Source organism: Thunnus albacares, chromosome 19, assembly GCF_914725855.1.
Source record: "Thunnus albacares chromosome 19, fThuAlb1.1, whole genome shotgun sequence".
In the NCBI taxonomy this organism is placed as follows: Eukaryota; Metazoa; Chordata; class Actinopteri; order Scombriformes; family Scombridae; genus Thunnus; species Thunnus albacares.
In genome coordinates, this window is record NC_058124.1 from 22,005,725 (window position 1) to 22,129,906 (window position 124,182).

At 39.9% G+C, this 124,182-nt stretch overlaps 6 protein-coding genes across 9 annotated transcripts; 2 read left to right on the forward strand and 4 right to left on the reverse strand.

The window, feature by feature from the left end:
- The first annotated feature begins 3,007 nt into the window (after nt 1–3,007).
- On the forward strand, nt 3,008–50,957 carry nfatc1 (nuclear factor of activated T cells 1). Of its 2 annotated transcripts, XM_044335529.1 has the most exons (11): nt 3,008–4,779; nt 6,197–7,244; nt 7,637–7,796; nt 13,594–13,796; nt 17,079–17,251; nt 18,762–18,902; nt 29,064–29,119; nt 32,609–32,741; nt 35,477–36,109; nt 41,194–41,309; nt 48,398–48,533. In XM_044335529.1, exons 1-10 carry the CDS (start codon nt 4,761–4,763, stop codon nt 41,292–41,294), a joined length of 2,667 nt encoding a protein of 888 aa, XP_044191464.1. In that variant the 5' UTR covers nt 3,008–4,760; the 3' UTR covers nt 41,295–41,309; nt 48,398–48,533. The 2 variants fall into 2 exon arrangements, with proteins under 2 accessions (XP_044191464.1, XP_044191465.1); XM_044335530.1 differs by lacking the exon at nt 41,194–41,309 and having other exon boundaries at nt 3,009–4,779; nt 48,398–50,957.
- Nucleotides 50,958–56,880: 5,923 nt separating this feature from the next.
- On the reverse strand, nt 56,881–61,134 carry si:ch73-196l6.5 (riboflavin transporter 2). Of its 2 annotated transcripts, none has more exons than XM_044335891.1 (4): nt 60,993–61,134; nt 58,684–59,714; nt 57,638–57,761; nt 56,881–57,469 (listed from the first exon to the last, which is right to left on the reverse strand). In XM_044335891.1, the coding sequence occupies exons 2-4, from the start codon at nt 59,694–59,696 to the stop codon at nt 57,260–57,262; spliced, it is 1,347 nt and encodes a 448-aa protein (XP_044191826.1). In that variant the 5' UTR covers nt 59,697–59,714; nt 60,993–61,134; the 3' UTR covers nt 56,881–57,259. The 2 variants fall into 2 exon arrangements, with proteins under 2 accessions (XP_044191826.1, XP_044191827.1); XM_044335892.1 differs by having other exon boundaries at nt 60,989–61,134.
- A 1,100-nt stretch (nt 61,135–62,234) lies between these two features.
- slc52a2 (solute carrier family 52 member 2) lies at nt 62,235–69,298 on the reverse strand. Its single transcript, XM_044336561.1, has 4 exons — nt 69,007–69,298; nt 64,878–65,733; nt 64,611–64,734; nt 62,235–63,701 (listed from the first exon to the last, which is right to left on the reverse strand). The coding sequence occupies exons 1-4, from the start codon at nt 69,137–69,139 to the stop codon at nt 63,492–63,494; spliced, it is 1,323 nt and encodes a 440-aa protein (XP_044192496.1). The 5' UTR covers nt 69,140–69,298; the 3' UTR covers nt 62,235–63,491.
- A 2,370-nt stretch (nt 69,299–71,668) lies between these two features.
- On the reverse strand, nt 71,669–77,584 carry LOC122969287. Its single transcript, XM_044334868.1, has 3 exons — nt 77,493–77,584; nt 74,788–74,854; nt 71,669–74,427 (listed from the first exon to the last, which is right to left on the reverse strand). The coding sequence occupies exons 2-3, from the start codon at nt 74,846–74,848 to the stop codon at nt 71,858–71,860; spliced, it is 2,631 nt and encodes an 876-aa protein (XP_044190803.1). The 5' UTR covers nt 74,849–74,854; nt 77,493–77,584; the 3' UTR covers nt 71,669–71,857.
- Nucleotides 77,585–77,632: 48 nt separating this feature from the next.
- On the forward strand, nt 77,633–84,184 carry fbxl6 (F-box and leucine-rich repeat protein 6). Of its 2 annotated transcripts, none has more exons than XM_044334869.1 (10): nt 77,633–77,714; nt 79,188–79,817; nt 80,581–80,739; nt 80,887–80,950; nt 81,587–81,718; nt 82,007–82,114; nt 82,230–82,343; nt 82,620–82,851; nt 83,254–83,494; nt 83,651–84,184. In XM_044334869.1, the coding sequence occupies exons 2-10, from the start codon at nt 79,267–79,269 to the stop codon at nt 83,778–83,780; spliced, it is 1,731 nt and encodes a 576-aa protein (XP_044190804.1). In that variant the 5' UTR covers nt 77,633–77,714; nt 79,188–79,266; the 3' UTR covers nt 83,781–84,184. The 2 variants fall into 2 exon arrangements, with proteins under 2 accessions (XP_044190804.1, XP_044190805.1); XM_044334870.1 differs by having other exon boundaries at nt 77,642–77,695.
- A 396-nt stretch (nt 84,185–84,580) lies between these two features.
- Nucleotides 84,581–109,728, reverse strand: eppk1 (epiplakin 1). The gene is made up of 3 exons (XM_044334851.1): nt 109,633–109,728; nt 104,082–104,204; nt 84,581–102,684 (listed from the first exon to the last, which is right to left on the reverse strand). The coding sequence occupies exon 3, from the start codon at nt 102,676–102,678 to the stop codon at nt 85,561–85,563; it is 17,118 nt and encodes a 5,705-aa protein (XP_044190786.1). The 5' UTR covers nt 102,679–102,684; nt 104,082–104,204; nt 109,633–109,728; the 3' UTR covers nt 84,581–85,560.
- Between the last annotated feature and the right edge of the window lie 14,454 nt (nt 109,729–124,182).

The following is a 124,182-nucleotide window of genomic DNA, read 5'->3' on the forward strand; positions in this document are numbered from 1 at the left end:
ACATATGTTTACATGTGATGCGTCTTAAATCTTTTTGTTTTATAGATGCACTTGGGTAATGTGGACAAGCAACGAAAGTGTGCGACAGGGTCTGTTCACTTGTTTCCTAGTAAAGAAAAAATCCTGTGGGAGTAAAGTGAAATCTCTGAGTTATGTCTTTGCTGTCCATCCGAGTTGCCCAACAGTTGCCCTGTGTATCACTGCCTTAAACCCTCAATATGCGAAAGTCAGTCTTTGTATTAAAGAGCAAATCAACAGTAGTTGAAAATCTTGTTTTTGCTGACTTCCAGTGGTTTAACTTTGCTTCAGTGATGTAGAAGTGTACTCGAGGGGGTGTGTCAGTACACTGTGACATCACTGTTGGGTGTGGTTACAGGTGCAACAGAGCACACCAACAAACTTGAAACTTTGAACCTAAAAGTATAAGTATAAGTACTTATACTTATATAATACTTAGGGGCAGTGGAAACAACCTGTAAACACGACGCTCACATATTATAAGTTGATATGATGAACTTGTTAGCAAACAGTTGCTTATTTACATATACAGCAAACATGGAGCAGCGTTGATCATTCATTTGGAGTCGTGTTTGTGTGTACCTGATGAATCTAAGTCCAATATTCACTCACCTTTTAGTCTCCACCAACTCCTGAGGGAAATATCTGTTAAGCAGCTAAATTCTTCATGAGCTAGCCGCTAACATTGTCAGTCTGCTTTTTGGTGCTGGGCAGGTTAGTGTTTAATGTGTTCAACAGTGTAAACAGCTGCTTGTTGTGGCCTAAAACAATGAGGAGAGTGAAGCAAAACAGTAACATTACGAGCCAGAGAACCAAAACAATAAGCTAAAAGATGCTTAAATGCTTCATAAGGCTAAAGGGGACTGCTATGTTGGGTGATATTTCTCTGTGGGTTCATTACTACAAGTGAGCCCTTTTACATTCCATATACTTATTAGTTTATTGTTAATATGAAAATATGAATTAGTGCAGCTTTAAATCATAAAATAAGGACTTGACTTCTGTGAGTTTTGACAACATAATGACTTGAGACATTTAAGTGTCAAGTTTTGACAGTGTCAAGCAGGACTTGAATAGACACACACTTTGAATATATTATTATTAGACATTTGGATTGACAGGATTTAGTCTTGAGTCTCAGTAGTCTGTAGTTATGTAAACATACAGCTTTGAAAGGAAGATGTCAAATGTTGTGTCGTTTCAATGGTCAACATTCTTAGACCTGACAGACTTGGACTTGGACTCACCCCGAAGAACATGAGACTTGTTTTTCAAGACTTGAGATCTGACGTACACTAAAAAAATGTAAAACTAGCTCTGGTATTAAATTACATCAGCACCTTTTGTGTGACTCACAGCGGTGAAACACAGCTTTGTTGATATCAAAGAGGGGCTTATTTTCTCTCTATTTAGTCTATATTATCAGACCAGGATGTTGGTGTTGTTTCTCATTATCTACTCTGCTCTTCTCTCAGTTGGGGCTCTGGATCCATCTGGTCTGTGGCGGCCTGTTACCAAGGTGTCCGCTAACCAGCAACAGGCCTGGCTGGAAAAACTACGAGCCCCAGCACCGCCGTGACGTAGAAGACCCCACGAGTCAATCAGCAGCAGAGCTATTTATTAACTGCAGATGGGTGGAAGTGTTTACTGCAGTGCATGTTACAGTTACACATAGCTATGGAGTGGCAGTCCCCCCCCCCCTTCTTCCACCTTTTGCCCCAATTAGACCCCTACCCCCATGACAGCTTTCCATGAGGTCAAAGAAATGACTGGGGTTCTTTAAATGACTGGGGAGCCACCGCGCCACGTCCCCATGATGAAACAGACAGCTAGGATTTCACAAGTGCCGTCACTCCCTCAGATACTCTGCTGGCGAGAGAGCTCTGCCAAAATGAGATCCCAATGGGTGAGGAGGGAATATTGCTTTGGATTTGGGACATGCGTGCCATGTTGTTGCACAATGGAGACAAATGTGGATTAAGAGTGGATTTCAAAAACAGTTTCTCTACCGCCTATCACTGAAATCTCACAAAGGGGGAAGACAAAGAGTTACTTTTAGGGCAATCATGCACTTAGGCACTCAGGTTGCTGGAAGTAATTTGCACCTTAATGCAGATCTAGTAAGGGGTAGAAAACATGTACTCTATCAAAAGACTGCAAATTAGATGCAGCACACTTTGCATTTTTTGCATTTTGTAAAAGAAATGTGCCTGCATCACATATTCTTGATCTTTTGCAGGTTTGCCATTACTTGCTGCTTTCTACAGTATTCTCCAGTGAGAGGCTAATAGGAGATCTAAAAGTGAAATGCTTAAAATTGTAAAACAAGATTAGACAGTTGATTTAATCAAGCTCTGCATTAGCATTATGCAGATTCTTTTAGAGTATATTGAATTGCCCTTTTTAAGATTTTTGCCATGAGTGAATGTTGTTTCTTCATTGGCTATAACAGAAACCTCATGCTCTAATGAAGGTTTGCAGGGACTGAAAGTTAGTTGTATTGGTCACATGAATATAGTAGATGCAAGAGCAGAGTGTAGAAATATTGAGCTCTACTCCAATTCAGCTGAAGTAATTATCCTGATACATTCATTAGAATCTACAAAACAAATCTAAAATGACCTAAAAAGATGAAAACTGTCTTGCAGAAACATTACAGAGAGACACAGGTGCAGTATGTAGGATTTAGTGGCATCTAGCGGTGAGGTTAAATAACCGAATATCCTTTCTCTCACCCTCCCTTTCCAAGCATGTAGGAGAACATACAGTGGCTGCCAAACTTCTCTCTAGAGCCAGTGTTTGGTTTGTCCGTTCTGGGCTACTGTAGAAACATGGCAGTGCAACATGGTGGCCTCCTTGGAAGGAGACCCACCCCCTATGTAGATGTAAAGGTAACAAAAACACAATAATTCTTATTTTCAGGTGATTATACACTAATTAAAACATTATGCGTATTATATTCCATTTCTGCCAAGTCAGTTCTGCTAGATGCCACTAAATTCTACACACTGCACCTTTAAAACCCCCTAACTGGAAGTGACAACGGCTTGGCACTCCACCACCTCTAAGGATCACACCAAACAGGGCCAGCTGATAAGGTGCTGTAGTGCTGTAAAGTAGCTTCCCACCTCCAAGGATAGACAGACTCTTAGAGAGCCACCATGTGACTATTGTCATCACAGAAACCACGGGCCTGCTGCCAGCTGCTGAAAGGTCCAGACCTGCCAAAGATAGCAACAACCCTGCCTGCATGGGACTGAATGCGCTGAGGAGAGAAGCCGAATAAGTATACACCAACCGCAGAGAGCGGCTTATGGAAAACTCTATGAAGATTCTCAGTTCAGCGTGTCAAATGACTGGGTATAGGACTTGATTTTTATATAGTACTTCTATGCAAGTATGGATAATTATGTGTTTTGTGCCCCGCAGACGTGCAGTCTGTCAGTAGGAAGTGGAAAAGCAATTATTTGCCTTTGCAACAACTTCAAAACCCCATGAGACGCCTATGTGCAAGATCTAAAGGAAGTTTCATGTTTTATGTCCTATGAAGCAGCACTTAAGCTATACGTATGTTCTGGCATGCTTGGCTCAGGTCACCTGTCCTCCTATTTGCTGCTGCTCCAGCTGCACTCTGAAAAACCCAGCAGCCTTAAACTGAACATCCATCTGCTGTAACCACTTGATAAATGACTGTTTTAGGGTGAAAATGACAGCAGTTTTATGTAAAATGCTCGTGAGGATTAGTCTGCACATAAATCTTGATTTAGGAGATTCCATGTGCAGTGTCTTGCAGCAGCACATTGATAACTCCTTTGTATGTGATGCCAAGGGGAGCAGATACTGCAGACAATGTGGGTGGAAACTGCAGATTAATGCTGTTTGTGCTCATTAAGTCAGTCATGGATCATGGGGACATAGTTTGCCTTACAAGGTTTCTTTTAACATCTGTCACCCAACAAATCATGGTGTTTTATGCTGTGCTGTGTCATTTTAAACCAAGTTATTCCACTGTTTATATTCAGAAGGATGTTCACCCTGGCTCAGGTTCTACTGTACTAGCTCTTGCAGGCGAGGTATAGGATGTTTTTCCAATCAATGGAGGTTTGTATTTGACCCTCCCACGGCGAGGCTTATTTTACTCATCTCGGAGCCTTTAGGCTTCACTGCCAGCTTCGTTAATTGGCCTCATTTGATCCTGGAAACCCCAGTGAGAGAAAGGATCTCCATTGGATCCCCATTTGATGGTCGGACGTACAGCTGCGTCAGAGTTTGGAGGGGCGGTACGCCGCGCCGAGGTGATCCCCGAGTTTAAAAGCGCAGAAGTCCTCTGTGCGCCGGAGCAGTGCGTCACAGCGACCCAGAAGAGCCAGGATCCCCCGACACAGAGTCAGATATCTCAACACAGCGACGAAAATAGCTTTTTCTGAGGGCAAACTTATGCAACTCAAGTGATGATCTATTCAACGTTTTAATATTTTTTGACGCATCTCAATTAGATTCTTTCCTTTTGGATGCGAGGCTATTTTTTCTTTTTGAAAAAGAAACAGCTTTTTCTCCACTAAGCCTTTTTTTGACATTGTTATTTCTCATTCTCGCTGTTTGTGTGCGGTTATACAGCGAGAGAGGATCCTGAGCAACAGCTGGGGAATATATAAACTCCGCTATATGGATAAGGAATCGCTCCCATCTGCAACTGAACTCAGAGTTTGATCTCAGACGTTGCTCTCTGCGCAAAGAAGAAAATGAAATCTGCTGAAGAGGGTGAGTTTGAGTTTATATTTACTACCGTAAACTTAGTATCACTGCACAGTAAAGCTGTTAATATGGCATTTATTCAACTTCTCATCACTGTTTGACACTTCACACCCGGATGCGATACATTGGACAGTGGTGTTACACTGAATTATGGTCTTAACTGCATCTTCCTGTCAGTTGAATGTCTGTATTCTGCCAGAATCCATGCAGATTCTAACATTATTAAAGCAGGAGTATGGACAGTCGATGTGCGCCCCTCCCTGCTGGTTTGGGCAAGGTGGGCGTGGCTCTGCTGCTCTCATGACTAAAAGTGTTCCCAAAATAGTCAGAATTGAAGCTGTGCTAATGACTGACATGGCATTGTGGGTAACATAGAGCATGATTTAGAGGCCAGTATTGAGCAGAGTCATCTGATGGCAAAGTCCCTGAGGCTACCTGTTAGGATTGCAACCTCCAGCTAATTCACATCAGTCTAATTATAGAGGACAAACATTTCAGTGCTACTGTGTCACACACCGCAAGCTGCATTAAATGTAAGCATAATTTTCTTTTATTACAAGGAGTCATATGGTGCAGCACTGATGTCATAGACTTTATGGCGGGGCCCCTAATTCTCTTAAATTTACAGCAGACAGGAGCTGTGGTGACTGCGAGCTGTCTGACTGCATCTGGCTGCCGTCTCCCTCCGTATCAATGTGCTCCACTGTGGTCACATTCGCCGAGCCTCATGCACCATATAACCACAAGTCCCGTTCCCATGTTCCCCCTCCTCAGCCCCTGGTTGTGACCTCAGCCTTCGCCACAGACAGGCAGAGTTTCATACGACCCAGCGGGAGTTTTGGCACAAAACCATGAGCTTGCCTCTGGTTGGGTACAGCATGCACCTTTACAGCATGCGAATAAACGAGTCATGTCCCTCCTGTGTTTATTTTCGATGGCCGTTGGAACACGAAACTGGCCAACAAAAGCGTCAGTGTGTGTTTTTATAATGTTACACTTTATGGTCTGCAGCATACGCATTAAGTGGCATACATCTGGCAATGTGAAGTGGAAAAAAACCACCTGGTCTTGACTTTGGTTATATTTAGACTGGAGTTATTTTTGGCCCCTTTATTCGTGTCGCCCACCTAATTTCCTTTGAACAAATTGAACCGTTCAGAAAGGTTTTGTGTCACTGGCTTAACTGTGTTCAGTGTATGATTGGGGATCTCCCTTAGACGAGGCATTAAGCTTTAACTTTCATACCTTCTGCATCAGGAAATAGCCAGGGCCAAATTCAGTAGGCAAGCTGTTCTTTTGCCATTATAGGCAACACTTCTGCAGCAGCTCTCATGAGACTCAACTTGGCAACTGTCTCAGTAAGGGAGCCAGTGAATGTGTGTTTGATTATCATGGTAACAAACTCAATCTGTTTGCCTTCCAGATGCATATGGCTACACGCCAAATGTCAGTCTCTCCCTGCCGCTGGGCAACCCTTGTCTTCCCTCGCAGTACCACAGCCTCCAGTCCAGCCCCACTATATCTGTCTCTGTCTCCGAGCCTCACAGTTATGACGCCCAGGATGACATGAGAGCGGCCGGCTACTATTCATCTTCAAGCGTCCGCCCGAACGGAGCCCCAACCTTGGAGAGTCCTCGTATCGAGATCACAGCCTACGGTCAGTTTCCTGAGGATGAGGTGGAGGAGAACAACCTTCCTGTTGCCAAGCGAGTCAATTCCATCGTGACGCTGACCCTCCCCAGTGCAGATGGATATCGTGACCCCAGCTGCCTGAGTCCAGCCAGCAGCATCTCATCTCGCAGCTGCCACTCCGAAGCGTCCTCCTATGAATCAAGCTACTCATACAACTATGACAACTCTCCCCAGAACTCCCCCTGGCAGTCTCCCTCAGTCTCCCCCAAGGGCTCCACACTCGCCCTGCCAGGTGATGGCTGCGGCCCTGGTGGCTCCCCACGCCACTCCCCCTCCACCTCCCCTCGCACAAGCGTGACAGACGACACCTGGATAGGTCAGCGAGGTTCCAGGCCCAACTCCCCGTGCGGTGCAAAGAGGAAGTACAGCTTCAACGGCAGCGGGGCGCTGCACAAGCACTATCCGTACTCACCCAACCATTCTCCCGGGCTGTCCCCACAGGCTTCCCCTCGCCTCAGCGTCACGGAGGAGAGCTGGCTTCCAAACACCAACCAATACACCAACTCGGCCATCCTGGCAGCCATCAACGCCTTGACCACAGATGGAGTGGCTGACCTCGGGGAGGGAATCCCTATGAAGGCCCGGAAAACCAGCATGGAGCATAACCCCACAGTCAGCCTGAAGTTAGAGCCTGGAGGCGAAGAGCTGAGCGCTGGGGAGCTCTGTCAAGATGAGCACCACTCCAACCGCCTGCCCTTAAAGAAGGAGGGCTACTGTGGCGGGTTTCTGGACGTGCCACAGCATCCATACTCCTGGTCCAAACCAAAGCAATATGTCAGGTAAAGAAGGAGTGACAGTTTGAGTTAGATTTAAGCCCTGAGCAGATGAAAACCTGAAAAAAAGGCCCTGAGGGGAACAGCTTTTTGTGCACTCAAGACTTATTAAAGTGTAAAACTGCATATAAATTTAAAATTGTTTCAGTATTTTTGGCAACTGAGGAGTTATGTCAGAATTTCTCAATATATTCACTTTATTTACATGAACACACTGTGAATATTTACTAACAAGAAGTAAGTTTATGCATATTTGTAATTTCATAACAGGTTTATCACGAGGCTTGGCATATCACAGTGTTCACATTCTGCACATTCTACCTTGATAAGTGCATCTAAAATAAGCCCTCCTCCCTCTTTGTTAAGTTGACATGTTGGACGTGTTTTCGCCCTGACAGCCCATCCTTGCCAGCCCTCGACTGGCAGCTGCCGTCCAGCTCGGGGCCCTACAGCCTGCAGATCGACGTGCAGCCCAAATCCCACCACCGGGCCCACTATGAGACAGAGGGCAGCAGAGGAGCAGTGAAAGCCCTGGCAGGAGGACACCCAGTCGTTCAGGTCTGCTAGATCAGCAGTTTTTAACTTTTTTTGGCTTGTGATGCCTTTTTTAGAAAAAAAAAAAAAGAAAGCAGTGTCTAGTTAAGACCCCGTATAACAGGTTGCATATTTCTAAAAGCTGTGAGCACTTAAACCAAAGACGGGTTTTTCCCTCTTTGATTGTGTCATATAGATATTTTTAGAAGTAAAATATTCCAGTATTACTCAAGAAAAGATCATAAAAAAGTGAAAAAAAGAGAACACAATTTTCTTATTCATCATCTTGCAACCCCTCATTTTATATGGTGTCTCCCTTGTGTATATAATGTTGGGAACCACTGAGCTAGACACTTCGGTTTCCGGTGATGATTAGACCAACACACGGTGCAACCATTAGGCTTATTTATTCTCCTTACCTCGTCACTTCTCGCCTCCACACTTTCCCCCTCCTGGTTTTCAACTTCATGTGTTAAAACAGATTGTGGCGACATATGTTTCATGACCTGGCTGTTATGTTATTTAAAGATGTCACATTTCTGAATGGAATACCATAGGTATGCTATTAGACAGACCAGTCCACTCAGTCAGTTCCTGTCCAGACAAGGGTGACTCAGACTTTTCCATTGCGTTGTCGAGTGCAGCACAGACAGTTACAAAGTGATGTAGCATGGCCAGTAAGAGCTTAGTCATGAGCTTTAACCACAGTAGCTCTGGTGGTCGAGTCTAAAGAAAAAAAATGTGGACCACTGCAGATATGTTTTGGTTATAAACCCATCTGGTCCCCCAACCATTACTGCACACATCTGACCTCAGTCTCTGAATAAATAAAGGGTCTGCAGCAATGAGTTGGGCAAAGTGAGTGGTAAGCCGGGCTGTCAGTTTAATTAATACCTTTTGACATCTTATTAATACATTACAATGGGCCTACAAGTTTACCAGATGTTCGTCACATATGGGGCAAAGTTTTTCTGTGTTTGCCTTTTGGTTTTAATAACAGGGTTTTTAGAGTGTGCAGTTTTTCTCAAAGCAGCTAAGAAGCAGCTCGTTCCTCATGTCTTGTTGGTTTGAATTGGAAATGCTAACATTGTTAAGCAGCCATTTTAAGGCCAAAAATAATCTGTTTTCCTGTTTAACATTACATACTAACTCTAAGCAGGCTTTGAGTATGTAGTGAGTTCAACTCAAAAAGGGTCAAAGGAAGTAAGTATCCTCTCTAGAGCCTGACTGATGCTGGATATTTGAGGCCAGTTCCTGTTATATTTGTTATAGTTGAGAGTTAAAGCTCAAATCAATATTTTCATATCAACAATATGTCAAATGCATATAATGTAATGTTAGAGCGGTCGCTGGTAGGAAGTCAAACATATTCAGCTTTTTGTGGAGTTCTGCCTCCAAGTGGTCAGAAAAAGAAATGACTCGTGCTTTAGATAAATGCGATAACAATACATTCACCTTTTTTTTACACACACAACATAAAGAAACATTTTTTATAAGAAAACCTTTAATTTGGTTGTTTAAGAATTGTGACCAATATTTGTAGTGAGCAGGACGTTTTACAGTTGACAAATAATCGTGTCAGTGCCCTCCGGTGGTCAAACTATGTAACATACATTTGTTATTTCTGTAGTTAAGAAGCAACTTAATAGTAGCTGAAAATTTTATTTTTGTTGACCTCCAGTTATCACACCCTATCATCTTGCTGCGGTGATGAAGTGTACTCCAGGGTGTGTCTGTACACCAGGACATCACTGTTGGGTGTGGTCTGAGGTGGAACGCACCACTCACAAGGAAGCAGGAAATAGCACTACGAAATGAAAGTGCTGTCCTGTAAATTTATGAATGGGCACCCCACAAGTTAGGAACCACTGCTGTACACCAACATGATATATCTGTGATGATAAAAACGGCTGAGAATATAGACCTGGCCAATGTGTTGTGTTCACAAAAGTCAGCACGATGGTTAATCTGCAAGATTTTTTTGAATGTGGCATTGATGGACACTATTGTCACACCAAATTGAGGTGTTGCTATTAAAATTCATTTTTGAATAGTGGTGTGACAGCTCCAGGAACATCTTAGAAATGATTAAATGTGTCTCTTTGTGAAGTTTTATTGGCAGTGGTTGTGCAGTTTGATTGACGCTCGTCAGTGCGTTTATGGCATCATTACAAATTAATTACATTGATTTTTGTACACCAACCGCAAAAACAGTTTACTAGGATGATTGATAGATAGTACACACATGAAATTGGGACACAACTATACTTTCTTTCCCACCATGTCAAGGTATCATGTAGAAAAGGTTAAATTTAATAGTATTTGGATTGAAGTTCTCCTCGTGTGCTTTTTGTTGATCAGACAGCAGTGGAATAAGGAAATTGAAATACTCCGTGGAATAAGAAATTTGGAAACCAAAACATGAACCATCCAACGTGTGGCAACTTCAGCCACACATCCGTGCTGGGCGCGTGTATTTGTCCATGAGAAGGTGCTAATGATTTAATGACAGGGGTCTGAGTTCACCCCAGCTGAAATAGAGAGTGTTCTCTTTAAACCTAAACCCAAACCTCCCCCTACTTTTCCGCCAGCTACCACCCCAACCACACAGACTTCCCTTTGTTTAGGAAAGTTCCCGTGTGTACGACTGACATCATCGTGCGCTGCGTCCTGCGGAGGCGGCAGCGACTAAACCACACACGTTTCTGGCAGCCTCTGATGGAGATGTTGAAGGGAGCCTCAGACAAGGCAGCCCCATCTCTGTGACTTCCTGATTACATGGTACACACAACGCTGCAACCTCTGCTGTGGACGCTGGCTGACGAAGTCTCTCTGGCTTGTCCCGTCGCTCCTCTGACTCAAACCCTGCCCAGACTTTACAGAGTTTATTCTGGAAGGGCCTGTTCTGTGTGGTTCCTTTTTCTCCACCTCCAACATCCAGCACAGCTACGTCGGCTGTTTTCTGTTCTTTTTCAGTGCCATCGCTGCTGCTGCCTGCCTCAACCACACCCGCCCTTACGCCAGCACAGACTGAAGTATGCCCCTCTGAAGTGCTGTGTGCAGTCCTCACCGCAGTTAATGCTCAGGGTTTCATACTGCACTTTGGTGGAGTGGAAATACCCCCTATTCAAGTCTGTGAGGTCTTCTTTTTTCTTTGTCTGAAGTTAGCTTTCATGAGCTTCCCATTGCTTAAAAGACACATCAAACTAGCTGTTTTGAAGTGCATTTTTGTAGATCTGATCATCATTATTTTGGAGTCATGTGTCTTTTCTTATTGCCTTGCGGATTCTCGGCTTTCATCCTTGTCATCGAATTTAGGTTTCTGAACAAAGCGTAATGAACAAATATCATGTGAAGCAAAAAGCGTAACAGGACGAACTGTCGGTCAAAGCAGGCTATCCGTCTCTCGACAAATCTGAAATCCAGGATGGCGTATGTGTGTGTTTGTGTGCGTGTGTGATCATCTTTTTAGAGCTGGGAGGGCTCGTGATAGAACAGAGAGGGAGCCCCAGTCGCCCTCACCCCTTTCTCACTCCTCTTTGGTGCCTTGAGCAGCCGAAGTCTCGGCATTCCTCTTGTGGGTGATAATATGAACTAGGGAGGGGTGCCTGCATTGCCAATTTCAAACTGCTCGGGAGGGGGAGCGGTGGATTTACATGAAGTGGTATCACAGTGATTTAATTGCATCAATGAATCATAACTGTCCGCTGCAGCTGCTTTATAAAACGCAGGATTCAGATCATTTATAAAACAAGAAGGGAAGAGGCTTTCTTGATTGCACGATTGCCATTTAGATCATTTTATACTTTGAAATGATCGATGACGATGCCGATACGAGTGGTAAATGTTTCTACGATTGCATGGTTCGTGAAGTTTTTGGAAAACTGAAACTGAAAGCATTCAGATGACATTATAGAGTATCTCTATTTCTCTAGACTATGTTTCTGATAATGATTTAAAGATGATAATCCATAATCTGTTAGTAATTGCATTTTGAAAGGAGCCACCTAACCTTGCAATCTGGCTACCTCACTTCATCACACTCCTTCCTGCTGCCTAAATAAACAGCATTGCTAGGCAGCAACCCATTTCCTTACACAAATATACAGGGCTTTTGCAGGCTCTTAACCCTGACAGGGATCCTCCTCCAAATCACATGTTGTGCCTCCCCATACTGAGCATTTTACTCGCGATGTGGGTACTCCTCACCTCGAGTGCTCTTCTTATGTAAGTGAAAACTGTGGTCTTCATTTCAACATTTCTCCACCAATGGTTTCAGCTGACACTCTTACCCACAGTGGCATATAATTAGTTGGGGTTCAGTGTATGCCTTTGTGACACTTTGACAGGGTCTGTGGATACTGATGTGCACATATTGTTCATTTTAAGACATTATTCTTGCCTCGTAATGCCAGTTTGGACTCCTAAGGTCCTGTTGCTTCAGCTAACGCTCCATAGAGAAGATAGTCATAACACCGGACGTGACTGTCCAACAATATCAGCTTCTCTAATTCAGTCTGAGCAGTTCAGGTGTAGCAATTGCCTGTTTTTAATGAAAAGGATGGAAAGATGTTTTGTTAGCCAAAAAGGACCAAATGGCTGAAGAGAGGTAGAATTTTGGTAAATGTAACAACTTGAATGTTTCATTGGGGAGTTTTTCTCCCAATGTAATATATCATTAATATATCAGTCTGTATGGTGGAGTGTGGTGAAATGCAAAAAACCACCTCTCTGGTCAACAATAACAATGCCATCAAAATTCATCATATTTGCATTCATGTTACCTGATCGGTCGATGAAATTTTCACTGTCAACCAACATCGATGAGGTGAAACAGCCTCACATATGCAACACAGATAGGCTCCCCCATCTTTGCTGTAGTTTGATTATGAGCCAAGTTATAGGTTGCAGCCTTAACATCTTAAATAACATTAACATGACCAATTTGTCTATATGATCTCTACTTTCAATACATTATATTTACTAGTACATTCCTTTATTGGAGCCCCTCTACTTTCTTCTTATACCCTTTGTGTTTCACTCCATTGTTTTGACTTCAGAACGCTGAGTATTCTGCTGTAATTTCTCACCCGTCACACTGTATGGATAACATACATAACTTTCAGACAGTGTGTCAGTAGTAGCCGCTGTTCTCAGATTTCACCCTGCGGGTTTGGGCTTCATGCCTGCACTCTGCAGGCTGGGTGGTTGAGGTCATCCTGGCAGGAGGCCCCCTGTCAAGTAACACCTATGGAGGTCTGGGAATACTTAAGAAGCTCTGGGTTCAGCCTGCCAGCAACAGCGAGCAATACTTTTGTACTGTCTCCAACTCAAACGTGCGTGGGATCATTTTACTGATAAAAATCAGAACAGGGTCACTAGTGAGAGTTTTCTTTGACCCTGGTTGACCGGGGCTTTGTGGAGCTGACATGACCTTGACTCTGCTGAAACACTGGCTCAGTCTTGTCACAAGACAAGCACAGTGCTCACAAATCACAACGCCGCTGGCTGTAGGTGGGTGGTTTTACTGCTCTCTGGCAGCGTCTGCCCCTGAGATTCAGCTACTGTAGGATCAACATCTTGGAAGGCCTGACATGAACTGATGGAGGAAGTGCACACAGGCCACTGGTAGTAAATTAATCAAGATAAAATGATTACAAGATCCTAAATGGGCACGTTGTTTGAAAACCATCACACTGAAGGCCTGACCTCTGAAAGACCTTGGTTTGTTTTATAGCATGCAAGTGGCTGCTTTTTTATTTTTTTGGAGAAGACGTGAGGGCTTAACCACAACTGCGTCTTTTCTTTCTCCCCCTCTTAGCTGCACGGTTACATGGAGAGTGAGCCTCTGACCCTGCAGCTGTTCATTGGCACAGCTGACGACAGGCTCCTGAGGCCCCACGCCTTCTACCAGGTTCACCGCATCACCGGGAAGACGGTGTCCACCCCGAGCCACGAGGCCTTGCACAATAACACCAAGGTGCTGGAGATCCCGCTGCTGCCAGAGAACAACATGCGAGCCATGTGAGTAGTGTCAGAGGCTGTACTTACCCAGTGAGATGTGAGTTGGTGAATTGTAGGTTAAAAGATGGCTAAATCTGGTTTAAATGTTTTTGCTTTGGTCTGGTTTAAATGAGCCATCTAATTAAAAGACAAGTCCATATAAAGTCTGGAATGACTCAAGACTCGACTTAGATTTGCCCCAAAAGACTTAGAAATAACCCCAGATGTCTTGGTTAAAACTGGAATAAATCTGGTTAAAAAGTCAGTTATTTGTAATTATCTTAGAGCAAGTCATGCCTTATGTTATTAGAGACATGTGCAAGTCAAGTCTGCAAATGCAAATCCAAGTTAAAGGCATATTATGCAAGATTTTCCTAAAAAACAATGTATAGACTTATACAAAAATCCCTCTCACCCCCCTTAATCATCACTTATGACCCACTGGAAGCATGTGGCGGTGTATTTATCTACAGAGACCCAGCCCTCTGCCTGTATTTTCTTATTATTTTGCTGTGTTTGGGACGCCCCTGTGTGCCAACCTTTGGGTAGTGGGTGTGTAGCCCCCAGCCAATAACAGCACACAGGTGTGAGGTTGTTTGAAAACATAGTGACCAGGTTTCCCCTGTTTCTGCGTCTCTCTCCTCTGCTGTGTGCTGCCCCTCTGCTCTCTGTCTGTGTGTCTGTTTGACCGAGGGTGGGGCTGAGCTACACACACAGAGCAGAGAGGCCACAGCGGACAGGATGAAACTCTGCATTCACACAAAATCTGGCAATGCGGCACCTTCCCGCATGGTTCGGCAGAGGTGTGCAGAGGTGTGGGCGTGTTTATTTGTGCTTCAGAACATAACTGCCATGAAACAATCAGAAAATAATATTTTATTTATTTGATTCACAGCTTTATTCTTGCTACTGCCGCTCGCTCTCTTCATTCACTTTCTAGCTCACTCAACCACCACTGCTCTCGCTCTCTCTCAGCTTGTTCTGATGTAAATGAGCCAGGGAGGAGGGGCCAACTTTAAATGCCAACCAACAAATCTTGCGTAGTATGCCTTTAAGTCTCAAGCAATATGAGACAAGTCCATGTCGAGTTTTTGAGTTATTCGAGACAAGTCCAAGTCAAGTCTGAAGTTGTTCATGACAAGTCAGATCTCAAGTCATTACAGATATGTATGTACAAGTCAAGTCTTTGAAGGCAAGTCCACGTCAAAGTCCAAGTGGTCAAGCAGGTCAAGCTGCAAGTCTTTCAGGTGTGAATGTTAACCATTACAGTGACCCAGCATTTTAACATCCTTCCTTTCAAAGCTGTGTTAATAGTGTTTTGTTAAATACCACCTCATAACTAAGTCCCTTCAGTGCAGCAGCCTATTAATCAGATATACAGATGTGAGGCCATGCAAAAATGTTTTACTTTCATGTCAAGTCTAAAGTAAGTTTAGTCACACAATGGTCCATGACTCATGTAAAAACCAGAATTAGAACAGCTTTAAAAGAAAAAACATTCAAATGTGGCATTTTAAAGCATTCCCATATTTGCATCTTGACATATTTGCCCTCCAGTGCCAGAGTCCTGATTTGGACTTGTATCAGCTGGCTTGAGACTTGCCTTGAACTTATGTAAAATGACTTGAGACTTGAGCTGAACTTCACAAAAAGAACATCTGATATGCAACAGTTTGTGCATGATAGCCAGCTGCTCTGTAAAGATACCATGTGATAATCTCTGAATTCCAGTTTAGAGTAATACTTCAACCGAGGTATCCTTTCAGTTTTCTACCTGGCTAAATTTTTTGCTCCTCTTGAGCCTTTAAAAGCATGTTAGATGTACAGATTTTCTAAAAAAGTTGAGACTATGGACATAAGAGTTTTGTATCTAATGTATCTGTGTGTGTGTCCATGAGCGTGCAGGCCTCCTCGAGTGTGTTTGGGTTTTGAACGTGTTGCCCTCTGTACACAGACGAATGGCTTTCCCATTTTATAAGCCTCAGAGATCAGATTACTGGGGAAGCTCAGAGCTGCTAACAGGGACGTGGGGTTTCTGTCTGAGCTGCAGGCAGTAGCGGGCTGCTAGCATCAGCACTTTCTCTGCCTTTTAATGGATGTAACACATAAGCTCCCCTTATACAACGACTTCTCCTCAGGATATGGCTTCTCTTTTCTCACGGAGGACACGCCTCAGAGTACTTACAGTATAGGCCAGGGATTTGCGCAAGATTTATTCGTTTTGACACGTGCTCCAGTGTGACTTACTATACTGTCGACGTTTTACTATGAGGTATAGAATACAAGCTTTATTATATCATCATGAAATGGTTTTTTATGATGATTTAGGGGCATGCGTCTTAAACTAAATCATTAATCACCCTCAGTTCAGATATTTTAGCTGATACAAAGCCACAAATGTTGTTGGTCAACTTGGTATGACTCCAATTAACTCTTAATAAATTAAATGATTGTGCTGGAGTCCCTTCAAAACAATACTGCCTCTCTTCTTGGTATTGTGCTGTCCTTCTAAAAGTTTTTCTCAGGCACTGAACGGACACCTCAGTATGTGGTTTTGCACTCAGTCTGTCTGCGTAGGCGGAGAGCCGAACAGCTGGGCTCCTTAGCATCAACACCTGATTACTTCGCCAGTGAAGCAGACCCTGGTGTCTGGCAAGAAGAATGTTAGGGAGTGTTCGAATGTGTGTAAAAGTTGACATTAACTAGGCTTTGAGGAATGCGGCATCAAGTAGCACAGCGATGGAAAAGCCAGAAACCGTTTGGAAAGGCTCGAGGTATTTAAGTATGAAAAAGTTAGATGAGTGCAGTGCAGACAGAGAGAAGTGGTGAGGAGGAGGAGGAGGAGGAGGAAGAGGAGGAGGGAGGCTTTTATTAAGTGTCTGATGATGAGGACTTAAACACTGTACAAAAAAAGGAAGAAAAAAAACAATCATTACAGCCAATTCCTGGTTGTGAGATTTGAGGACAGGGACGATATTTTGGGATGATCTCTTGTGGATCATACCATAGATATTCATTATGTAATGAACGCTCCCAGACATTTGTGTCTATAGAGTTTGAACTATACCCCAGAGTAGTTGCACTGAAGTGTAAAAACTCTGTAGGGGGTGGTGGTGTTAATCTTCTGTTGAAATGACCGCAGCATCCCTCAGGACTGTTTTGAGTGAGTCCAGAATGAAACACCATATAAATCACAACCTGATTAACTGAGAAACTGCAGCATATGTCACCAACGCACGTGATGATTTGCCTCGCGGACAGACTCCAACTTGACCTCTTCACCTTATGTCTCCACGACTGCAGAATCGACTGCGCGGGGATCTTGAAGCTGCGTAATTCGGACATAGAGCTGCGGAAGGGGGAGACCGACATCGGACGTAAGAACACACGTGTGCGGATGGTTTTCAGAGTTCACATCAACCAGGCCACCGGGAGAACAGTGTCATTGCAGGCTGCGTCAAACCCCATCGAGTGCTGTGAGTACATCTTTATTTTTTCTTTTAGAGTAGTGAATAGTTGACTTATTGACCACCAACAGGGGGGACAAGACCTTTCTACGGGTTCAGAAGACACATTTTTAGAAAATACTGGATAGCTTTACCATTTCTGGCCTTTATTAATAACTCAAATCAAACATATCTCTGATTAGAAGGGAAAAAAATAAAGCTGTGATGAAACTACTCATATGACACATGTGACCAGGGGTTTCAAAATAAAGTTTAAAGAGATCACAAGACTAAAAAGTTGAGAAGGACTGGATTAATCAATTAGTCAGTAGCCAAAAACTTTCACTACTGATTAATCCTTAAAGTTATTTATCACCTGGATCACTGATTCCAGCTTCTCATATATAAGATGTTGCTGCTTTTCACTGTTTCATCACTGTAGATTAAATATTGTTTGGTTTTTGAATGTTTAATGTCTAATCTGATCTGATTAATTAATCACTTTATCAAAAAATAAGCATTAGATTAATCAATTAAAATAATTTGATGCAGCCCTATAACTAGATTCACTGCAGAACCGGTGCATGCAAGCTGCATTTGACTTTGACAGCATTTGTCTGTGTAAAGGCTATTTAGGCCTTTGCTCGATAAACTTCATTGACTTTCTGCAGCGCACTGGAGTTGACCTTTCACTGGATCGGGATAAACTCAGGCAAATCAACCACTTCATGTGGTTCTGGCAGTGAGAGCTGCCATTGAGATTAAGTCTTATGAGGTAAATGAAAGACAGTAGTTAAACCATGATCTCAGCCCCTTGAAATAGACCATTGTTAGTTTTTGAACGACTGCCACAAAGCAATTGTTTCTGACCAAAATTCACTTTGTGTGTGAGTGAGGCAGAGCGACAGACAGACAGAGGGAGAGAAACAGAGAGATGTGGGGAAGACTGATGATTTCCAAAGACCAGGAATTAGAGTTTTATCAAAATCAGAAAGCAGCAGCATCGAATTACAAAAAGATGATCCTCACATGAGAAAGATATTGATGTTTTATTGAACCTATATTTATTTATCCCAGTCAATCACGATGAAATTACAGATTTCTTTCACTAGAGAGGCCTGGCCAAGACATCAGCATTATACTTAGAGAGGAAAGGTTTGCAAATATTTCATGGCAAGTAATAAATCATTTTGGAAAAACTGAAAGCGACCGAGGAATGAGAGGGGCAAGCCAGAAGGTAAGAGAGAGGAGTAAGACAGTCAGAGAGTTGAAAGATACTCTTAAACCAAATATTTGGGACAAAACATCCACCATAATTTTAGGAAAACACAAATAAACACAACATGAAACCTCTCCCTACTTACTGGCAGAGAGGCATCTTAATTTTAAGATGAAGAGGTAGAGGTTTACAGTTTTACAGAGAGGTCTCAGAAAGCTGTCTAGGTAGTGATTCAGCCTCAGTCTGGATGCTCAGGTCTGCATGGGGAGTGGGTGTGTATTAGCTGAGCAATGAGGCCGGTTTCTGTTTTCCCTCCTACAGCCCAGAGATCGGCCCAGGAGCTACCGCTGGTGGATAAGCAGAGCTTGGAGACGTGTCCCGCCCCCGGAGGGGAGAGGATGCTCCTCGACGGACACAACTTCCAGCACGACTCCAAGGTGGTGTTCGTGGAAAAGGCTCAAGGTAAAGGAGGAGGAGTTTTTGGAGTCAGGGCTGCATCGTCTCAGTGCAGCTGTGTGTGTGTGTGTGTGTGTGTGTGTGTGTGTGTGTGTCTGCCTCTCTCTGTTGTTGGAGAAACCCCAGGACTACTCCCTCCCTCTTCCCTCCTCTCCCCCCGCCGTCAAAATATCCTCCATCCTGCCAGAGTGCCACATGTGGTGCACATTAATGCGCCGTATTTTTAACCCACCAGATTTACATTTGCAGAAGTTTCCATTGCCTGTTCAGCAGAGGAATGGGTCACAAATGCAGTATGTATTGTGTGCGTGTGTGTGTGTGTGTGTGTGTGTATGTGTGTGTATGTGTGGGTGGCTGTGCACGTGGTGTGTGTGCGTGCACGTGTGCCATGCGTCAGTATTTGTTTCTCTTTTTCTTACTTTAAGCCGTTTTGGTCGGGAGGGAGAGGGGACTGCTCCCAGATGTTGATACAACGAGGTTTACAAACAGCAATTTCCTTGATTAGCTTTAGCAAAGCAACGTGAGGTACGGTTTGGGCCAAGGCTGAGCAATGTAAACACGTGTGATCCTATCAGCCCAGTGACTCATTCAGAAAAGAGGGAAGCCTTTTCATTGTTCCACCTGTGAAAGGAAGAATTCAAGGCTGGGTCTGGCACTCCGGCAGCCCCCTCCAGCGCCATACAATGAAATAGTGAGATTGTTTATCAAAACAAGAAGTGATTGTATGAGCTCGGGCCTTGCTCCCCTCTTTCTGACCTCTTTGATTAACGCTGATCTCTTCCTGAGAGGGAGGCAGATTAGAGTTTCTCATGTACCGTTTCTCAGAGACAGATTTTAAGTCACTGGTCGGCTTAAACCTCAGTTGACAGAGACAAAAAGACACTTTTTGGAGCATGAGTTAGCAAACTGGTGAAGACAAACCTCCAGTCATGACAAAAATAAACTTGGAGATGTCGTTTGTTAAAGGCTAGCTCATTAGCTTAACTAGCTGCTCATTAGAGTTTGAACTAAGCAGCTAATCTTGGTAATTATGAATACTTTGGTTACAGTCTCCTTACTTTGACTTAATAAGAGTGCATTTTCACTTTACTTTCTTTCTGAAAATGTAAAGCTGTTTCACCAAGCACTACAAGTAACTCCAGGTCATGCATGAAGCAAATTATAATGAAACTACATGGTTTACTGCTTTCTGGGTGCATCACTACAGTTATATGTAAGCAGAGTAAAGTCATTCCTGAAATTAGTACAGAGGATAAAAGGATGCAAAATCATTCAAAACATAAAATCACCATCCTTTAATTAGTAACGTCTAATATATCAATACATATCAGTAAAGGTAAACCTCGACAAATGCAAATCTCATCTTTCATTTTTCCAACTCTTCAGCTTAATTGTCCTCAGTTCAAAGGTTTTGAAAAATAAACCTTGTAATAATAATAACTTCAATGTTATAATGATATTTTTTTGGTCAAACTTCTGTTTCAGTAGTTCAGTAACTGTAGTTCTTTAGCTCCTCCCCTTAAGGTCAAACCCAACCAATGAGATTATTTCTTCCTCAAGAGTACCGCTGCTCCAAATATTATTTGTTTAATTAAAACTCCAATCTGAAAGACGAGGAGTCGGACTGAATTCTGTGCCGACAAAGGAATTACAAAACCATACAACTTCATAAAATCCACTCTTTGGGTCAGCGGCTCCTCTGGTTCTGTTTGGGCTCTGAATATGACTGCCTTTAGGGCCATGTGCAGGCTCTGGGCTGGTGTTGATGGGTGTGCTCCCTTGTTTTTGATGAGGGTTTCCCCGCGTCTGGCACCAGCATCAGATTCCTGGGCAATCCTACCATGGAAACACTCTTAAGCCAGGCTTCCACAACACTGCCCCCCCCCCCCCCCCCCCCCCCCCCCCCCCCCCACCCCCCACCCCCCTCCTCCGCTTCCCTCCATCCTTCCACCTCTCTATCTAAGCTGCATCTGTGCCACCAGCTCTCAGTTCATTAACTCTGTGAGCTTTGGGCTCCCCACGGATCATACTGGGTCTTCTTTACAGCTGCTCTCTGCATAAATAGATAAAGCAGACAAGTAGTAACATCAATAATCTCTGGGGTGCAGTGGCGTCAGTGGTATAATAAGATACAGTATAACAGAGCTAAGATGCTAAATAAGTAATGTGTATGTTGATGTATGGGTAAGGTCATAATTTAAAAACATGCAACACGTGTCTGCTTGCACATCCTCATATAGAATTACAAATTTTAACGTTTAATAATGCTTCTTTTATCGTCATTTTCCTCATGCCAAAGCAGAGCTCTGAGAAACACTTTAACGATCAAACTCATAAATCCAAAGCGGTGGATTTTGTTGCCATGAAGAGCTTGAGCATTTAATTTTACCGATGGACAATTTTCCTGCAAATTTTCCAATAAAGCACTTTAACAAAATAGCATTCACAAAGCTGCGGTAACAGAACACGTGGGCAACGACAGATGCAAGTGCTCCGACTTGTGTGTTTGTACGTATCCAGTACTTACAAGCATGTGTGTGTGTGTTTGGGTGTGTGTGTCAGAGTTTCCCTTGAAATTATACACAGGCAGGATGGGTCACTCTTCCTTAAGAAGCTGCCAATAAACTAAAAATTTCATTTGTTTTGGTTTCTGTTTTAGTGTCCAATGGTCTGATGTTTCCTCTCCGCTGACAATGAGATTCTGGGGGAAATACTGCTCTGTGTGTGTGTGTGTGTGTTTGAGAGAAAGAAAAAGAGCTTTTTTTGTGCTTTTGTGTGCATGTACAGTCTCATATTCATATTTTTAGTGTGTTGTTGTTGTTGCTACCTATGACTCATGCAGAAGGAAATCCCTGTTTCCCCCATAGAGACTCACTCTCTGTCACCTGCTCCTCAGCACAACATCTGAAAACAGCAACTGCATGTCAAGCCTTGCTCTATCACACCCTGCCCCTCTCGTCTCCTGCCTCAATGCCGTCTCGGTAGAAATAACCAAGATAGCATCAGTTCAGTTGTCACTCCTGGTTGCAGCCAATCAGTCATAAGAGATTACTGTATGGCCTCGGCGCTGCAGACATCAGCCTGTAATCTAAACCCGACTCAATCTCACCTTGCTTTCATTCGCCCCGGCCTGCCCTTAAGATGCTGTCTCTGATAAGTCGCAGTCACTCCTTTTGGGAAATTAAGGTCCTGCTGTCCTTTATTCCACTCTGTTATTTTGTGGTTTAGTGTTCTGGGTTCTGTCGAAAGAGTCCTCAGATGTAATTTATTGTCTGTAAGTAAGTAAAGGCTAAAGGTGCCAAGCAAAAAGATTAAACACAATAAAAGAGAGTGAGGTGCAAAGATTGAACACAGGGTGGAAAAAAACATTCACCTACATGTATAATTTAAACTTTAAAACCTTGCATTAATGAAGGAGAGAACAGTGTTGTGACTTGTATAACATAATGTAATATAACATGGAATAAAACAGGGAGGGGGATGTGACAGGATTATAATAAACTAAAGCAAAGAGAAATGAAACTTTCACTATAAAATTAAACAAAACTAGACTAGATTGAAACATAACTGTAACAAAATAACCTAAGCTCAAAGGTCTACTTACTGGCTTTTGTCAACATTCAACAGCACCTCATGGTCTTCCTTCAGTGAATGGAGCGTTACTTTTCAAAATCACACAAGCCAAAGTGGATTAGCCTGTTTACGCCACGGCCACTTGGACAAGTTATAAATGAATTAATGTTATATCACATTTTTTCAGGTCTTTGAGTCACTATCCCTCCTCTGCAACAAAAAGAATTTCATACTAAAAGTTTGGATGATCTTTTCACAGCCAGTATACAAAGTAGGAATGAGTACAGTGACCAGTAACTCTTTAAATAGACACATGAGCATGTGAATATTGTATTAGACAGTCTTGAAAAAATGTGAACCTATCCTTAAGTATTGTTCATATTGATATTTAAAGTTCCCAAATTGGTATTCGATAGATGAAAAGGTTTCTTAATCCTCTTCTTGTCTGTCTGCCATATTGTTTTTGTGATGTCTTACTCTATCACATCACAACTTGATACTGATTGGTAATTCAGTTCAAAATATTTTATGCCCTTGAGGAGCAATTTGACCAAATAGATCCAGCTGCAGCCACATCACGAACATGCGGTATCTACACGACACACCCACTTTACTACATGACACACCCACTTGGTTAGGTTTAGGCTTGATGGTTAGGGTTAGGGTTAGTGGTGGTGGTGAGGGGGCGCGGGGGGCGTCTAACATGCCGTTAGGGTGACAACATCGGGTTAGGGTGAGTCTGCAAGACTGCAGCTAGACCCTTTTCTAATTTGAGGCAAGCAGTTTTGCAAACAAAAGTACATTTGACCAGTTAATTTACACAAATAAAGACAATCTAAAAATACAAACATGACAATGTTAAAAAGAGTTAAAATAAACAAGGATTAATGGCAGCGGACATTCTTTAGCTGGCCAATATCCACAACAAAAAAGAACTATGTCCAACACCACAAAGACACATATTATGTACATATACACAAGATAAACTGACCATTTCTTGTACTGTGGTTGTTCAAAAGTCTAATGGTTCGTGGAATAAAACCAGATGTCCTTCTGTTTGTTTTACACACAAGCAATCTAAAAAGCATTCCTGATGGTATTATGTTAAAGTAGCTGCAGAGGACATGTGTGAGGTTGTTGATAATCTTATATTCTTAGGCTGGTGAGTTAGAGTCTACTAAGTTTCAAGGCAAATGTCAACATTTAAAAACATTCATTTTCATTGGATGAAACCAATAAACATGTAATACCATCACAAGTAGACACAGGATCTGTCAAGTAACAGCTGAAACTAGTATGCTTCAAGTTATGTTGACCTTTGTCTACTTTCTCATAGTTTACTTTCTTTTTTTAACTTTCCTGCAATATTTTTAATACACTGTGGGTTTCATGCACAGTATTTCCCCACCATGATTGATAATAAGTTAATCTGAATGAGAGATCCTGAAGGAAATCCTTGCAGAGGAGAACCCCCCTAATGAAAAGAGCACTTTCACATCTGGCTTGGTGCACTGGACAGCTGCCTGCTGTCTGCTGCAGCTAGTCTCCCTACAAATAACTCACTTTCTATGTGTCCAACCAAACCCTTTGTCACATCAGCCATGAGGTAGCTATTTTTTTGGACCTGTCCATCTCTGTATCTCTGTGGACTGCTAACCTGGCTGAGCTTTCCACGTCTGACTGGAACACCCCAACAATTTCGTCTAATTATTCTTGGCTGCACCAGTAAGAGGACCTGAAAATTGAACTGCAAGAGGATTGTCATGCTGCAAAGCTGCCAGATGGTGTCTGGAATTACCTGAAGAAAATTACAGATAACCATCCTCCTTTAAGCCCACGAGAGCTGTGAACAAAACAACAGTAAATGTAACAGCAGAGAGAGTGAAGCTGTTTTTAACATGCAACACTGTGGTAGCTCCGTTAGCCTCGCTAGCTTTGAGCAGTGGTTTTGTTTGGAGGGAGGGGTGCTTTTCTTTGGTGGTACACATGGTCAGCGGGCTTCGGTTTCATTGCATTCATAGAACAATGACTTCCACTTGAAGCTGTTCAGCGGTTTGGCTGCCTCCGACACTCTTGAGAACAATGGCTGTTTTCATAAACAAATCAATTACAGCCACATAAACAGCAGAGATTGTTTTCAAAAAATTACAGTGTATGATTCATAAAAATTGCAGGCCTGTTTGAGAAACTCCAGAAATTGATATTTTTGATGAAAGCGCTGCCCTGCGTCCAGATGACGTTGTGCAGTGACAAGGCGCCACTGTAGCTGTGAGTAGTGCCGCATTGTGCTGAAGAGTAGATGTCAGTATCTCCTCCTCGCTGGTTGCCATTTCTCAGCTCTCTTCTCAGTCGCCACACCGCAGCAGCTTGCATGCAACTTCCAGAATCCACGTGTTTTCAGGGCAGTAGGAAGGAAGAAGTTTCAGTCATCAGAGAGAGGACAAGGGATCTCTTTCAGCATGCCACATGGGCCTGGGTAGAGCATGTGTTTATATTTACTGTACGTTATGAGGGCTTGGGCACACGCCACCCCGCTGTTTCACTCTGGGCACCAAAGCTACTCCACCCAGCCCCAATTAAGGAGCACAAGGAGCTGTTTGATTCCCTTTATAAACCCAACATGACAAATAACTGTATTGTTTATTGTTTGATCCCCCTCGGCTGCCATGACTCTGTACAGCACACCGCCGCTGTGTCATTGACTGCACTGTGTTATGTCTGTTCTGAGAAAGTAATGATTTGTATAGACCATTGCTAACGAAATGTGAATTGTAAGACTTCTGCGAGTCTGGGATGCAGCCAAAGAGAATGGAGCTTGGGCGTTGTGAAAGTTGGAGAAGGGTACTGGGTTTATATGGTCGGGGTGGTTTTGGGGGAGAGGTTTTAGGCTGAGTTGTTTAACTTAGATAATATTGGATATTATCCAGCACAGTGGGCCAGGGAGTTAGAAACCATATTGTGCTCGCTGAAATTTGGTAGGAGGGAAGCTGGAGAGTAACTGCTGCTGAAGTTTTTCATTGGATCAGTGCAGGCGTTGTGCAGATGTTGCCCTATAACTCTGGAACATTCTGTGGTTATCAATTATCCGGTATACTCTTTTCAAACAAAGGCATCCCACGCATTCAGCTTTTCAAGGTTCTTTTTTTAAGTTTCCTGGCAATAGGTAACTGGGCACAAAAAACAAATCGCTCAATTTCATTCTTCTATCTCTGCATTGATGTGAAAAATGATGTGTGTGAGTCAGAAGGAGAGAGAAAGGTAGACGGTGAGAGAGACGTAGAGGGAGATCTGAAAAACATGTTTACCTCCTGTGGATCGACATCGTCCTCGAAAGCTTCCCTTCTGGAGACGTTCCCAAAGCGAAGTGAGGCAGAGAGAGAGAAAGACAGGGAGAGAGAAAACTATTTAAATTTTTGATGTATAAGAAATTCTTAAAGTCAGAGCTCTGGAGGAAGAAATAATCTCATTGGTTGAGTTAGAATTCAAAGTTTTCTGACTAACTGATACCTTTGCTAAGTGCAGTTTACATATAACTTGATGTTTGAAGTAGATATTAAAAAATGAGGACAAATGAAGCGTGAAAAACCTTTTCTGGCTTGTCGACATGTTAGAATATACCTTTAAAACATCAGCATGCCCTTTATTTAGAGACATCCTTCCAGCAGTTATCCTGCCAAGGATCCTGTCCAACTTCCCTTATGGCAACTGTTTTCCTTTTCATTTCTATTGTTTACATGGAGATTTCCTTGCAACAATAGTTTGATTCACAGTACTACGCACACATGCCGATCACTATGACTGTACAGTATGATGCCCATAGAAGGCACTGCTTTGTTTAAGCTAGCTTTACCTTTGTTATCTTTGTCATCTATCTTAGCTTACTCACTTTTCTGGTGAGATTGTTCTGAGTTTAGGTTGCAGAATTGATCTGTCGTAAGAAATTCATTATTGCATGTTGTTTGCAAAGAGGAATCATGGCTTCCCTGCGGCTCAGTGGTCTTAAGTTGCAAAATCTCTGGAGGAGCTTTGTCGCATGTTGTTCCCTTCTGTCTCGCCTAAGCCTTTCTGGTCTCTCCTGACAAATGCTTATTTAATAAAGACAAAAATCAACAAAACATATTTCAGACAAATATTAACCTACAGGACTAGTTAGTGCTAATGTATTCCACTAAAGTCTTTTCAAATCGCTACATCCTCGAATTGTTATGTCTTGGATTAGTTGCTGGAAGCAACATTAGGTTCTGTTTTCACCAGAAAACTCCACTGCTTACAACTCAGTAAAGCCAATCCATCAATCTGCAGCGAGTCTTAGTGCATTATTACATTCTTCCTCAGTGGTGGAACGAGTTACCAAACTCCATCTGATCTGCAGAGTCCCTTTCAATCTTTAAGAAAAGACTAAAGACCCAGCTCTTTCGCATACACCTCTGCACTTGATGGACCGAAGAAAGAAAAAAAATCTGCTTCTGTGCATCTTATGCACTCTATGCATTGTCTCTGTGCACCACCTGTTGGCATCTATGCCCTAGCGGACTCAAACTTAGCTTCATGCCACTTACTCGCATTGTTTCTCTCCTGACTAGATCCTTGCTTGTCTCTCAGATGTACGTTGCTTTGGATAAAAGCTCTCTACAGTGTCCAGTTTCCACTTGCACTATCATTTGCACATCTCTGAATCCACTCCCATCAAACATGGTGTGTTACATTAACACAAATCTGTATTTACTATTATTTGCACATTGCATATACTGTTTACACTATGAACACTCTAATGACTCTTCAGTTACAAATATATTTGATATTTGTAACTCTCATAACCAAACATTACTTAGTCACAAAGTGGCACAAATTATTCTAGATAATATCTAGTATATAAATAATGTTAGGCTGAAGCACAGTGAAACATTTAAATGGTAAATGGGTAGGGATATCATGTTAAAAAGCCTCCTGAGTGCTGCTGAAATTGTCAGTCTAGCAGACTCACAGACGTCTGGAGAAAATCTTGTCAAAAAATTTGGATACTTAGACCATAACTGTGTCCCAATTCCATGCTACATACTAATTCTCAGCAGGTGCACTGGAAAAGTGACAAAATTAAATGTACTCCAAAAAGTCTGTATGCAGCCTCTTGATTTTTTGTGATTTTGACAACAGGCCTCCAGAGTCAACAGTTCAGTGTTCAGTTGATCCCTGATTTATAGTCTTTTGCTATACTGACAATATTTCTGTCCAAAGAACTTCTGTGCACAAATCTCTTCAGAGCTCTCACAAACTTGATGAGACAGAGATTTGGCAGCAAAATTGTTTTTTTGTTTGTTTTTTATTTGTTGTCTTGTGTGTTTTTTTTCCTCCCTTTCGAGTAGTTGAGCCCCTCTCTCTTCAAGATTATACTCAACAAATGCGATAATTCTTTCAGGAGTGCAGCAGCTTAAAATCCAATCCACAGTTGACAGACAGGGAGGGAAAGTAAAGGGAAAGTGAGAGAGGGTGTGCAGGTTTCCTGTGTCTTCTCAGACATAATAGAAGCTGTCATTGCCAAGCTTCACCTCCTCCATCTCTGCCACCTCACAACTCCTCTCTACATCAACGAGCGGTACCTTATCCATCTGCGCTGCGCTGTCTGCCTCAATTCAAAAGCTCCACTTATCAAACTGCAGACAGCCTGTTGAGCAACACGGCACATATCTCAGTTAATTTTCTTCAAGAAATTTGGCCACGGCTGAACCTTTTTTCTTTAAACGGCAGTTTCCTTTCCACGTAAACTCATTTTCACAGTCATTTAATGTCTTTTTACAGCCTTGTTAATGAGTCAGTGGTGTAAAGAAATTGCAATGGTTTCCTTCTGTGTCACACAAATCGGTAAAAATATAGTTTTGCTCACCTCATTGGACAGAATGACATATCAAACTTGCTTCGTATTTTTAGCAAGGCTGTGTTTTACAACAGCTCATATGATGCCCCATTTTATTGCCTGATGGGAAAACCTCTTTATTGTGGCAAGTTTAAGAAAAAAAAAAACACATTACCAGAATACCAATGCTATTTTAGCCATCATTATATGGGGATAACAGAAAGATTCCTATGAGAACATAAGAAATAAGAAGTCTGAACGTTGAGGCAAGTTGTCAGTTTCCAGTCGTTCTGCATTAACGAGCCCACCAGCTGCTCGAGCATGTTGGGATTCCACACAGCGATGAAGTCAAGGTTTCTCTCATCCACAAAAGATGTCGCTCATCCCTTTGGTATGACTAGTTTTTTTTAAGGATTGCATCAGATTTCTCTCTCTCTCTCTCTCTCTCTCTGTCTGTGTCTGTCTCTCTGTGAGTTTGTCGTCTCTCTCCTTTCTGTCTCAGGTTTGTTAGACTGAGGATATGAGCTCATGAGCTGCGGGTCAGACAGTATGACGTTTGCGATACCCTTGGCTCTCCGTAGCTGTTTTATATATCACTGATGTAACAGATAATAATAACAACACTCATTCCATTTCTTCATTTCTGTTGGGAGCCAAGTAGGTGGATTACTTTCTGATTTGTTATAACAAAACAAAACTCTTCTTCTCTCTCTCTCTTTTTTTTTTTCTTCTTCTTCTTCTAGATGGTCACCACCTCTGGGAGACCGAGGCCAAGGTTGACAAAGACGCCTCAAAGCCTGTAAGTGATACATATGACATTATTATTGTAACGAATCTGGTCTCATTTCAGGATGAAAGCAGACAAAAGGACAAAGCAGCTGTTCTAAATCATTTTAACCAAACTCAGTCAGGACTTTTCTATCACCACATTAAAATTTGATGTCTAAATCAAGTCAGCTGAGAATGAATGAAGCTCCACTCGGTCTGGCGAAGACTCACAGTAACAATGACGTCATAAATCTAAATGTGCAGTAAATATGTCCTTTGATATCACCCTTTTCCGGTTTTATCTCAAAGGAATAGTTTGACATTTGGGGAAATATGCTTTTTCACTTTCTTGCTGAGAGTTAGATGAGAAGATCGTCACTACTCTCATATCTGTGTGCTAAATATGAAGCTACAGGTTAGACAGACAGTTAGCTTAGCTTAGCATGAAGACTGGAAGCAGAGGGAAACAGCTCGCTGGACAATTTCATGGCAGCAAAAGTAACCTCTTGTTGCGTTGCAGCTTGTTGCCTGGCAACCTCATGGTGACGATAAGACTACAGGAAGTCACTGCACCCCGCCAGGAAATAGTAATAATGATAACTTTATTTATATAGCACTTAGCACAAAGTTACATAGTTTTTTTTACAGTAAACAAAAGTAAATAAAATCCAAAACATAACAGTCAAGATAAAATAATTAAAAACAATTAAAAAAAAACAACAAAAAAACTTAACTTCCTGTAAAACCACAACGTGTTGTTTTTATACTTCAGTTTTTGTGCGGATTAAACACACAAGATATAACATGTTATTTAGTTAAATTTAGAGATACTGGTGGGTTTATTTTTTTCTCCCTTTTGGACGGAGCCAGGCTAGCCATTTCCCCCCGTTTCCAGTCTTTATGCTAAGCTAGGCTAACCTTCTCTCATCTGTAGCTTTATATTTACAATACAGATATTTTCTCTTCTTTCTTGGCAAGAAAGCGAATAAATGTCTTTCCCAAAATGTTGCACTATTCCTGTAACCTCCTATTAACCCAATATACTCATTCTTTATTCCGCTCTAGTTGCATAAAGTATGAATTTAACTCAGTCTCATTTTGTTTCATCTCATCTAAATTAAATTGAAAATTTGAAATCCAGCATTGATCCAAAGCTAATCACACACTAAGATTAATGAAGAAGAAGAATTTACGGTATCTGAATTGTCTCCAGTGGTATCATTTTTTAGTCTGATGTCTTCTTATTTAATTTAGATTTTAAAATCTTCTTCTATATTTAGATTGATAAGGTACCATATACAGTATTGTAAGAAAGATGGAGAGTGTCTGTACACTGGATTAAAACTTAATTGGTCTGAAAAAAAGGCAACAGTATAAAGTTTTGGGAGCTTTTTTAATCCATTCATTGAATCCTGCACCTGGCCTGTATGATAAGATGTACACACAACTGCCTCTCTGCACCATAGACAATATTAACATAAATGTTCCCATTTGTTGTATTGTCCCAGAGTTAGATTGAAACAAATATGTTGACACACACTGGTGTACACAAAATCAAGGACACACACACACACACACACACACTGAGAGAGAGAGAAGTGTAACGATAGCATGACTGTAGATTTTCTCGCCCCGGGGCAGAAGCCCTCCGGGGGAAACAGCAGTGTTGTGTTTGAAACGTGTGGAAAGGTTTTCAAAAGTTCAACCTTCAACCTGTGGGAGTTTAAGCTTGGCAGCGTGTCCTGTCTTGGCCTGGGACAGCCGGAGGAGAGAGAGAGACACACAGAGGCAGAGAGAGAGAGAGAGAGGGAGAGAGAGAGAGAGAGATGTAGTGGGAGTCTGGGAGATAGACGAGGGGATTAGTGGGTGTCTACATGTGAAGCGCTGCACCTGCTCCCAGTGTCTTCCTATTGCAAAACACATATACGCCACACACACACTCACACACATACACACACACACTCCATCTCTGTCACACACACACACACACACACACACACACAGAGTAACTGCTGGGACACATCTGTCTGCTTGAATAGACAATAGGGCCTCGCTCCTCCCTCCATCCCTCCCTCCCTCCCCACTCAGCCCAGTCTGCTGGATTGGTCCCATTTTAAACACTGACGCTGCTTTGGCCAGTTTAACCTCTGCTGTTGCACCACAACACAGACCAAACCGCAAATTCAGAATACCTCACCGTCTCTGTCACCTGCACAAACTGACCTTTACCCAGAGGAGAAAAGATTTAGATGATTTATTATTCATTTTAGAATTATTTTCAATTAGATACATCAGATTGCTTACATGAACTTAGATAAATGGTGTGGAGGAGTCCAAAAAACGCTCCTCCATGCTCAATTTGTCACCCTTGTTCTTCCTTCCATATGAGATAAATTACTTTTGTCAGCTAACAACATCTCTGCGCAAGTTTTGGTGATTTTCATGCTTTTTACACAAATTAGAGGTCCACATAGACCTCAGTGGGATGAGATATTTTTACAATACAACACATGTGCATATAAAATTTTCAAAAGCGAGTGAATTATTTCACCCGTGTATGTTTTTTGATTCAAAAATAAGCCTGCATGTTTTTCATGAATACTTGTAAATAAAAAGTTTGGACACTAGCGACCAGTGAAACTTTGGAAATATTCCTGTTCAGCCTGGACACAGTTACGCTTTAGCGCAGTGCAAATGGTGAACCGTTTCCAGAGTTTTTATCAGCTAATCCTCTGAAGGACAGAAGGCTTGCGGCAAAAAAGAAAAGTAGAAAAGCCTCATCTGGCTTTACTTGACTTTACGACTGTAGTGATTTAATATAACGTGTGTCAGCTCTCACCTGTACATGTCAGGGCCAGCCATCCTCCAAAGCACAGTTTTGTAGACAGATGACTTCCTCCCTGGCTACTGAGCAGCACCTCCAACACACTCTATATATATTCACACACACACACACACACACACACACATGCTCACAAACACACACACACATGTGGGACTGATATGGCCACAAGCTGAACCTTCACTCTCTCCTCAGACAGCAGGAAGCTCTGCTGGGGAAATAAACTATCTGGACACTCCCGACTTCAGTTTATTCACATCAGCTGAGTTATTCACTGTGCAAACAACCATGGTTCTCTATAACCTCACTTCATGGTCTCTTTGTGGTTCGTTGAGGATTACAACCAGATTTTCAGATTTCATTCCCCCCACCCAAAACACACAACTTACTTTACTTTCAGTCTGTTTTTTGAAGGAAAAGAGAGCTAGATGTTGATTTAATGTTACCATTTGGCAAAATACAAGTCTGTTACTTTAATACAGTATGTACTGACTTAGGATATATATAAATTTAATCTAGGAAGTAGAGCAAGTGATGGATAAAGTCCTCAAGTAGCCTTTTTATTACCAACAAAAATTGCCTTGTGTATCATCTTTTTTTTCTGAGTTACATTTGCAACCACACAAACCATAAGAATGCATAACTCAGTTTTAGTCAAAAGTCAATTTTGTGTTGCAGAATTCGCTCCTGATTGAAATCCCTCCCTATCGGAACCAAAGACTCTCCACTCCCGTCCACGTGAACTTCTACGTCTGCAACGGCAAGAGGAAAAGAAGCCAGTATCAGCGCTTCACCTACGTTCCTGCCAGTGGTAAAGATCTCCACTTCATATGCATTTACAGCTTACTTAATTAAGCTTAACTAACAGTAAATGAGCAGGTAACAGTTTGGGGTTTGTTGGGTTATTTGCTTGACACTTTAACAGAGCACATGGGTGTTCTGGTGAGTTCAATGTCTCTCCCAAAGAAGGATTACTGTGGAAAACAAGAATGAAGCTGCTGATTTTTTGACTTAATAAAAATGCACCAGTCATACAAGATATTTTGAACTGCCCCTCGCTGTGATTTTACAACTGGAAAAGATTTGTATTATCTCCCATTGTTAATCCAGGATCTAAATCAAGTTAGAAATAGTCTTAAGATATGATATTTCAAGAACGAGGACGAGGCCAACAACACTGCCATTCAAACATGTTGTTGATCATAGATACTGATACACCAAATAGTTTCATTCAGTTGAGTTTAGTGGGGCTGGCAAACTGAGAAACTTTGACTGTGAGGGCTTCGTACAAGAGTCATAACTATTTGTCACAATAAAAGGGAAAATAACTTCCATTTAACCTCTAACCTTTACTGCTACTCACTTATCCTGTCTTTCTTTTACTTTCCTGTCATCACCCCGACACTTCGCCACTCGCAGTCTGCCCTTTTCCTTTCATATCCCAGACTAATTAGAAACATTTTCACCAGCATTTCACATCTGAAGAAGAGAACAAACAGTTTGTATGCTCCCTTGTCTGGTGGTTTGCTAGGGAGGAACAAAGCAATGCTATTATTCCCCCATTGTAAAAAAAAAAAACAAAAAAAAAAACAACTATAAAATCTGTTCTTTTCCATACCTGTAGCTACATGAACACTGCAGTGACTGGACACACAAGGGTGGGGAAAGGGGCATGGGAAAAGCATGTTATTTGAATAGAGAACCTTTTGCCAAGCTAAATATAAACACTGACCCACCAACTGAAATGTAAAAACCACTGCTAATTGCACTTCGGGGTTGGAGCGAGCATCCAGTGGGTGGGTGGTTCAAAGCTCTGATTCAACTGAGCTGGCCCAGCCCTGTACGTGGGCGACGGAGTGCCCCGCTGTGAAAGTGGAGCATTGTCCTCTGGATGCAGGGAGCGTAAGGGAGGGAACGAACTCGGGGGGGGGGGGGGGGGACAGCTAGTCTGGTCAGTGTCTCATCCTAAAGGGTGAGCGAGCGCCATTAAGGCAACAAGCCGGCTGGATGAACAATACGATCTGCCGCAGAAAAGGAGAAAGTCAGTGAAAAGTTTCAAACAAGTTGAGTGAAAACGTAGGTGGAAAAAATGATCAAAAGCCCGTTTTTTTTTTCAATAATGAGATTTAAATGAAATTCAGTTTTTCCTACTTTTTAAAAATCACGTCATGTTAACCTTTTTTGCAGCAGCAGCAGGTGTTACAACAGCTTGTACTAAAACAACAGATTTATTTTGGGACATACAGCACACACGGCTGATTTTCACACTCCGGAAACCCAAGGGCAGGCTCTCTTTTGTGGCAAGACAAACATTTGCACTTCTTCTGCTCTTTTCTGTGCTGGTGCATCTGCCTATCCTCCACAGGCAGACAGACACACTTCCTCCAAACAGGCCCAAAATAGGGGTGCATGTGCTATTTTAGTCCTGCGGTTGGTGTAACCATCTCATCACAGTTCCTCTTTTACAGTTGTTGACAGTGGAGGCTTCAGTAAGGCATGACGCGTCCTAGTTTCACTCTTTTTTTAGTATAATGAGGCACCTTTTTTAGCTTGGTACACCCAGAAAGATTAAAATTATCTTTTTCAAGAGATTTCCCTGAACAAGCAGAATCGCAAAATACAGAAGAACAACAAAAGAAGACGCAGATAAAGAACAACTAACTGCGTGCATCAGTAAAAAAATTTAGAAAGTGCACCAAGAATCACAGAGAGGAATAAAGTAATTTAATCCATCGGCTTTGATTTCAAGCACATGCTTCATATTATAATCTGAAACAGCTTCACCGCAGCCATGAAAAGAAGAAATAGATCCAGTTTAGTGATGCAGTGATGAAGCTCAGGGTCAGAGCCGTGCTGTTGTTTGGTTGTAACGGCACTGAAATGCTTGTTATATAAGATTGATGTCATGTCATGAGCTGCAGCAGATTGACGGTCCACATTTTAAAACGTGGTGTCCAACATGTTCTGTGCTGGAATCTGTACGGGTGGCCAAGATCTCAGCGACTGAGAACAAGTCCTGCCTCATTTAAACTCAGCATTGGTCCTCGTTTGTGCATTCACCACAATCCTCAAACACCCCGAAGCCACCATTTTGTCTTTTTCAGCCACATCTTGTGCTTAAAGCAGCTTTCACGTCCAGTTAAACTTCGTTGTTTTGCTTTGTCTCAATGAGCGAGCAGTAATTTATTTTAAATTGCTGAACCCTGCTGAGTATGAAGCTGCTGTTGCATATTTCATATCGCACATTTAATGGATATTAGCAGTAGAGCAAGATCCAAAGAAAATAGACCCTTTTATTATAGAAGCAGCTGGATGTTTCTCGTGTTGATGAGTCATCCCTTTTTTCCTTCTTTTTTCTAGTTTTGTGAATATTTTCAGCAGGGTGGGAGAGCTCAGGCCCAGACACAGAGTCTCATTGATGAGAGTGTTTGTTTGGCAGTGTGTTTCCTAGCCACAAACCCACTCACTCACTCACACTTGCAGGAAGGTTGGAATATGTGTTTACTCATTTAGCTTTTCCTTCTGTTTTTCCTCCTTCTCCCACAGTGCCAACAATAAAGACAGAGCCACATGACGACTACAACGCCCCTCTGGTGTGTGCCCAGCGTGGACCCAGCCTGTCTTTGCACCCAAAGCCATATTTCCCCCCACAGGTCATGACCCCGATGATGACCTCTGACCTCAGGCCATGTGTGGTGGGAGGGGCTTACTCTGTCAGTCAGCAGAGATTGGCAGCAAAGCCCTCCTCGCTGCCTTCCTCTTCCTCCCCGAGCGCCAGCCCCAAACTGCACGACCTGTCACCACCGCCCTTCTCCAAGTGCCTCTCTGCCGGCCCAGCAGTCCAACACCCAGGCCCGCAGTCCCCGATCCCGCACGTCTCCATCATCCAGGAGACACCCGGGCGCTACCAGCCGCCCAACCTCTACCCACCCAGCAGCGCCTCCTCCTCCCCGGCCTCGCAGCCCTCCACCCCAGGCACAGGCCCCGAGGCGCCCTTCTCTCCAGCCCACTGCATGACCCCTCAGCCAGTCAGCGGCAGCACCAGCCCCGGCGCCCAGCAGCACCCTAAGGTGCCAGAGAGGGGGCGCTCCTCCCTGCAGGAGGACGGCAGCCCCCCCTCGCTGGCTGTCAGCATCAAACAAGAACCACAAGAGCTGGACCAGATGTACCTTGATGATGGTGAGTGAAACTGTTTTTATTATTATACAAAAATATTTTTCTAATCCAGGACATGGAAAACATTATAAAACGAACAACCAGTCCAACCCCCTAATTAAATAGACAATAAGGTTTTTATTGTGCTCCAGCACAAAATGACCATAATATGTCTGCAGGTGCTGATAGCATTTTTGATCAATATCATACTGCATGACTCACCGATCACTTTGCCAGGAGCTGAGGACTTTGGATTACAAAACTCAGTTAGCACGCTCACTCAATGTTGTTTAAAGACTACAAACTTTTTCTTGATGGAGGACAATCCTACAAACAAGCCACAAACATTTTAACATTGTGTTTTTACATATGAAGGCCAAAAAACACAAAATAACAAATCAGTTATGTCAGCATGGTGATACTTAACCTCATTGGTAGGTGTTTTTCACTTACTTTGGGAAAATGTTATTTATTGTTGTGGGAGTGATGAAAGGTTTATCACTGCTGTTGTATTTCCTATTTCTCTTGAATAGAGGCTATCAAAAGTCATACATTGTTTTATATCCCTTTATGAATACTCTCACTTTTGTGGTAGCTGTGTTTCTTCTCTCCATTGCTGTCAGCTTTCTTTGCCGTCTAACTTCTGAGGTAATTAGATCAAAGACAGCTGGTGGTCCAACGTTTGATATATTTGGCTTTAAACCATGAATGAGACAAGCTTTCTCAAAGCTCACTGATAAAATAAATGCACTTTTTTTTGTGACCCTCCTGTATTTATCTCAGAGAGACTGCAAGAGCAGGATTTTAGGAGCACAAACTTTATGATCTCACTGGTCTGGGCCGCTGTGCTCACCACTGAGGTTCGGGGGCCGTGTGCTCTGCGCTGTGGTGATTTGAAATAAATTGGATAAATGATCTTCCTCGGGGCATGAAAAAACAGCGCCTGGCTCTGTGTAAGTCCCGGGGAGGAAAGCAGTGCAGTAGATAAAGAAACACTAACCAGCAGCTATCAGCGGACAGAGCAGCTTTGATCCGTCACCAGAGCCCCTGCTGAATCATCTGGCCGAGCTTCCTGACGATGGCGAATGAGACGCTGTTGTTGGGCCGCAGACGCAGAACTCAGACTGCTCCCATGCCACTTCCTTTGAAAAGTCTGGGTAAATACATTAACACTTGTTAGCTCTGTCTGCGGGGATATTTGGCTGGCTAGCTCTGTGTCAGTGGAGAGTTGATTTGTAATTATGTTCAGACTGGTGCCACCACTGCTGGCGTCTCTAGAGGCTGTTTACGTTCAAACCAGGTGTAGTTAAAGCAAAAAAAAAAAAAAAAAAAAATCAAAGTGTATAAGTACGCCACCATAACCATAATGGATATTTCTTAGCAGCTGGGCCCCCAATTACACTTGTTTTCATTGGCAAATTGAAGGAAATTTTGCTAAGCATTCCAATCTTAATGTGGCTTCTCACTTCATTAAAACCTTTGGCAGAGTTTGATACGCCTTTTTGCTTTATAGCCTCACTCAGGTGTGATGTTACTGTTACTGTAATTTCTTGTTGGCCATGGTCATTAAAACTCAGACAACGATATGAGACTTTTAAAGGGCTGAGACATTGATTGTCACTGAAAATATTTGTTGTAAATAGGGTTTGTGGGCTGCAATTTAGTCTGCAATGATCTGTACATTCCTTTGAGAAACCAAACATTAATTGTTGCCATTTATTTAATGTAATGCACTTAAATTTAATTGTCATAATGTGATGTTTAACCCACTTATCGTGTTAAATAGCCACAGTAAACTTAATTCATAAATGAAGGTGACACAGTCAGATGTTTTTGATCTCCCACATCAAGCGGTGCTGTTTTTGTCTTTTATCTCTGTTTGTACAGCCCTCTCAAATTCATCAGAGTCCCCGCTCTGTTAAACATTTTTTCACACCGTCCCCTTCACAGGTTACAAACATGTCTGCTCATGGAAAGTCTGAATCATGCTGTCTGGCCCCGAGCCGGAGCTATAGGCTGCAGGGCGCACAGTCTTAACTCCTCTGCTGCTGAGGCTGAGGGAGATGGAGACTGGCCACGCTGCCATAAAACTTGCTGACTGGAGAGGTTTGCATGCTTCCCTTTGGCTCAGATAAACGTCTGCAAGAGGTGGCCAAAGCCATACGTTATACTGCACAGTAGTGTGCCATAGACTTTTGTCCATGGTGAGGTAACATGAGCAAAACATGTGCATTCTGAAGTCAGATCGGAGCCAAATGGCGTTACGAAATGCGTTTTTTACGGCGTGTTGTGGCCTTGTTATATGTCAGAACGGTGCAATTGATGACCAGATATTTTACTCATAGGAAAAGTATTCGAGAGTAAATTTGTGTGTAATACCTGTCTGAAAACTGGAATCTGCTTGATTTGATGCAGTAAAACTCACAATTTACCCGTATTATCTGTAGCCACAGCTTGCAAGAATCTTGCTCCAAGCAATAATAGTAAATAGCAACTACCTTTGAAGAAAATATAGCAAAGGTTTATCATGTATTGGAACATCCACGTCATCGTAGTATTGTTGCCAATTATTTCTAAATATAGTGAGTGGCCAGAAAAATACACACACCTGTGTACCTAATACTACTATAAATACCACTACTGAGACTACTTTATGGGTATGTAATATGTTCACCTCATTTACATATATGTAGGAACAACAATAGTAGAAATCCAAAACAACAACACTGTAATCTGCAAAAATACAATAGATTTGAATCAACACCTATCTCACATAATGTCAGAAACAAAAAAAACTTCCACATGGATCATATTTATTACAGGACTTGAGGTTAGAGTCCAAAAAAGACACAAAGTTTGCCTCTCAGGACCCTCGATTTGGATAAGGAAAAACTCCCCCCAACAAGATAAAAGGAACAAATGGGAAGAGCGATAAAAGAGGCGGACAGACATGCAATAGATGTTGTACGCAAGAGTCGACAGAAATAAGAAGTGTAAAATACAATATGGAGCAACAGAATGACAATATTAGGTAGATAGATTACTAAACTGGGTTACTTTGCAACAGAGGGCCCATTTTTCCGGTTAGTCGGTGTATGAGGGAACTTTCATGTAATATGTTGCGTCTTGTCTGCTGTTTTACTATTATTCATTTGTCTTAAGGCCCGTAAAGTTTCTAAAGTTCAGACATTCTCATTTGAAATAATACCTGGGTTTTAAAGAAACAAAAAATGGCAAAAGCTGTGGTGAACTACAGAACCGCTCTGTGGGACTGACTTGCAGTAACCCAGTAGGAGCCTCGTTATGTGGGCCAAGAACATCTCGTGGCTTGTGGCCTGGACTTGACGTGGCAGTAAACGGGGGGATTTGTGGTGTTTTCTGCCCCCCAGCCTTTTTTCTCTCATTGTCTCAGCTCTGGTCTCTCATCTGATTTATCCACAGTGTTCAGGGACTGTTGAATATCTCGCCAGATGATCGATTCTCCTGTAGTTCTCTGTTATTACAGGCTCAGATCATGTTGACACGTTTCAGCCCTTAATGAGGCAAACAGTGCTGTCCTGCTAATTGTTTGGGAGTTCCTCGTCTGTCAGGGGTTTCCTGGTTGGAGAGCTGGTCTGTATCAGTCGGCTCCAGTTGCTGTGGACCTCCGTGCAACAGGAAACCTGTTCCTGGATTACTTCATATCAAACTCCACCTTCCCTGTGCTTAAATAACTGTAAACTTAGCCACATAGAACAAGAAATGAGCTCACTAACAGCACAGTGCCTCATGTTACATTAATAACAAGGCACTATCTAGACATTATTTTAATAACCATAAATAATGTGTATACAGTATACTGCATATTCATAATATATCCTAAACTGTTTTTGATAATCTGAGGTTCAAATTTCACTCTTGACCTTAGTAACAATAGTTAAGAAAACAATCTCACCACCGGGTCTATTTAGAAGCTTCTCTGGAGCTTTCAATCATATCACACAATCTTCATCAGCAGATGGAGTTTACTAAGTTGTCATGGAAACGTAGATGTTCAAATTTCCATTTTCCTGAGCACTTTAAGGACTTCTCATCCGTGTTTGCTCAAAAGCTTAAGTTCATTTGTGACATTGAAAACATCAGTTGAGAAAGCAGTCTCATACTTTCATCATAAGGTCCATTTAGTAGCTGTTCTGGAGCTTTCAGTCATATCACGATCATATCAAGAACAAATGGATCTCAGCTTTTAAACCAATATGAAAAGAGCAGCCCCTTAAGTGCTCAAAAAATGGACATGACAACTGGGCAAACTCCATCCACTGCTGAAGATCATGTTATATGATTTAAACCTCCAGAACCACCACAAAATGGACCTTGTGAGATTAATTTCTCAACTGTTTTAATTCATTTTTTAAAATAGAGACCCTTAGAGTGACTGAACATAATCTCTTTCAAGGTTACATACAGTATAATTGTTTAAAAAGTTATTATTTTGGTTTCTCAAAATCAAATCAAAATCACAAAGACCTAAGACTTTACCTGAATAAAATAATGACTCAGAGATTACCATGCTGCTCAGTGTGGCCGCTGATGTGTTTGAAGCATCTCTATCACTTGTCGCCTGAGCAAATCAATGTGACCAGAGAGCCACATGACACAGATGTCACACTGGTGCTGTGCCTATTTTAAGGACTTTGTTGTAAACACACTTAGAGATCAATAGATTGACTTTTTTTTCAATTAGATCCTCCACATCAAATGTGGCGGCACAATGAAAAGTGGGCCATGGCAACGGGCATGTAAACAGTAAATGCTGTGGCCTCAGTTGGATAAAAGATAACGTTTTACTGCTGAATCCAATTGAATTCTGTCTTTTTACCGTTTCATTATTATGTGAAAGCTATTCCTCCACATGTGGTGCATAAAGATGCGTGAGGAAAAATATCTGAACGCCATAATTCACCCGTGGTTTTAAAAGTTACCGGACAGGTGATGATGTGGAGGTCTGACGATGTCTTGATGTGCTGAATTTATAGCCGCCGTCCTGGCTTGATGTGCGCGTTGAGAAGTCGGTGTAATAACGTCCTCTTGAGGTTTCGAACTCAAAGATTATATCCTTCCACCTCCAGATGCGCAGAAGGTCAAAGCCAGATCAAATAGAGGAGAGGAGGTCAGTCAGTTCAGTCTGGGTCGGGAAGAGCACACATGGCAGCGGAACGACAGACTGTAGGAGGGTGGAGATGAGGTTTGAGTGTTTATTTCTTCAAGTTCAAGTATGTCTTATGGTAATATTGGTCATATTCTCACATTCACATGGCTGGTGGCAGTATGCTGTCCTGATGGTGAGGTATGTTAGAAAGCATCTTGCATTACCATATACACAGAAAAATGGATCCTTCTAATCTTACTGTTAACAGAGTTGCAACTAATCCTGATGAAACAAAGACTTAAGTCTGTGGAGTTTAACTCTGATTCAGTCAAGTCTCATAGGAAGGAGATTTCTCCGCCGCAAGGATTTGTACACCCTGTATGAATATCTAAGAGATACACATTTATCCATGATGTATTACACAGATAAATATACAGATCAAAACCAGTGGCTTAGCATATTTGCATTACATATAAAACACAAGATTTTTCTACCCTCGAGGCAGCCATTGTTTCAGTACACAAGCAACGTCAAGTTGCCTGAGACCTGAAACATGTTTGAGATCGTTAATTCATCACAATGATCAACTCGTCATCTCTATTTATTAATGAAAGTTGCTTTATTCTATGAGAGACTCACCTCAGACTAGACTCACCTTTGTGGTGCATTAAGGGACAATCAGACAGTCAAAACATTAAGAGTCAGTTGCTGAATAACAAAATATTCATGATCTTTGTTGTTGGAATTAGTTGAACTGCACTTAGATTTTTATGGTTAATTGTCACCTCTTGTCCTAAAAGAGTTTTTGCTTGACAGTTTTATTTTACTTGTCAGATGTCTGTCCTTGAATGCACCATTGCCAAGTCTTCAAAACAGTCCCCATTTACACTTATTATTACTTTAACAAATAAATGCAAGGGCAACAAAATGTTCACTGTTATAGTAGCATTATTCTATATGACATTACATTTTCATGGCTAAATAAGTGAATAAGTTCAAAACAAATACCTGTAATTATTATTTATTAAGATTTTAACAGTCATAAACTCACCTAATCTCCTCCATCAGCACTGTGTAGGTGTTATTTAATCAGATTTGATTGACAGTTGCCTGGCAACATTAGTAACATTAGTAAACAACCTCACTGTCGTTAGATTTTCATTCAGATTTTGCAAACTCTGACTGATTAATGTAAATATATAACATTACCTTTATCTAACTGAGCTCTGCCCACTTAAAACTAATGAGCAAAGCATAGAAGACAAGACAAAAACAGAAATATCTCATTTGAAATAACAAAATCTGTTAGCAGAAAATTGTGTGCTCATGTAGCTTGTTGAAAAAACACGTTTTAGGGCCTTTAAGGAGTCTCTCCAAGTTCTAAAAACTTTTAGTACAGTATGCATAACACGTAGTAAGTGGGATAAAACATGCTAAGTGTCTATGTTGAACCTGAATGATGAGTTCATCCCTTTCTTGGCCCTAAGCTGAATCAAGAGGAAGTGATTTAGAGCACCTGAATATAAATGTCACCACTGCCTTGACGAGTTTCTTCCCCGCTGCCAAGTTCTTCACAAAGACATATTGCTGTGAATCGCACCCTGTCCTCATAGTCACATAATAGGTTCAATGTGTCCATGTGTTTGTGTGACACACTCATGTGAGATCGCTGCCGTGCTGCAGTTATCAAACCTCTCAAGAGATCTTCCTGTTCCTTTATTAATAGCAGTCAATCAGTGAGTCAGAGTCATTAACTTCATGTTTAGATGACTCAAATGCTGTGAGTGTGACATATCACTCTTTACATGCGGGGTTAATTTTTAACAGCTTCAATCAGAATTCAGGGGATTTCAATGGAAACCTTCTCATTATATAAGTTTTAGTTTGTGCTATTATGAGTTCCTGCGCAGTTATTTTTCTATTATCTTAAGCTGATGATGATACTGTTATGTTTTGTTTTTTACCATGGTAGCCTCCTGCGCACTTCTAAACAGTTTTTCTCTGTGGAATTTTTGCAAGGCACGTACACCCTGTCATCTTTTTCGTGATAGGAAGTGAGTGGTATTTCTGGTAGGAAGCAGCAGTGCCAGTGTTGGGTCAATGAGGGAAGGGCTGCACCGCTGCCTGCGATGAAAATAAACGTAAAAAAAAAAGTCCATTGTTTGGAGGGGAATCTCAGGTTTCCAGGCTGCTTTTCCAGACTCGGCTGCGTCCAGTCAGAGGGAATTCCTCCCCCGGCCTGCTGGCTTGGTTTCTCGGGGCTGGCTCCAGGGGTGTTCCCCTTCCCCTCTCACATTTCTCATCCTCCTTAGAGCTGCGAAAGGGCCTTGAACCTGAACCTATAAGCTGATTAAAAATGTGAGAAGCTGGACTTCCAGATAAGCCATACTCAAGGTGGATACATAGTTAGTTTACTCTGTCTCAATTGGTCTTAAAAACAACACCCTACTTGAAAACTTTGATGCGAGAGAAATGAGTGGGAGGGGAATCACAGAGAGGTCAGAAGAGTTTGAAAAAGCAGGTTGCTGAACAATTAACGTTGAAAAAAGACCAAATGGAGCCCTTCGACGAGGAAAATGGCATCTTGCTAGCTAGCAGAGAAGAAGCTACTGAGCCTGGAGATGACCTGCTCCGTGAAATGATGTCTATCTCTAAAGATCTCCATGACTTTAAAAAAAGATATAGCCTACACACGACTATTTCCAAAGGGGTTTAAGAAAAGACTTGAAGGAAAAGCTGACAACACTAAAATACAAGCTTAACCAGAAGCTATCTGAGGTTGCTTCAAGCTCAAGGCCAGGCTATTACCAAGGCAGAGGAGCGCATTTCACATATGGAAGCAAGCAGCGTTGTAACTAAAGAGGCTCTGCTATGTCTGCTGAAAGAACAACGCAGGCTGCGGGAAAAAGTGATCGATCTGGAAAGCAGATCCAGAAGAAACAACATTTGGATGTGCGGTGTGCCTGAGGGCTCCAAGGGCAACTTGATGATTACGTTTGCGGAAAACTTGCTGACTACAGAGTTCCCCTTACTTGACAGTATGTCCCTCCAAATTCACCGCGCACATAGAGCTTTGACAGAGAAGCCAGGACCCGATGCTACTCCAAGGTCCATCGTTATAAACTTCCAGCAGTTTGACGTTAAAGAAACCGTTGTGAAGTTGGCTTGGAAGAAGAAAGTTCACATAAATAACAAGCAGATTTTCTTCGACCATGATTATGCCTTTGAGGTGATGGAGAAGCGCAAAGCCTACAGGGGATCCCAGCCCTAGGTTTATGTTGGACTTATCTAGGGGATATGGAATATACATGCAGGTCTGTCAGTTCACCACTACAAAAACAACACGTAGATAACACGATATATAAGATGAAGGACCCCTTACAGAAGATCAAAATAGAGCACTCACAGATAACAAAAGAAGAAATTTAATCGGCTATAGCCAGATTGAAAGTTAATAAATCCCCGAGCACAGATGGATTCACTTTGGAGTGGTATAAAAGTCTGAAAGAGGCTCTGACACCTATTTTACTAAGAACATTCAACTGGGTTCTGACAAAAGAGAAACTCCAGCTTCATCAAAAGAAGCAATTTTTTCAGTTATACCCAAAGGAGGGAAAGATAAATTAGATTGTGCAAACTACAGACCATGTAGTGTGCTAAACCTTGATTACAAATTGTTAACTTCAATCATTGCCAAAATATTTTCAAAGAAAATTTGAAGAAAATTGTACCCTAAGTAATCAACATGGACCAAGCATGATTTGTTCTGTCATGTCAGACTCATGATAACATCAGAATATCTTTATAAATGATTAGACATATAAATCAAAATAAAATACAGGCTGTGCTGACAGGTTTCGATGCTTTTGATTCTGATTTGATTTTTGATTAGATGGAAATTCTTATTTAGTGTTGTGGAGAATTTTGAGTTTAGCCAAGCAATCATTAAGACATTAGAAGCTGTTAGAGAGACCCACAAGACAGGGCCACCTGTTAAGTCCACTTCTACTCACAATTTTTATTGAACCATTGGAACAATGAATTAGACAAAACAACATGATTAAAGGTATAAAAATGGCAGGGAGGGAACGAAAACTAACCTTATTTGCAGATGACATTCTTGTGTATCTATCAAGTCCAACAGCCTGTCTACCTGTGATATGGGTCATACTCTGGCTATAAACTAAATGAGCAAGAAACTTTAATATTCACTATAACCACCCTCAGTATCTTCACTCGAGGTATCAACCCTGGGGTAAGAAATTTGTAAAATATCTGGGAATTTATTTGCCTATAGATGTATCCAAATCAGAAGAAATGAATTACGGCCCTCTCAAAAAGGAAATTATAGCAGATATTAACAGATGGAATTTAACTCTTTATCTAAATATTAGGTCATGTATAGATTTAGTAAAGATGAATATCCTACCAAGACTTGTGTATTTATTACAATCAGTACCTATTGAGAAATCAGAAGAGTATTTTTTGGACTGGGATACAGTTATTTCTTGATTTATTTGGGCTGGGAAGAAACCAAGAGTAAGATATAAAACTCTAAAACTACCAAAGGAGAGAGGTGGATTAGCCCTTCCATGTCTGAGGGATTTTTATAGAGCAGCTCAAATTTGGCCACTAGCTGACTGGTGTAAACCCAACTATATATCATAGTGAAAGACAAAGAAAGCTTAGTGGGGAAGGGACTACCAGTTAACACGTTTGTCGGAGACCCTTCATTAACTAGTCATCTTTCAGTTGCCAATAACCCTTGGATAATTAGCTCCCGAAAGATATAGAATGAACTCATTAAAAGGCACCAATTGAAGGACAGGACTGAAATCACAAATGGTTTGCCTATGACCCAGACTTCATGGCCAGTAAATATGACACAAGGTTTAGATGCTGGACTGGAAATGGTCTTGCACACTCTTAAATCAAGGTATGGTTTTGAGCTTCCAGGACCCTAAGGACAACTTTAATCTGCAGAATAAGGATCACTTTAGGTATTTTGTTGGCAAGAAATTTCCAAAAGATGACACCACAATGGAAAAAGAAATCCTTGGTATTTTTCAAAAAGCCTATAAAGATGCTATTTACCAAAAAGTAATATCTAAATTGTATTTTGCTCTTGAAAATTTTAAAAGAGGTCGTAATCTGAATATTAAAGCAAGATGGTAACCAGAGGGTGATTTCACAATAATACTGGAAGAATGGGAGAGGATCTGTAGACAACGATGGTTAATGACATCCTCTCCCTCCTGGAGAGAATTCAGCTGGAAGAATGTGACTTGTTTCTTCTGTAACACTAATCAGATGCCTGCTGGTGGTCCTGTGGAAGCGCAGGAGCAAACCACCATCACATTTTCTGGAATCGTCCCTCTGTGGCTCCATTTTGGAGAAGCGTCCACGTTGTCCTGGAGGCTGTTTTTAAGATGAAAATCCATTTTAATTTTAAAATCATGTACCTTGGTGATCTAGAAGAGCTTCACTGTGCAAAGTGAGATACTTGTTGATGGTGTTGTTAGTGGTAGATTTTGTTGTTTATTTAAGAGATGGATCCTCCCCTTGTTGTTTATTTTATTTTTGACTAGTTTTTTCCTTTAAAGTGTGTGTGATTTATGTCCATATGTATAACTTTTGTTTATCTGTGTTCTTTAAAAGACAACCTAATAAAAAGTAAATTTAAAAAAATGTGAGAAGCTGATTAAACAGGGAGGAATAGTGGAGGCTGTCTCCTCAAATAAATGAGTTCACAGATAACGACGGTAAAAGCTAATGAAAAATGAAACATCTCAAACCCCTTCAGTGTGGGAAGAAATGCTCCTTTCTCTGTTATCAGTGCATTGATATTTATATATTTTTCTACTTTAGTTTAGCTGAATTGCTTGTAGATCATCTTCCTTCGTCAGCCAAAGAACGCAGCTGATAAAAACAGATAAACAAGTGCACCTGGATCCTTTAGGGACAGCAGCAGGTTGCATCATCTCTCTTGATAAGAAATGTCTGGGGATTTCAGATATAAAGTGATTCTATTAAATTGACTCTAAGGAAATAACAGGTCCTAAATAGGTCAGAGAATTTAATTCACAGTGGTGGAAAATATTACCTTAAAGCTGCACTAATCAATTTTCTTATTAACAATGGAAAAAGGACTATGTGTAATATGAAAGGTGCTGCTTCTAGTGACGGACCGACAGATAATTATCAGATGACTCTCAATCTCTTTGTTTTGGTTTTATGTTTCACTTGTTTCACTCTCATCGCTGTCATCAGTGTTGTTTCCAGACACAGCAGGCAGCTAAAGAGACAGATATTTCCCTCAGGAGTTGGTAGAGACCAAATCAGAGCTAAAAATTGGAGTGAATATTGGACTTACATTCATATGGTCACAAAAACATGATTCTAAATTAACGTCACTCCATGTCTGCTGGTCTTGTAAATTAGAAACAGTTCAGTGCTTAAATTATAGCCATATCAACTTAAAAAGGTCATAATAAGTCAGTGTTGTGTTGGCAGCTTGTTGCACTGCCAAATAAAAATCAATTAATGCAGATTTTTTTTGTGTGATCAACTTTTTATTGATATACAGTATACTGTTTATATATGTATATGTATATACACTGTAAATGTACTTACATACACATACAAATACATAAATGCACACACACACAGTACAGTAATATACTTAAGAGCATTTACACAGACAAACTGAAGACTCCGTTCACCATTTACAGACACAACAGAATTACAATTACAAACAACAACAAAAAACTCAGATTGAAGCTATTTTCAAAGGTGTTACATACAGTGTGTTACATGTTCCAGACAGTAAATGGGAAATAATATTGTGGGACATATTCTCTGTAACAATGACCTAAGTCACTTGCTGTAGTTGAGGAATCAATGAAAACAGAAAAAAGCATGAAGCAGAGACAAGTTTTTAAGTTGAGACTGTTAACATTTTGTGTGTAAGTTTAGAAGAATGTTTGACTCCCGCTGTATTCTGTGTAGTTGTCTAAAAGGAGTGAGCTAATAGCGAAGGAACATTTTTATTACCTGCAAGTAATACTGCAATATACTTCAGTGTTACATGTTATACTATACATGCCAGCAGTCTTTATTCCTTGTAGATGTCGTTGTAAAGTATCTAATATACCAACCATCCTTTTCTCTCTTTTCTTTTGCAGTCAATGAGATCATCAGGAATGACCTGTCAAGCATCTCCGTCCACAGCCACGCATAGTTTCCCGTCACCACCAAAACTGACACAGGAAACCAAAAAAAAAAAAGGGAAACGCCAAACAGAACTGACACTATGCTGTGCGTGCTTGGACTACAACCTGCAGGAAGCAACAGCAGGAAATGCAAGGAGAACAAATGTAAATGTATTGTCCAGATGACCAGGGTCCATCGTGTGCCTTGTTTTTTTTTTCATATATAATGCCTTTACACAGAATTTATCCAAGGATTAAATCACATGACTGACTTTTTTAAAGATGTGTAAATTGATTATGTAGCAACCAAACCTGCCACCCTCAACCCCACAACAAATATGCTTTTAGAGGACCAAGCATTGTTTTATATATATATGTATCTTTTTTTGCTGCAGTTTGTAAATGATTCAGTGCCTATGAGTTATGTAATTTGTATATACAGTGTCTGTAGTGCTTCAGTTTGCATATCTGGCTTTACAGAGAGACACTTTAAAAGAAAAGTGCCTTTTTGACTGGAAGCAGAAAGTTTGACTTCACAAGTTCAACCTCAAAATGTAAGATTGAAGATTTTTTTAAAGCAAGTCTATGTAGCTTTTGCTGAACTGGGACTACTTTGGCCACAAGTGACAATTATGGGATAATGTAAAAGCTAAAAGATAGTGTAATAGTAGCACAAATAGAAAAGAGTCTTAAAGTCAGTGCGCTGACTAAGCAATGTCCGTTACACAGTAATATCTATCTAAATTAGCCACTATAAGCTACTGGTCATACCAGACCAAGTAAGGTTGTAATAGCAAAACCCATGTGTGTGTTTAATTGATCAAGGATGCATTTTATTTCTAATGAGGTCAACAGGAAAAATGTTTTATTTCTTCTTTCAAAAATTGCAAAGTCTCACTTTAAATCATATTTGGTTTGCATTTTTGATGGACATTTGTTTGGAGAGATTAAATTAAAGGGGATATATTATGCACATTTACAGGTCTATATTTTTAATTTTGGGCTGCATTGATATGTATTTCCATGATTTACAGTTCAAAAAACTCCTTATTTACCTCACACTGACCCTTTACACGGGCCCTCAGTTTAGCCTCTGTATGAAACAGGCCGTTTTAGCTCCTGTCTCTTTAAGGCCCGCCTCCCGATGAGCCCACTCTGTTCTGATTGGCCAGCTCTTGGAAGCTGCCCCTCAGGAGATTTCCGCTAACTCTGGAAGCTACATCAACAAATCATGCAACAGAGTATAGTAGTAGGATTTCTCACTCACTACTTTTTCTCATTCTTTACTCAAAATATCAACTTCTCAAATACATCCGTACATATTTGAGCCAAAATCCGATCCAAAATATGAGAGTGGACAATGCGAACAACACACGAAAAAAACAACCTTAGCAATAAAGGCTATGGAACGGATGACGAGCCGACATCAGCTTGTCGGCAACGTAGAAAAATATGTCGCAAACAAAGCTTTCAGAGCAGGTTGAAGCCCTGGTGTTTGACTTGCAGGGAGCATTTCTACATATGCAAACCTCAAGTTTTGGAACTTTGACCATGTTTTACATAGATATGCGACATCATATCAACCAAGCAACCATTTGTGCCATCTTCGATCCGAAGGTTGGCTTTCATGGTCCTCCAACTGTTTTTCTTCTCAGCCTTTCTCTAAATCATAACTGACATCATCATAACAGTATATAAATAACAGAAAATCACAAAAAGCATAATATGTCCCCTTTTAAGATGAATAAAAATAGAATACATTTTCTGTATTCACAATCAACAATAAGCACTTAACCACTAAACCTGTGGTATTACTTGTACTTAATCCATTAAGGCAACATGGTTCTGTCACTTTAAGTCACACAGCAATGGCAAAACTTTTCAGTTGATGTGTAATCACAGGATATTGAGTCATTTTGAATCATTTTCTTCATATAAACAATACAGACCACATACTGACTTGACGACATGAACTTTGTGTAATCTGTTGGCTACAGTAATACTGGTTGGACTTCTATCAAAGGAAGAAATCATCTCAGTTTTGACAAAGCTTGACTATTATTACACCCTGGAAGCTATGCAACATGCAGGTAGCATTAGTCTCTAAAAGAATGTTAACATTCACCGTTGTAACAGAGAAGGCCTCTGATCCAAAGAATACTCAACAACGGTGAACAGCAATACAAGTACAAATTCTTTGTTTGTTTTTGTATTTTCATATTTATTCTCTTAGCATGTGCTCTGTTTATTCATGTTTATCATACAGCTTCTTTTACATGGTTACCTGCATACTGTGGTTTATGTACTAATTTGTTTTGCGCTCTTACAGCAAGATTTAATGGGCTTACACACACACACACACAGTTCTCACACCTTTATATGTATTTATGAGTCTTAATCCATGTAACTGAAGGGCATGAAAGAAGCCGTACTGAAATGTTTACTGAGGAGGTTATTGTTAGTCTACAACTCATAATTCTGCTTTGTGTTCTATTTTGTGTATTTGTCAATAAATAAGCCTTCATCTCTTTCATCCGTATGATATGTGTCTCACTACAAACAAGGGGCTAGAAATCTATGTGTCATCACATTATAATAGAATTTTCCGGAGGAGGTCTTCAGGTTAGATTAATATGAGCAGCAGAGACAATAAAAATATTATTATAATAACTATAACTATCTGTTAAGGTTCCTCTGCCTCATCCTTAACTATACAAAATCCAGTCTGGTATGTCTTCCATTTGTATTTATGCCTTATCTGGAGTGTAAATTTATACTCATCATCTCCAGTTGTAGTCACAGCTGCACTGGGAAGGATTTTATATAAGAAAAGCAATACCAGGTGTTTTGCATGTTACATACAAAGCCGGTTTCTCAGGATTTCAAATTTAAACCAAAGGTTGCCTAGAATAGAATAGTGCTGTAGTAGAAATACATCCATTAAACTGAATATCATGCTTTTGAAAATGTTCAGCAGAAATATAATGGTTTGTAAGGAGCTAAAACTAACAGAAAACACCAGTATAGTCCTTTAAAATCACCTCGCGTTAACCTGAGACTGCAGATTGTTGTCAAGAGAAAGTTGGAATCATATGTTACTGATGAAGAGGATTTCAGGAAGTTCAATATATTCAGTAAAGTCTTGCTAGTTGTGTTTATACAGCTTTTATTTAAGTCAACTGAATTCTATTTCAGTGATTTACCTATAAAATTGAATCAAAATAGAGTTTTGGATCTTGTAAACTGTACTTTACTTTTAAGTTCAATGTTTATTGAATACATTTAAAAGCATACAAAGAGAAAAATGGCATAATTCAAAAAAGGTACATAAAGTTAAGTAATAAGATTATGCAATGAAAACAAAATTTAATGTAAAAAAATAAGAACTTGCATCTCCTTTTTTGTGAGTAGAGACAACTTCAGTGTCTTCAAATGAAAACAGCCAGGGGAAAAGAGAACCAACACTGAAATATTTGATATCGCCACGAAAACAAAAACTCCCCTGACAAAGATTTTCGACTCTACTGTAGCTCTAGTACTAAAACAGAAATCAATCTCACATCCATCAACAGCACACATTACTCATCCCTGCATCCACAGAGTTCACCCTTTCATTAAAGATCTATATCAGTTAAAAAGCTTTCATCTCATCTTCATGATCAATAATTCCAGACAGATTCAATCTTATATGTGAAACAGTTCTAATTTCTAGTCTGTTTTATATTATGTAATATAAAGCGTGCTGCTCAGTGCTTCTCCAGCGCTTTGGGTTGAAGTTATGGTGCACACTGACACCATGAGGTCTGCACGATTTCTGCTTAACTTTAATCATGGAATCAGTCTCAGCACTGACAAACACTTCTGGGAGTTTTTTTTAATTTTTCTTAACGTCTGATCTTGTCACAGCCTTAAACCTCCGGTGCAACCGAAACTCTGCTGTTATGAAAATAAGGACGCATTTGACTCACAGTTTGTTGGTTTTGCTTGGTTGGCTTGCACCTGTTTTACATCTTTTAGGAAAATTAGGTGTCATTTTTACTCAGTCAGTAGATTATTCTTCCTGTCATCCTTTGGTGACGTCCGAGCAGCAGCTGAACACACCTGGTAAGCACTCAACTGTGTTGATTGTTTAATTGTATGATTATGTGTATAATTGTATATGTGTATAATAAAAATATAAGTTAATATTTACTTTATTGCAGTATGACTATATGTAAGTTAAGTTAGTAGTAATAAACATAAGTTAGTGTTTATCATATCTGCTCAAACAAAAATGTTTTATTATGTTTCTTGACCTATAATTTATTTCCATAAATGGCTGCCAGATAGTGAGAATATTTTTGCCTTTTTTTTTCCCTCAAAGCAAACAGTTTTAATCATTTTTCAAGAATCAACCCTATTTTGGTGCAGTGATCTGCTCTACTAGTTTATTTGTACTAGAAAAATGTTTAAATAATCTTGCATTGGTGTGTTTTTATTACCTTTTAGAAGAGAATATGTCAAATTTGTAAAGAAAAATACTGGGCTAAAATTACAAAGTCACAAGGTCAGTTTTTGGCATGTAGGAATCTGAAGATGTTAATGAATTTTGCTGTATGTGTTTGTGTATTTATCCATTATCTGCAGCTCTCTTTGCTTTTACATTAATTATTATCCGACAGTTTTGTTTCTTCCAGCTCTGAACCAAAGTCTGGTAAGATGGAGAATACATTCACCAATGTCACGCTCAACTCCAGCAAACCTGAGGATTGTGATTGTGGACTGGGCCACCTTGTGTTTCTCTCACTGATTAACATTTTTAATCTTCTTGTGGGACAGCCAGTGATTGCCAGACTGCTGTGGATCACCTGCACATCTAAGAAGACGACAGATATCCTGAATTGCAATTTAGCTATCTTCCACAACTTGGAGTACTTCATGCTAAGCTTGCATTTATTTGTGTTTATTTCCATGCCATGTGCCCAGTTTCACATCCTCAAGTTTTTGTTTGTGTATGTACAAATCGGGGGGCCAATGAGTTTGTCTTTTGTCTGCGTGGAGAGATATGTTGCCGTGATTCACCCCACGTCTTATCCGCTGTTGAAGAAATACAGATGCAGGGAGGTTTGTGCCGGGTTAGTGTGGCTCTTTTCTGTGCCCACTGCTTTTGCAAGTTTTATTGCTGAAGACGACAATTCTTCTCTTACAAAGACTGTGGAAAAAATCCCATTATTTGTGATGGCTCTCATGACTGCACTAATGGTGCGATGCAGTGTCAGTATTGCACAGGCGCTCAAACATTCTGGCCCAGGGAGAGACAAGGTGCATCCTATCAAGAGACGAGCCTTCAAAACTATCTGTGCCACTTCTGGCATGGTCTTGTTTTGTTACGTTCCAGCGACCTTACTGTATGGGTTAATTCTGGATAATTGTGTGTATCGCTGTTTAGTTATCCCGGGATGTTTACTCCTGTTGTCTGTTGCGAGTCTTGTGCATCCAATATTTTACCTCTCCACACAAGGGAAGTTGTTTATCTGCTTAAAATGAGAAAAGTCTTAAAAGTTCCTTCGATCCCTGCTACTAATGACGACAATGCTGAACAACTCTCCACCTCGCTGTTACACACATCTCATCCCCATCACTTAAATTCTTAGCTAAGTTGATTTATCTGAACTCAGCCTTGTAAAAACATGTCTACTATCTTACATAATGATGTCTTAAAAAACAACAATCATCTGATTGTGAAAATGTGAAAATATAGACTTTGAAGCAAACTTTGGACTGTAGGATGGAGATTTGGTCATAACAGTAACTCTTAGATGGAGGAATAATCTCATTGGTTGAGATTTGTCATAAATTTAGCAGGTTCCTGCCTCAAGAAGAGCTCTCTAATGTCTTTTATGTCTCTAATGTGTCTAATCCCAAAATGGAAATCATAGATTGAATGATAGAGTGTGGTAAAAAAAAAAAACAAAAAAAAAACAAAAACAACAGCAACAACATAACATCATATGAAAATGTTATGCAAAGTTAGAGGACGTCTTTTTTTTTCCTTTTGCACTGTCAGTCTGTGGTGATGTAAATATGAAAATTGGTTTTGTATCTGTATGTTTTAGTAGAAAATCATGTCCTAGTAATCATGAAAAGACGCATACTGTCTAACAGATTTTAGGTTGTGCCGTACTCACAACGTGACACTGTCCTCAGTTTAAACATATTCTATACATATACGACCAGAAATATGTGGACACCCCTGTATACACACTTGTGAATAAGATGTTCAACAATCACATACGGTTGTAGTGTTTGTGAGTCCACACACTTTATTTACAGAGCACATTAAAAACAACGAATTTTAACCAAAGTGCTTCACAGAGAGATGACAACTACAATCTAAATACAATAAGACATAATTATGAATATCAAAAGAAAAGGAATAAAATGTAATGTATTGTCAATTTATTATTGTGAAATGCACAAGACAGCAATGACTGACTCACCACTACAGAGACACCTTGTGTTCTTTAAAGAAAGCTGCAAGCAGGCAAAGTACAAAAGCTTAGTAATCTGGATATTTTGTTATCTTTGGACATGTGTGTTTGACAAAGAATCTCAATGGAATTTTTACTACTTTAATTTACTAACTTACTAACTGTATTTATTTGATTATTTATTCAGTATGTGTTTATTTATTTATCATATCTATTGTGTTGCATTCTGGCATTTTTTTTTGCTTATTATGTTCTTGATTCTCTGATGTTTGATTCCAGTCAGATCATCATGTTACAAAGAGAACAGATGCGATATGTTCCTTTAGTAATGTTGGGATTATATATTTATTGTGCAATGTTATATCATACAGTTAATAATATGATTACAATACATGTAAATAAAAAATAATCATTATATTACAAATCATTCACATGACTGAAGAAGTACTACACTAGTCAGATGTAGTCAGTTGTAACAGATGTTGTTACTGTCAATACACTGATACGTTATATACAGGACCATGTTGGTGCCCTAGTTGAGATTTTAGATTGAAGCCCCATAAGATTTAGATCGGAGCCCCCAAAAAAGTGCAACCTCCAGTCCAAGAACTTCGGATATGAATTCACACTTAAACAATGGTACATGGCCACAATGGTACCCCCAGTCCTCCAGACAAAAAGGCAAGAAGGGGGGCCGAGGTGCCATTCAGTGAGTGTTTGGTGGCATTGCCTGAGGTAGCGCGTGAAGTTTGGTAGCTGTCACATGAAAACTGACTGAACAGTAAGGCTTTGGAAAATCAAACCAGATGAAAATCCATGCAAGATAATGGCGAAAAAGACAGGAAAAACATTAAGAAGGGAGAACATGTAGGCATATTTCCATAAGCTGCATAAAAGCACACCTGATATATGACACCTTTAAACAAAAGAAAAAAGTTTGTCACTAAAAATGTACAAACAATTAGGATAAGTTGGTTGAATGATCATACAGTGAAAAGAAAAATAGGTGAATCATTATCATACTTGTTAATTAAATGGAAATCAATAGATTCAATAGATGCCTGGCTGGTGAGGTTTTCTCGAGATCTAATATAAAAGTAAGGAGTAGAGTCGTTTCCTTCCTCTGTTTTATCCTTAAAGTCCAACTGAAATTAAATTGCTAGTACAGCAAATATATCTGCTTTGTCCTGTGGTCTCCTCTGAAAGAAAAAAAATCAGAAACCAAAAGGGAGAAACTTATATTTTCAATTATTTGATTTCATGATGATGCCCCCTACTTTTGCATTTTATTTGATTAAATACCGTTCTGCCATCTGCTTACGTAGCTGGAGACGTAGCGAATCAAATCAGCTAATGTCAATCAAACAAGCCTCTGACACAAAAAGGAGCATTTCTGATATTTTTCCATTGATATTGACTGCAAAAAAAGGTGATTTCAGTTGGACTTTAAGAGTTGCAATAGCAGCTTTGACTATATAGTACAAACACACATACCTCTGTCGTGGCAGATGTTAAGGACCCAACATTTAAAGGACAGGTTCACAATTTTTCAAGACTTAATACAACAGTCAGGTGCTCATATGAACACTGAAAGAGGTTTTCCTTGCTGTAATCATTTCTCCTGTTTATACTGGCTATTAAAAGATCCCCTTCAAATGTGCTTTCACTGGAAGTGACAGAGTATGGGGTTATTATTGTGGCAATATCATTTGCAAATGTGTGTGGAGAGTCAGAGTTATTTATATCAAGTGGATATTTACAGTGTTTTTAGCATCAAATTCCCTCTTTGTGTTTTCCTGTGAAGCTGTGGTGGAAGTATAGTAACAAAAAGAGGAACTTCATATTAGCTTCAGAAAAACTTCTTAATACATTTTTGCACAGAAGGAGGACTGTAGATTTTGTCCCCCATCACTTACATTGTAAATGCATTATGAAGGGATCTTCTAATGGTCAGTATGAACCGGAGGAATGATTATGACAAAAAAAAACCTATTTCAATGTTCATTTGGGCTCCTGACGATCACTTTAAGGCAGACTTGGAAAACTGTGAACCCGTCCTTTAATTCTCTTGAGGTCTGAACTGCATCTACTTGTACATTCATCACACAATGTAAATTCACTGCTTCATCTGCAACATTTTCATCCTGTCTGAAATCATAACATTTATTAGCAACATGGTCAGTGCAGCTTCAATAAAACTAGCTTGTTTGTTTTATTGAAAAAAAAAAAAACAAGACATACAGTAGGCTTCAACCTGATTTCTCACGTTCTTTCCTCCACTGAATATCTTGTTTCAATTAAAGAAAGGACACCTATCAAGTCTTTCCTGTATCTGCCTCCAGTCTCTTCTGCACAATGTCTTCACTTAGGGACATGTTGTGCTACACGGGTCTCCTGATGAGAAGAAACTGTACACACTGACCAGTGGAAACATGGTCACAGCGCCCAGCAGAGAGCCTAACTGCACTACAGCTCCACACCACACGAGGGCACTGTGGCCCTCATCACGCAGGATCACCCCGATGATCACCTTCACATAGGACAGAGTGAGAATAAAGATGACCCAGGCCATCACCTGTGGAGAGGAGGGAGGTTAGTGCTACATGTTTGAACACTGTTGACACTTAATCTCAACATTTCTGTGGCAAAAAAAATCAATTTTCTAATTAACTGTTGCTGTAACATTAATTTTAAGAGGATTAAATAGATTATTTGAGTAAATGAAGTTTAACAGTGCACTCACAATGATGATATCACCTGAGCTGTCATTAACCAGCAGTGGGCATGGACTCAGTACTGCCATGCCCATTATAAAAGCTCCAACTCCACTGCCGATCACTGTGAGGGCTCCCATCAACAGCAGGGATCTGTGAAATGACAGATAAGTAGCCAGGATGCATTTTTGCATTTAGAGAGCAGGAAAAAAAATATGTGATACAATATTTTCACTACAAACATGGAAATAATCAATCTGTGGTTGAAAAATGACTTGCAATGTTAAGTAAATCTGATTGGTTATGACCCCCAAAAGTAGTATTAGTAATTTTTGTGAAATTTCATTAACTGTTGTTCATTAAAACTGTTTAAGAGTTTCTGCCTGAAAATTTAATCAGGAAACATTTAAAGTGTTTAACCTACTCCAGGATTGTAAAATCAGTTTGTGTGAAGTTGTGTTTCAATTATGGTTTATGGCCGGCTGAAGAACTCCAACCAAGGTCTGTAAGTTTTCACTTTATCTTTATGAGGACATTGATCTCTTCAGTTGGGCATTATTCATCCAACATTATTTATTCGTACACAAGGAATTTGACTTATTTTAAAAACTTAAACTTCTTTAATAGATCAAAATTCGGGGAACTAAGACAATAAAATATGTTTGTTTTCTTAATAGAGAGTCTAGAGAGTTAAATGAGAAATCGATACCATTCTCATGTCTGTATGGTAAATATGAAGCCAACAGACGGTTAGCTTAGCTTGGCATAAAGACTGGAAACAGGGGGAAAAGCATGGCTCTGTCCAAAGGTAACAAAAATATGCCTTCCAGTGATTAACATGTTATATCTCATTTGTTTAATTTGTATTAAAAACATTTAAAAAGTGTAAAAACAACAATTTGTGGTTGTTCAAAGTCATTTTTCCATTAGAGATTCTATTATTTGCAGTTTCCACTAAAACCTCTAAGAAAAGCTATATAGATAAAAGCCTTTTTTAAAAAAAAAAATTTGTGTGTACTAAAGCATCAGTCCTGTATCTTGCCCCGTAACAAGCTTTACACCCCAATAGACTGACCTTATTGGAAAGAACATAGCGATGAAGCAGGCGAGAGGGTTGGACACAGCAGCCATGGTGGCTGATAGGTGATAGGCATTGTTACCATATGGCATACACGAGTAGGACTGCACCGATGGAAGCACCACGTTGGACAGAGCATTAACCCAAGCCAAGATGACAAAGATGTAAGACACCTGCATCCAGCTGTAAGCACCAGTGCCAAAGCTGCTTTTGCGCCTCTGGTTTGTAGGTCTGTATGGATCCATCATGGGCTTCTGCTCAACCCACTCCCTGTTTTTCTGATGTTTCTCTTTGACTCCGTTGGTATATCGGCCATTAGGATGGTCCCTGACCACAGCGGGGTGGTAGTTCAGCAGCAGAAAGGCCGCCAGGCACACCAGCATCATGGCACTCAAAATGAAGAAAAACACCTCAGCTGAGAAGTTGGCCGGCTGGTACTGCGCCCAGACTTCAAAGGTCACAGCGCTGTTGGAGGTGTTCAGGGTCTGGTTCAGAGACTGGGTGCTGTTTATGCAGTGGACAACCCCAACGCCCTGGATCAAAGCCACTAGAGCAGGCAGCAGGCCACTTACACCCTCTCCAATGTAGTAGGTGGTGAGATACTGAGGCTTGAGACGCATCATGAAGGGCAGGAAGGTGACAGAGGAAGTGCAGTCAACAGCAGCGAGGAAGAACGTTAAGACAAGTAGAGCTACACTGCGGGGCACACCTGCCACTACAACAGTCTCCTTCCAGAAGAAACCCAACAGGAAACTGGCCACAGTGCCCAGGGCGATAATCACATATATGACAGCCACCTCGTTCAGCGCGCCCGGCCGGAAACGATGCATCAGAGTGACAAAGAGAGGCCCAACGTTGGCCATCTGGATGAGGACGGAGAGGTACGAGGGCAGGTACCAGCCCTCAGGGATCTGGGGAACAATCAGCGGCAGCTCCACCCACAGGCCGTTGATGGACACCCAGGAGCCCATACCGAACAGACACGCCAACAGGTGGGTGAGGAGCGACATGTTTGAGGTGTTCTTTTTCTAGAAGGAGGCAAAAAAGGTCTGTAAATTTCATGATCAGCTGGTAGGTTTTATTCCAAAATAGTTTCAGAAATTATCTTGATGTATAAGTTACTACTGAATTTGCAAACATGGGCCCCCAGTCTGAAAGTCTAATCCTTGTTTAAACCATGTTATAGACATTTTGAGCCATGTTAGCCAAGGGTCCTGGTCCAGGCTGAAATATCTCAACATCTACTGGATGGATTGCCATGAAATTTTGTACAGATACACATGGTGCCCATCAGATGAATCCTGATGACTTTGGTGATTCCTTATCTTTACCTCAAACGCCACCAGCAAGACAACCTTTACACTTATCTTGTGAAATATCTCAAAATCTACCAAATGGATTGTCATTCATAGTTCTCAGACAATGAATCTTCCTGACTTTGGTGACCTCCTGACTTAGGGAGGGGTTCGGGATGTGGTGGTTATGAGTCTTCAGGGAAGAAATGGGTGTAGACTTTATTTTGTTGAACTGCGTCAACAGTAAAAACAATTGGACAATACAACAATCAATGCTTTTCTACTCAAAGTGTCAATGGTTACCTCAGCAGCATAGATTAATGTGTCACCATGAGGAAACGTCTCAGTGGCAACACTTGCTGAAGGTGCAGTATTCAGATTTTTTCTTTTCCTTGTCTTCTAACTGTGTAATGTGTAACACTCTTATTTTATGCAAAATATTTCATCATCCATGTCCAAGTTGTTTCATCTGATCACAGGCAGGGTTTAGGTAAAACCCGCTTAAAACATCAAGCAAGCAGCAAAGCAAACATGACCACCTACTGCACTAGTAACTATTACATAACCTAAGAAAACATCTGACCAGTGCATTGTTTATTGAAAAAAGAAAAGGCTTGCAGAGAAGTCTTTGATCAATAAAAGAATGAGGAAAATAATACTCAGAGATCCAAACAATGTGTTAGAAGATAGTCCTCAAAGCATAAAGTTAACTGAAAATAAGAATTATCTGTTACATCTGCAACATGGAGGCACATTAACAACTTTGAAGAATACATTTTTTAAAAATTGTATTAAGTTATAAAAAAATGCATGGTTAAACAGTCTCTGAATGTTGATATCATAATATGAACATTAAGTTAACATTGAGTTATTAAAGAATGTTGTTAAAATGTTTAAATTTATTTTAGGAACAAGACTTGACAGTTAAAAAAAAACATTTTTTCCAATTCAATTCAGTTCCAAGTCAGTAAAATTAAAAAATTGATGATATGCATCCCTGCAGATACTCACATGCTGTTTGTTGCAGTGTTTTCTTTGGAGATTTCTGTAGAGAGAGAAAGAAGCCAAAGTCCTGTGCAGTGAACTCTGAGTACGCCAAGGGATTAAACCCTCCTTGGGGGGAGTGGGTGTGAGTGCATGTAGCCAACCATGACACGTTTGGTTAACTGGTCATTGTCTTTACCTACCTTCACTGTCGAGACATCACATGTTGTGATTTACAGCCACATCACTCCCATTTCTTTGCCTTGAAGCAATTTCTGAATGAGTGAACACATTCAAAAATCCGCAGAGTTCTTTAATTCTGCTTAAGGGGATCATGGGAGCATAAGTGCAAATAAGTTGTTTAGATCATTGAGCTGCATAACTGCACATTTGTGAAGTTAATTTAAGGAGGAAAATGTATTATTAAAAATTCTTGTGCAATTTTTAGAGAAAAAAAAGAAGATATAATCTTATGCAATCAAAACAAGATAAGAATCTGAGCTACCAAAAATCAGTTTGTACTAATTCAACTAATCAGTTGATCACATAAGGGATCATTGTTGGCAGTAGCCAGTTAGCTTAGCTTAGCATAAAAACTGGAAATAGGAGGAAACAGCTAGCCTGGCTCTGTCCAGAGGTAACGAAATAAGGCAAAATCCACCTGATACATAACCTCCGAAAGGATAACAACTTGTTACATGATTTTTTGTGTTTTTGCTGTTTCTAGTCTTTATGCTAAGCTAAGCTAACCTTATATATAACAGACACACATTTGAGTGGTATCCGTCTTCTCATCTTGCCCTCAGCAAGAAAGCAAAGCACATTTCCCAGAGTGTAGTTTTTAATTTTATTTTAATATATAATTTCAATTATTTATTCTCTAAATTAAGAAATAAAACAATGTACCTCAGCAGATCAGTAATTTTCATTACACACATTACAATGAATGTAATGACTTTAAGTATCCTGTTCTTTTCTCCTTGTGGTTCAATGTGTTGATGACTAGATTCAACTCATGGTAACTGTGCTGATCAGAAATGCTAAACTAGTTATATTCTTTTCCTAATACCTACAAATCTACATGTATTTATATGTCCCTTTTTCCATAATCTGATAAATCCAGTGTTCATACCATACTTATAAAATATGATATATCAGTGCTTTTCAAAACTCATGCTGGGAACAGCACTAAGGTTAAATGAAGTCCCAGAGGCAAAACAGCCCACCATTACTGATTGAGTATGTTAAAAAAAAAACAACAACTTTGGATCATTTTCAACAAATCTTTATTGTTTACCACTGATATTTCAAACTACACTCAACAACAGTCTTCTGATGTCACAAACATGGTGTGTATGTCATGCTGAACACAAAGTATGCCTGACAATCAACTGAAAAAAAATCAACAAACAAATGGCTACATTTATACAAAAAAGTTTTAAAAAGCACATCGATCACACACAGGTATTGGACATTATTGAATCCAATTACAAATCAGCATTAACATTGACGGATAAGTAATAACTGTTTAAAAAAGCAGGCTGTCCACTATAAAGTTAAGGCAAATTTCACAAACTCTTCTTCTGTAAACTCCTGAAGAGTTTAATAGTTAATACAGTAAATCTGATGTGCTGTAGCAGCATGGTTAATAAAACTGACTTTTAAAGGTAGTAGTGTATATCAAAGATACACATAATTACTTCAAATACTGAAATGACACAATCCCTTGTTTACCAGAAATGTTGCATTTGTTGTTTATTACTTAACTACTCCCAAAGCCTGATATTGTTCCCTTGAGGCGACACAGCATTATTGTATATGTGGAATGAATGAATAAACATCCCAAATGACTTGTAAATGCCATAAAATGTTTGTATAAAACATTTTATGTGTAAAAAAAAAAATCATATTTAAGTGTAATCAAACGGATGAGGTAGCCATACATTTGAAAATAGCCACTGAAATTAAAAAATGAACACTGATTGCTTTTATGTTGAGATTGGATTGTAGTTAGGATCTAGGTGCCCACTGTTACTTCTGAATATGAATATTTCTTATTAATTAGACAGAGGAGCAACAAATGTGGTTGAATAAGTTAACGATTGTGTCCCTGAGTAAATAACTTCACATGATCCGTTGTAGTGGGAAAAAAATCCAACAGTAGCGTTTGTTGCTTTACTTGTAAACAACTTCAGCTACATAGAGATTCATTATAAATACCACACAAAGCACATTTGGTATTACTGCATCATATGCGTTTTACATCCCCTTGGCCAATGTGCAGCAACACAATGCTCCCATTATGAGGGAATGTTTTTACTTTCACAAACTCAGAGACCTCTAAATCTGAAGAGAATGCATCATCTGAGGCACGATAAGAAAGATGAGGTCAACAAAGATCTGGTGCTTCATTCACGAACCCTCAAAGCAGGGTTCATAACAGTCATTTCCCATGAGGAATGAATGGGAGCTGTGTGTATATAAAAAAAAACAAATAAAAAAAAAACTTAACATATCTGGGTCATGCTAACTGCAGTTATCCACGCAATCTTGTGCCCTGGAAAACACCTGATAGACGTTGACCAGGGGGAACATGGTGAGGGCCCCGATAAGAGAGCCAGCCTGTATAGAGATGCCGCACCACAGCAGGGCGGCGTGACCCGCTTCGTGAAGCAAAGTCCCAATCACCACCTTCAGATAGGAGAAGAGGCCGGTGAAAATAATGCAGGAGACGACCTGTAGAGGGCACAAACAAGTAGATGAAGTAAGTCAGATGTAGAGAGCGTGAAGGAAAATAGACAACACTGAAGCTTCTGTGTCGTAGAGCTCTGAGGTCTGTTCCAGGAGGAGGGGTCAGTGAAAGTTTTCTGAGATTTTGAGATAAGGGAAACACAGATCTTATCTGATCCAGTCAGTGTTAAAGATCATTGATTTACAGAGATTTATACCTGGAGAGGAAGATCAAAACCCCAGTCAGGTATTATTTCGTTATCAGAGGACTATCTTTACTGCTGTCATCATTTTTATGCTCACTCAGGCATTTATCTGAACAGCGATCTCTGTCACACACACAGGTTTCACCCTCAGCTCAGAATAAAATTTACTCTTTGCCCTACTGGTGTTTTTTTATTTATAGCATTGTGATGCAATTTAAATTAGTAAGACAGCTGGTCAGGTCACAAGAAATAATTCTCCTGCACTGAAACATAAAGTAGACATCTAAAAAACTTTAGATGTCTGCTTTATGTTTGGATAACCTGGACCGCTTTAACTGACAGTTTTCTACTGGTCTGATGGCACAAAAATGATTAAATGGCTTCCTGCATGCACAAGCCACTGTCACACCAGGTCTCACACATAGTGTTTAAATGTATAATGTCTCCACACAGCCTACAACCACAAACAAAAAAAAAATTATAGATAATGTTACTGTCTACAGCGGGGAAGAAAAAAAATTATTCAAGAACTTTGTAAATGAAATTCGGGACTTTTTAATACCTTCTACAACCTTTTTTGAGGAAAACTGAATGCTTCACTTTTTATCAAATGGAAAAAAAAGGGTTTTTAATATTGCTATCAATAACAAAACTCACATATGACATCAGCACTAGTATTGAAAAATCTGAAATGTGTATCACCACTCACCACTAATGCCACACCAGAAGGGTTTCCCAGGAGGGGAGGACAGGGGCTGAGTGCTGCTAAAGCCATTAGATATGCAGCAAATACTCCACCCGCTAAAGACAAAACACCCAGACCAGTGGAGGACCTGGAAGACAAAATGAGGCAGATCATAAAGCTTTATATAAGTCACAATGACCAAATGTAAAAAAACAACTGACTGTGCTCTTATGAATATTTAAAAAGTTGTTTGACTCAAACAAAAGTACAAAAAGTGAAGTATTTTCTCACCTCATGACAAAAAACATAGCTAGAAAGCAAGCCAGGGGGTTTGCTATGTTGCCAAGCACCACAGAGAGGTGAAAGGTCATGGTGCCGTAGGGCAGACAGGAGAAACTCTGGACGGAAGGCAGGACCCCGTTGGTGAGGGCGTTGGACACCGCCAGCAGCATCAGCAGGTAGATGTTGCGTTGTGTCCAAAACGTCTGAGGGGGTAACTGTTCCTCCATCTGCACCTGCTCCTCGGACACCGGCGTCCCTCCGTTGTGTAGCGGGTGAGTCTCCTCTCCGTTCTTTATCACCGCTGCGTTGTCAAACTCTTGCGGCGGAGCCTCTTGCTCCGACGCCGTCTGTCTTCGTGTCAAAGCCAGAAAGCTTAGGGCCGAGACTGACAACATGACGAACAAGAACCAGAAAAAGTTCTCTGCCGGAAAGCTTTCTTTTAAATAGTTCGGCTGCACCGTGCCGTTCACAGTTTTACACTCCAGCTTGTTAACACCTTGTCCTAAAGCCACGATGCAAGGGAACAAGGCGCTTAAACCCTGACCGATGAAGAAAGTACGAATATACTGAGGGGGGTAGCGGAACATAAAAGGCAGGAAGGTGACGTTGGACGTACAGGACACGAAAGACAACACAAAGGTGAAGAGCAGGAAGGGCAGCGACCTTTCCTTTCCTGCTATTGTGACGGTGTGTGACCAGAAGACAGCTAGAAAAGCAGACGCCACCACCGCCAGCACCTGGATGCAGTGGATGACGACGCGTTCGTTTAAACGTCCCGGAGCACAGTGGTGCGTGATGGTCACTGCTATCGGACCCAGGTTCCCAAACGCTATCAGCACTGAGAGGTAGGCAGGCAGGTTCCACTCTAAAACAAGAAAAAAGCAATTATCAGTTATGGTAGTACGGGACACCAAACATTACTTATTTTGAATTATCCAACCAATATTTTACATTTTATGGTTCATATTGTATTATGTGGATCCTCAAATGCATCGCTTTTCTTCTTCTATGCATGTATTTTATTGATTATTGATAACAGTGTAACAGTTTAAAGTGTATGACTGATTGTTGCAGCTTATAGTAAGAATAAATATTGAGTTTAATGCATGACTAAGGTCTATGACTAAAATGTCTTTTTCAATAAACTTACAGTACACTGACAGTGACAGGAGTTTTTTTTTTACAGATATGCATTTGACAACATTAAGTAAGAAATTATAATTAATTAACTATAATTAAATTTACAAATAAGACAGTTTTAAGGAGAAACTGTCAGTAATGGGGATATGGTAGCCACACAAGTAAAGGCACTCATTGATAATTTTACTTTAGCCATAACTGTCAAATACTTTCAGAGATTCAGCCTTTAAGACCAGGGGCCTGTTTCAGAAAGCAGGTTCAACAAACTCTGAGTCAAACCCTGAACTCTGAGTTGATGAACCCCGAGACAGGAAACTCAGAGTTTTTGGTTTCAGAACAGCTGATCAGAGTCAGTTCAATCAACTCTGAGTATGTTCACTCTGAGTTAAGCGTGTGCGTGACGAATAAAAAAAAAAAAAAGAAGCCATCATCAATGGAGCCCCGATACAACGAGTGACCATGGCAACGGGTAAATAAAAGGCAGAGCCAGCGGACGTAGAGATATGAATGCATGTGTGTGTGGGCGACGTACGTTTATCTTTAGAAAAAAAGATAAACGGGAAAAGTGTCAATAAGTTAATTCATCATTTAGCAGACTTACATTTCCTTAATGATGATAAAGTGGAATCTGACTGTGTATCAGGCTGCAGCTACATTATATTTTAAATATATTTGTTCAGCTTTAATCTGATGGACAAAACACAGGAAGCAGCAACTGAAGATGAGAAAAATAGTTAAAGATTTAAAACATATATAGATCAAAGACATAGAGACATGACTGTAGCTCACAGTCTGATCAGTAATAATGTGTTTGGTGATTTGTACTTGAAAAGGCGTCGAGGTTAAAATTCAGAATATTTTAAATGTTAAGACATCTATTTGTATCTCAGCTCAACAACATTCAGTGACATTTACACTGAATTACATTTCAGCTGCTTCAACAAATGTAGTAAATTTAAACATTGTCAATGTAAAATGCTGTTAAAACATGTTAAGATTAAGCTCCCGATTTAAAAATCTCATTCTCAAACTACATTCTGCAGCCGCACCACGATCCTGCTCACTCAGCATATTAACATCTACTATATTGTAGGAATGATGTTCCATCAGTGCGACCGATCACATCATGAGTGATAGAGATAATTATTCATTGATCCCACGTGTCTAAAGCTTCATACTGATTGTTTAAATTTAAACTGAGATTACACATGATGTGCAATAAACATTTCAGCACAGGAGCTGCTCTAACAAACTAACAGCTGTGTTATAACAGAAGGACATTCAGAGGTTTTATTCTGAGCTGAAGGTGAATTCACGCTGTTTAATATCTGAATGTGAGAGAAAAACCCCACTGTTCAAAGAAATGCCTGATGCACATGAAAGCCGAAACTTTAGAAAGTCCTTGAGTAACTAAACTAATATCCAACCAGGATTTAGATTGTGACAGATAGTAAACCTCCGCTAATGAATGAGCTTTGATACGGACTGAATGAATGAGGAAATGAAACAGTGTGTCTGGTTCTATAAGAGGGAAGAGACAGAGAGAAACTCAGGGTTTGTGGAAGAAAACCAAGTTTAATTTAGCTCTTTTTTCTGGAACTGAAAACTCAGAGTTTTCACTAAACTCGCTTTCTGAAACAGGCCCCAGTAAAAGGCAACAGTCCGATTATTACATAGAGAGGTGTACCTTCCAGCTTTACTAAAAATACTGAACCCCCGAATACCAAGAAAGTAAAGTACAGTAGTGAATCACTTGACTGTTACATTTATACTTAATATAATGTTAGGATTATAATCGCTTATAATACAATGACAAAAAAAGTAATTTGAATTCATCTACCAATCATCTAATGGTAACAGTCACTATAAAAGTATCTAGATAGTATATAGAATAGTATCTTTATATTAAGTAAAAGTAGCAATACTATAATGTAAAAAATACACAGTTAAAGTGAAAAGCGTTATATTACTAATTACATACTACTTATTATATTACTACATATTATATTATTAGGGTTGAACAGTTCATTGAAATTTTATCGAAATTGCTATATGGCCTACTGCAATTTCCAAAAGGGAGGAGGTGCAATATATCTTATATATACACACAATATACTAATATTTCAGGGGAGCCATGGGTGAGGAGAAGGGAGAGCAACTCTTACAAGTGCAGGCGCCTCCTCTCCTCTCCACCCATTAGAGATGCACCCATCTGATTCAGTCCTGATGCTGATACCTGGGCTTTGGATATCAGCCAATACAGTGTACCAATATCAGTGTTTATTTAATAAGCTGTTATGCCTCACGGCGTGGAAGAGACTGGGATCATTCTTATATGTGTAAGGCAAAATCAGGCTTGACTTACACATTGCTATCCTAACTTTGTAAAGCAAAATGTAAGAAATAAACACATAGATATTAATTTACTGAATTGTTATTTATTAAAAATAATAATAATGGATAGCTGATCCAGGTATTTGAGTCAGTATAAGACCGATATCCGATATCAATATCAGTGCATCTCTAATTGAAGTACAGTACTTGATTCCATCCCTGAGAAGAGGAAATATAATGTACTTTACTCTGTTTATTACTGTTTTAATCATTGATATATATTATATATACCATATTATATATTCATGCCAATTCAATGTAGTATTCAGTTTAAATGTGTTAAGCTAGCTGGCTAGCATTACTTGGCACAGGCTAACATCGTCAAATTTGGGTTAAGCTTGAATAATAATAATAAATAAGGGACCCAAAAGGTGTAAATATATTATAATAACAGATGTGAAGTCACTCCAGTCACCAGCCACATGCTGGCAGGTAAAATATGAAAGAAGCTGGTAGATTTCAGACACAAAATAATGATTTACTATTGGGTGGCTGGTGAAACTGAACATTTATCTATCAGCGGCTGGTAGATGTTCACATTTTAAGAAGTTAATTTCCCACCCTGAGTAAACATGATATCATCTTAAGAAGTTACCGCACTGACCTTCGGGCAGCACATTGACAACCACCGGGAGCTCGACCCACAGACTGTTGACGGAAATCCAGGAGCCCACGGCGAACAGAGCCATCAGCCCGTGGGTCACCGCTTCACTGCTCCACCAGCTGCCGGACATCATGCCGCTCACTCCGGCAAAGAGGACAGAGAATACGCTGCTGAGCCGGACGCCTTTGTTTGGACAACACACCGACAATGTGTTACCCTCCACGCTGCAGTAACCTGAAGAATGGTGGACCCTTACGCAAAGTTCCCGCCCCCTTCGGATGCCTTCACGTACACTTCATAACTTCCCCTTCTCAACTTTATTGAAAACAGTCAAATAAAAACAAAAAACAAAAAAACAAACAAAAAAACCCCAGAAACAAATAAACAAGTTTGAGGAACAAAAAAAAGAGGAAACGAAGTACCAGGGAATTCAAATATGACATAATTTTTTTTTTTAAATTTTGGTTACGGGATTGTGCAATAAGCTTTTTTACATTCATTAAAAACAAATGACATGAAGAAAAAAATAACGTTAATAATCAAGTAAGATAATTCAATAGTTTTATGTTGTCAAAACTGTTTGGGTCTTTGTTGCTTTTTTATTTTGCACGTTGACTAGAGAATTATAGAGCTCAATATCAGTTAGAAATAAGGTAAAGTTTGGTTTTCTATTGGTACATTTCATTTTATGCATAAGGAATTTGCAATATATATATATATATATATATACATATATTATATTAATAGTTGGATTAAAAAGCTAACATTCTTGACCAGAGTTATTCTCCAAATAAATTAACATTACTACCATAAAGCATGGCCATTTGACCAGTTTATCTAGATATAAAGTTTTGCATATCAATCCAAAATCATTTTTTGTCAATACTACAACTACAGTTTTACAGACGATTTGTTCTTTTATGAAAACCACAAATTATACCCTCGGTAAGTAGCCAACTCGTGTTGCTACATATATACATATATTTTCATCCCTTTCATTCAAACATAGTGCATTTGTAGCATCCTTGGCAACTATATCAAGCTCTTCAAATAAACTATTTCTATTATTCGTACGTTGGCTGTTCGACGCAGACCCACAAAACCAATTTCTGACCTTAACTGGAGGGTAATACCTAAACATAACAATTCACGACCCATCCTAAAATTACCCGGTTCTGCTCGTCGTTGCTGTGGACTCGTAGTTACGGCACTGTTCATGCTCAATCTACTATAAATTTCTGTATTCCCGAGAACCGTGAAGGCACCATCCTCGCAGAGCTCGCTGGTTGAATAAAAGGGGTGTGTTCGTTTCCTAACATGCTGACAACTGATGCGGGCGGGATCTGAGAAACGCAAACTCGCTCAAAAGGTTTTTCCCCCTTAAAATATCAGACTAAGGACATTTATTTTACAGGTCTTTTCTTCAAGTGATTTAGAGATACTGAGTGGCTGTCAATATGTTTATGTTGTATGTGCTGACATAAGAAAACTATTTATAACTTAAAAAACAGGAAAGGCAAGTTTACTATCCATTGTATCCCATACCATTGTCCAACTACCATAACATCAAACCAAGTAGCAGGTGTTCATGAGATTCACAGACCCCATCATCTCCTTTATGAGTCACAGGGGGTTTGGGTGCTCCCTTTTTGGCATTATATCTGAAAAATCATAAAGCTTTGACGTTTGGCACAGTGACCCCAATAAGCCCCCTTGGTTGCTATTTTCTTGAGCCCCTCCCAGTCAATGCTTTTATAAGCATGAACTCAGTGGCATTGCTGGTGCCTGTGATGCAACCACACATGCCTTTCTAATATGAGAAACACAAGGTTATTGTGTGACTGACAACAAGCAAAATTCAGACTAATGGTGGAAAATAGAGACATGAACTTGAACTAAGGCTAGGCAGATTTTTTACAATGATCTCATATTGCTTATTACCAAAAACTTAATAACTACACATTAGACTACTCATTCCTCTTTTATCATAGAAGTTGACAATGTAAATACAAACAAAATATGAACAAAGAAGATATTTATTTGGTCAGTGGTTCATATAATATTTTTTAGTAAGCAATCGTTACAGACTGCCAACAGCATGATCAAAATGGGAACAATGGTGTATAAAAAAAGAATACAGCTGACTTTTTAGCAACAAAATCTTTCTAGAAAACTACTTACAATACAATGGCATGAAAATTAGTGAGCTATTTCATATAAAAAATATAAGAGCAACAAAATCGAACATAACCTTTTTCATTTAGTGGTATAGAAAATACAGTTTGTATGTACAACACATATGGCAGCAGTTATACATTATATTTTGATTGTGTGGAAAGGCTTAGGTCATTGTACGTATTTTTGCTTAAAAGGACCAGTGTGTAAGATTTCGGGGTATCTATTGGCAGAAATAGAATATAATATTCATAAGTATGTTTCAATTAGTGTATAATCACTTGAGAATAAGAATCGTTTCGTTTTTGTTACCTTAGAATGAGCTCTTTGTAGTCACAGAGGGAGTGGGTGCTCTTCCGCGGAGCCCACCATGTTGCATTACCATGTTTCTACAGTAGCCCAGAACGGACAAACCAAACACTGGCTCTAGAGAGGGCCTTTTGTGTTTTTTCACAAGTTTCGCAGCCACTGTAGGTTCTCCTACCCGCTTGGGAGGGGTGTTCAGTTGGTTGCAATCTGCATACTCACCACTAGATGCCACTAAATCCTACACACTGGTCCTTTCATTTGTAAACACAGAATCATATGAGGAAGTCACATATTGACAAGATTTCCCTCCCCTGGCATTTATGACACTGTTCGACAGTATCACACTTTTCAGATGGAATTGAAGCTCTCATGTGCTGTTGCTCTCACTCTGAACAGTTGCATCATCTGTTGTGTCGTGGGACACAACAGATGATGGCTTTGCTTTCGTCTTTCTAGGGGCTAAAACAAGAGAGTACCCAGGTTTAACACGAGGAAGTGCGAGCTTCAGCTTCAACACCATGTCTGTTCTGTTGAGGAAAACACAATCCAAGTGTTGGTCTGTGTTGTTCAGAATCATCTTCTGGTACAGGATCTCACAGCGAACTGCTTCCCGTTTTTCAGCTCGGGGTTTTCCATCGAAACGTAGCAGCATTTTGTCGACATCCTGTTGTGATTTGCATGGCCCTCCATTTCTGTTCACAGTAGCTATTATGTAGTCCCTATCCATGTTCTCCTCACGCTCTTCTTGATCCGCATCCCGTCTCCAATATCCCCTTCCTGTCTTTTCCTTTTTACCGCCGTCAGTGTGGGAATTCTTTTTAGCTTGCCAATCAGATGAGTCATCGGAGCTGTCATCAGATGAGCCAGACCTGCCATTATCTTCCTGAGAGCTATCCGAGTCTGAGGACAAGTGCTTCTGTGAGGAGCGCTTGGAAGACTTGTCAGGTCTTTTCTTCTTGTAAGGGTACTCGTGGCCAAAGGGATATTCTGCCATCAAGACAGAAAATGTGCAACTTACTAGTTGCAAACTCAAATCTGAAGAGGGGACTTGGGAAAATTTTCCTCCTGGTAGGAAATCCTTCAGGTGTTCCTCTGTGACGGCAGCAATCACCTTAATCATCCTCTTCAGACAAGCTCTGATTAGGTCTCTATTAGTGTGCCAATGACCACAGTAAGGAAAAATCCCATTAAATGTTTTCTCCTGCAATGGGAACTGCAGAAAAACATTCGTGGCCCCTTCCGGCTCCAGCAGTGTTGATGGATCTTTAGACCAATCAAGGAACTTTTGGTAGAGACAGAGCATGTACTGGCTGAAGAGCGAGTACTCTCCTCCACTTTTCAGAAGCTGCCAGTAAGGACCAAGGATTTTGCAGTAAACAATAGCCAGAACACACACAAAGCTCTGAATCACAGAATCACTAGCATCGGCAGCAACACTCTCCAGAATAACGTTTGGGCATTCGTCATTATTCAGTGACAGCAAATCAGAGAAGAAGAGAGCCACCTCTTTGTGATGGTGAATAAGACCGGCTGCAGCTTCAAAGTAGTTGTTGAATCGGTTTGACTCATTCACTGCAAGTCTGGAGGGATTGTTCTTTTCTTCACAGAAAGCCACCCAGTGTTTTCTGTAGTTTTGTGTATCAGGGGTGCGAGGGCTCAAGATGTCACAAGCCATGTGAATGTAGCGTGAAGTTGCACTTTCTGACAAATTCACAAAGTTACTGAATTTTGGCAGCCTATCACGGCCTAGTTTTTCTCCTGTTGACTGAGTGATCTCCTTCTCAAAGATCATAATCTGCTGCTCAATGGCATCATGCACGTCAACAAGGAAATTGGCGTTGTAGTGTAAAAACACCACAGGAGAGGCAAGTGAAATATCTTCACTAAATGATTCGAGTTTTTTCTCAAACTCTGCCATGGCTGGGTGCTCCTTGCATGTTAGAGTATACTGATTTTTGAGTAGATCCAAGGAAATTTGCTTGCAAGCTGTAGTTTTCCCACCGTACACGCTTGATAGCTTTTGGACAGACAGCATTGCAATGTCAAGCAGGGTCAGGGATTCTCCTTTGTTATCTGGGGTTTCTTCTCCACTGTTGGATGCATCCAAGTCCTCATCCTTTTCATCACGCACAGAGGGATGTTCCTTAAATACTACTTTCCTTACAACTCCTCTGTTCATCTCCGACTCCTCACTCTGCGAGATTTCATAGCTCTCATATTCCTCCTTGATTGTCACTTTTTCAATATTTACAAAGTCATCTCTTTTCATGCGTTTCTTCACAACGAATTTCCGTGCGTCAGGTTTTTTCCGCACCAGTTCAAATGGACTTTGGAGTAGATTTTCCATTGCTGCATTCCTCCTGTGCCTTCTTGTTTCATAATTGCGACAACACAGTTTTAACTTTTTTATCTTAGCCCTAAGGACTTTATATGCCTTCTGAATATCCCCATCCTTACAAAACTCAGGGTTGAAGTTTTTAAGCCAAGTAACTAAAACGACTGGGGCAATTTTCTCCCTGAAGACAAAGTTGCTCAACTCGAGAATCAATCCATTTGTGACTTCAATTGATTGAGCCCGCTCTGAAAAATCCCTCATTTTCAAAAGATGTTCTCGTTCAACTCCAATGCTGTCACATATTGGGCCAACAAAGTTAAAGTTGACTTCTGATTCCAGGAAGGTAAGCCTTGCATCACTACCCAGACTCAATGTTGTTGCAATGCCTGTTTCAATCAAACGACGAAAGTCAGCTGACTGATGACTGGGGAAGATTTTCTTCAGCCATTCCACGACAGCAATCCATGGAAAATTATTGTCCTCTCTCAGAAGTCCAACTTGAATCAATAGTCTGTTTTGGCAAGGCGCCTTATCAAGCTCTAATCCTTCCCCCGATTGAGGACCAATGAAGTCTGCAACAAGTTTCCAATAGTAATCATCTCCTGAAAAACAGAAAAGTTAGCAAATGAGTAAAGAAATTAATGCTTTTCTAGTCAAGGTGGGTTGCAAATTGTACAAGAAAGGATGGGTGGAGATGGGGACTGCTAAAAAATTGCGTGATTGTTTTGGATTACATTTATCTACTTAAGCATTCATTACATGACAAGGTAACCACTAGTGATACCAAGTTATCTAGAAGTTCAGAAATTATGCCACAAAATACAAAAAAAATAAGAAAAGGAGGAAACTCTTTTAAGGTATGAATTGTTCAGCAAGAAAGGTAATATATGGAGAATTAGTTCATAAGGTCAATTTAATTACAGCTTTACTAATGGGCCATTTTACTCTTTTTTTAGACTTACTCAGATTAGCCTCAGTTACAGCTGCTTTTCCACAAAGAGAGAAATCTTCACCCTCCTCCATCGTAAACTGTTTTAAAGAGAGAGACAGTTAATAACCTTCAATCCTCGGCATCTGGAAGTATAACCATTTGAAGCAGAAAAAAATGTGTGCTGTCAAAATGCTCGCTTGTTACGACCAAATGGCATCCAGGTGAAGTAATACCTAAAATCAGGTCAAAACGGTTTAGTTCAATTGCGATTAGTGTTTTTTCATGACGGTTCACTATTGCTTTTATATTGACTGTGATTGTGCAATACAATTAAGGACAGCTATTGTTATATCAGTTTGCCATACCTCATGGGCTCATTTACTTTCATTTAATAAAAAAAACCAACAACAATAAACCCCCCACATCTGGAGACAAATACTCATTAAAAAGTATTAGGCAATCACAGAGAAACAATGCTATAATGGTATTGAGCAAAACTGCATCAGGGCACTAATAAAAAGGTAATAAACATGAACAATTTCTTGTTATTTTCAGTCAATGTCTCACATATTGGAGACAGAATAGGAGTAATTGGCGTCTTAGAGAATACATCACTGCAGAAAAATGGCTCCCCTTAACATTAGGGAGTGGGCAAGTAGTAATAGTGATTAGGGCTGCAACTAACGATTAATCTGCTGATTATTTTCTTGATTAACCGGTTTGTCTCTAAAATTTCAGAAAATAGTACAATCTTAAAATGTCTTATTTTGTCTGATCAACAAAAAGATATTGCATTTATTATCATGTATGACACAGAGAAGCTTCATATCTTCACATTTGCGAAGCTGCAACCATCAATATTAATTTATCTTAAAATGGTAAATTAGACGTTGCTGCATTGTATCTAAATATTTGAATAGTTATGTAAAATGTTTCAGCCAATTGTAGGTGGTGCTGTTGAATTATATTGTATTATGCTGTACTCTACTCTCACTGATATAAATGTGGTGGAGAAAATATTGGAAACACTTCTCAGTATAACACAATACAATTCAACAGCATCAAAACATGAATCAAAACATTTCTTCAATCTGCAGTGGTGGAAAGTAACTAAGTACATTTACTCAAGTACTGTTCTGAGTACAGTTTTGAGATACTTGTATTCTACTTGAGTATTTCCATTTTATGCTACTTAATACTTCCACTCTATGACATTTCAGAGGGAAATATTGTACTTTCTACTCCACTACATTAATTTGACAGCTTTAGTTACTTTTCAGATGAAGATTTGACACAATGGCTACTGTAACAAGCATCTAAAATACAACAAATTGTTAAAGATGAAACCAGTGGTTTCCAACCTTTTTGGCTTTTGACGTCTTACAAAAAGCAGTGTCTAGTTGGGGTCACATTTCAGATGTCTATGAGTTGTTAACAGCTCCACAAAATAGTGATTTTTCCCTCTAAACCTCTCACATGGTTTCATTTCAATAAATGTTCAAATAATCCAATATTTCACCAAAAATCAAAGATGAGAGAAAAAGCCTAAAAACTGAAAACAGATTTGTGTATCAGAACTTTGTTTTTTTCTTCTTTCCTCTCCTATTAATCATCTCACAACCCCTCAGATTTATCTGGTGACCCTTTGGAGGGCCTGACCCCTAGGTTGGGCACCATTAGACTAAACTAGCTAACTGTATATAAAGTAGTTGAAACTAGCTCCACCTCCAGCAGCTACAACAGTAACATGCTGCTCTAACACTGATGCTTCAGTATTAATAATCTAATGATGTTATATATAATAATATATTAGTCAGAGGGATCAGATGAGTATGTTTATTATAATACTCTGAGTTGTATTTCAAAGTGAATGAGCTGTGTTCTGACCTGGAGCACAAAAACAGCTAAAATGATGGGGACGTAGACAAAAAAAGCCATTTCCACATGTAAAAAAAAAAAACTTTCTGCACATTAGGTCTAAGTTATATTACACAGGGGCGTCTCCGCAAGTATTAACCAATGAAAATAAGCCAAATCCATGCTTGACAAACGTGAGTTTTTACAATTCCTTATGACAATTAATTATTTTCCACCTCGTTGGTAATTCAGTTCTTGATGTATTGTAGATCTAACGTTGATACACACTCCTCTCTTGAGCATCTAGCAGTGATTATAGCCGAACTATCATGATTCTAAGTCAGACAAAACTTTTTTTGTACTCCACGTCGATCATAAAGCCTTGATCTAAAACGACTCAATGAGATAGATTGAGAAATGTAAACGTTATAGTGCTTTTATCCAGAAAACCTGCAGCTCCCCATTTACAGGGGATATTTGTTTGTATTTGTTTACAGGCCTACGATCCAGCGGCCAATGCGGTGTCTCCGTATAAATGTCTATGCCTTCTCCCACCACTCCTGGATATGCAAAAATACCTGTGCACACATAAGACCTAAGTATATATTTGTTGCTGTCTCATTAAAGTCAAATATACACTACAAGCCAAACGACCCCTGTGGTTAGCAGCCTGTGATTGTACGTTAAGCAGATATTTACAGAACTGAGTGCTAATGCTGCACTACATGCTAACATTAGCCATATGAGCAGCATGCTATCTGCAGGAGATACAGCAATCTAAAACTGCAGTAATCTGTGAATAACACCAGGCTGGAAAATCTGTGCTGCAAAGTAAAAGTGTGCACGTAATGAAAATAAACTTTTCGTAGTAGTTCTTACCAAGAATCAGCACCGCCGTGAGACTGTAGATGCGTCCAGGCGTGAGACTCGTCTTCTTCACAACATTGGAACAGTGCGCTGGGCTGTGATTGGACAGCTTTACCAAAAGGCGGGTTTTTGTTGAAGTCTCCACCAATCGCAGTGCGAGTGTGAAATGCATTGTGGGTCTAACACAACTGGATGTTGAGAACTAGTAGCAGCAGGTAATAGATACAAGAACCGGTGAGTTTGAAATACTAAAATGTTTCATTTCTGAAAATTCCGGGTAGTAGTAACTGTTTTTTGTCAACGTGACCGTAATTGTGATTTTTCTGTAGCGCTATGCTGCATTTTGCCTCGTTAACTAACGCAGCTAACAGCTAACTGTAACATACCGAACAGCCAATGTAAAGCAATACACACTAACGTTAGGTAACAAATTGACGTTGTCATTGAAACGTCATTGAAAACGTTGCTGTATTATGTATGTAAATTATTTGATAGTGGGTTTTTTGTCAAGTTATTCAAATTAGTCGGCAAACGCTAGGATTTCTAGGATAGGTCTGGCTTTCCGTTTACAAACAATAGAGGATGCGCACACAGCTTCCGGTAACGTTAGAAAACAAAACACTTTTGTAAACTATAACATGAGTCTGAAGTACAAGTACAGAAGTATCAGCAAAATATACTGAAGATATCAGAAGTAAAGCTACTCATTACGCAGAATGTAAGCAGTATTTTAATGTTATTGGTCGAGGCTGAGCTAGTTTTAAACTCTTTAAATGCTGCTGTTGAGTTTAATCTACAATAATTCAACACATTATAGATGAACATGTGTTTTGTATGTGATAACTAGTTGTTACAAACATATTATGAGGGGTAAACCATCCACTATATTGTTAAAATCCAGAACTCTGACCAGATCACTAGATGCAAAAAGCAACCATTTACTTTCTGTTAAAGGGTGCATTTCATTCTTGTAATTTTAAGCATTTTCCACCCACTGATTTAGTGATTTTTGCAGTTAATAGTGCATAACAACTACAGCTGCAGTCAATTAATAGATTTGTTGCCAACTATTAAATTAACAGCCAACTATTTTGATAAACTATTAATCATTTTGAATAATTTTTTAAGAAACAAATGTCCAAATTCTCTGGTTCCAACTTGTTCCAACAAATGTGAATATTTCCTGGTTTCTTTAGTTCTTTATGGCAGTATACTGAATATCTTTGGGTTGTGGACTGTTGTGGAGAGAACAAGACATGTTTGAGGAGGTCAACTTGGGCTTTGGGAAATCTTCTCTCATTTCATAGACCAAACAAGGAACTGATTAATCGAGAAAATAATCAAAAGATTAATCAGTAATGAAAATAATCGTTACTTGTAGCCATAGCTCCTTATCATGTACCTGAGGGAACCTGAGCTTGTGCTGGACTGAACTGGACTGTACAGATGTTCTTGATATTGTATCTAACCCCTGTAGCTCTTTGTTTGCTGCGAAAGCTTTTGTGTGACACCTACAATATACCTACAAACATCTGTATTTAAAGTCATGACCTGACATCATTGTAAGCTTCGGAAATGTAAATTTTGTTGTATTTATTTTCACCCCATCCACTTTGTTGCATTTCTTTTTGACATTCATATTTACACTCAATAGATAAAAATCCCCCACACAGATACAGACTGATCTTATTCTGATTCTATTTTCAGGTGCTAATATGTCACTGCTGTGCCGATGTCTGGTTTACTTGGGATCAAGCTTGTGATAAAGACTACATAGCAGCACACAATGGATTCCACTGAAGCAGAAGTTGCAACCCACGGGGAAGGAAGTAAAGACACTGTACCAAGCACATCAAACGTATCTGATCAAGGACAACATGGACCAAAGTTGAATAAGGCATCTTTGAAGAGGAAATCTGGCACCGCTACAAATCATAAAGCTAAGAAGCATAAAAAGGCCAGAGTCAAAAGGTCTGCCCGACCTAGCTACACTGTCCACGAAGGGGAAGATATGCTTCTTGTCATATCTAGTAGTGCTTCACAGTATGGTGATTCAACCTGGGCTCCCAAAAAGAAGGGAAGCAAAAAAAAGAAACTAAGTAAAGGAAAGGGGAAAACTGTTCAGATTAAGAAAAAAAAGATAGTCCGTGCCAAACCAAAACTGGCAAATAACACTAACAAAGATGCCAAAGTTGTCAAGGAAGAAGAGGACACGTCTTTGTTTGTGCCAGAGAAAGCAACAGACAACAGATGGGGTCAAAGTCTTCCTGAGGAGGTGCTAATCAATATTTTTCAGTTGGTGGTCATACAAGATGGTGCGGTGCCATTTCTGTGCAGGTAATAAACACAAGTTTGATTTGATGTACAGTATCTGTGAGAAGTTAATAAGTTCGTGCTGTGACCTGCTTCAGTTACAGTATATAGGTCTGGTAGATACGTCAATGTTGTAGTTTGATGAATTTGAGGAATTATCATTATGATATGATTCTATCATGTCATCGTTTCACAAAATTCTGTCTTCTAAATTAATGATTCAAGTCAAATGTTAATTAAAAAACCAGCTAAGTTTTACACATGAAAAGAGTTTGGTCTGATTTAATGCATAACAGTTTTACATGTGTCATTGCCTTGAACACCAATTTCATTTTTTATACAATTGTTGTAGTGCAATTGGTGCTTCTACTAACAATATTTTCTTAATCGTTTAAATTGCTGATTATATACTTTTTTATAGTGTCTTGTGTCTTATTTTGTCTGACCAATAGTCCAAAACTCAAACATATTCAATTTGCTATTATAAATGACCAAGTCAGCACATTTTCACATTTCAGAAGTTGGAATGACTACATTTTTGGCATTTTGACCAAAAGATTGATTAATGGATTATCAATATTGTTGCTGATAAATCTTCTGTTAATCACCAAATCATTTGAGCTCTAACTGTGTTGCATGTAGATACCAGAAAAATATATGTTAACATTAATATTATTTGTATCATTATATCGATTTCAACCATATAACCTATCAGAGTACTGTGTAATTTAGGGATTACAAATGACATCCTGAACAATAGCACGTTGCTGCTGTGTCTCTGCTGTAGGGTGGGGAGAGTTTGTCGTCTGTGGAACATTGCTGCCTCCAGTCCGGTCCTGTGGCGCAAGGTGACTGTGGGTCACTGCTGGATTGCGCCAGGAAAAACCCAGCTGCCTAAAACAGAGGAAAAAATAAAGAACACTTTTAATTGGCTAGCACAGAACAGGTCAGTAAGATAAGTGTGGGGTTTTATGAAGAGGCCTGACATGTACATGATGTGAACTACGTTTTAGTTTGTGCTTATCTTTCTCATATTTCAAATACCAGCACCATTTTGAAAATTAAATGATAAACAGACCCTCTTGTTTTCTAGACTCTCCCAGCTGCGAGAATTCTCTCTCTGTCACTGGACAAAGAATGCTAGCTATGCAGTGGATGTAAGTCATCAAGACTAGATATCTATCCTTTTAAACATTATTATTTTGTAGGCTATAGAAGCCAAATGATTAGCTGATTATTCGATCAGCATTAAATTAATTTGGCAACTATTTTGATAGTTAATTAATTGTCTTTGTAATCTTTAATACAAAAATGCCAAACATTTGCTGCATTCAGCCTTTAAAATAGATAGAGTACTAGGGAAATATGAGAACTTAAAGATTTTCTTTGTCATATATGAGAGTGAATTAAATATTTTTGGGGTGTTGGGACTGTTGAGATAAATCATTGTCTTTCCCTGTCCAAGACATCACCTTGGATGGGAAAATTATTTTTTACTTTTTTTTTCTTTTCTGACATTTTAGACAACAATATTAATCAAGAAAATAATCAGCAGATGAATCCATAATAATCATCTTAATAATGGTCATCTTGTGGTGCAGTCCTAATTGGCTCTATATTATTTCTTTCTTTATTTCTACATATTTTTGGGGAGAAAATAATTCATGTTATGGAAACATTGCCTGATAAATAAAAAGTCGCACTTTTTCCAAATCCTAAGAATTAAACCTTTTATCAGTGTATGCATTTTGTATTTACTATGTGTATTTTCTGTTTATGTTGTTGGGATTTAGGTCGTGTCGCAGTTCTGCCCTCACCTTCGCTCCCTCACGTTCTCCTACTGCACAGGCCTGACAGCGCGGGCCTTCCAGAGCCTCGGTCTGCACAGCCGGTCTCTGCAGAGCATAAATCTCCAGTATTCAGAGGTAGACCAGTTCAGTAAAAAAAAGTTGTAGAAAATGTAATACACAGATCACTGCTTAGTTTCAGAGTAAGAAATCATTTGTTTACCAGCATAGCAGTGCATCCTAAATTGTAAAAATCAGACACTGTCAACTACCAGAACAGGAACTCAACATTATGTCTGCATTTTGTCCAAATATTCAATGATATACCAGCCACAGCCAGTATTTCCTAGCAGGTGTTCATTTACCCCCTAGGTATGGTTCCTTATTGTGTTGTAGATTTTTTTTTAAAAAAAAATTTCGCTATAGTTTCAGGTTGAAGGTCTCCTGGAGTACCTTGAAAACCATGGGAGTCAGATCAGGCAAATCTTGTTCACTCATGGACTAAAGAATGACAGACTTCTGACTGCTATCACCGTAAGCCCCTTTTTCTCTCTCTCTCTGTTATTTTTTAATGAATACATAACATACAGTCCAAGTCAGTGAGCACAAATGAACTTGGTACACATCGCTTATTGAATTTTTTTTTCAGAGGGGATGCTGTCCTGATTTGGAGTTTTTGGAGGTCAACACAAAGCTTGACAGTAAAGACTGCGAATTTCCCGTATGCATCCAGGCACTACAGATAGCATGCCCTAAACTCAAGGTAAAAAAAATATGTTTTCTGTGGTAAAATGAAATGGTGACTGTGAGTTAGTTTTATCTGTCACTGTAATGCCCTTGCTTTGGAAGTGCAGCACTGCTAAATGAAGAAAATGATCATTATGAATATTTAATTTTGCAACTCTAATGTACATATAGTATGAATTGTTGTTTTGTCTTCACTGTCTTTCGCTCAGTGTGTCAGTATGAATCAGTATAATAAGTATGTGTGTACTGTGTTCACCTATGAAACTTGTACATCCATTGTACTTCCCATTAGACCTTCCGGATGCTGAATGTCAGACCTCTTCATAAGACAATGCGTAATGGTGCTGAACTAACATCAGGCTTCCCGTTACTGGAGGAACTATGTATCGCAACCACGTCTTATTCCTACATGACCGACAAAGATTTGTTGGACATTCTGTTCGGCTCCACCAAGTTGCGGGTGCTGGACCTGCGAGGCTGTTCTCGAATCACACCAGCTGGTCTTGCAACATTACCTTGTCTTGGTAGGCCTAACTCACGAGATTTATAATGTTTACGATTTACTTTATGAGCCTTGGTAAAATTTTAGTTAATTGGGGTAAAGGTGTTTTTAGTGTATTTTAGATATTTTTGTTTAAGTCTGATTTAAAATGGGACCTAATGGGAGCTAATACTTTACTTACTCATACTCATATCTAATATTTTAGCATTTATGATGGCCTAAGAATTTATTGGAGGCATAGAAATACTTATTTTTAATCTGTTTTGTAAAGCTTAATATCTTTGAGCACTTGTATAAAGGTTTAGTAATTATTTTGAATTTACTAATAATCTACCCAGCTGTGTGCTTAATATCAGTGGTCTGTAATTGCATCCAAAACCCATTTGTTAATCAACACTACCCTTTTCTGTTTGTGATCCGGCAGAGCTTGAGTGTCTGTTCTGGGGACAATATTTCAGCAGCCATATTGGGTTATCACCTAAGAAGGGACTTCACATGGTGACCCAAAAGTGGAACCAGACACTGCAACAGCTTGACATCGCTAATCAGCTCTTCTCTGAGGAGGACTTGGAGATAGCAATGAGTTACCTTGCTCAGGCAACAAATGCAGACACCCTACGTTCACTCAACCTGAGTGGGACCAGGATCACGCCACCTGCCCTAAGGTACCAAGCTTACAGTTTTCCCCCTTAACTCCAAGTCCAAACAATCTAATAAACTATGAACCAACACTTTCGGGAATAAATGCTTTTAAGAGACAATCTCTATGTATAAAACTAAGCATGATTCAAACATTGTTGTGTCTTTACTGGATTTTGCAGGTCAGTCATCGGCCAAATGACTGCTCTTAGCTACCTCAACCTTTCATCCTGCCGTTATCTTCCAAGAGGGATGAAGAGAGTTTACCGTGGCCAGGAGGACATATGCCAGCTGCTGGACAAAATGGAGTAGTTCTGATGTTAATTTGGTTCAGAAATTGAAGCCTGAACTACAAGGCATACCTTACTGTCTTAAAATATGCCTCTATTTGGATTATGTTGTTCATGTAATGTGGGTACTGTTGCAAGAAAGCAGAAACAAAGGGTTTGAAATTCAGTGAGAATATATTAATGTCAATTAATAATCAGTAAACGCACTGTCTACATGTAGCTTAGGGGTCACGTTGACATGTTGAATTTTGGTTATATGTATATATGACTCTTGTAAGAATCTCAAATGTAAACCTACAGTGACACTCAGTGTGTGTACTAGGATTACTTGGATGTAATTTCTTGCTTATTTTATACATTCTTTTTTTATATTGAAAATAATTCCAGACAAAAGTTTTTCAATAAATAATTGAAATTGAAAATAAATGCTCAACAATTCACTCTAATGTTGTCTTATACTTTCCTACCACTAGAGAGTGCTGTAATCTCAAGTTAAATTTACAGTGACCAAATGGAGTCTGTCTTGTTGGGTTCATGTAGTTGTTTAGGACATTCAGTAATTTAACTTGATTTCATGTGAGAAACCCATTTCATGCACTTGTTTGAAACTATTTTATTCACATTTAATTAGCTTCATTGTTGTTGCATTGGAAATAGTAAGGGTGCTTTAGGGGTTCTAGAAATTTTGTGAGCCCATGTGAGAGCTCTTCAACCAAGAAATTTAATTTGTACAGTATGTGGTGTACTGAGCTTCACACACCAAAACCAGCATGACAGCTCCAAAAATGTCAAATTTATTGAATAGAAGACAAGATATAGTACTCACATCTCACTTATTTATTGGGCCACACAATGAAACAGTTTAGAAAATAAAGGTTTTACAATATTAAAATCCAGTAAATGCATGGCTGGAATCCAGGTGAAGTCAGAGCAGGCCTAGCATAACTAATTGTCACTCTACTCCCATTTTACTTGAGTAGAAAATACAACATATTTCAATATAATAAAGCTCTAGGCCAAATGTTACAAAATATAACTAAGTCCAGCTTCTGTAGGCAAGGTAAAAGTAGGGTTAGCTCATCTAGTTGCGTTAGATTTGATGCATGGATTTGTGTGTGTAAGAACAATCAAATCTATAGATCCCTCAAATAGCATAAACCAACATTAAATCAAGGAAATTATGTATAAAATTCAAAATTTGTGATCTTTGACAGTCACTGCCATGTATGTATACAAAGAATACCAGTATTGTGTATCAGATAAGGACTGACAACAAAAAAGACTTGGGCCAAAAATATATCCCATATTTTTCAATGTTAACTTATCCTGAAGTCACAGCAGACATTTGACATATCAAATGCAGTTATAATTTATAACATTTAAGTCCCAATGTGTTGAATTTTAATAAGATCGCGGCATTTTCTCAATTTGTTCAGAAATAACACAACTGTTCATTAAAAATGTTTTAAGGCACATGGTGAACAAAAAGTAGTTTGTTTTTTTAACAGAAACATCTATTCCTGTGATAGCATAAACCATTTTCTCTGACACGTTTTTCATTCTATTCTCCAATCATGCATCACCATGAGTATTACATACAGCACAATATACATGTCATTTTCTTACAAACTTTCTTCAGCCACAAACTATTCAAAGAAGCAATGCAGTAATTTGTTGTGAGATTATTTTGGGACAAAGAGAGAAAATAGTCCTAAGTGCAATAATGAGTAACCTACACTAAAAAAGCATCAAGTGATGCAAGCAAAACACAACAACAAATGTTTCTAAGAAAGGTCTTTTCTTCACTTATGCAAGGGCAATAAAGAAAGGCCTGTGATGGGATCTGTGACACATCTCTCAACCAGCTGGAGATAGGTGAGGTTCTCTTGTGTGTTGGGATCAAAAAAGCCCTTGGTATCATCATCGGGATCAGACAGAATCTGGTTCATTTCCTCATCAAAGTAACCTCTTTGGTATGCCACCTGTACAGGCACTCTGTGACTGTGCACTGGGTCAATTATTCCTCCTGTGGCAATTTGTGCTTCAAGGAGACGAATTCCATGATCTTTGACTATGAGATCTTTTTTCAGGGCCTGAAACAAAGATATTGTGTTTCCAGTGTAGGGATCTTTGTATCCTGTAACTGCTCGTTCTGCTGAAAGCAGTTTGTTTTTCCACTCACTGCCAACCACTCCTTGGGCTACAGCTTCCTCTACGGACAGTTTCTTGTTCTTCATTGGGTCAATGACAAAGCCAGTGGCAGCTTGGGCTTCCAGCAGTACCAGAGATGTACCAGGGGTCAGTAGGCCTTTGCTTTTGGCGTCATGGATGCTTAGGGTCTTTTTGGTGGACTGCAGGTACACTCCTGCAATGCTGTTGGTCCCCTCCAAGTACTTCCGGACAGAGTCCATTTCACTCACTTCTCTCACTGTGACTTTTCCAGCGCTAAGATCTTTGTAGAGGTCCTCATTGATGATTTGTGATTCAAGCAGCTCAGTAGCACTGACATCCTTTCTTATTCCATGGAACTTTTCAACTTGACTTGTCTCTGTGATTGTAGTAGTTATAGTAGTTTTTGTTGTGCTGCTGTCCACTTTTGTTTCTGGTACTTGATATTTGGTGATTGATGATGATGATGAGGTTGTTGTGGTCTGCTGCTGAATGATCGTCAAGATGATCTCCAAGAAGCGTTCAATTGTGATCGCCCCAGACTTGTACTGTTGCACAAGCTCTCTCCTCTTCTCCTCTGTGATGTATTTGGAGTACAAGAGATCCCACAGTGACACTGTTATTCCATGATATTTCCCCCCTGCTCTAGTTGTTGTTGTAGATTTCAGAATGAGTTTTGTTGCCTCATCCACAAAGAAATAAAACTCGCCTTTCTTCACAATGACCAGCAAACTAAGGCCTGTGATGGGATCTGTGACACATCTCTCGACTAGCTGGAGATAGGTGAGGTTCTCTTGTGTGTTGGGATCAAAAAAGCCCTTGGTATCATCATCGGGATCAGACAGAATCTGGTTCATTTCCTCATCAAAGTAACCTCTTTGGTATGCCACCTGTACAGGCACTCTGTGACTGTGCACTGGGTCAATTATTCCTCCTGTGGCAATTTGTGCTTCAAGGAGACGAATTCCATGATCTTTGACTATGAGATCTTTTTTCAGGGCCTGAAACAAAGATATTGTGTTTCCAGTGTAGGGATCTTTGTATCCTGTAACTGCTCGTTCTGCTGAAAGCAGTTTGTTTTTCCACTCACTGCCAACCACTCCTTGGGCTACAGCTTCCTCTACGGACAGTTTCTTGTTCTTCATTGGGTCAATGACAAAGCCAGTGGCAGCTTGGGCTTCCAGCAGTACCAGAGATGTACCAGGGGTCAGTAGGCCTTTGCTTTTGGCGTCATGGATGCTTAGGGTCTTTTTGGTGGACTGCAGGTACACTCCTGCAATGCTGTTGGTCCCCTCCAAGTACTTCCGGACAGAGTCCATTTCACTCACTTCTCTCACTGTGACTTTTCCAGCGCTAAGATCTTTGTAGAGGTCCTCATTGATGATTTTCGATTCAAGCAGCTCAGTAGCACTGACATCCTTTCTTATTCCATGGAACTTTTCAACTTGACTTGTCTCTGTGATTGTAGTAGTTATAGTAGTTTCTGTTGTGCTGCTGTCCACTTTTGTTTCTGGTACTTGATATTTGGTGATTGATGATGATGATGAGGTTGTTGTGGTCTGCTGCTGAATGATCGTCAAGATGATCTCCAAGAAGCGTTCAATTGTGATCGCCCCAGACTTGTACTGTTGCACAAGCTCTCTCCTCTTCTCCTCTGTGATGTATTTGGAGTACAAGAGATCCCACAGTGACACTGTTATTCCATGATATTTCCCCCCTGCTCTAGTTGTTGTTGTAGATTTCAGAATGAGTTTTGTTGCCTCATCCACAAAGAAATAAAACTCGCCTTTCTTCACAATGACCAGCAAACTAAGGCCTGTGATGGGATCTGTGACACATCTCTCGACTAGCTGGAGATAGGTGAGGTTCTCTTGTGTGTTGGGATCAAAAAAGCCCTTGGTATCATCATCGGGATCAGACAGAATCTGGTTCATTTCCTCATCAAAGTAACCTCTTTGGTATGCCACCTGTACAGGCACTCTGTGACTGTGCACTGGGTCAATTATTCCTCCTGTGGCAATTTGTGCTTCAAGGAGACGAATTCCATGATCTTTGACTATGAGATCTTTTTTCAGGGCCTGAAACAAAGATATTGTGTTTCCAGTGTAGGGATCTTTGTATCCTGTAACTGCTCGTTCTGCTGAAAGCAGTTTGTTTTTCCACTCACTGCCAACCACTCCTTGGGCTACAGCTTCCTCTACGGACAGTTTCTTGTTCTTCACTGGGTCAATGACAAAGCCAGTGGCAGCTTGGGCTTCCAGCAGTACCAGAGATGTACCAGGGGTCAGTAGGCCTTTGCTTTTGGCTTCATGGATGCTTAGTGTTTGTTTGGCGGACTGCAGGTACACTCCTGCAATACTGTTGGTCCCCTCCAAGTACTTGCGGACAGAGTCCATTTCACTCACTTCTCTCACTGTGACTTTTCCAGCGCTAAGATCTTTGTAGAGGTCCTCATTGATGATTTTCGATTCAAGCAGCTCAGTAGCACTGACATCCTTTCTTATTCCATGGAACTTTTCAACTTGACTTGTCTCTGTGATTGTAGTAGTTATAGTAGTTTCTGTTGTGCTGCTGTCCACTTTTGTTTCTGGTACTTGATATTTGGTGATTGATGATGATGATGAGGTTGTTGTGGTCTGCTGCTGAATGATCGTCAAGATGATCTCCAAGAAGCGTTCAATTGTGATCGCCCCAGACTTGTACTGTTGCACAAGCTCTCTCCTCTTCTCCTCTGTGATGTATTTGGAGTACAAGAGATCCCACAGTGACACTGTTATTCCTTGATATTTCCCCCCTGCTCTAGTTGTTGTTGTAGATTTCAGAATGAGTTTTGTTGCCTCATCAACAAAGAAATAAAACTCGCCTTTCTTCACAATGACCAGCAAACTAAGGCCTGTGATGGGATCTGTGACACATCTCTCGACTAGCTGGAGATAGGTGAGGTTCTCTTGTGTGTTGGGATCAAAAAAGCCCTTGGTATCATCATCGGGATCAGACAGAATCTGGTTCATTTCCTCATCAAAGTAACCTCTTTGGTATGCCACCTGTACAGGCACTCTGTGACTGTGCACTGGGTCAATTATTCCTCCTGTGGCAATTTGTGCTTCAAGGAGACGGATTCCATGATCTTTGACTATGAGATCTTTTTTCAGGGCCTGAAACAAAGATATTGTGTTTCCAGTGTAGGGATCTTTGTATCCTGTAACTGCTCGTTCTGCTGAAAGCAGTTTGTTTTTCCACTCACTGCCAACCACTCCTTGGGCTACAGCTTCCTCTACGGACAGTTTCTTGTTCTTCACTGGGTCAATGACAAAGCCAGTGGCAGCTTGGGCTTCCAGCAGTACCAGAGATGTACCAGGGGTCAGTAGGCCTTTGCTTTTGGCTTCATGGATGCTTAGTGTTTGTTTGGCGGACTGCAGGTACACTCCTGCAATACTGTTGGTCCCCTCCAAGTACTTCCGGACAGAGTCCATTTCACTCACTTCTCTCACTGTGACTTTTCCAGCGCTAAGATCTTTGTAGAGGTCCTCATTGATGATTTTCGATTCAAGCAGCTCAGTAGCACTGACATCCTTTCTTATTCCATGGAACTTTTTAACTTGACTTGTCTCTGTGAATGTAGTAGTTATAGTAGTTTCTGATGTGCTGCTGTCCACTTTTGTTTCTGGTACTTGATATTTGGTGATTGATGATGATGATGAGGTTGTTGTGGTCTGCTGCTGAATGATCGTCAAGATGATCTCCAAGAAGCGTTCAATTGTGATCGCCCCAGACTTGTACTGTTGCACAAGCTCTCTCCTCTTCTCCTCTGTGATGTATTTGGAGTACAAGAGATCCCACAGTGACACTGTTATTCCATGATATTTCCCCCCTGCTCTAGTTGTTGTTGTAGATTTCAGAATGAGTTTTGTTGCCTCATCCACAAAGAAATAAAACTCGCCTTTCTTCACAATGACCAGCAAACTAAGGCCTGTGATGGGATCTGTGACACATCTCTCGACTAGCTGGAGATAGGTGAGGTTCTCTTGTGTGTTGGGATCAAAAAAGCCCTTGGTATCATCATCGGGATCAGACAGAATCTGGTTCATTTCCTCATCAAAGTAACCTCTTCGGTATGCCACCTGTACAGGCACTCTGTGACTGTGCACTGGGTCAATTATTCCTCCTGTGGCAATTTGTGCTTCAAGGAGACGAATTCCATGATCTTTGACTATGAGATCTTTTTTCAGGGCCTGAAACAAAGATATTGTGTTTCCAGTGTAGGGATCTTTGTATCCTGTAACTGCTCGTTCTGCTGAAAGCAGTTTGTTTTTCCACTCACTGCCAACCACTCCTTGGGCTACAGCTTCCTCTACGGACAGTTTCTTGTTCTTCACTGGGTCAATGACAAAGCCAGTGGCAGCTTGGGCTTCCAGCAGTACCAGAGATGTACTAGGGGTCAGTAGGCCTTTGCTTTTGGCTTCATGGATGCTTAGTGTTTGTTTGGCGGACTGCAGGTACACTCCTGCAATACTGTTGGTCCCCTCCAAGTACTTCCGGACAGAGTCCATTTCACTCACTTCTCTCACTGTGACTTTTCCAGCGCTGAGATCTTTGTAGAGGTCCTCATTGATGATTTTCGATTCAAGCAGCTCAGTAGCACTGACATCCTTTCTTATTCCATGGAACTTTTCAACTTGACTTGTCTCTGTGATTGTAGTAGTTATAGTAGTTTCTGTTGTGCTGCTGTCCACTTTTGTTTCTGGTACTTGATATTTGGTGATTGATGATGATGATGAGGTTGTTGTGGTCTGCTGCTGAATGATCGTCAAGATGATCTCCAAGAAGCGTTCAATTGTGATCGCCCCAGACTTGTACTGTTGCACAAGCTCTCTCCTCTTCTCCTCTGTGATGTATTTGGAGTACAAGAGATCCCACAGTGACACTGTTATTCCATGATATTTCCCCCCTGCTCTAGTTGTTGTTGTAGATTTCAGAATGAGTTTTGTTGCCTCATCCACAAAGAAATAAAACTCGCCTTTCTTCACAATGACCAGCAAACTAAGGCCTGTGATGGGATCTGTGACACATCTCTCGACTAGCTGGAGATAGGTGAGGTTCTCTTGTGTGTTGGGATCAAAAAAGCCCTTGGTATCATCATCGGGATCAGACAGAATCTGGTTCATTTCCTCATCAAAGTAACCTCTTTGGTATGCCACCTGTACAGGCACTCTGTGACTGTGCACTGGGTCAATTATTCCTCCTGTGGCAATTTGTGCTTCAAGGAGACGAATTCCATGATCTTTGACTATGAGATCTTTTTTCAGGGCCTGAAACAAAGATATTGTGTTTCCAGTGTAGGGATCTTTGTATCCTGTAACTGCTCGTTCTGCTGAAAGCAGTTTGTTTTTCCACTCACTGCCAACCACTCCTTGGGCTACAGCTTCCTCTACGGACAGTTTCTTGTTCTTCACTGGGTCAATGACAAAGCCAGTGGCAGCTTGGGCTTCCAGCAGTACCAGAGATGTACCAGGGGTCAGTAGGCCTTTGCTTTTGGCTTCATGGATGCTTAGTGTTTGTTTGGCGGACTGCAGGTACACTCCTGCAATACTGTTGGTCCCCTCCAAGTACTTCCGGACAGAGTCCATTTCACTCACTTCTCTCACTGTGACTTTTCCAGCGCTAAGATCTTTGTAGAGGTCCTCATTGATGATTTTCGATTCAAGCAGCTCAGTAGCACTGACATCCTTTCTTATTCCATGGAACTTTTCAACTTGACTTGTCTCTGTGATTGTAGTAGTTATAGTAGTTTCTGTTGTGCTGCTGTCCACTTTTGTTTCTGGTACTTGATATTTGGTGATTGATGATGATGATGAGGTTGTTGTGGTCTGCTGCTGAATGATCGTCAAGATGATCTCCAAGAAGCGTTCAATTGTGATCGCCCCAGACTTGTACTGTTGCACAAGCTCTCTCCTCTTCTCCTCTGTGATGTATTTGGAGTACAAGAGATCCCACAGTGACACTGTTATTCCATGATATTTCCCCCCTGCTCTAGTTGTTGTTGTAGATTTCAGAATGAGTTTTGTTGCCTCATCCACAAAGAAATAAAACTCGCCTTTCTTCACAATGACCAGCAAACTAAGGCCTGTGATGGGATCTGTGACACATCTCTCGACTAGCTGGAGATAGGTGAGGTTCTCTTGTGTGTTGGGATCAAAAAAGCCCTTGGTATCATCATCGGGATCAGACAGAATCTGGTTCATTTCCTCATCAAAGTAACCTCTTTGGTATGCCACCTGTACAGGCACTCTGTGACTGTGCACTGGGTCAATTATTCCTCCTGTGGCAATTTGTGCTTCAAGGAGACGAATTCCATGATCTTTGACTATGAGATCTTTTTTCAGGGCCTGAAACAAAGATATTGTGTTTCCAGTGTAGGGATCTTTGTATCCTGTAACTGCTCGTTCTGCTGAAAGCAGTTTGTTTTTCCACTCACTGCCAACCACTCCTTGGGCTACAGCTTCCTCTACGGACAGTTTCTTGTTCTTCACTGGGTCAATGACAAAGCCAGTGGCAGCTTGGGCTTCCAGCAGTACCAGAGATGTACCAGGGGTCAGTAGGCCTTTGCTTTTGGCTTCATGGATGCTTAGTGTTTGTTTGGCGGACTGCAGGTACACTCCTGCAATACTGTTGGTCCCCTCCAAGTACTTCCGGACAGAGTCCATTTCACTCACTTCTCTCACTGTGACTTTTCCAGCGCTAAGATCTTTGTAGAGGTCCTCATTGATGATTTTCGATTCAAGCAGCTCAGTAGCACTGACATCCTTTCTTATTCCATGGAACTTTTCAACTTGACTTGTCTCTGTGACTGTAGTAGTTATAGTAGTTTCTGTTGTGCTGCTGTCCACTTTTGTTTCTGGTACTTGATATTTGGTGATTGATGATGATGATGAGGTTGTTGTGGTCTGCTGCTGAATGATCGTCAAGATGATCTCCAAGAAGCGTTCAATTGTGATCGCCCCAGACTTGTACTGTTGCACAAGCTCTCTCCTCTTCTCCTCTGTGATGTATTTGGAGTACAAGAGATCCCACAGTGACACTGTTATTCCATGATATTTCCCCCCTGCTCTAGTTGTTGTTGTAGATTTCAGAATGAGTTTTGTTGCCTCATCCACAAAGAAATAAAACTCGCCTTTCTTCACAATGACCAGCAAACTAAGGCCTGTGATGGGATCTGTGACACATCTCTCGACTAGCTGGAGATAGGTGAGGTTCTCTTGTGTGTTGGGATCAAAAAAGCCCTTGGTATCATCATCGGGATCAGACAGAATCTGGTTCATTTCCTCATCAAAGTAACCTCTTCGGTATGCCACCTGTACAGGCACTCTGTGACTGTGCACTGGGTCAATTATTCCTCCTGTGGCAATTTGTGCTTCAAGGAGACGAATTCCATGATCTTTGACTATGAGATCTTTTTTCAGGGCCTGAAACAAAGATATTGTGTTTCCAGTGTAGGGATCTTTGTATCCTGTAACTGCTCGTTCTGCTGAAAGCAGTTTGTTTTTCCACTCACTGCCAACCACTCCTTGGGCTACAGCTTCCTCTACGGACAGTTTCTTGTTCTTCACTGGGTCAATGACAAAGCCAGTGGCAGCTTGGGCTTCCAGCAGTACCAGAGATGTACCAGGGGTCAGTAGGCCTTTGCTTTTGGCGTCATGGATGCTTAGTGTTTGTTTGGCGGACTGCAGGTACACTCCTGCAATACTGTTGGTCCCCTCCAAGTACTTCCGGACAGAGTCCATTTCACTCACTTCTCTCACTGTGACTTTTCCAGCGCTAAGATCTTTGTAGAGGTCCTCATTGATGATTTTCGATTCAAGCAGCTCAGTAGCGCTGACATCCTTTCTTATTCCATGGAACTTTTCAACTTGACTTGTCTCTGTGATTGTAGTAGTTATAGTAGTTTCTGTTGTGCTGCTGTCCACTTTTGTTTCTGGTACTTGATATTTGGTGATTGATGATGATGATGAGGTTGTTGTGGTCTGCTGCTGAATGATCGTCAAGATGATCTCCAAGAAGCGTTCAATTGTGATCGCCCCAGACTTGTACTGTTGCACAAGCTCTCTCCTCTTCTCCTCTGTGATGTATTTGGAGTACAAGAGATCCCACAGTGACACTGTTATTCCATGATATTTCCCCCCTGCTCTAGTTGTTGTTGTAGATTTCAGAATGAGTTTTGTTGCCTCATCAACAAAGAAATAAAACTCGCCTTTCTTCACAATGACCAGCAAACTAAGGCCTGTGATGGGATCTGTGACACATCTCTCGACTAGCTGGAGATAGGTGAGGTTCTCTTGTGTGTTGGGATCAAAAAAGCCCTTGGTATCATCATCGGGATCAGACAGAATCTGGTTCATTTCCTCATCAAAGTAACCTCTTCGGTATGCCACCTGTACAGGCACTCTGTGACTGTGCACTGGGTCAATTATTCCTCCTGTGGCAATTTGTGCTTCAAGGAGACGAATTCCATGATCTTTGACTATGAGATCTTTTTTCAGGGCCTGAAACAAAGATATTGTGTTTCCAGTGTAGGGATCTTTGTATCCTGTAACTGCTCGTTCTGCTGAAAGCAGTTTGTTTTTCCACTCACTGCCAACCACTCCTTGGGCTACAGCTTCCTCTACGGACAGTTTCTTGTTCTTCACTGGGTCAATGACAAAGCCAGTGGCAGCTTGGGCTTCCAGCAGTACCAGAGATGTACCAGGAGTCAGCAGGCTTTTGCTTTTGGCTTCATAGATGCTTAGTGTTTGTTTGGTGGACTGCAGGTATACTCCTGCAATGCTGTTGGTCCCCTCCAAGTACTTCCGGACAGAGTCCATTTCACTCACTTCTCTCACTGTGACTTTTCCAGCGCTGAGATCTTTGTAGAGGTCCTCATTGATGATTTTCGATTCAAGCAGCTCAGTAGCGCTGACATCCTTTCTTATTCCATGGAACTTTTCAACTTGACTTGTCTCTGTGATTGTAGTAGTTATAGTAGTTTCTGTTGTGCTGCTGTCCACTTTTGTTTCTGGTACTTGATATTTGGTGATTGATGATGATGATGAGGTTGTTGTGGTCTGCTGCTGAATGATCGTCAAGATGATCTCCAAGAAGCGTTCAATTGTGATCGCCCCAGACTTGTACTGTTGCACAAGCTCTCTCCTCTTCTCCTCTGTGATGTATTTGGAGTACAAGAGATCCCACAGTGACACTGTTATTCCATGATATTTCCCCCCTGCTCTAGTTGTTGTTGTAGATTTCAGAATGAGTTTTGTTGCCTCATCAACAAAGAAATAAAACTCGCCTTTCTTCACAATGACCAGCAAACTAAGGCCTGTGATGGGATCTGTGACACATCTCTCGACTAGCTGGAGATAGGTGAGGTTCTCTTGTGTGTTGGGATCAAAAAAGCCCTTGGTATCATCATCGGGATCAGACAGAATCTGGTTCATTTCCTCATCAAAGTAACCTCTTCGGTATGCCACCTGTACAGGCACTCTGTGACTGTGCACTGGGTCAATTATTCCTCCTGTGGCAATTTGTGCTTCAAGGAGACGAATTCCATGATCTTTGACTATGAGATCTTTTTTCAGGGCCTGAAACAAAGATATTGTGTTTCCAGTGTAGGGATCTTTGTATCCTGTAACTGCTCGTTCTGCTGAAAGCAGTTTGTTTTTCCACTCACTGCCAACCACTCCTTGGGCTACAGCTTCCTCTACGGACAGTTTCTTGTTCTTCACTGGGTCAATGACAAAGCCAGTGGCAGCTTGGGCTTCCAGCAGTACCAGAGATGTACCAGGGGTCAGTAGGCCTTTGCTTTTGGCGTCATGGATGCTTAGTGTTTGTTTGGCGGACTGCAGATACACTCCTGCAATACTGTTGGTCCCCTCCAAGTACTTCCGGACAGAGTCCATTTCACTCACTTCTCTCACTGTGACTTTTCCAGCGCTAAGATCTTTGTAGAGGTCCTCATTGATGATTTTCGATTCAAGCAGCTCAGTAGCACTGACATCCTTTCTTATTCCATGGAACTTTTCAACTTGACTTGTCTCTGTGATTGTAGTAGTTATAGTAGTTTCTGTTGTGCTGCTGTCCACTTTTGTTTCTGGTACTTGATATTTGGTGATTGATGATGATGATGAGGTTGTTGTGGTCTGCTGCTGAATGATCGTCAAGATGATCTCCAAGAAGCGTTCAATTGTGATCGCCCCAGACTTGTACTGTTGCACAAGCTCTCTCCTCTTCTCCTCTGTGATGTATTTGGAGTACAAGAGATCCCACAGTGACACTGTTATTCCATGATATTTCCCCCCTGCTCTAGTTGTTGTTGTAGATTTCAGAATGAGTTTTGTTGCCTCATCAACAAAGAAATAAAACTCGCCTTTCTTCACAATGACCAGCAAACTAAGGCCTGTGATGGGATCTGTGACACATCTCTCGACTAGCTGGAGATAGGTGAGGTTCTCTTGTGTGTTGGGATCAAAAAAGCCCTTGGTATCATCATCGGGATCAGACAGAATCTGGTTCATTTCCTCATCAAAGTAACCTCTTCGGTATGCCACCTGTACAGGCACTCTGTGACTGTGCACTGGGTCAATTATTCCTCCTGTGGCAATTTGTGCTTCAAGGAGACGAATTCCATGATCTTTGACTATGAGATCTTTTTTCAGGGCCTGAAACAAAGATATTGTGTTTCCAGTGTAGGGATCTTTGTATCCTGTAACTGCTCGTTCTGCTGAAAGCAGTTTGTTTTTCCACTCACTGCCAACCACTCCTTGGGCTACAGCTTCCTCTACGGACAGTTTCTTGTTCTTCACTGGGTCAATGACAAAGCCAGTGGCAGCTTGGGCTTCCAGCAGTACCAGAGATGTACCAGGAGTCAGCAGGCTTTTGCTTTTGGCTTCATAGATGCTTAGTGTTTGTTTGGTGGACTGCAGGTATACTCCTGCAATGCTGTTGGTCCCCTCCAAGTACTTCCGGACAGAGTCCATTTCACTCACTTCTCTCACTGTGACTTTTCCAGCGCTGAGATCTTTGTAGAGGTCCTCATTGATGATTTTCGATTCAAGCAGCTCAGTAGCACTGACATCCTTTCTTATTCCATGGAACTTTTCAACTTGACTTGTCTCTGTGATTGTAGTAGTTATAGTAGTTTCTGTTGTGCTGCTGTCCACTTTTGTTTCTGGTACTTGATATTTGGTGATTGATGATGATGATGAGGTTGTTGTGGTCTGCTGCTGAATGATCGTCAAGATGATCTCCAAGAAGCGTTCAATTGTGATCGCCCCAGACTTGTACTGTTGCACAAGCTCTCTCCTCTTCTCCTCTGTGATGTATTTGGAGTACAAGAGATCCCACAGTGACACTGTTATTCCATGATATTTCCCCCCTGCTCTAGTTGTTGTTGTAGATTTCAGAATGAGTTTTGTTGCCTCATCAACAAAGAAATAAAACTCGCCTTTCTTTACAATGGATAGTAAGTTTAGGCCTGTCATTGGATCAGTGACACACCTCTCAACCAGCTGGAGATAGGTGAGATTCTCTTGTGTGTTGGGATCAAAAAAGCCTTTGGTATCATCATCGGTATCAGACAGAATCTGGTTCATTTCCTCATCAAAGTAACCTCTTTGGTATGCCACCTGTACAGGCACTCTGTGACTGTGCACTGGGTCAATTATTCCTCCTGTGGCAATTTGTGCTTCAAGGAGACGAATTCCATGATCTTTGACTATGAGATCTTTTTTCAGGGCCTGAAACAAAGATATTGTGTTTCCAGTGTAGGGATCTTTGTATCCTGTAACTGCTCGTTCTGCTGAAAGCAGTTTGTTTTTCCACTCACTGCCAACCACTCCTTGGGCTACAGCTTCCTCTACGGACAGTTTCTTGTTCTTCACTGGGTCAATGACAAAGCCAGTGGCAGCTTGGGCCTCCAGCAGAGTCAGAGATGTACCAGGGGTCAGCAGGCCTCTGGTTTTGGCCTCATAGATGCTCATAACTTTCTTTGTAGACTCAACTCTGACACCTGCTATACAGTTCGTAGCTCCAAGGTACTTTTGTATCGATTCCATTGTGTCAACATTGTCTTCAGTTACCTCCCCTTGTATAATCTGGGTGAAAAGCTCCTTTGAGATAATTTTTGACTCATACAGCTCACTGGCTGAGACCTGCTTTCTTAGTCCTTTGAACTTTTTTTCTTTGGATGATACCTCAGTAATGATCACCGTGAGTATTTCAATGATCTCCTCTATTTTCATGGCTCCTGTCTTGTATTGTTTTATGAGCTGCTCCCTCTTTTGCTTTGATATGTATTCAGAGAGCAACACTTCCCACAATGTCACCTGTTTGTTTTTAAATTTTCCTGCATTTATGGCAATAGTTTTGTTTTTGAATGCATTCTCTATCTGCTCATCTGTGTGAAATATGGAGGATTTCTCTTCATACAGGGGTAGAAGAAGAAGCCCAGTTTCAGGGTCTTTCTCACTTCGTTTCATCAACTGAAGGTAGGAGAGGTTTTCTTTGGTATTTGGGTCATAGAATCCCCTTGCATCATCAGTGGGGTTCAACAGAATGTTGCTTATTTCCTCATCCAGATATCCCTTTTTAATAGCAACATGAATAGGCAGTCTGTGACTTTGATTCGGGTCAATGATTCCTCCAGTTGCTATCTGTGCCTCAAGAAGACGAATGCCATCACTTCTTTGAATCAACTGTTTATTCATAGCTTCAAACACTGATACTGTTGCATCTGTGTATGGATCTTTATAGCCAGTGACAGCTCGTTCAGCTGAGAGAAGCTGCTCATGTACATCTGGTCCAATTACTTTCTCTTTTGCTGCTTCATCAACAGTATAGAACTTGTTTTTGAGAGGATCGATGACCCATCCTGTTGCAGCTTGTGCTTCAAGCAGTAGAAGTGCAATGCCAGGTGTCAACAGATCGTTCTTTTTTGCTTCATATATGCTCATTATTTTCTGGGATGGATGAACCTTGATTCCAGCAATTCTTCCAGTTCCATTCAGGTATCCTCTCACAGATTCGCGTTGGGTTACTTCTTCGAAAGAGAGTTTTCCTTCTTTCATCTGTTTGAATGTATCTGCATCAATAATATCAGAATCCAGTAGTTGTTGTGCAGAGACAGGCTTTCTCAAGCCCATTATCATTTTGGGAGTTTCACTCTTCTCCAGGTTTTCAATGGTAGAAATCACTAATGTGATTATGGTGTGTGTGCTAATCTTCCTTGTTCTGTATTTTTCAATGAATTCAAGCCGCTGATCCTCAGTGAAGTACCTTGAGTGAATCAAGTCCCATAGGGAAATTGATTTTCCTGAGTAGCGTCCTACTGATATGCTCACACCTGTCTTTTCAAACTCTTGCTTTATCTCTGTGTCAGTGTACATTTTTGCCTTTGTTCCCACAGCTTTTGGTGTGTCATTCAGTGGCAGGAGAAACAGTCCTGTTTCCTCATCTTTTACGCATCTACCCAACATCTCCATGTATGTGAGATTGTCTTGTGTCTTTGGGTCAAAAAAGCCTTTTGTGTCATCAGTTGGGTCAGATAGGATTTGATTAAGTTCTGCATCAAAATATCCTTTTCTGTATGCAACCTTGAGAGGTAAGTGAAGACACTTTAAGGGATCAATGATACCACCTGTTGCAATCTGGGCCTCAAGTAAACGGATGCCATGTTGTTTGACTATTAGATCCTTTTTCAAGGCTTGGAAAAGTGAGATCTTTTGGCCAGTATATGGATCTCTGTAACCTGTGACAGCCCTCTCTGCAGACAAAAGCTTTTCATACACCTGTGGACCAATTACCTTTTCTCTGAGAGCTTGTTCCACTGTAAGTTTTTTGTTTTTCAAAGGCTCAACAATGAACCCAGTGGCTGCTTGTGCTTCAAGGAGGCAAAGGGCAGTGCCAGGTGTGAGAATACCAATTCTCTGTGCCTCAGAGATGCTTAACTTCTGATTGGAGGGTTGCAGTATCACCCCAGCTACGCAACTTTTTCCTTGTAGGTAGTTTCTCACACTGTCCATTTTCATCACCTCAGTGCTTGTCATCTGTCCATCAATCAAACTGTTGTAAGTGTTTTCATCCAAAATGTCAAGCTCCACAAGATCCACAACAGAGACCTCTCCCCTGAGGCTTTCAAAGTTCAGCCCTGCTTGCTGTTTTATTTCCTTACTCTCGATGATCTCCAAAATGGTCACAATGATTTGCTCAACTGTGATTTTCCTTGACTTGAAGAGTTTGAAAAACTCCTGTCTTTTGTCCTCAAAGATATACTCTGAATTGATAAGATCCCACAGTGTTGTGTGCTTGCCCCTGAATCTGCCATACTTAACAGTAACTGTTGTTGTTTTGAATATTTCCTTAATGTTGTCATCTATGTTAATTTTGTTACTTTTGCTTTTGAGTGGCAAGAGACACAGACCTGTACTGGGGTCTGTGACACATCTGGCCATGAGCTGCAAGTATGTCAGGTTGTCATGGGTGTTGGGGTCAAAGAATCCTTTGGTGTCATCACTTGAATCACTCAGGATCTGATTCATTTCCTCATTAAAGTATCCCCTCTTGTAGGCCACATGGACAGGAATGCGATGGCTGTTCACAGGGTCAATGATCCCACCAGTGGCAATTTGTGCCTCCAGGAGTCGAATTCCATGGTCTTTTAGGATGAGGTCTTTTTGCATGGCTTGGAACAAAGAGATTATTTTGCCATCATATGGATCTTTGTACCCAGTGACCGCTTTCTCTGCTGAGCGGAGCTTTTGACAGACATCAGGGCCCACAATCTTTGCTTTGACAGCATCATCCACTGAAAACTTTCTGTTTCCAATTGGGTCAATAATGAAGCCTGTTGCTGCCTGTGCCTCCAGTAGAATCAGAGCAGTTCCTGGCATCAGTTTTCCTTTTTGTTTGGCCTGGTAGATGGTCATGATTTGGGAATCAGGAAGAAGAATACCTGCAATACTGTCTTTCCCCTGTAAGTACACATTTATGTTTTCATCTTCTATAACTTCCTTCACAGACTTTTTCCCCTTTTTCAGATCCTCGAGGACCTCCTCACTGATTATATCTGCCTCCACAAGCTGTTTGGCTGTGACAGTTTCTCTGATGCCTTCAAAGACGACTTTAGTTGTTTTCACAGACTTCTCTATGACTTCCAGGATCATTGTGATGACCATCTTGATATTGAGCTTCCCCTCTCTGTACTTTTGAATGATGTCTCGCCTCTGGTGTTCATCAAAGTATTCTGACATCAGTAGTTCCCACAGAGATACTGTCATTCCCATGTACTTTCCACAGGTCACTTTCACCCTCTCCTCTTTGAAGGCCATTTTAGTTTGGTAGTCAATGAAGTTGAAATTCAACCTGTCTGACTTATTAAGGAGAGGAAGGAGGCACAGTCCAGTGATGGGATCAGTGACACACCTTTCCATCAGCTGAAGATATGTGAGATTATCTTCTGTGTTTGGGTCAAAAAACCCTTTTGTGTCATCCCCGGAATCCTCTAGTATGGTGTTCATTTCTTCATTGAAATAACCTCTCTTGAAGGCAACTTCTGTGGGAAGTCTGTGACTGTTGATTGGGTCTATTATTCCACCTGTGGCAATTTGTGCCTCAAGTAGGCGGATCCCATGTTCCTTTACGATCAAATCTTTTGACAGTGCTTGAAACAGGGATATAGTTTCACCTGTGTATGGGTCCTTGTATCCAGTTACTGCTCGCTCAGCAGAAAGCAGCTTTGCATGACATTCTGGGCCAAAAAGTTTGTTTTTGATGGCCTCATCTACAGTGAACTTTTTATTTTCTACAGGATCGATCATGAATCCTGTTGCAGCTTGTGCCTCTAGTAGAACTAGTGCTGTTCCAGGCATCAGTATGCCTTGCTTCATGGCTTGATAAATGCTCATTCTCTGATTGGATGAGAGTACTGCAATGCCTGCAATACTGCCTTTGCCCTCCAGGTATTCTTTCACCGTCTCCATCAACATCACATCCTGTGTTGTGGTCTTCCCCTTCTGTAGGTCATCAAATATTTCTTTGTCAATGATCTTTGATTCAAAAAGTTCAGTGGAGGAAATGCCTCTTCGCAGACCTTTGAAGGTGATGCAGACAGGAAGGAGCAATAGTCCTGTGTCAGGTTCTTTAATGCATTTCTCCAGGAGGTTTTGGTAGTTGAGATTTTCTTGTGAGCTTGGATTGTAGAACACTTTGAGCTCTGACATCTGGTCATTGAGCAAACCTTTTTCATAGTAGCCCTTCTTAATCGCAGATTCAACTGAAATATTTGTCTTCTCCACAGGATCAAACAGGCCCTTTGTGGCTATCTGTGCTTCAAGCAGCCTCAATCCATAATCTCTTGGCACCAAATCTTTATGCATAGCTTGGAATACAGATATCATTTCTTTGGTGTAAGGGTCTACATAGCCACTGATGGCTTTCTCTGCTGTGAGGAGTTTCTCTTTCATCTCCGGTCCAACTATTTCCTCTTTAACAGCATCTGCGACAGAAAGTATTCGATTGTTTATTGGGTCTACGATACCCACTGTGGCAGCTTGTGCTTCAAGCATCGCTAATGCTGTTCCTGGCTTAAGCAGACGTTTTTTCATGGCTTGATATATGGTTATCTTCTCCTTTGTCTTCTCCAGAAATATGCCACCCACAGGTCCACGGACTTCTGTGTAGCCATTTTGCCTCATCTCAGTATCTTGACTGATGGAGTCCATCTTGGCCTAAAGAGCGTTGATAACACAGAGACAGTTGCTTAATTTGGTTTGGATATTGCATGCATTGTCTCTAAGTAACATTAAAAATATCTACCACTACATTTCACAGATATGAATATTCTTATCACAAGAAACTCTGCACAGTATTAAAATCATATCCAATCCCTTATGATAGTATTTCCTAGTCTACCCTTTCACTAGCTGCGTATATTAAGTATTATTAGGTACCACTAGCTAAACAATAATGCAGTTCAGTACAACAGCCCTACAATAAAATCCCCCCTTCATGATAGTCATAATGTTCATTTTTTTGTTGAAACTGTTTTAGAGAGGTGTTGATAAAACTTTATGGACCTTTTTTAGGTTGTAGTTTATAATACTGAGACACTTGAAAGGTGTCTCTAATTTGTATCGGTGAAGGTGGACTATACTGTAAACAGCTAGCAGTACCTAATAAACCAGCAACTTAGTGTATAGGTGGATATACAAAATGACATGGTGTTTTTTAGGATGTACTAGGAGGATTTGTAAGATTAATTAATCTTACAGTTTTTTTTTCCACTTTTTTTATCTTACAGTAGGATCACCTATACAGTATATCTTAATGAAATTTTAGGGTCTGGGCTGCTCATGAGTTTAGCATGGAATCCAAAACTCATCCTGGATTTTCTTGCATATTGCATATCTTTGCATTCCCTCACAATGTTCCCTCTTGCTATTTTTACAAGTTTGACACAGATTACTTTAAATTATGGACTACTTGTAAACCTTGGTTAGCCTGACATGGTTCTTCGGCCATGACTTTATTGAATTTGTACTGTCTGCTTTTTATAATCTTTCAGTTGAAGCCAGAGTCTAAATATATTTTTGCCAAGAATGTAGTGTTTATTCTGTGAAGTAAATGCCTAAGTTTTTGTTAATGAATAATGTAAACTTTTTGTCCTCCAAACTCTAAATGAAGAGAAGACAATGGCACAATACCACTTTAACAGCATGTTGAACAAGTAAACATGATGTTCACTGTGGTTGGCTTCTGCTGATTTGGAATTGCAGCAAAAGTGTTTTTTCAAAGTAATTCAAACACTTTTGCAGAGAATGCAAAAGTATTTTAAACAAAATTTCCCACCATGGCCCCCGTGAGGATGTCATTCATAAATTAATGGCATTTGAGTTCAGCCCATAAAGTGTCAAAATAATTATTTGCCTGTGTGTGAAACTACAGAGGTATAGAAACATCCAACTTCAGTTTGATTTCCTCAAACAATAACAGCCCAAATATTAAGTTTTCACTTGGTGATGTGGGAAGGTAAAGGTTTCTTTTTCCCTTTAAAGTCAGAGAGCTGAACTTAAATGACAACCAATACAAAACAATATATGGTCTGTCTTCCAACTATATATCAAACCTTTTATTTTCCTTGTGAGTCTGGCAGCCTCCAATCTGCGGATGCGATGCTCCGGGCCGTTCCAGGAAAAAGACCAAAGGTTTCTAGGCTGGTCAGAGCCCCAAGGGCTTTGAAACTCTGTCCCTGTGAAGATAAGACAAGTGAGGTAAGTTTCATCTCAATCAAATCTCTCACGCGACATATTTATGACTTGAAATTATTATTACTTTATTTGTTTTTTATCTTTTATTGCAGCTGTGGATATACTTTTATTACATATCAGATTAGTTATCAACAGTAACAAGATTATGACAAAGATAGTGATATAATTAAGTACAACTCTGAAGCCACAAGTTGTACACAGTCCAATACAAATGCTATTTTGCCATCAATGCAAGTTACCTCAATTGATACATAACTTCTCTGAAATACTTTTCTGTTATTTGACATATACACTTTTCAGTGGTGAACCTTGACGATTAGAGCTAGGCCTTCAGCTCAGCCCCGCCCCCACCCCATGAAAAAAACACACACCAAAAAAGCAGCAACAGGGCAAAAGATTTTGTGGGGGAGCATTACACTATTTAACTTAAAACAGTTACTAGATGTGTACACAAAACTATCTTTATAAACCTACAATAACTTAAGATGTAACTGGAGCATTACAAACAAAAACAAACAACATGACAAAGGAGCCTTGAATGAAGACATGACAAACATAATTACATCATGTGCGGTGAGCTAAGCTAGAAGCAACATAGCTCTGGCCTAGAGGGATGATTTTTGGTGCCACCCACTACATATCAAAATGTGACTGACAAATTCACATGTGACTTTTTAAACAAACACACGGCTGCAGCCTTCTGTCCTGGTTATGAAGTCCAAACTAATGAGTTAGCCAGTTAACCTTTTCTCTGCCTAGAGACAACAACAAAAAAATCTGATTGGATAATTCTATTTCATGGTTTAAGGACAGTAACCCTTTCATTTCTGAAGCAAACATGATAGGAAATGAGGCTCCAATTAGAACTAGAAGAGAATAGTTGGTAAATGAAAGAGATTAAATGTAACATGTAAAATACTGATATATTTGGCCTTTTCTGAGGGCCTAGAAGGCAATACAGACTGCCTTTTTGTAGATCCAAAAAGTCATTTTTAGCTATTTTTAATTAATCAAAATTGTCAAGAGATCTGCATAGTGAGTACCTCTAATAGAAGCTTTTATCCTACAGAATGTAAGTACCTCAATGCAATTTTTTGAATGTGGAGCCCAAGTAGACAGTAGTCTTTCCTCTGCATGCTTATAGTAATTAATGCATTAGTACATGTTGTGTGTACAAAGGTTATGTTTTATAAATTTTCTTTTTTTTTTGTCCCTCCACAGATTAGAAAAGAAACGAACCCCCCAAACATTGTTCAAGTTCACAGAACTGTATTTTAAAGTCTTGTGGAGATCCCAAAGTTTCTAAAGATGCAACACACGTCAGGATGAATTTTGTGGAAATGTGTATAAAATGATGCACAAGACATCTAGAATATTTACATTTGATGGAACGGTGCATCTTATACTAAATACAACAAAAACAAGCTGAAATTCAATATATATGATGCCTCAAGACTATCAGAAGATGATGAACTTAAATGGGGGGGGAATCAATTTAAAAGCTGATTTATTTACCAGATGATAAAGTCAGTAAATACATCAATAAAGTTTAAAGTCTAACCCTAGAATGCAAAAAACGTTTTTTGGATAATCTTTTTGTATTTTCAGTGAGGGAAGTTTTTCCTAAGAAAAGATTGAAATCAAAAGTAAAAGAGAAGGTAATGTATTGAATAAAAATGTGCAGAAGTCCCCAAAACATTCAAGTTTGAACACATTCAGTGCTGTGAAAGAAACTGTGGGCAGAATACTGTTTTCCACCCCGTCTGCTGATAGGTTAGCTGTGTTTTATGTGAAAGATGATGTCATACCAACCCTTAGCAGTGAATATAATCACTCTCACAAAAAGGGTGTGGAGTGGAATTTAGCCATGAAGTTCCCAACCCTGCTCACTGTTTTTATACTCAACAGAGGATAAATCTGGGCTGTAGACAAGGCTTTATTCTGTACATAATTATTTCCATATGTTACTTACTGTGTGGAAGTTTACAGAAAACCCCATTATATAAACATCTTCATTAGCTTTACTGCATGAGATGGAAATCACAAGCTGTCATTCAAGCATTTTCTTTAGAATAACTGGTGAGTACCACAGTGTTAAAAATAGTTCTCTACCTTCAGTCATGATCTCAGTAGACTAAAGGTGTGTACAGTTTTTCACTACACGCAGTGAGGCACCTGCGAGGTTGCAGTCACGACATCATAACTATGAAAACCTACAGGCCAAACCACACAAATGTTTGCACATATATAAAGCAGACTGAAGCCTGTCTATTTGTACAACAACAGCAGCAGCCCTGCAGTGCTGCAGTGTCTCAGTCCTTCAGCTGCTGAACTTGCTGTTTGACATGTCACTCACTTTGTAAATGTTTCAAAAGATGTTGAACATTCACTTTACATTTATTACACCTTATGAGTTTGCTTATCACATCATAAAGTCAAATACCACACCTGCACAAAGCTTTGAAGTTAAACATAGTACAGATGTTGAACATTGCTTCATTGTTTGCTATTCACAGCCTGCTCTTTGCAAAGTACATAGGTACCACCTTCACCATCTTTACTTTCCTGCCCCAGAAGAGATAATATTGATTATGTAGAATAGTTCCCATGTAAAACTAAACACTTAATATTGAAGTTATCTTTTTTGCCTAGTATTGGACCTGCAGGACAAGTTTTTGCACTTGTATTGTGTGAACAAGTACAGACATGCAGATACACCTCATTTTCTGTTTGCGGTGTATCATTAATTGAGTTCTAATTGGAGTTGCAACCAACAATTATTTCCATTATCGGATAATTGTTTGGTCTATAAAACATTTTAAAATATGAAATAGGGTCATTACAGTTTCAATTAGAGCCCAAGGCAGTGTCCTTAGATATCTTGTTATATTAAACATATTCACTTTACTATGATGTAAGACAAGAAAAAGCAGCAAATTCTCGCATTTTAAAAGCTGGAACCAGGTTCTGTTTGACAATTTTTGCTTGAAAATGACAATCGCTTCTCAAAATAGTTGCCAATTCATTTCCTGTCAATAAACAAATCAAACTAAATCCAGTGACATCACCATTAATTTAACAGGTCATGAGAGCTCTATGTCAATACTGATTCATACTTTCAGCCTACACAGCAAATCCAATTGACTTTGAATTGATATTTCATGATAGATGACTGACAACCTTTTTAAACACATTTTACACCAGTAGTTTGATAAGGAAATGGTCTCCTAATTTGTTGATTAGAGAGTAAAATGGGTGAAACTTTTTTTCCCAAGGAAGACATAATGAGTTTGACAAATACAAATTGAGATTACGCCTACTTGTCTAAATTAGTTATAAGACTTCTAACTGTTTGCCCGGGTCCAGACCTCTGAATCCACCCACTCAACTAAGTCGGGTTGACTTAAATGGAGTAACAAGTAACAAGTTTATAATTCTGTCTGATATCAGGCAATCTAACTGTAGCTTTAACTGAGCCAAGAATCTGTCTGATTGACAAGAAGATTTGACGGTTGACAAGAACCCAAACCTGCTAACTCTGTGCCTCAAAGGAAAAAATTTGTTCTTAAGATGACCTATTTCCTCTCACCTTTGGGTTACATACAAATGGCTCATTGTATCATATCTGTGTCTTTATCATTGAACTGCATTCTTGATACCATCTCAGCCAAAAAAAACAGGAATCGATGAGGCAATGGAGTATCGTTTTGAGTGTTACATAATAGTTTCTGTGGCTGTAGAAAGTGTTGGATTCTCATTATGTGTGTCATTAGCTCAGGGGGAGATGTGGACAGTGTCTAGACATGTTGAGAGCTTTCATTCAGACATACATGCCTATAGGTTAAAAAAAAAAAGTGGTTATCTTTACGTGTGGTTAAAGGTAGTCAGCAATGAATGTTTGCTCTCCCCTTTTATCAGAAGGGTGTTGGCTGATAGTGCAGGATAAAGTTATTTATTCACGTAATTTGGCTTCAACAAGACTATCTCAGACCATAAATAAATGGACATACACACATAATGTTACTGTTATATAAAAGAGGAAAGCTATACACTCACTAACAGTCGGTTAGTCAAGTGGGTGGTATGAGGTGGTAAGCTTATCTCGAACTTTCAGCTACTTAAATTAAAAATGTCATGACAGCTCTGTTGGAGCTCAGAATTCATCCCTAAGGGCTACTTTATTACAGACGATTCTGCTGTATAAAGCAGGAATCTGTGTGTAACACCTGACCTGATGTTTAGGAGAACACAGAACATACTGTCAGATGTTGATGAAGTTAACAGTTAACTGTTAATGAGGTTACAGCTACTGTGCCTCGTGCGTAAATGCGCACAGCCTCTTTCTCATTTTGGAGACGCACTTATTGTTTCAGCTACTGTGTGATGCTGCAGCCAACTGTGACGCACGACCAGCTGCACATCAGTACTGATGTTTCTGCGATATCCCGGGTACACTCAGTGACACCTGAACAACATTACTGTAAGATTCATCTAACATGTTTCAGACCTGCCACATTAACAGCTGTATTTCAGTAGATTATGTTATAGATGCGAAATACCGGAGAAGTAAAAGAAGCAAAATACACGAAAGCTGGTTTGTGATTGTGGAATTAAAGACCCGCAATTTGAGGCTTTTGTGCTCTCTGCGGTTTTCATTATGGATCAATCTATATGTTGAGATGTGGAGAAAAGCCTGAAACACTGGAAACAGCTCTGCTCATTCAATCAGACGCAAAACAAAGGCCCTCAGCTTCAAAACTTTATGGGTGTGTCTGTGCCGTCATCTCATCTGACCATGAGATGGGACAGATAGCGAATGCAAATGATGCGCAATTCATGGTGTTATCAGCGACCACAACCCATTCTTTATGAATTCGCTCGTTACTTTTTATTTGACCAAGCCGACAACTATACTTTAAAACACGGACAGCGGGACCGTTTACCTGAGGGTCGACTCACGGTATACTTCCAAGTTCGAGACCGCCTTGTATTCTGAGAATATCCCATATTGTTTACGGTTTTTGTTAATTATACACAGATTAGCAGTGACACACACACACACACACACACACACACACACACACACACACACACACACACACACACACACACACACACACACGCTCCATTCAGTGTCACGTCAGCACAAGCAGACGGAAAACAAAAACCCACCGCGCTGGCATGAGGAAGACCAGCTATATGACAAGTTTTTGGTCCGAACTAAATATTCATAAAAAACCAACTATTTCAGCTTTGCCGAACACCGTATCCTCCCTCATCCTTACATAAAACAACACTCTCATTGAATGAACTGGCCTTTCTTTGACAACTTTCACATATAAACTTGGCAAAAAAATAAATAAATGTTATTGCAATTTCCGTTATCAATCTCAAAGAGCTTGTTCTTACCAGAGGGTGTTGCGGAAGTCCCAACTCTACGCTGGTTAGCGGTCTGTCACAGCTGGAGTGAGAAACATTGGGATTCCCAACATCTCAGAGGAAGTCCTCTGAGCTCACTGTCAAATATAGAGCAGGTCCAGCCAGTAAGTCCCTCCCCTCCCCGAGGAACAGCCTCCTCTCATCAGGCTGTGAGGGAGTAAGTGACCGGGGAACTCTTTGCACTGAGTTCAGGATGCCAGGAATTCCTGCAGACTTCCTCGGAACGTGTCTATTGTGCTTTTAAACAATAACTGCAAGAAAAATCAAGCTTTTTAAACTGTACAATAGCTGAACAGATCTATTAAACACACAGTCATGTTTAAAGAGAAATTCAGATTATTCTGGTCAAACACAGGGATCTCAAACCCTCTTTGTCTTCCATTGATGTACAGTAAATGATTTTTCTTTTTACATTGTTTGTAATGTTGATGAGATAGATTTCCACACACTTAGATCAATGCAGTATTCACTTTATCTTTGAGCTTTTCAGTTCATCAGAGCAGGTATGGTCTGATGAAGATCTGATCGACTGAAAGCTCAAAAATAAAGTGGATACTACATAGAGCGGAAATCTATCTCATCAAGTTTTGACTCATTGATTTTTCCAGCACCTTAAAAGGACTTAGCTGGGTGGAGCGGTGGCCATCCTGCATTATCTGCATCTACATGAAAGTGAGATGATGTAGACAATTATCTTTCCTATCTAACCAGCCAGGTTGTGACAAGCACAACCGGATGCCCAGCGATTACACAGAATTTTATGTGAGCTTCCTTTAGGTTTGGTTTGGCAGGTTTTCAGCTGTGAAAACCTGTGAGAACCCGAGTCTCGTCAAGTCAGGCTGGGACAGTGTGTCTTACACATTAGCAATACAATAAAACACTTGCGTCAAGAAACAGACAACCTGTAAAGACAACATCTCTCATAAGATGCATAAACCAGATGTAAAGACATTAATCACTTTATAATGACAATGCACAAGTCTGACTTATGTCCATAATTGGAAGCAGTTAGGAGCCAGGTTTCCGAGAGCAACACCAGGTGATAATGAAATTCCATTGAACTGAGTGTGAGAACACATCTAAGTAAAAGCACAGTAGTCATGTTGAAAAATCCAGTTATCTGTTGCTGTATCTTTGAGTCATGTTTTGTGGGTCTTGACTTGATTATATGCAACCCTCTGCTTCGTAAATTACAGATATGTATATTTGATGATATTTTTTAGACTATAAAATTGCTCAAATATTGTGTAAAGCTCACAATAAGCTACGACCAAAGAATGTACAAAACATGTTTGAAATGAGAGAGAAAGTCATTCTAATCTTAAAGGAAGCTGTACGTTCAAGAAAACCGGAGCCAGAACAAAAAAAAAAAGTGCAAAACAAGAAAATGTAAAAAATAATGTATTGAATAAGCACAATAATATGGTCCAACATGGTACTTTGTCTTTATGGACATTACATTGTTCAGTGAAATAGTATTATCTTTTTTATTGATTTTTTCTTCATTAATGTTGCTCTGCCTTACTTTGAGTATGAAGTTGGGAATACAGCGAAGTACTTGGTGTCTTGGTGAATGTTGTCGGCAGAATAAGTTTCAGCTTCAGCCTACACCTTTTCTGTCTTATTGAAGATAATTTGTTAACTGTTAAATGGGCTTTTTGGTACGTATTCTGGTTTGATAACATTTACATTTTTCTTTATATGCTACAGACAGAAATAAAGCTTGATGATGATGATGATGATGATGAAATGTCAAGCAGTGAATTTTGCTGCAGGAAGTAAAGTCACAATCGCAACCCTGCATGATTATTACTGATCACTGAAGATAAAACTCAATAAACCAGAGTTAAGTCTCAACTGTGCGAGTGCGAATACAAATACAAATAGGCCTTTAAAATGATTATACTATGGGACAGAAAACCAGACCTTTAAAAAAATGTCAAAGAGAATGTGACAGATATGTCGAGTCAACAACAACTTGGCATATGATACAGATATTAATAAATCAAATGCCAATCAAGTGTGGATTTATTAGTTTACTCCCTACGGCTGATAATGTGAGCCAATACTGTTTTGGCTTTTTGCCAAATTTATTAAGCAGGTAAACTGTCCCTTCAAATTTTTCTTCCAAAATCATGTAACTCATGATGCTGTTGTCAAAGGGGGGTGTGGGAGTGCGGCGTCTACAACGAGTGTAGAGCTTTGTTTCCTTGGGCAGCACTGAAAGGTTGATACATGCTGATAATTATGAGAACAAACTTGCAATATCTCAAAATTTTGTTTGGCATAACAATGACATGTAATGGAACATTTGTGGTTCATTTAATAAATGTCAACCAAATCTGGTCAGCATGAGTGATAAAACACAAAGACTATTCTCCTGTATTGCCACCACTTGTTACCACTTGCTTCAGACAGATGCTACCAGTGTGCATATTAAACTATGTTACCAGTGTTAGAATGATTGTACCCCAGACTTAATCTCTCCTGGTTGACCAGTAGCTGCATCTTGAACTTTGTAAGGCAACATGTATATTGTGTGTCACAGTGAATGAGATACTCTTAAGAAAAAGCCACATGGAATTGAAATGTGTCAGAAAAGCTCTCTAAGTCTTACCGACTAACTCTCACTGAGATTTATAGCATAAATATTTTTTTTTTCCCCTTTATTCAGCCTGATTTGTAAACAGTTTCTGATATATAAGGCGTATGAGGTGATGCCAATTGTTGATTTGATTGTGGATTGATACTGTATTGTTAGGGACACTTTGCTTGGACTCGGCATACTTGGTGACATCATTACAATCACATTCAATACAGACTGGCATCATTATGTCAGTTTGTTTTCATTTGGCAAACACCTTGTAGGTACAAAACGTTGCATTAGTTTAAAAAAAAAAAACACTGACTAGACAACCACTCCTTTTCTTTTGTATTATTTCACTCCCTTGTAATTTCTGGTGCATCATTCTTCTCTGCCAGTCTAAACAATTACAAGTACTATCATTACAAGCAATGCATGAACTGTTATGTACCTCCCATCTAAAGCCAAAATAATATTTTAAAGGAAGGATTCACAGTTTTTCAAGTCTTACTTAAAACAATAGTGAGGTGTCCAAATGAGCATTGACGCAGGTTTTGAATTTTGCATCTAAAATCTTTTTTCTTTTTTTTTTAAGTGGTGGAGAACAAAATCTACAGTCCTCATTCTGAGCAAAAATGTATTTAAAAGTTTATCTGAAGCTATAATGAGGCTTCAGCAGTAAAAAAATACCCACCTTGTATTTCCTTGTTCAGCTGCAATGGAAGGATCATAACAAAAAGAGGGATTTTGGTACTGAAACGACTTGAACTTGGAAAGATATCAACTTGATTTGACTAATTTAGATGGTTTCATGTAAGCTTCAGATAAACTTTTAAATACATTTCTGTGAATTATGTGGGTTATGAAGGGATCTTATAATAGTCAGTATGAACAGGAGGAATGATTATGGCAAGAAAAACCTGTTTCAATGTTCAGTTGGGCGCCTGACTATTGTTTAAGGACAGACTTGAAAAACTGTGAACCTATCCTTATCCTTATAGTCACCATTAATTCAAATACGTCAATCTTCACAATACACATCAAAAGATAAAAAAAGATGGTAATCTACAAAATAAAGCCCATTTTACTGCAGTAATACAACAATGTGACATACTCCTTTACAAGTAAAGGTCCTGCATTCAAAATGTTACTTGAAGTTTAAGTATAGATGTATTTAGAGACGTATCTTTCCTATCTAACCAGCCAGGTTGTGACAAGCACGACCAGATACCCGGTGATGACACAGAGTTTTATGAAAAATTCCTTCAGGTTTGGTTTGGCAGGTTTCCAGCTGTGAAAACCTGTGAAAACCTGAGTCTCATCTCACAAAATTACTATACACACTGTATTAATATTACTGATGTATTAACTTGTACGCAGCATTTTAATGTAGCTGTTTGAGTTGTAGCTCATTTCAACTACTTTTTACGCTGTTGGGCAATTCAATCTGTAACAATGAACCATACTTTACAAACTGATTATATTAGTTGTGTGTGTTAAGGAAAGTAACTATTGACTATATAGCTGTCAGATAAATATAGTTGAGCAGAAAGTACATTTTTCTATGAAATGTTGTAGAAGTATGAAGTAGCAGAAAGCTGAAATTATAAAATGTGAGTAAATCTACTTAGCTACAGTCCACCAATGGATACAGTTTACTAAATTTCAATATGAACAATGTTTCCACTGCCAGTTATGCTACCTAATCATATGTGTGGGATGGAAGCAACAACTGTTTAGTGCAAATTTAAAAACAAAACAAAACAAAAAGCAATTATAACCACCTCTCTTGTTAAAAACAACTTTTTGGACCATGCATACATGACCTTCCCTTTATTGTGTAATTCTACGTGCCTTTTTACAGTGATTTCATCTTTGGATGAAGAAATAAAATTGTTAGAATGATTAATGAATGACTAACCCAACAGACTCCAGAGATAAAGGAGGAAGTGAATGTCTCAGATGGTTGTGTTTTCATTTTGTTCTCGTCTCTTAATCCTTGTGAACACACACACTTAAGCACAGTGCTTTGTTCCTCCTCACATGCACTTTAGACAAACATGATCCACACAGTTGTCTGTTTTACACCTTTACACGCAGAGGAACATGTGGTATTTTCATTGCTTTTATGTAATCATGAATGAAGTGCTGAGTCACAGAAGCTTTGTCTAAATGTGTGTATTGTCATATGATATGTCTCTACATCTTGATAGTGTTATATTCTACCATTATAGCTTTTTCTTTTCTTTTTTTTTTTTTTTTTTACCAAACCTGAATAGGCCTCTGCTGATACACCAGCCTTTAGCCTTTCAACTATTTATTTGGAGATGCACTTCACTTTTACTATTTACTTAGCAAACATCCTGCATGCTTCCACTGCACTCTGAAACACAGGTTTGGACAGGTTTTTATTTGTGTCTAAGGTATAACCTCAGATCAACTTTTACTTTCGATAATATAGAAAGTTGATCCTCCAAATTCAGGCCAAAGACACAGAAACTGGAACACTGGTTCGGTTCGACGCTGAGGTTCTGTTATGTGCACATTTCTCTCTGGCTACTAACATGTCAGCAAACATTTTTTAATTTACATGATCAGCAGACATTAAGTGTTGTGTTTCTGACCACCTGATGAATGTAAGTCCAATATTTATTCTCATTTTAGCTCTGTTTTGGTCTCCACCAGCAGATTGTGCCTCTCAATATTACCATTACATTCGATCTCTGACCTTTGAAAATCACTTGCACACACTTAGTGCTGTTCTGAAGATATTTCCAGAAACCTCAAAGACTCTTCTAACCGTAGGATGAAAAAAAATCCTTTCCACTACTTGATAAAAAAAAGAAAAGCTGTTTAACTAGTTTCCCAAGTTACGATTCTTGTTTTCTATCCAGGTAGCTGGAAAAATATAAAAGTGTTATGTGACAAAATGAATAGAAAGTGACATCAATAAGGAAGATTACAACTGATAATAAAACACTGAGCAAAGAACTTTGTACTGTAGTTTCTGACTACCATCTTTTTTTGGAGTCTCAACTTGGGGAACTGGTTAAAAATCTTTTTTTGTGAGTATGAAGTAGATGGAATATTTTATTTTTATCCAGATGGTTAGAGGAGTCTTAAATGTCACTGGAAACATTTTCAGAAAAGCAGAAGTTGATAAGTTGTTAAACAACCTTCTGGGTGTTTCAAAGGTAGCCGGGTATTTATTTTTCAGAAAAATTGATGTGTAGCTCTGTGACTCAAATGTAACGGTAATTACATAGAAGCACAAACTGGACGTCCTACTTACGTCTGAGAGAAATATCTGGCTCTTTAGCAGCTACATGACCAATTTTCTCCAGCAGCTCTTCACTATATTTATCTTTCTGACGTTGGGTGATGGGTAATGCACATGATGAGTTTGAGAGGAGATGAGAGAATATGCAAGCCATAAAACCAAAACCACGAGCTAAAAGAGTCCAAAAACCTCTATGGAGCTGATGGGAACTACAGGGTTGAGTGATTATTACAAGAGACTCCTTTCACAGTACACATATTCATTTTATCCATTGCTAATTTATAAAATATTGATTGCAGCTTTAAATTTTTTTTTTTTTTTTTTAGCAGAAGACAGAAGTATTTTGGTGGCTGGTGGCTCCTCTTCACACTCAAAAACTGAATCATGTTGAAACTGAAAGCTGCACCAAACTGACCTCAGCTAATATATTGCCAGAGGCGTCGTTCAGACACAGATATCAGTGAACATTTGTTTCAAGCATTCAGCAAAATATTATTTATTTATAGAAGCAAAATCTCCCTACTGCACAAAATCGAGCTACAGGTCAAACTAGAGTTCAGTCAGTATTTCAAAAGAGAATCGTTTCATTTCAGTTTGTTCCTCATAACTCTTATCATATTTCTTTCATTGCCCACTTAAGGGCAAATCATTTCTTCCTCTAGCTCCACATTGTTGAGGGTCCTACAGGATATTGCTCAGCCCGTTTCCAGTTTGTCTGAACTCTTGCACTGACCCAGGAATGTTTTTTAAATAGTGTTTTCCATTGTCCGCTCTAGTCAACACCACACCCAGCTCACTCTGCTCCCAGTGCCCCTCACTGCCTCACGTCATCAATCTTTTTGCTCTGATAATACCAATTCCTAAAGACAACATAGTCTCTTTACTCCACTCTCAAACTGCAGGCATGCCACTATCTGTTGCCTAATCCTTATTGTGACTCACTGACCTAACAAATCCAATTCCTAATCTGACACTTAATGATGTGAGAACCAGATGGCTGCACAAAAATGTTGCAGCCCTAAACTGATTCTCAGGAAAATTGCAAAACATACAGACTCCCAAACAGACACGCACACATGTCAGTAATATGGATCAACAGCAAAATTTTATTGAAACTAGAATCAAAAAATTCAGTAACTTCTTTGCTAGAGCCGCATTGACATCAAACATAGCTTTTCACTAAAGCTTCAGCCAAGGAATCTACTGAACATGATTCCTACAGTCACTGTTGACTGTTGAAATTACTCAACACTTTAATCCGGGCAAAGTGCCCCTAAACAACGCGTGGTATGTTCCGCATTCCTCGACCACACTGGACAGGTTTTATCAGCCTATGTTATCCAGACACACCCAGTCTTTCTCTTTACTTGCATCAATAGTGAAGAAAAGCCCTGACAGCTTACCTACTAGGGCGACAATGAGGTGTTTGCTCACTGCTATCATAAAAGATAAACTGTAGAAGAATGAATATGAAAGTAATTGTTAACATATAAATGTATTGTTCAGATATCTCAGGCTATCTTGTCTTCATCAAGGTGACACCACCCTGGTCTAGACAAGAGAGCTGAAAAGCACGGTGTACTGGAGAACAATTGTGTGACGTTTCTTTTTTCTGGTTATTTTTAAACTGCTTGGGGTTGTTTTTATTATACGTGAAGAGAACTTGTGCCTGTTTTACTGTAACCCCAGTAAAACCTGCTTTAATGCTTTGTAATAAAAGAAAAAAGTACCGATAATGTGCCAATCAAAAGGTCGATTCTAAGTGCAGATATGGGAGATGAATGATAAAGGAATAGTTCACCATTTCTCATATCTGTCTGTGCAGCCTGCAGCCAGTTAGGTTAGCTCAGCATAAAGACTGGAAGGAAAACAACTATATCTGAAGGTGACAACACCTCTAAATCTCATTAACATGTTCTATCTTGTTTGTTTACCCTATACAAAACAATTTGTGGAGTCACCGCACGGGTAATAAACCTTGTAAAACCACAAGTTGTCATTTGAACACTTTGGGTTTTGAACAGATTAAACAAGCGTGTCATAACTTCTTAATTAGAGATGGTGGTAGGGGGTTTGTTACCTTTGGACAGAGGCAGATTAGCTGTTTCCAGTCTTTATGCTAAGCTAAGCTAACCGGCTTGAATAGACCCATAGATATATTCTCATTCAACTCTCTGCCAGAAAGCAAATAAGCTCATTTCCCAAAATGGGACACAGAAAAGACATCAACTTTTGTGTAAGTGTATATATGTATGTATGGTGGATTTTTGAATGTGTATTGCATTAAAATCAAACTTCTAAGGGAGCTTCAACAATTTCTCATGTTTGAAAGAAAGGACATTTGGACATTAAAGATATGGAGCTTTAGCAAAAGTTCAGTCAGGAAGACTATCTTTTGCATGCCCAGGCCTGTAGTTTTATTTCTCAAACCATCTATCATTCCCACCTCTCACATGCTCACTCATAACTTCCTTGCTGTCATTGCCAGGGTGTCAATTAAATTATCAACTGTTCATATCAGCTAGTCACATCTAACCAACAGCACGATGACACACCTTCATTATCACCTACTATCTTGCGGCTGTCTTTTAAATATGTTTCCTCCTTCTCTGCCTTTTAGTGCTTTCATGGTGCCATTATCCTAGTCTTTGCAGATTCATCGGTGCATCACTTCATCAACCTCATCTGCCTTATCAGTCAGCATAAGTCATCAGCCACCACAACTAGTATCTGGACTCCATGGCGGGATTTATCTTGCTGCTGCTCAGGAGTGATGTGCCTTGATTCAAAATCTCCCTGTAGAGTCTAAGCGCTAAAGACTTGTGACAAGACTTAATCATCAATATCATCATTTACATAATAAACCATTCTTTCTGCTTCATTCACTTGTCGCTCCTGACATTGAAATAAAATAAGATATGAAGGACCTAAAGGGCATTCTTGGAAATGGCATTCAAAACCTCCTCCTACGTAAAAGTAGAAATACAATAGCAATAGGAAAAAACTTCATTAGAAGAAGTCCTGCATTCAAAATATTATGCAAGTAGGCTATAAAATGTAGTTTAAAAAGGAAAAGCAACAATTTTTTGAAAACAGTCTCTTTCAGAGTTTTAAATAACTGATGCTTTTCACGTGTAAGTGAAGTTTTACTGTTGCAGGAGGTCCTGGAGGTGGAGGCGCTACAACATGTCTGGCTACTTCATTATACTTTAGGGTAGATGTAGCAGTGATTTAGTTGGGTGGCTCACTCAATTAGATTTTTTCTTGTGGGGTTTTTCCATCTTTTAAATTCTGTTTGAAAATACAATTCAAAGTGCAGATTGATGTAAAAGTCTCTTGGCACTGCTATGCAGTTATTAGATTGTTAGATTAAGTTGTAAAATTCGCTGCAGTTTGACAGTTAACCGCTCAGTTCTGCTCCCGAGGGTGCACCACCACAACTAGAGTAAATCATGTCTCTGTAGGCAATCCATCATGTTTTATGAGCCTGTCATTGGTTTAGCAGGTAAAATCTTATTTTGCACAGTCATCAGTTACAGCAGACACCAGATACCGTAAATGCAGTGGAGTAAAAACTATAATGTTTCATCTCCACAGTGCAGTCGAATATACAGTATGTTCAGTTATTATTGACCCACAGAATAAATATGCTGATGTAAAACACCAGTAATCCAATATATTAGATACGTCTCACCTCTGCAGGAATGTGTGTACTTTATAAATGACTGAACCTGTCATTTGGGTATGTTAGCTACACATCATGCTTAGTTCACTGCCTCATATGAATCTCAGATTGTAGATGAACAAGTAGAATACAATATCTCTGAATATTCTGACTCAATATGCAAATATGTATAGAAGAACCACTTTCATTTTCTAAAATAAATGTAACTGCAATATGTATAAAGACTTTTTAGGTTACCACTAATATTACAGTTTGTTTGTTTTTTTACTGCAAATACAAAAAAGTTACACTTTTTATAGCAACATCAAATACTTACATTGCATACTTTTATTTGAACTGAATGTTGAAAGGAAAACTTTGGGTATTAATACTTCAACAGCCTGTATGAGCATTTCCACCTCTGCTATCCATAATGATTAAATCCTGACTGGCTCCATTTCAATATACAATAATAATTATTATAATAATAATCTGTATTTGTAGCGCCACCTTTCATACACAAAATGCAGGTCAAACCATATAAATTTGCCTCGGAAGGTGTCCAAATGGACAGAAAAAGAAATATCATGCATCTCCCTTCAGAAGTGAGCAGAGAAGTGTGCTCTGCCTGAGGCGTCGTGTCTTTCTTAACTAACGAGCCAACTATTGTGTAAAAGGAATCAACCCTATCTTGTGAGGTTCTGTGGCAGACGCCCGAGGACTTGTTTAGAGGTTATATTTCTCTTTTTCACCTTTGATAATCAGGGGGTCCAGGTGCCGTGGGTTGTACCTCCATAACAGAACAGGCATACAGCCACTAGATCCAAGCAGGTGTACAAGAACAACGCGGTTGTGTTTTTTTTTTTTATTGGTCTACTTATTTGTTTTTTCTGTGATAGAAGATCTGTTCAAGGACTTGTTGAAATTTTTTTTTTCTTGGAGATAAATAAAGGACTTATTTTGTTTATAGTATGAATTAGTTCATGTTCACGTTTCACATTTTTTATTCAATGTTTTAAATATGCAGAAGCAGAGCAAACTGCATTCAAATGCCATCAATACACTGACTGCAATATATTCTTAATGTGTTATTATAAAAATGATCAAAGATTTCAATAGTTACGTAAAAATAAACCTTACTGTGTAGATAAATAAAAATAATTTTCAGGGGGTCCTTTGGCACTGAGTTAGATATCCTGTCACTTTGGAACATTTAATCTTGTCATTATGGTTATTTATTATAAAGGCGTGGTGAATAAGTATTTAGATGGTTGTAATGATGCCTCTTAAACCCCACTTATCAGAGTGTGCTAATCAGATCAAGCCAACAGTCTGTTCAACAGAAGAGAAAGTGGCTAAAATACTACTTAACTACAATCTGAACTGTGAAATTCACTCAGACTTGCTCATTTTGGAAGAAATCTACATAAAACACCTTAGTATCCACAGCACTCTCTGAGTTCACATAACTGATCTCTCCTTATAACTTTATTAAAGGTCTTAAAACAAAATCCACAGTGTGTCCACACATTTTGTCATTTTGTGCAAAAATGCATTTAAAAGTTTATCTGAAGCTTATGTGTCTGAGTTAGTCACATCAAGTGGATATTGGCCACATTTACAGTCTTTTTGTAGCATCAAATTCCCTCTTTGTGTTTCCTCGGACAGTGTTTCCCTGTTGAGCTGCGGTGGAAGTATAGTAACAAAAAGATGAACTCTGGCACTAAAAAGACTATAACGTTGAAAGATTTCTACTTGACTTGACTCATTTCAACAACTGAAGCTTCATATTAGCTTCAGATAAACTTTTAAATACATTTTGCACAGAAGGAGGCTTGCAGATTTTGCCCCCCATCACTTATGCTGTAAGTGCATTATGAAGACTTCTAGTGGTCAGTATGAACAGGAGGAATGATCACAGCAAGAAACACATATTTCAATATTTATTTGGGCAACTGACTGTTGTTTTAAGACACACTTGAGAAACTGTGAACCCCTCTTTTAAGGAGAATTCTTATATCACCACCTCATTCCCAGATTTTTGAAAAAACTGGTATTAGCAAATGTCTTACTTGTTATCTTTGGCTCATAATGATCGCACTGCAGGTTCGAACATCATCTCCTGGTTGGCCATGGGACAGTGCACATTTTGACGTCTAACAAAAAGCAGTGTATAGTCGGGGTCACATTTCAGATGTCTATGAGTTGTTAACAGCTCCATCAAATAGTGATTTTTCCCTCTAAACTGGTTTCATTTCAATCAATGTTCAAATGATCCAATATTTCACTAAAAATCAAAGATCAGAGAAAAAGTCCAAAAACTGAAAACAGATTTGTGTATCAGAACTTTGTTTTTTCTTCTTTCCTCTCCCATTAATCATCTCATGACCCCTCAGATTTATCTGGTGACCCTTTAATAATCCAATAATACAAGAATATGACAATAACAGGCGCCATAGTTCTACATAATGAGCACTTTCACTTTTGATACTTAAAGTAATTTTAGCTTGCAACACTAAAAGGAAAGTAAAGGATCTGAATGCTTCCTCCATCTCTGATATTTGGTTTTATAAGACTGAGATAGATAGATAGATAGATAGATAGATAGATAGATAGATAGATAGATAGATATAGTCCTTTATTTATCCCCAAAGGATATTTTCAGAGACAGACTTTATCGATAGAAAGAAGCTTGTAACCTTATAGCTCTTTAGATCAGTGTGATTCAGCCTTGGCAGACTTAGAGCAGCGGGGATCGTTTCAAATTTTTGGCAAGTGTTACAGAGGCTGCAGCCAGCAGTTGAGATCAAAACAGACCTTTAAACTGTTTGTGGTAGATGTTAGAAATACCATGGTTACATAATCACCTCTGTAGCCTCTTTGAAGTTACAAATTTCCTCAGAAGTGATTGTCAGAGGCAGATTGGCATGTGATGAATAATTAGAGTCTCTGTGTTTTAATTGGCACTGCATACAGAAAGCACACATACAGGCCTCTGTTAACATGTCTTTATGGAAACATAATGTATAATAAAAAGGCCTGTTATTGCCCTGGTGACTGATTTTAAAGGTTGTGAAGAGTGTGTACTGCTTTGTAAATAATAAGAGCGTAAGAGAATGTAACTCTTGTTTTTAAGGTGGTGGAAATCTGTACGAGGCGATCTTTCAGTCAATAAGAAGTTTGAAAGTCATCTAAAATGTTCTTAAGATTAAGATAGTGACAACAAAACTCCTGAGCTCCTGTCTTTGCTGTCTTTTCACTCATGTTATGAGTCTACACATGCATGGGGACAACTGACCTTAAACTTCATTTATACTCCCGAGCGGACGCGCACACGGACAGCTGCGGACACCGGGGACGGGTAGTTAATGTGTTTGTATTACCTTCTGGGGTCCGCTCGGGGGACGCGTTCCACACATGCGCAGTAGATCGCCGTCTACAGGAACACAACGTTGTGACCGCGCGGACTTGTCTGTCACAACAAATTGCAGGTGCACGGATGTCCACACAGAGCCCACGCGCACACCCTCTGATGACGAAATTTACTCACGCGGACCCCAGCGCATCCTCGCGGACGCAGCAACTATAATTTCAGCTTTATAAGTCTGAGATAATCTTGCAGTAATACCTTTAAGGTCAAGCTGGGGGCAGGTGAGGGTGACTGATGCTTTTGCCACATGCAAGGATGTGTAAGCAGTGTTGAATTCGTAAACTTGTTCTGCTGATTTACTTTCAGACTATACAAACACCAGTGTTGACTTGCTGTCTGCTGTGTTTAGTCTGTGATGACTGATACGAGTTCTTGTCTTTGTTCTCCCAAATTTCTCACCCTGAAGTAAAGTGGAGTAAATCTGGTGCCCTGCTGTGAAGTTTGTTTTGGTTTTTTTTAAAGGTAATTTTCCATTTGAAGATATACATCATCAAAGATCACTGCATTGTGGGTCTATCTGCTGTGTCTTTTGGGTTCAGAGCTGGCTCTTTGTTTTCTCAGAGTGAAGACAAGGGCTTGTATTTATCAAGCTGCTAAAAGTCAAATTTTGTATTTAAGTAAAAGATTAAAGTAAAAATATTTTATTCCTGATCCCAAACTTCTAGATGACAGAGGAGAGCAATGTAAACAAAATCATATGCCATAAAGAGAAATACTAATGCCAAAACAATATGTAGGGGGTCATTTCAGCCAAACCTATGGATCTTTATTGTCAGCAGCACTTGTCTAAATTCACCTGATTTTAAGGTTTATCTGATGTTTCTCTTCTACTGGCTGCAGATGATTTTCCCTGTGTTAGTTTAGTTTCCTATCTGTTTTAATTTCAGCTAATTTCCTAATGTTGCATCCCTATTTTTATACTATAAATATATAAGATTGTTGTTGTTGTTGTTGCTATTGGAGATGTGAATGATTTCACACAAATAAAATGAACTTTTAAAATAATAAAGATGCATGATGTTTTTTGCAGAATAACATATTGTATGAATGTCAGTACAGTATATTTTAAAAAGAATGAACAATGGGGCAGATGTAGGAAGAATACTTGTCTCTGATTGGCTGTTCCTGCTTAGCATACAATTCATCATGTGATCAATTAAGAGCTGCTCCAACACTTCACTGTACATAAGAGTAAATTGTTGGCAAAAAAGTGTCTTATTCTTTACATTTAGTGAAGACTTTTTATTATTATTATTATTATTTAGTCTCAGTTCTCTAAATTTGATGAATATTTTACCCTCCTGCTGCATTTACATTACAATTTCACTAAATTTCGCCAATCAATAGACCAAATTTCATTTGAATGTTAAAGGATTTAGATTATAGCTGTACAGCTGTTTAACAGATTAAACTATGCATTATATATTTCATTTAGATATTTTGTGTTCTGATTTTGAAGTTTTATTTTTGGTTACATGTTGTATGATATTTTGTCACAACTGGCTCACTTTTTTATTGTAGCACTTCAGACTGATGAGGTTCCTGAGTGTTGCAACGATATC

Excerpts from the sequence above, each read along its gene's own strand:
- nfatc1 (XM_044335529.1), top strand. Across the intron at positions 7,245-7,636 it reads AAACCAAAGCAATATGTCAG|CCCATCCTTGCCAGCCCTCG; the intron begins GTAAAGAAGGAG and ends TCGCCCTGACAG. Across the intron at positions 32,742-35,476 it reads CACCTACGTTCCTGCCAGTG|TGCCAACAATAAAGACAGAG; the intron begins GTAAAGATCTCC and ends CTTCTCCCACAG.
- eppk1 (XM_044334851.1), bottom strand. The coding sequence starts at position 102,678 with ATGGACTCCATCAGTCAAGATACTGAGATGAGGCAAAATGGCTACACA.
- LOC122969287 (XM_044334868.1), bottom strand. The coding sequence starts at position 74,848 with ATGGAGGAGGGTGAAGATTTCTCTCTTTGTGGAAAAGCAGCTGTAACT. Across the intron at positions 74,428-74,787 it reads TGTAACTGAGGCTAATCTGA|GAGATGATTACTATTGGAAA; the intron begins GTAAGTCTAAAA and ends TCTGTTTTTCAG.
- si:ch73-196l6.5 (XM_044335891.1), bottom strand. The coding sequence starts at position 59,696 with ATGTCGCTCCTCACCCACCTGTTGGCGTGTCTGTTCGGTATGGGCTCC. Across the intron at positions 57,762-58,683 it reads GCTATGTTCTTTCCAATAAG|ATCCCTGCTGTTGATGGGAG; the intron begins GTCAGTCTATTG and ends GTCATTTCACAG. Across the intron at positions 57,470-57,637 it reads GCTCAGGTGATATCATCATT|GTGATGGCCTGGGTCATCTT; the intron begins GTGAGTGCACTG and ends TCCTCTCCACAG.
- slc52a2 (XM_044336561.1), bottom strand. The coding sequence starts at position 69,139 with ATGATGTCCGGCAGCTGGTGGAGCAGTGAAGCGGTGACCCACGGGCTG. Across the intron at positions 65,734-69,006 it reads TGTCAATGTGCTGCCCGAAG|AGTGGAACCTGCCTGCCTAC; the intron begins GTCAGTGCGGTA and ends TTCTTGTTTTAG. Across the intron at positions 64,735-64,877 it reads GCTATGTTTTTTGTCATGAG|GTCCTCCACTGGTCTGGGTG; the intron begins GTGAGAAAATAC and ends TTTGTCTTCCAG.
- fbxl6 (XM_044334869.1), top strand. The coding sequence starts at position 79,267 with ATGGATTCCACTGAAGCAGAAGTTGCAACCCACGGGGAAGGAAGTAAA. Across the intron at positions 80,740-80,886 it reads AATTGGCTAGCACAGAACAG|ACTCTCCCAGCTGCGAGAAT; the intron begins GTCAGTAAGATA and ends CTTGTTTTCTAG. Across the intron at positions 82,852-83,253 it reads TGCAACATTACCTTGTCTTG|AGCTTGAGTGTCTGTTCTGG; the intron begins GTAGGCCTAACT and ends GTGATCCGGCAG.